Here is a 130,727-nt window from a genome sequence, read left to right on the forward strand (position 1 = left end):
GTGACAAACCATGCTACAGGTGTGGCGGCCAGCATTTTCCACAAGCCTGTAAATTCTCCACTGCTGTATGCCATTATTGTAAAAAAAGAGGACACATTGCTTGAGTGTGTTTAACCAAGACAAGACATAGTAACAACAAGGAGGCAGCCGGGGTCGCAGCCGAACGACCTACAAACACTGTAACTCACGACCAGCAAAATGAGTACCCTGTTTTCAGCGCAACTGCCAAATCAAAAAAAGGGGGGCATAAGCCATATTTGGCCACTGTGATACTGAACAAACAAGCACACACAATGGAAGTGGATTCAGGAGCAGCATGCTCCTTGATTAGTGAGCATACTTATCGCTCACTGTGGCCCTCTCAACCTCCTGAAATGCATGCAGACAGCGGAGTGTTAAAGCAGTGGTCGCAAGCAACTTTGGAAGTAAAAGGGAGGATATTTGTGGAAGTGCTGTTCAAAGGGACACAAAACACACTGCCTTTGTTCGTTATCGGGGGCCAGGGCACTAGTCTGCTGGGACGAGACTGGTTTGATGCCCTTGGGATATCAGTTGAAGGGGTGCACAGAGTGCAGTTTCAGGCCATGGAGGAAATATTGACTGAATATGCGGAGGTATTTCAGGACATTGGGGTTTGCAGAATGCCCCCAATCTCAATTGACATTGATTCCACGGTGACGCCACGTTTCTTCAAAGCCTGTCCAGTTCCCTTTGCTTTACGGCCACAGCTCGATGAGGAGCTGGATAAATTAGTGGCTCAAGGGATTTTTGAACCAGTGCGGCATGCAAAGTGGGCCACACCCATAGTGGCTGTAGCAAAAAAGGATGGGGGTCTGAGGATTTGTGGTGATTATCGCTGTACTGTCAACACAGCTGTTAGGCCTGATGTGTACCCCATTCCCACAGCATCTGAGTTGTTCTCAAAACTGGCAGGAGGAGTAGTTTTCACGAAACTTGATTTGAAACAAGCTTATCAGCAGCTCCCATTGGATGACGAAGCAGCCGACTTACTGACTATTAACACTCACCGTGGACTTTTCCGGGCTCGACGTTTACAGTTTGGAGTGTCAACAGCTGTTTCAATATTTCAAAGATTTATGGATACCTTGCTCGCAGGCATCCCAGGTGTCCAACTGTACCTGGACGAATCCTAATTTCAGGCAAGACCGTGGAGGAACACAATGCACGGCTAAGGGCCGTATTGAAGTGTTTCGCGGAAGCGGGGTTACGACTAAAAAAAGAGAAAAGTATCTTTGCAGCGAACCAAGTGGAATTCTTGGGATTTCATGTGGATAAGGACGGCATTAAACCAACTTGTGAAAAAGTGGACGCTATCCAAAAGGCTCCATCTCCACGGAACAAGACAGAGCTTCAGGCATTCTTGGGGCTTCTTAACTTTTACAGCTGTTTTCTCCCTAACAAGGCCACCGTCCTGGAGCCTCTGCATCGTCTTCTTGACCAGTCCGTCCCTTGGTGGTGGGAAGCAAAGCATGAGATGGCGTATGCTCAGGCGAAACAGTTGCTGCAAACGGATAAGGTGTTGGCGCATTATGATGAAAAGAAACCCCTAGCAGTGGTTTGCGATGCTTCACCCTATGGCCTCGGGGCTTTATTGTTTCACTTGGAGCGTGATGGCCAGGAAAAGCCCATTTGCTTTGCCTCCAGAACAATGACCACCACGGAGCGTAATTATGCCCAGATCGATAAGGAAGCATTGGCGGTAGTTTTTGCTGTCAGAAAGTTCCACCAGTATCTAGCAGGCCGCCATTTCGTGATTTTTACAGACCACAAGCCCCTACTTGGACTCTTGCACCATTCCAAGCCCATGCCGGTTATTCTATCACCACGCATGCTGCGTTGGAGTTTGATCATTGGAGCTTACGATTATGAGTTGTGCTATAGGCCTGGAAAGCAAATGGGAAATGCTGATGCCCTGAGTCGCTTACCTCTACCCGCACCTGACGCTGTTACACCTCCACCACTGGAAGTATTATTACTAGAGATGGTCCCAGATGCACCCATGCATGCTGAAAAAATTGCCAGCTGTACACTTAAGGACCCTGTCATGTCACGGGTGCTACGTTGGGTACTGCATGGGTGGCCGGCTGAGACACCTGATAGCCGGTTTAGACCATTCATCTCGCGCTGCCATGAGCTCTCCGCGCATAAGAACTGTGTGCTTTGGGGAAGTCGTGTGGTTGTTCCTAGCTCGGCGCGGAGGGAGGTACTGGCTATGCTGCATGATGCACACCCGGGCATCGTACACATGAAGGGACTCGCGAGGAGTTATGTGTGGTGGCCGGGCATGGATGGAGAAATAGAGGAAACTGTCAAGGCATGCAGAACCTGTCAGATGTCACGTCATGCACCCACTAAAGCAAAAGTACATCCTTGGGAGTGGACAACGAAAAGATGGTCCCGGCTGCATATTGACTTTGCGGGTCCTTTCCAAGGCAAAGTATTCCTCATAGTGGTGGATGCACACAGCAAATGGCTGGAGGTATCCCTGATGAGTTCTATGTCATCGTCAGCAGTTATTAACACATTGAGGTTGCTTTTTGCAACACATGGATTGCCTGATGTCATAGTTTCAGACAATGGCACTGCTTTCACATCCTCAGAGTTCCAAGAGTTTGCGGACCGCAATGGCATTCGTCACGTCACTACAGCACCTTATCACCCAAGTTCGAATGGCCAAGCTGAACGTATGGTGCAAACAACCAAAGAGGCCCTGTCTCGCATCACCAAGGGCGAGTGGCAGACCCGTCTGGCTTGCTTCTTGCTGTCACAACATATCACGCCGAATTCATCAACTGGAAAAAGTCCTGCTGAGTTGCTCATGAATCGGCGACTGACCACTGCCCTGGATCGCTTGCATCCTGACCATGGAGAAGATATGCTTCGCAAGCTGGAGCTGAATGCTGCGAAGGGCCACGGCACTGTTAGAGAGTTTAGGCCACGTGACTTGGTGTACATGAGAAGTTACACCAAGGATTCTAATAAGTGGGCGCCGGGGGTCATTACTGATGTCACAGGCCCCTTGTCATACAGGGTCAGAACCGGTGATGGGCAAGTGCACAGACGGCACGTTGATCAGCTGCTAGACAGGGTGACACCCTCATGGAGCCCATTCGGGCCCGAACCAGAAGGCTACAGCGTCTCTCGACCAGAACCCTCTGGGATTGAAAGGCCTGAGTTACAACCGCCAGCAATGGAGATGGAAAATCCTGGGGAGGAGATTGCCGGGGCTGAGAGAATGTCAGAGTCCCCTCGTTCTAGGAGGTACCCTGTAAGAGAGCATCACGCCCCAAAGAGATTTTCAGACTTTGTGGACTGGGGAAAAGGGGTGTAGTGTATTGACTTATATAAATGCAATAAATGAAGCCCCTTTAAGAGAGCAAAGATGGGGAGGGGCATGTTAAGTGAGACCCACTAGGGGAAGGGGAAGTTTTAGTCAGATTACTTGAGGTGCTGGCCGAAGTTGTATGTTCTGTTCTGTGCTGCATCTACTTAGTAAAGTGTTTCCGAACACCTCAGCCTCCTGTCATTCAAGTATCTTACAATAATGTACTTTAAAAGTATACTTTCAATGCATTGTTACATTTCAGCACACAGTTAAAAATAATACTAAAATATATTTAAATAAAGCGCAAATAAATACACTTTTAAAAACAAACAAAACTACATTTCAAGTATATTTTTAGAAAATATATTTTTTAGAAAATATACTAAATTACAATTATTTTAAAGTGTGTTAAAAGTTGTATTGTGAAAATAGGTAAAAGCATGGTGGTAATACACTTTTTATATATTTAAAGTTAGTACAATTTTTGGTTAGTATATTTGCAATGTACTATTGAAACAGGAAATATATTACAAATACAATAAAGTATACTTTTTTTCACTAGGGATATTTCAACAAAATGTTTAAAAGTCATGGTTGTAAAAATAATGTTGATTTGACGTACAACTAAAACATTTATTTTTATTTCTATGTTGAATCCGTAGTGAGTTAACAACACCATTTCAACCATTTGGTATTCAATGTTGTTTTGACGTTGAATGAATGTTTTTTCATAAACTGACATTATTTCAACCACATTTAAACGTTTAAGGTCGGTCGAATGCCAGCTGGGTGGATACCCGGAGCTGTACGACACATAAAGCGCAGCTACCCTCTTAACAAAATCCATGTCAGCCATTTTGCAACGAGACTGGAGCTGCCTGGCAGAAGCCCTTCCCATGACGCAAATTCGCGTCTGTTGTGAAGTGAGTTCATATATATATATATTTTTTTTTTTTACACATATATATATATACATACACACTCACACACACATACATACATATATATATATATATATATATATACACACACTATATTGCCAAAAGTATTCGTTCACCCATCCAAATAATTGGAATCAGGTGTTCCAATCACTTCCATGGCCACAGGTGTATAAAATCAAGTACCTAGGCATGCAGACTGTTTTTACAAACATTTGTGAAAGAATGGGTCGCTCTTAGGAGCTCTGTGAATTCCAGCGTGGAACTGTGATAGGATGCCACCTGTGCAACAAGTCCAGTCGTGAAATTTCCTCGCTCCTAAATATTCTACAGTCAACTGTCAGCTGTATTATAAGAACGTAGAAGCGTTTGGGAACGCGGCAACTCCATGTAAGGCCACGTAAACTGACAGAGCGGGGTCAGCGGACGCTGAGGCTCATAGTGCGAAGAGGTCGCCAACTTTCTGCAGAGTCAATTGCTACAGACCCCCAAACTTTATGTGGCCTTTAGATTAGCTCAAGAACAGTGTGCAGAGAGCTTCATGGAATGGGTTTCCATGGCCGAGTAGCTGCATCCAAGCCATACATCACCAAGTGCAATGCAAATGCGTCGGATGCAGTGGTGTAAAGCATGCCGCCACTGGACTCTACAGCAGTGGAGACGCGTTCTCTGGAGTGACGAATCGCGCTTCTCCATCTGGCAATCTGATGGATGAGTCTGGGTTTGGCGGTTGCCAGGAGAACGGTACTTGTCTGACTGCATTGTGCCAAGTGTAAAGTTTGGTGGAGGGGGGATTATGGTGTGGGGTTGTTTTTCAGGAGCTGGGCTTGGCCCCTTAGTTCCAGTGAAAGGAACTGTGAATGCTTCAGCATACCAAGACATTTTGGACAATTCCATGCTCCCAACTTTGTGGGAACAGTTTGGAGCTGGCCCTTTCCTCTTCCAATATGACTGTGCACCAGTGCACAAAGCAAGGTCCATAAAGACATGGATGACAGAGTCTGGTGTGGATGAATTTGACTGGCCTGCACAGAGTCCTGACCTCAACCCGATAGAACACCTTTGGGATGAATTAGAGTGGAGACTGAGAGCCAGGCCTTCTCGTCCAACATCAGTGTGTGACCTCACAAATGCGCTTCTGGAAGAATGGTCAAAAATTCCCATAAACACTCCTAAACCTTGTGGACAGCCTTCCCAGAAGTGTTGAAGTTGTTATAGCTGCAAAGCTGCAAAGGAGACCGACGTCATATTGAACCCTATGGATTAGGAATGGGATGTCACTTAAGTTCATATGCGACTCAAGGCAGGTGAGCGAATACTTTTGGCAATATGTGTGTGTGTGTGTGTGTATATGTATATGTGTATATATATGTATGTGTGTGTGTATATATATATATATATATATATATATATACACACACATATACACACACACACACACACATACATATATATATATATATATATATATATATATAATGTATATGTGTGTGTGTGTGTATATGTGTGTGTGTGTGTGTGTGTGTATATGTGTGTGTATATATATATATGTGTATATATTATATATATATATTTTTTTTTTTTTTGTTTTTTTTTTGTTTTCTGACCTACTTGAAAGCAAATCAGGTAAATGTAAGATGATGATGTCAAAGCATTTTGAAAATGACACACTTCCTGTTACCAGTTGGTGGCACTGTGGTATTTTGACTTGCAATTGTTACATCCATGTGATCAGCAAACTGCTGGAGCTTGAGCAAAATCAGTCGATATATACAGAAGTTATAACACTCTTCCTTTTTTAACCACAAATTCATTGCTTTGCCATGACCAAACCATTTGAGATATGAAAACTCCCTTATCAATATAGTATCCTCAATGTATTAAGATCATGTTAACCCTCTAGGATCGAAAACTGCACTGGTGTGGTCTGTCATGTTTTTTTTTTTTTCTTGATGACTGCAAAAAGAACTAAAAATACTCCATTATTTTTGATCGGACAGATAAGAATAAGGCATCGTTTGAAAAAGTAAAGGGTCTACTGTTATTTAGGCATAATCATATTAACAACAAAACAATGTGCTTTTGTAAAATAAAGAAAACAAACAGGGTGCGCTCTATGCTATCTTGGTCTTACGGACACCTAAATAAAACAACTTTAATCTCAGTGAACATTTGCCTCACAGACACTTATACAGTGCACAGCATAAATGAGTACACCCCCTCTAAAACTTAACAAATTGAGCAATTACTTTTTACTTGCAATACGTATTAGGGTTTTTTGGAGATACATTGTTCCAACAAGCCTGCTTGATCAATTACCAGAGAAGAATGTCAAAATTATTTAGCAAAATAAGATTTTCTTATTAAACTGATAAAATGTTGTGAGGACAGTGGTACAAGAGATTTTAAGTATGAAAATATAGCAGAAGTAGCACCGACATTCAAAAACAATGGACTTGTGAAAAGGCTTCTGAAATGATCAGATTTTCACTTTAAGTTTTCATTTAGTGATGAGTAAATTTTTGCTACAAAAAGAGCCGGAGAAATATGCAAATGTCTCATCCAAGGCCCATATTTACAAAATATAGACTTCTGGGAATCCATATTCTGGTCTCAAGAGACTAAGTCAATCATTTCGAATCCAAAAGCCTCCAAAATATTCTGGTGTTGCTAGAGGAGTACAGTGAGAAGTGCCTGGTACCCACAGTGACGTTCAGTGGTAGTAAAGCTCTTCTTTGCATGAGTGCTGAAGGTGTGAGAAAGTTGTGCTTTATCAATGCCACTGTGTGATGTAATACAGAAAACTGAAACTGCAGATGCTACCCTCCCCTCATTTCCTGCATTATTGAGCTTTTTTTTTTTTTAACATGGCAATGAAGATATTCATTCTCCCAAGGTGAAAATCCTTCAGTGCACATGTATTTCACTCAATCTTAACATTCTTGAGCAGATTTAGGGGATTCTGTAGGGGATTCTGTAGAGACGAGCTGAGCAAAACTCCCCATTAAAGACCAGAACATTTAAGGAGGTCATCCTCCAGGAGTTAAACAGGACAGATGTGAAAATTGGTCATCAGCTTGTACACTCAGTGCCAAGAAGAGTCAGGGCAGTATACTTAAAGTTCTGGAGGACATTCTAAGTACTAGAATATTATATATTTGCTGAATTACATCTAGGGTGTACTAATTTCTGCAATCCTTCATTTAAACACAATTGTCTAATTTACTTATTTTACAGAAGATATTGGCATATATTCTGTTGCTTTTATGTTTGATACATTTCAATTTTGCCATCTTTCCATGAATTATTTTAGTAACCATTAAGAAAATACATCTTTTATATTTATTCAGAGGGGGTGTACTCATTTATGTTGTGCTGTATGTATGTGTGTGTGTATATATATATATATATATATATATATATATATGTGTATGTATATATATATATACGTGTATGTATATATATATATATGGTGCTGCCTAAAAGTTTGTGAACCCTTTAGAATTTTTTAATATTTCTACATAAATATGACCAAAACGTTAAGCAGATTATCAGTCCTGAAAGTTGACAAAGAGAACCCAAACAAACAAATGAGATGGAAAAATGTACAGTTTCATTTGTTTATTGAGAAAAATAGTCCAGTGTTAAATATTTGTGAGTTGCAAAAGTATGTAAACCTCTAGGATTAGCAGTTAATTTTAAGGTGAAATTAGAGTCCATTTGTTCAGATGTGTTATCAATCAATAGTATGACTAGCAGGTACTAGTGTGTGTCAGGATCATGGACCTGTCAGTGTGTATGTTTTCCTCCCCATGTGCTCCCTGCGTCCCAGTTTCTCCCTCTCTAATTAATTATTTATCTCAGCTGTGTTCCCAAACGATCCCAAATGTGGTTGTAAATGATCCCAGCCGAGAAAGAAGGGTCTTATCTAGCATAACGATCAGTTATTTTCATAAAAATAATACAATTTATATATTTTTAATGTCAAATGCTCATCTTGTTTTACTCTGCCTGGACAGTTTTTTTCTGTTTCATGACAGTTAGGGTATGTCGAAAAACTAGAGCGTTTGAGATTGAATGAAAATAACTGATCGTTTTGCTAGATAAGACCCTTCTTCCTCGGCTGGGATCATTTACAACCGCATTTGGGATCATTTGAAGACACATTTAAACTGCATTTTGGAAGTTCAAAATCGGGGCACCATAGCAGTCCATTATATGGAGAAAAATGCTGAAATGTTTTCCTCAAAAAACATAATTTCTTTACGACTGAAGAAAGGAAGACATGAACATCTTGGATGATAAGGGGATGAGTACATTATATGTGAATCTTTGTTTTGGAAGTGGACTTCTCCTTTAAAAGACTTTTGAACAGTTACTCTGTGTCTCCTGCAACCATGACAGAAGACCCGACCAAAACAGTTACCTCCGTGTTTTTGTTTACCGTTTTGTCCATTCAGTTTTTTTGTTTCCGTTGTGTTTCCTCCCACATGGATCCCCTCCATCTTCTAGAATACCTCTTCCTCCTGCTGGAGCAGGGGGAGGAAGCATTCGAGGGCCACACCAGACTGCTCCTGGTTCTTGCAAGCCTCACCACCTACCAGGAGAATCTCGCTAGGTCCACTCCCGACCCAGAGCCCAGCCCACCATCTCCCTGCTGCGCAGAGCAGCTGCCCGAGTGGACGACGAGCCTTTGCCGCATGAGCGATAGAGCAACGGATCACCATGGAGCCAGAGCCGCTAATGACATCAGTCCCGGTGTGTAAGCCAGCTACAACACCCGCCACGAGGGAAAAAGCCACCGCCAGTGAGATTTGTGGAGAGCTGCCACCCACTGCAACATGGTTGAGGGTGAGCTGGTTGAAGATCTGGGACTGTTAGAGGCAGAGGAGGATCTCATAGACTGGTTTGCTGAACTGCCCCTCTCCTCCCTCCTTCCGCAGAGCCCTCGGTCACCCCTGTTCCAACATCCAGTCCAGAGAGGGCTCTGGTTTCCACATCCTGCCTAGAGGGGGCTCCCGTTCCTGAGTTTAACCCATGGAAAGACTGTGTTCCTAAGGGCATCACCGAGAGCTTCTCCACTGTCATCTGACAGCCCCTCTGCTCACCCTCAGTCTTCAGTCTGTGCGGTGGGCTTGCTGTGGGTCTGCCAGTATCCATCGGTGTTACGACTGGAGGATCCTTTGTCTCCACCTCCAGCCTCAGAGTCCAGGACTCCGCCTCGGTCCGTCGAACCAGCTGATCCACCATGGCTCCTAGCTCCCTCCTCTCCGCCGTGGCCCGGTAGTCCACTGGCTCCACCGGGCTCCCTTGTGCTCTGCCATGGTCTATTGTCATCCATCCTGCACCTCGGGACTCCACTCCTCCGGCTGCGCCTCATCCCTCCATCCCTCCAGCTCCACCTTGGTCCTCTGTCGTTCTAGCTCCACCGCGACCTCCTGGATCCATGCCTCCACATCAGTCGCCAGAGCCAACTGCTCCACCTCGGCCCTCCAGATCCTCCTCGTCACTGCGGCTCATCGGCTCTCCGCCTCAGCCTCCTCTGCCTCCTGCTCCGCCACCGTCGGTCGCCCCCCTGGAGTTAATGGTCAGCCATTTCTCCTCCATGGCTCCTCCCTTTGTCAGCTCCACTGTGGGTCATGAATATGGCTGTGGCCTGGGTCGCACTTGGCTCCTCCTGCTCCAAGTCCCTCCTTTCTCTGTCTGGTCTGCCCTGGTTCCTCCTGTTTCCTCCTTGGCTCCTTCTTTCGTCATCTCCACCCTAGACTCCATTCGTCGTCCTCCTCCCGGATGTCCGTCCTCCTCCTGAGTCTCCGCCCAAGTTTCCACTCATGCCTCCCTCTGTTGTTGTTTTTATGGCGCGAGGATGCGGCTTCCGGGAGGTGGGTGACAAGTTATTTTTAATTGTACAGATAAAAGCAATACATCAGTCGAATCTGTAAGGAGTCTACTTTCATTTGTGTACACTCAAAATAACAACAACACTCTGTGGTTTTGTTAAATAAAGAAAACAATTACAATGTGATCAGACTTTAGCCATTTAATATGTTTTTAAGATACTGAAAAAAAACAAATTATTATTATTATTATTATTATTATTATTATTATTTTTTTTTTTTTTTTTTTTATTTATTTATTTTTTTTAATTTATTTTTTTTTTTTCAGTACTCGTCCCAATGCCGATACTCTTATTTTTGGTACTTGTCAATACAGAGTACCGAAACCGATATTTTTAAATTTACCATTACATTTTTTAAATATTGGGTACAGAAACCAAAAGAATATGTATGATGTTACTTCATTAACTTCATTTATCAAATAGATACAATAGAATCAAAATTAATTTAGACACTTTCAACATTTATCACATTATCACAGTTTATTTTCTATAGTTTAAAAAATGAACTCAGAATTAAATTGTGTCAGAACAAATTCAGCTTGATAATGTCAGATAACTTTGATGGAAAGATATGTCATGGATTACAATCAACCAAAAATTATTCAGAAACTGTTAGTATGACAATATTTACTGTCAATAATTTGTCAGGCCACCCTTAGTCTCAGTGACAGCCTGTAGTCTCTGGGGCATGCTGTCATCCAGGTTCGTTAAAACCTGAACTTATTATTATTATTATTATTATTATTATATTTTTTTGAATAATTTTTGGTCCCAAATGATAGATTTTACTGGAAGTCCACTGTATAAAGAATTTTTGGGTATAATATGTCACAGTTTACTTAATTTTGCTATCCTCACTTACATAAATGAACTATAGTGTCCTGCACTCCCTAGTAAAACAAATATAAAAAAATTATACCTGGTGTCCGAATCATTTTTGGTTTGACTGTATATCCTTAAGTTATTGTCACAGTTAATTATTCCCACTAAAATGTATTTTACAAGTTTTTGTTTACAAGTTGTTACTTTTGTAACAGACTTAATTTCATTCTGTTATGTTGCACTAATTCTGAATGTACTGGTGCTCATTATGCATGTGTGTGTATAGTGCATTTTTGCCCTTCGGGGCATGCGCACTTTCATGCTGGACTGTCGGGGGGTTTGAGTTCTCTCTGGGAAGGTGTGATGGAGAATAAAAGCTGAGACAGTTAAAACACTCTCGTTTTATTGTGTTCTTATTCTTAAGTGTTTAGGCAAACCCTGCACGAATGCTCGGTTACATTGGTGGCAGCGTTTTTGTTTAGTTTCGTTTTTGCTTATGTGGTTTAATGTTACGGTGAGTGTTTAACTAGTTAGGTTATAGTTGAAAGTTCTTAGTGAAGTTTGCACGCACGGGTTCAACGTTGACACGGCCATCATGTGGTGTAAAGATGAGGATGATTTATATTCGAGACGGGACCGCAACAAGATTAACAGACACATGAAAATTTAGTTACCGCCACCGTTCTCCAGTGATGAGAAGCAGAGCTTTCTATGTCAGGCACGGCAGTTTGAGGTCTCAGTCAGAGAGCTTACAGAGTGAGATGGCGTTGCGTCCTATAATTACGAACTTGGATTCTACTGACGCGGCTGAGTAACGCAGCATTTCTTTTGTGGGACAGCCTTCCTCGTGGAGATCAGCAGGTTAGTGGACAAGGCTTTTCCTGAATACGGCGACAGAGCCCAGAGGGAAGAAAAATTTTGCCATTTTCTTTGCTTGGATCTTGTGCTCGGAGCTAAATGCCATGAACAAGAAGCAATGGATTTAGAGGAGGCTGTGATAATTGCAGGTCGGTGTGAGAATGCTAGAGACACTCTAAAGACTGATTACATGACTGTTAATGCTGCAGGAAATTCTAATGATGGAGGAGCTGTGGCTGCTGTTTATTCTGTGACTGATAATGGAGGACTTTACAGAGCTGTTGATCAACTGACAGAAGAAATGAGGGATATGAGAATGGAATTGAGGCACTTGGGTGACGAAAACCAAAAACTGAGAGCCAGAGTCAGTTCTACAACAATGGACGAGTGGGATGGAGGCCGCTCTCAGTCTAATGGAAGGTGCCAGTGTGTCTGCGGGGGTCGTGGATGCCAGTCACGTGTCTTTGCTAGTGCTCAGGGAGGCTGCTCACCTGAGAGGAAATTGTTCTCCAACTGTGATGAGCATACTTCAGGCCTGGATGTTCGTAGTTCTAAAGACTCTCACTCTCCTTTGTCACCTGTGAGATGCAGCCCCAGCCCCAGTTCTCGCAGATGGAACAGCTATGAGGATGATTCGAGAAAGCGGGGAGTGTGCTTCATGTCACCTAGCAGAGTGGAGCGCCGCTACCAGCCAGAAAACGGACTGTAGCTGATATTGTGGCCCAAACACCAGCTATGTTACCTAGGGGCCCTCAAATTGACAAGGTCGATGACTGTAATTCTGTGTTAAAGAAAAACAATGTAAGTACAGTCACTGGCCAGAAACTGTTAGTATCATATGTGAAAGGAGTGACTGAAGGTGTGGAGGTTCACGTTAGTGGACTCTGGTTCAGTGTGTCTCTAATGAGTGCAGATATTCGTAATCGCAATCGCCTACTAAAAAAAGGCTATGTGTGAGCCCATGTAGTGAATGGACAAATAGTAGATACGCTGGGCACCATCACCAACACATTCCAGCTGGGAAGTCATGGTCGCATGTATTTCATGTGCTAAGAGAAACCACACAGACTGTGTTGCTAGGCTGGGACTTCCTGTTGAAAAATCATGCCTTACTGGACCTCAGTCGTGCTGAGCTACAACCTCTACCTACCAGCAAAGACTTTGTTCCGACATGCTGCAATGTGTCACTGGCCACCACTATAAATTTGCCACCTCTCAGTGAGTCAGTTGTGCCAGTTAAAGTATGTCTACCTAACGCAACCCATGTTGCGAGTGACTGTTGGATACCTAGAACCCAATGTGGCAGATTCTTCCAGTCTAATAGTAGCTCACACAGTGGCTGGAGTTCACAATGGACTGACGAAGGCTCGGATTTTAAATCCTACTGGACATGACATTTCACTGAAACAAGGGATGCATCTGGGTGAGTTCTACTCAGTTGATGATTGTGATGTTCAGCTGTTTCAACCCCCGGCTGGAGTAGCTGGACGAGTCACCTATTTCTGATTCTGAGATAGCTGCACTGTCAAAATTGCTGTTGGAATTCAATGACATCTTCAGCTCCTCCAAACAGAATGATGGCAAATGTAAGCTAGTGAAACATTATATCAGAACTGGTGAGCAGGCACATGCGTGCACATCATACATCCCCTGAAAACGTGCCAAAATAGAAAGACGCTGATGCCTCCAATCTGGCTGTCGGTGCAGTTCTCGCGCAGGACAGAGATGGGCGTGAACATGTGGTGGCATATGCCAGCCGGGCATTGAATTCCACACAAAAGCGCTGGTCCACATTTGATCGTGAGTTGTGGGCTATTGTGTGGGCAGTAAGGGAATTCAAGCACTACATTGGACTTGCCTCATTTACCATTATCACAGACCATCGACCACTAACATTAAGACTGCCTTGAGCTGGGTGGAGCACTCCCGAAGACCATCCGAGAGAAAATTACAAGGAATTTCTCAGTGCTTACGGAAGCTTTGGACTGAATACAACCTTCTTTCTATCACTGATGGACTGTTATGCCACAGTTCGCTGCCCCCTCACAAGTGAACCTGTAGTCCAAATAGTTGTTCCCTCTGCACTAATTTCTGACATTCTGTTGTAATTGCATGGTGCTCCGGTGGACCAGTGTTGGGCACGTACCTTTAAAAAAGTAATTAGTTATAGTTACTAGTTACTTCTCACAAATAGTAACTGAGTTAGTAACTGAGTTACATCATTATAAAAGTAACTAATTACCAGCCAAAGTAACTATTGCCTTACTTAAAAAAAAAAATCTAATTTAATATAACTATAAAATAAATATAAAACATTGTACACTAATCTACACTATTTTAATGTTGTTGTGGGACAATGTGAGAGACAACTATCAAATTCAACATATTATTATAAATATTATCATTACTATAGTGGAACAATAAAGCACAATAGATGGTTTAGAACTTTAAATATTTATTGCACAGACCACAACTCGTCAACAAATAAGTCTAAATATAAATTATGCTTCTGAAGAAATGTACCAAAAATAAACAAATAATAATAATAATAATAATAATAATAAAAATATATACTGTAGTGCAAAAAAAAACTGATATGTACACAGGTAATAAAATAAAACTCCATGTCCATATCTGACCATTGGCCATATATCCATCCATTCATTCATCCTAACTATTAAACCAGTGGTTGTATCTCAAAACCAGAAGCTTCTCAAACTTTTGATCAGAGAGCCTATTCCTCTTTGGAGTGATGACGAGTTTCCCCAGACTAAAGAGTCTCTCTACTGGGGCACTGGATGGAGTGGCTGCATTATATCTGAGTGAAATTTTCTTTATCAGCGCAAATCCATTTAGAGAGTCTATCTCTTGTGCTCCAGATTTGAAATAATCTGTGACTTCACTTTCAGCAGTAGAAGAGGTGTCATCCTCATCCTCAAAGGAAAATAACTCATCCTCTGTGGCTGAGTCTCTGCTTTGGTGGCATGTTGGTTTTTGATGTGCTGGTACCTGCTTGCTGGTCTTGGTCTAGGACAAGTTTCCAGCACTCTGCCAGCAGACTTGCCTTGGCCTTGTCTTTCCTGTCCTGTGTCCGAAGCCAGCGTAGTTTGAACTTGGGTAGGGTCACAGCAGCCAAAACAGCATCCTCGCTTTCCAGCACCTCTGCAAATCTTGTTTTGATTGCCTGAAAAAAAGTAAGAATGCAAATAACATATACTATTTGTCTATATTCACACACACAAAGTTTATTATCAATTACATTATATTTCTTTACAACAAAACACTTCACAGGTCCATCATCTCTAGTCACAGATAACTGTAAAGCTATTCATTTTCCATCCATCCTAATAAAAAAAATCAATTCTTGGGTAAATATATTTTTAAAAAAATAACGTTCATACCATGACAACTGCCTCTGGAAGGTCAACTAGGATTTGCAGGCCACTGTTCAGTTCCAATGTCTTGAAAATCAATGTCTCCACTGTGGGTAGGAGTGTACCATGGAAACAATTGTCTTCCCCCTGAAGAATGTCTAAGGCAACTGTAAGTGGCTTCATGACAGTACAGTACTCCCTGATGAACTGATGCTCTCGCTCTGTGATGGCTGTCATTCCAAACTTGCATGAGATGGTGTTCAGCTCGGCCACAGGAATATCACACATTCGAGCCAGGGCATCATAAAATGAATTCCATCTCGTACTGCAAGGGACCAACAGCTTCTTTGCAATGATGTCATCCACGGTCTCTGCACCCACTGTTGAACGACTAGCCTTGTTCCATAAGCCTGTACATTTTGTGGTAGCGCTTCTGTATATTGCTTTTGTTTGTGGTTTTGACAGTAACCACTTGTCAACATCAGTACATGAAACAAGGTTTAAAGTGTGTGCAGCACACCTCTGATGTGGCGGCAAAGTGATCATCACAACTTCATCACCACCACCATCATCACCGTTTTGCAATATATCATTAATGTCCGTAAAAGTCACCTCATCCTCATCATCCTCAGAATCCTCCTGAACTGGCTGAAATCTTTTGAAGGCCTTGACAAAATTAGAGCCATTATCCATGACAGTTGATGTAATTTTATGGGATATGCCATAGGATGAGTGAATGTTGTCAAGCTCAATTGCAATCATGTCATGAGCATGACGACCCTTAAATCTTCTGCATGCAAGTGCTGCTTTCCCTCGCTCCATGCTGTTGGGATTTATCCAATGTGCAGTTACGCCAAGATAGCTTTTATTATGTGCAGTCCAAATATCGGCTGTTGTAGAAATATATTCTACGTGTTCAAATGTCTTTTTGAGTTCGGCATTCATTCTGGCATACTCTGCGTCTATGTACTTTGAAAAAGTCTTTTTGCATGGTGGGCTTACCCCCTCTTTTGTGGGTATTTTCGCAATGATTGCCCGGAAAGAATCCGACTCAACTGTAGACAACGGCAGCATGTCCTCAACTATATATCTAGATATTATTTTGTTTAATTCTGTCTGAGTAATAAGCGTTTGCGGTGGAGAAAAATCAAGTTTTAGTTGCTTTGATTTCGTGGCTTCGTCTCCTCCTTTGGTAGCAGAGCTCATGTTATCACCTGCGTTTTTAGCCACTAATTTTGTGGTGGCATGTGACGATGTGAGGTGCTTCAGTAGATTAGAATTACTTGCCACCGACTCTTTTTTCCTGGGCATAAGTTGCACGTTACATAAACATTTTTGCCTTTCACCTCAGTGAGGGAAAAGTAGTGCTTATACTTCCAGTTTGCAAAAGCTACCTTTGAACTTGTTGGACTTGCCATCGTTGTGACTCCTGGATGTTGGTGTGTGCGACTGACCGTGCGTGTGCTTGTGTGTGAACACCCGCACTACTCTGCCTCTGATTGGCAAACAATGGAAATTTGCTCAATCTAAGCCAATCATCGCGTTCTCAGTTACACCACGTTTACAGACACACCAATCATCATCACTGGTTATGTGTCCCGCCCCAGCCCCGAACACACACAAACGCACACACCCCAGAGAAAGAGGTCCTATGGCTGAGAGAGACGCTGCTTGCATGAAAACCGTGTCAGTGTTCTCAGTTATAGTAACGTGCATTTTATTGTCAGTAACGGTAACAGCGTTGTAACGGGGGAAACAGTAATTTGTTTGATTACTTATTACTGAAAAAGTATCGCCGTTAGTAACGCCGTTTATTTATAGCGCCGTTATTCCCATCACTGGTCCAGACTCTCTGCCATCTTCTGAACATTAAAAAGACTCACACCACGCCATACAATCTAAAATCGGATGGCATGATTGAATGCTTTAATCAGACTCGAATCGATCAACTGGCTAAGACATTTTTGACTTATGGGGGGAATGGGACGATTATGTGAAAGATGTGGCATTTGCTTACAATACAACGACTCACTCCAGCACTCGTTTCACACCTTTCTTCTTGACCCACGGTTGGGATGTCAGTGTCACATGCTGAGTTTATTTCCTCATTGCTGACAAGACTGAACTCTGCCTTTAGTGGTGCACGGATGCATAGTGAGGCAGCTCACGACCGTCAAAAACTGTACCATGATGTTGGCTTGCGTCACCGGCCTTATGATGCAGGTACCATGGTGTGGCTCCACAACCTGGTGGAGAGCCGCAGGAAGCTGGCACCCCATTGGAAGGGGCCTTATAAAATTGTCCAAGCCATGGATTCATGTGGTGAACTGGGACTGACTTATCAGATTGTAAATCCTTTTGATGCTGGTGAGAGGGTGCAGGTAGTGCATTATAATAGGGTGTGGCCAAACACATCACCTGTTTCTGCCTTGTCACAAATTCAGACACTGTCCAATGTTCCAGATTTGCAGCCTGAGTCATTTCCACTGGAGTCTCACGTTTCTGGTGGAGCGGAGTGTGTTTCTCCCCTGAAAGAACTGAGTGCTTTGTCTGACTCGCAATGTTCAGTTAAGGGGGCTGAGCCAAGTGTTAGTAAGACTGGGAGAGTTCGTAGACCTCCTAGCCATTTAAAGGATTTTATGCTGTACTGATGTGAATGTTTACACTGGGACACTAGGCTGGCCTTTTTCTATTGCTGAGCCTGTTGTTTCTTAGCAAGAAGAAAGAAGGTTTGAAATAGGAAAATGGGGATATGCTACGGTGTAAACTTTAAGAGAAAAAAAAAACAGTGAAAGGAAAAGTGAGTTCAAGCAAAAGTAAAATATAGTTATTGAGACTGAATCACAGCTACAAGATGCAGTTGCACAGGCAGCCAGCTTAACTGGTCTTGCAACCAGTCTTGCTGGTCACAATGTTCGCATAACACTGGAAAACAAACAAGAGACTTTTGAGCTATATACTGTAACATACTTTTGAGTTGCTAACAAAGCGTTACTGTATAAGAAAATGTAATGCATAACTGTCAAGTTTTGGATTTGAAAATAAGGGAAATTTTCCGGCGCCCGCCGCAGGCAGTCCCACCACCCCAACCAAGCTCCAGTATCCCTTACATTTTAAGACAGGTGACAAGAAAGCTAAAATCACCACTTGTCAACCACTTATAAACTACAATCGGCTTTATGCACAGCTGCACTACTTCCTGAACTTCAGGCAGCTCCTTTGTTTCCTGTCTGCCATTATTGGACAAACTGATTAATCCAGGTGATCAGTTTGTCCAATAATGGCAGACAGGAAACAAAGGAGCTGGCTGAAGTTCAGGAAGTAGTGCAGCTGTGCATAAAGCCAGTGATAGGCCTACCTTTGTTGACATTGACATGCTGTGAACATTCATAGCCTAAATGAAAACACAAAAGGGTATATATGAAGAGCATTTATTTAAAGGCTTATTTGCATATTTTCTGTTCATTTAACATTGCTTGTCTTTACATTTACATTTCATTTTCATTCCACATTCTTTTCACATTCACACACTCATTCATTTCATATTGCTTTTTTGTACAGTTTTTTTTCTTTTCATTTCACATAACTTTTCTTTACACTTTTAGTGACTTATTGTACTCATTTGTTGCAGACTTTGCATTCTTTAAGACTGTTTTGGAAGGAGTGTATTTGTGGGCTGGGCCAGAGTGGTTAATTTTACATGAGAGCAGAGCACAAACAGTTCTGTTGTCTAACGACATCCTATTCTCTGTAACAATCTTTCGTACCATGCTAAACACCATTTCTGAACTTGCATTGCTATGGGGAATGCACAGTAAAGCCTTCATAAGTTTTGGCAGCTCACTGAACCTCATGTCCTTTCCTACCAGGCCCCAAAATCTGTCGATTCTGTCTTCTTGGGGGAGTTGCTTGCTATCTGTCACCTGATAGTCTGTGAATTCCTCCCTCATCTTATCCTCTTTCAGCCTCAACTGAGGGAACAGGGCCCCTAGCCTTTCCACTGTAAAGTAAAACAAGTGTTTGACTAAGCTCCACTACTCCCTGAACTTAAGCCAGCTCCTTTATTTCCTGTCAATTTCTGCACTACAATGGTACTGTTACCACACTGCACATAGCTGTACATACTGTACATATCTGTTTATATGGTTCATACTAAATATCCATATTTATTCAGTTTTTCTGTAATATATTCTATTAATACACTGCATATATCTATATTGTTTTTTACTACTACTATAATGATACTGCCACTACATTGCACATATCTGTACATATTGTTCATATTACATAGCCATATTTATTCTGCTCTTATAAGGTTACTGCTAACAAACTAAACATACTTATATTTAATTTATCCAGGTGTGTCTGACCATTGCTAGGGTGGTTGCTAGAGTAAGTAGTGGAGCTGGGCATAAAGCCTATTGGAAACTGTTTCTATTATCTACCTGTCCCTGGAGTTATGTTAAGGCGAGCTGCAGGGTCCAGCACTTTCAGGTCCCTCAGGAGTGGATGGTCGAGGGGAAAGGAGGAGAACATCTTCTTAAGCACTGCCTCATAGAAGCTTCTCACAGTTCTACAACAGCATAAGTGTGAAAAAAATGCATTAGTGGTAATATTTTTAGGCACACTACAGCCCATATTCTCATACTGTCAAAAGATGATATCATAATATAACTACTGGGTAATATACTCACTGAAAGATTTTCTTCTCGGCTGACACAGGGAGCTCAGCGCTTCTCATGAATGCCCTAAAGAGATCTTTCAGCCAACTGATGTGTAGCCCAGGATCCTCTTTATCAGCCTGCACATCTCCTCCTCAAGTCTGTGAATTTGTACTCCCTCTGACTGCAGATAATATCAATGGTCACAACAAAATAACAGTGAAATAAGAACGCTACAATAAACACAAACATTTAATTAGATATTATTATTCACTAATTTATTCAATATCATTGCCACCCACCTGGAAGGCAATGTTAAATTCAGATAAAGGCTTAAGGGCAGCACTCAGGAACAGGAAGTAGGTCTTCATGATTGGATCACGCAGATGGCTTGCCAGATCACGCACTTTAACACTCCTCTCTACTTCCTCATGACTGTTAAAGTAGGCCTACAGTACATAAAGATACAGGGTATAGTAAACTGCATAGTAAACTGTGTAGATATCTGCTGAGTGGAGTTACCATCCTACCTGTAGTGCATCCCACTGGTTCAGCACCCTCTGGATGCAGGTTAACAGACTTAGCCATCTTGTGCTGCAGTACCTGAGAAGCTTCAGGTGGTCTGACTTTGTGAAGTCTACAAACTCTTTGTAGACTTCACATCTTTTTGCACTGAGAGATAGAAAATTACTCTGTTAGTGGTTGGAATTGTGAGTGAGTGAGTGAGTGAGTGTGTGTGTGTGTGTAAAGAATATGAACTGCAGGTCTACTAGGCTACCTTGTTCATGAGTTAGCCACATGCAATGTTGTTACATTGTAACACACACAACATTAGGGCGAGATAAATAGCAGGCCTATATGTATGCATTTACCTTGTATCAAAGTGGGTGTATATCCCCACCAGGATGTCTTCCACCGGTACCTGGGCTGCTCTGATGCCACAGCCAGTGGCCAGCTGTACCAGGTGGCAGATGCAGCCAAGGTCCTGGATGTGGGGCTGGCTGGTCTTCAGTCTGCTGATGACCGAGTTATGTCGGCCTTTCATAACACTCGCATTATCAGAGTTAAAGGCAATCAGGTTATCCCATGGGATGCCTCTTTTTCTATTGGAAACAGGAAAACAATGCCACAATGCCCTTTGTCTCAGACAAAATGTAAGGTTGTAATTAAATCCAAACTACTAAACATGTCAACAACACAGTGCAGTTCCCCTTACCTTAATGCTTCACTCAGCTTTCCATACAGATTTTCTGCATTTCCTACATTGCATGTAGGCATCTCCAGGAATCTTGTAGCGACCTGCAGAGTGGCCTCATCGTAGAGTCTAGTCAGGATGACGAATTCTTTGTCTGTTTTTCTGTTGTTTGATTCGTCACACATCAGTGAAAAGGGCTGAGATCGGCATATTTTGGCCAACTCATTCTCTAGTTCTGCTGCTATGGCACCTGTTGAGTGTCCAGTAATTAGCTAGTAGCCTACAACATGCATGCCATGGGTTGATGCTCAAATGTTAGAATATTCAAACACATTTTAAACCCATTTTATACCGTTTTAGCAAACGTACAGTAGCCCAGCAGTAAGATAGGTAGCTAACGTTATATAGCTAACTTACCTTTGATGAGTTGAGTAGCCTTCGTTTTTCCCGTTGAGTATTTTCGTGCAATAGCAGAGTCTGGTTAGGGGGGGGGGTATTTATTTATTTTTTTTAATAACGCAGGTTAAAATACGGGAGATTTACGGGAAAATACTAATACGGGAGGACGGCGGGAAAGAAGGGTAAATTACGGGACTTTCCCGGCCAAAACGGGATACTTGACAGGTATGGTGTGTATGTTTTCTTTTTTTCTTAGTATATATATGGTGTGATTTATTTTAAGATGATTATTAAGTTGGCTTGAGAAAAACAAACTTACTGAAATGCTATTTAAACTTCTTATTATTCTTCTTCTGATACTAAATCTGTTGACTCTAACTAGCTTTAACTCCACAAACTCCAAACTCAGCCCAGATCTTCAAACTGATCTGAAGTTAGTTGCTATATCTTTTCTAACTGATCGGACTTATGGTTTTCCTAAAAATGACGATTAAAATTGGGAAAAATCCCATAGACTTACATTGACGGAATGTTCAAATGAGCAACACTTTTCAAATTCCAACTGTCACAACTCCCAGAATCCTTTGAGACTCAATCAAACTTACCTTCTATGTACTGTATTTCTAATCCATTTAAACTCATCTATCTATCACTAGCAACTTGCTAATCATGCTAGAAACATGCTAGCAACTTGTTAAACATGGTAGAAACATGTTAGCAACATGCTAATCATGTTAAAAACATACTAGCAACTTGTTAATCATGCTAAAAAACATGCTGGCAACTTTTGCTAATCATGCTAGAAACATGTTAGCAACATGCTATCTATCTATATATTTATCTATCATCTCTTACAGACTGCATTCCATTCAAAACATTCAAACTTTAACCTTTTAAAATTACTTTAAACTTCAGACTGAAAACCATCAAACTTAAAACTTTTTAAAACTTCTTAAACGTTTTAAACTTTCTGGTCCTGCTTTCTCAAGCCAAATTAAAGTTTGTCTTGACGAACTTTATTATCTTTTTTTATTATTATTATTATTGAAAGATGATTAATACAGTAAACATTCTTTTTTTTAACTACTAATTATAATTTCTGATATTTGCTGGTAGGTGACATTTACCTGTGAAGACAGCTATGAACTCTCACTGCAAACCTGCGCCTCGTCCATTAACATTATATAGCGGGACAAGTTATCTCTTACTTCTCAGCGTGAGAAACACAATGTGTGGCGTGAGAGCTTGTGAACTGGTTGAAATGCGCGTGTCTCACTGTGAATGCGTGACACTTCAGAGCCCCGATTAATAGTGTTTTCTTGGTGTGTTTTATTGAGTGTGACAAAAGAAGATCATCATCACCCCAAACATTCATAAGAGTTTTATTCATGATGGATCAATAAAATCCCTGAGTGGTTTTCTGTCCAGAAACTTTAAAATCATGATAAATGTCTTGAGTGTCAGGCGCTCTTCTCTACAGATCCAGCAGGCGGCGCTTTTTGACTAAAAGTTCAGCGTCTCCGGAAATGACACTGTGAGGCGGAAGTGAAGCGCGTTGCTATGGGCTGCTGTTGTTGTGATGCTGTCAGATCATCTGAATAAAGCAGCGTTCAGGATGAAGCTGTGATTGTGAGTACAGATGATCAGTAATGTGCTGATCTACACAGACTAAACCAGCATTTGGTCTCTCTCTCATTCTCTCTTCTGACGCAGTGATGATGATGATGATGATGATGATACAGGCTTGTTTTTTATGATTATGTGCTAATACTCAAACACACATGAGCAGTGACTAAGTATTTAATGTGTTTGAATCAGTGTTTTTATCATTTTGATACAGAAATCTTCTAAACACACACCGTACATCTCTACTGTATTATCAGACACATCACTGAATGATCATATGATCACGTGTTTGCGCTAAAACATGAAAAAACAAACTGTAATATTAGCAGTAAGTGTTTGTATGTGAAATATTATACCCTGTATGCATTATTCAGGGGACATCAATCTCCAGAAATGTTCCTGAGATGTTTATTATCATGAAACCATGTGTAAATCAGTCAAACACAGGTGATCATGTGGATCAGTGGATGTTATGTTCATCTGTGAGATGTATGTCCTCCTGAAGAAACAGCAGATATGTGATCGTGTGTCTGAATGTGTGTGTTTCAGGAGTGTGTGTGATGTGATGGCTGGGAAGGTGAAGTGGGTGACGGACATCGAGAAATCGGTGCTGATCAATAACTTTGAGAAGAGAGGATGGATCCAGGTGACGGATAGCGACGACTGGAACTTCTACTGGCAAGATTTCATTTCATCCGTTCACACTGACACTGCAAACATAAACTAGTGATGATATAACGCTGACAGAAGTGCACTGATATTATCTGAACAATACAGTGTGTGGTGTAGTGTGCTGTATTACAGTTGATCCAGCTCTTCCTGATCTTCACATCCATACTGTATATGGCAAGCTGTTTTAACATTTAATCTGTAAGACATACTAGTATCTATTTTCATGCTACTTACTTTTTTAGATACTAGTATCTTTTCCATTAAGTACTTATTCATGTCGGCACCAATAGCCTGGTTAGGCTAGTTAGTGTGCCGACATACAGTGCAACTGCGATCACGGCGACCCGAGTTCGAATCCCAGCTCATGGTCTTTTGCCGATCCCACTCCGCTCTCTATTCACACAATGCTTTCCTTTCCACTCTACACTGTCCTGTACAAATAAAGGCATAAAAATCCATAAATAAATCTTTAAAAAAAGTACTTATTCATTAGCTACTAAAATGGTAAAAAAAAAAATTAAAAAAAAAAAAAAGAGTTTGCTATGCTTGTTTGTAGGGCTGCATAATTTGGCCAAAAATGTTGTTTTATTTATCAATATGAATAATAATAATTATGGATATTATTTTTATTATTATTATTACTAAATAAAAAAACATTAAGCAAAATAAGGTGTGTTACTTTTGAACACTACTTTGTGATAATATACAAAATTGAGTAAAAAATAGGAAATATTATTATATTTATTATTGTGTTTATTTTTAAAGTTTTCATGGTAACCAATTAGCAGAATTAGCTAACATACACAGCCAGTTAGACCTACCTAACAATCAATTTCACTCAGTATATTAATGTATTATATTACCATGTGACTGGATGTGGACAGTTGAGAGGTACTCATGTTTATGTAATGATCTATATAAAGATATCTACAAATGCATTCTCACTAGTTCTTTATGAGGTTGAAGATATCTCCAAAAGAACAGGAATCAGTTGTTACTCTGTTTTTGATATCACCTATTAATTAATGCCTACCAATTATTCCAATAGTGACTAGTATCTATTTAAATATTACTTAATAAGCATTCATTAGATACTGGTACTTATTTATTAGATACAAGTACCTATTTAATAGATGCTAATAGTTATTCATTAGGTACTAGTGCATATTTATTAGACACTAATATCTTTTGAGTGCACTTAATGCACTTTAATTGTGCGGAAGTAGTGCTGAAGACCAACTAAAGATATAATTAAGTATATTTGATTGTGCTAAAGTGGAACTAGTGGAAGTGTACTGTAGGTATACTTTAAATATATTGCATTTAAAGACTGATATCATTCAAAGATCATACAATCCTCATCAATAGTGATGTTAAAACATATTTTCGACTTGATATTAAGAAATGTGCATTGTGCATAAGTAGTACTCCAAATAAAGTTTAATTACAATTTTTATATCAGTAAAGTCTCAAGCGATATGTCAGACTTGAACTATATTTAGCATTAAATAAATGCATTTTAAATATATTACTTTTGTATGCACCTGGTGATCACAAGATGTAGCAAAATATACAAACATGCTTACAACTTTTGTGAATTTTATCCAGTGTTCATGAAATCTCTCCTCTTTCTGTTCGTTGGCTCATTCAGAATCTAGTGCTGTACACTTTTTAACAGTCTGCAGTTTTGCCATTTTGATTTAGTTCAAAAACTCTTTTTGGAGACTTTAGACCACTTATCCGATCTTCACCAAATTGCACACAGATCTTTAGCAGACCATGCTAGAGAAAAGTTATTAAAAGCTTTATGATATCTCAAACTGATTTTGTGAAATTTGACGCAAAACTGCATCTAAGGCTGTATTTCTGCAACACAAAACCTCTGTCATTGTCACCCTGAGCACATCACATCCTTTTGATAACAGCGCCACCTATTGGTCAAAATTGATAAACCATTATATCTTATTACTAGTGATTGTATTTATGATTGAGCCATTTTGACTCAAATAATCTTAAATTACTCATTTTCTGCTCCTCATTTTTTTGTGCTTGGCCCCTTAATTGCTGCTTGTAGCTGTAGTTTGAAGTAGTTTTTCAGTATCAGTGAAAACTATACTAGTATCTAAGCGATGCAAAAATGGTGTTTCACTGAGGTGTTGACCGTCATGTTTTCCCGTCATGTGACAGGATGAGCATCCAGACCATCCGTAACGTGTTCAGCGTGGACACCGGCTACCGTCTGTCCGACGACCAGATGGTCAATCACTTCCCCAACCACTATGAGTTGACCAGGAAGGACCTGATGATCAAGAACATCAAGCGCTACAGGAAGGAGCTGGAGAAGGAGGCCAGTCCCTTAGCCGAGAAGGACGAGAACGGGAAATACCTTTACCTGGGTAAAACTCGCCGCCGTTGCTGTTTCTGTTTGTGTATCGTAAGCTCTGAATGTGCGCTCACTGATTCTCTGACTCCGGGACAGATTTCGTGCCGGTGACGTTCATGCTGCCGGCCGACTACAACCTGTTCGTGGAGGAGTTTCGCAAGAGTCCATCCAGCACGTGGATCATGAAGCCATGCGGGAAGGCACAGGGCAAAGGCATCTTTCTTATCAACAAGCTCTCTCAGATCAAGAAATGGTCTCGCGACAGCCGCACGTCCACGTGAGCTCATCTCCTGCACTTCAATCCGCCGTGATCAGATGTGGATTCTGTCTGACGTGCTGTGCTTTGACAGGTTTGTGGCGGCCAACAGCGGGAAGGAGGCCTACGTCATCTCCCTGTACATCGATAACCCGCTGCTGATCGGAGGGAAGAAGTTCGACCTGCGGCTCTATGTGCTGGTCACCAGCTACAGGCCGCTCAAGTGCTACATGTCAGTAGTTCTGTGCTTTCACACTCATTTTATGTATACATATGTAAAATACAGAGCTCTGTGAAATGCTGGATCTCTTAATCCACACTGATCGGTTTGTGTTGTCAGGTACAAACTGGGGTTTTGTCGTTTCTGCACGGTCAAATACACCCCGAGCACCAGTGAGCTTGACAACATGTTCGTGCACCTCACCAACGTGGCCATTCAGAAACATGGCGTAAGTTAGTGTGCACAAAACCTACACTTTATAGACAGAAATATTGAGGTGTTTCCTAATACTTTCGCAGATAGCACATGTACGTCCTCAAGATGTCTGTTAGAGATGGAAAAGCATCTGCTGTATACAAACATCTGACAGACGTTTGTAAGATGTCAGTTTTACATCCATTCTAAATCATAAACAGCTTAAAGACATCTAATAGACGTCCATTTGACATAATTGGGAACGTCCTATAGACGTATTGCAGATGAGCAAACTACATAAAAACTATGTCTTCCAAATGTAAATGCAGACGTCAAATAGACGTCTCTGGGATGAATGTGTGCTATCAGGGTTTGTTCATGATCCTGTATGATTTTGAGATCCATCTTTTCACACTGAGGACACCTGAGGGACTCATATGCAACTATTACAGAAGATTCAAACACTCACTGATGCTCCAGAAGGAAAAACCATGCATTAGATTCAGGGGGTGAAAATTTTTGAATTTGAAGATCAGGGAAAATGTAACTTATTTTGTCTTCTGGGAAACATGTAAGCATATTCTGTAGCAATACTAAATGAAAAAAATATGATATTTAGGCGAAGTAAGAAACATTTACACATCTTCATTCTGTTCAAAAGTTTTCACCCCCCGTCTCTTAATGTTTTGTTTTTCCTTCTGGAGCATCAGTGAGTGTTTGAGCCTTCTGTAATAGTTGCATACACGTTCCTCAGTTGTCCTCAGTGTGAAAAGATGCAGTCATGCAGTCATTGTTGGAAAGGGTTCAAATACACTAAAATTTGTGGGACCTGAAGGATTTTTCTGAACAACAGTGGGCAAACAGGAGGGACTCATGAACAACTATCACTAAACAAAAAAACACAGCTGTGGATCATTCATGTAACAACACAGTATTAAGAATCAAGCGTATGTAAACTTTTAAACAGGGTCATTTTTATAAATGTAACTATTATATTCTCTTGAGGTCTATATGTAAGTGTCTTTCATGTGAAATATCTTACTCAGGTCAGTACTGGATAAAAAATAGCATGCATTTTGTATGATCCTTCTTAATTTCAGTAAAACAATTTAGATTTTACACATTTTGCAAGGTGTGTGTAAACTTTTGACTTCAACTGTAGTGTGTGTGTGTGTTTGAGTGCAGGACGACTATAATCACGTCCACGGCGGGAAGTGGACGGTCAGTAACCTGCGTCTGTATCTGGAGAGCACCCGAGGACGGGACGTCACCAATCACCTGTTTGATCAGATCCACTGGATCATCGTTCAGTCCCTCAAAGCTGTGGCTGTACGTCAGCATCACCACAACACACCAGCTCAATGAAAACACCCCACACAACATCCTGATCTCACTACAGAAATACACACACATTACCTATGAAACACAGTGAAACACTCTTTCTTACAGTAAGAGCAGGATCATAATAATCAAATGAATAATGGTGTGTTGAATGTATTGATTGACAGCCCGTCATGAATAACGACAAGCACTGCTTCGAGTGTTACGGTTACGACATCATCATTGACGACAAACTCAAGCCGTGGCTGATCGAGGTGATTATACTGATTATATACTACTGTCAATTAGCTTTCATTTTCATTACAGTTAAAATGTACGTTTGTCTCTTTATTTTTATTCATTCTGTTTAGGGGTATTTGACAAATAGCCAGTAAAAATATATATGTATATATTTTTTTTTTTGTAAAAGAAAATTTTTGAAGAAGAAATGTCTGATCTTTGAATACATATAAAGGGTCTTTCATTGTGTGACAGCAAAAATTAAGAAAAAAAAAAACTAATAATATATATAAATAGCATGAGGGAGATTTATCTTCATTGTTAGACACTTATTTTCATATAGTGTTATTTATTTAATATGAAATTATAATTAACATTCATTTTTTTCTTCATGACTTGTTGGAAAATTTCAAGACTTTGCTGTTATGTTTTCAGAAGTGCTGAAAATTATACTATTTTAAGATGAGTGATATTTAAATCTCCCCTATTGCGATACTTAACTGTTTTTTAAGATATTTTGAGATAAAAACAAATCTGTGGTTGTTTTATGTGTGTCAGACCACAGGACATTACGTCACACTAATGGACAGAAATGGTAGTATTTCTATGTAATTTTAATATGTCAAAGGAGAAAGAAAGTTTAATTTTGATGTAAACAATACCAACATGTTTTTTTTAACAAATTGAAATAATTTTATCAACAAAATTCAATCTCTTAGTCAATCAGTATGTTACTGAAAGTCTTCGAGTCCTCCTGCTGCATGTGCGGCACAACTGAATATGATTGATATTTATGATACAGCTAAATGTTATTGATATATGATTGAAACTATATTCATTAAGATGTAAATTAATTTTTTAAGCTCTATTTCTACTCTTTTTAAGGCATCATTTTGATTCTATTTACTTTCTTCATGGTTCTCTTAGGATCTCCTCCATTCTGGTGGATCCCTGTTCATTTTCTGTCTATATTTCTATATCCTCTCTCTTCCACTATTTTCTCTCTGTTAATTCTTTCTGTTTCAAAAACGAAGCATCACATTTTATACCTATTTACATGACATTTTATAGAAGTACAAGTTTTCTGCAAAAACATCAGAAAATAGTTTTAATAATGTGATGTTTGCATTTAAGAACACTGAAAATAATCAAAAAAGAACAAAAAGGAGTTCAAATTTAAAATGCTTCTTAAAGAGATCTTTGTCCTGTGGACAGTACAGTCATCAAACCGGAGGACATTTTCTGTCACACCATAGGACGTTTCAGACTTTTGTGTCAATTAATGACCTTGCTATTTCAAGCTAACCTGTCATTAGCGGTTTGCAATACACATTTGCATAATTTTCCATAATTATGTAGTTTAACATACAGTTTTTAATTGAAAATATAATTTAGGGGTGTCACACCAAAAGACAACAAAATGTAACACTTTTGTACTGTTTCCAAAAAAAGTTCAATATTTGAACAATTCTGAGACAAAAATTGACCACATGCACATGTCATGGGCTTCACAAGGGGCTTCAGTGACACGACCATGAATGGGGTCCTTCAACTAATTAAAGTTTTCTCTGGGATTAGCCGATTTAAAATCAGGATATGGTGTCACACCAGAGGACATGCTGTGACACCATGGTTCCTACAATTTCAAAAATATATGGAAGAAAAAAATTTACTGCCATTTACTAAAATACTAAAAAACACTTGTACAGTTATGCCAGAGGTATTTATTAATATTTATATGCTTTTCTTTTTTTAATTTATAAAAGTTGGATTTTATTAAACCATGCTTGAGACAGTAACCCCACAGGACAATTTTGAGATTTGGCTCAAAAATGAAAAAAATCAAACAACACTGCAGCTTTTTTTTAATAACAGGTCCATGTAGGACAAAGAAATGTTTAACGATTTACAGCATTTTAAATTTTTTTTTTTTTTTTTTCATTTTTATATTATGGGAGAGTGAAAATGCCATGTCACGTCAACAACCCATAGTTTTTTTCTTTATTTCAGTTTTAATTTGACCAATTTTATTACTTCAGCTTAGACTTAAGTTTTAGTTTTTGTTGAAGCTGGTTTTTCGTCCAATATTTTAACTTTCTTTCAGCTTTATTTCAGTGATGGAGTGTGACAGTGAATAGTTTGACAATAACAGCAGTGGTTATGTGTGTGTGTGTGTCTCTGTGTGTGTTTGTGTGTGTCAGGTGAATGCGTCTCCTTCGCTCACCTCTAGCACAGCGAACGACCGCATCCTGAAGTACAATCTGATCAACGACACGCTGAACATCGTCACACCAAACGCAGAGATCCCAGACTGCCGCTGGAACCGCAGTCTGCCCAAAGAGGCTCTGGGACACTACCAAGTGCTGTGAGTGACCGTCAGAGATCAGATCAGATCAGTTCCTGTACAATAACTTATTATGCTTGTTCTGATAAACGTCTAAAACATGCAGAGCCAAACTTTAGAAATGTGATAGAAATGGATGATTGTGATGCACTGCTGGGTGTGGTTCAGTGTTGTTTTATCTGATGTGCTCATATCTGTCTCTTATAGTTACGATGAGGAGCAGGCTCTGAGCGAGAGCGCCGAACGGGACCTCAGGAGCCGCTCGGGTCAGCCGCTGGGGTCAAAGGGCAGCCGGTCGAGCAGCGTTAGGCCCTTCCCCGCCACCTGGAAGTGAGCTCACGCTCTCATCAGGAGAACTGAGCGATGATGACGGCATCCTGCATGATACGGACGAGTCTGCATGAGCATATGAGTATATCTGAAAAACAGGACTGATGCAGAAAAAAACACTTCACAGCTAAACTGCTTCACTGAATGCTCCCTAAACACTGACATTCTGAGATGCTTGAATGTCTCTTTCTCAAGCAGAATCACACAGTTAATATGAGAAAGTGAGGTGTGTATGTGTCAGTCGTGTGTGTGTGAGAGCACAGGTGCCGTCAGTGGATTAAACACACTTCTGCTGAAACATGAGCTCGACTCTAATTCAGGACTGGAGTGAGAAACGCCTGAAATAGCCGTATGAGACACACATGTGCGGTTTCTGCAGCTGCGCTCAACCCTCACTGTTGCACATCTGAAGAATACACAGAAAGAGAAGATCATGTGCTGCTTAATCTATGCATAGTTTATACACACACGCACACTACAAATCAAATCAAATCACCTTTATGTATATACTGCCTTTAACAATACAGAATTGTGACAAGGCGGCTGTACAGTATTAAATAGGAAACACTACATAAACAATGCCAAGGGCAACAGTAAACACTCAATTTTCAAGTAAAGGTAGTTAATCAAATACAACAAAATAAAATACAATATTGTGTGAAGATAAAGTGAAGATAATGTGTCCCCAACTAAGCAAGCCAGAGGCGACAGCGGCAAGGAACCAAAACTCCATCGGTGACAAATGGAGAAAAAAAACCTTGGCACTACAGGCGACACTGGGGCAAGTTGTCACAGCATCTTTGTCTCATGATGTTTGCAGTGTTCATTTTAACTTATGTCTGTAATATCTGTTGAGTAGCACATAAACACAACTAACCCTGTATATAGTGAGACAACATGCCCCTATGTTGGACGTGTGGTGTGTTACTTTATGTATTTATTTATTTATTCTGTGCAATGACAGTGGAAATTGACTTTAAAAACTATTCCCAAGTGAGATTTATTTTCAATGCATCGTTTCTGTTAATATTTACAAATATTTTAAAGCCTTTAGTCGGATTTAGCAGATTAGAGCTGTGCTGATATAGATTTTGCGATGAAGTTGTTGTATGTAGTAGAGAATATGTTATTTATTTCAATGAAAATACAAACCCTTAATGTCACCGAGATATATGTGTCCCTGGACAACAAAACCAGTCTTAAGTCGCTGGGGTTTATTTGTAGCAATAGCCAAAAATACACTGTATGGGTCAAAATTATTGATTTTTCTTTTAAGGCAAAAATCATTAGGAAATTAAGTAAAGATCATGTTCCATGAAGATATTTTGTGAAATTCTTACTGTAAATATATGAAAACTTAATTTCTGATTAGTAATATACGTTGTTAGGAACTTCATTTGGACACTTTAAAGGCAATTTTCTAAATATTTTGATTTGTTTGCACCCTTAGATTCCAGGTTTTCAAATAGTTGTATCTCGACCAAATATTGTCCTATCCTAACAAACCATACATCAATGGAAAGCTTATTTATTCAGATTTCAGATGATGTGTAAATCTCAATTTTGAAAAATTGACCCTTATGACTGGTTTTGTGATCCAGGGTCACATATTTTATCTCTAATTATTTTATATGCATAATGTGTGTGACGTAAACTACACTGTAAACTTATTCCAGGAAATAAAATCGTTGACTATGCTCGATAAATAAGAATTATTTTAAGACATTTTAACGATGTGTTTATTGGTGTGATGTTGTGTTATGTTATTGTATTATACAGCTGTAATGTTTTATGAGCGTGAGCGGCAGCAGGGGATGTGACGTCAGAGAGGTGCGCCTCCGCCGCTCGGTCACTAGTCGTTGAATATCGATGAAAAAGGGAGAAAGTCAAACTCGCATCAACACCCGAGCGGCAGATCTGGACTGAAACTCACTCAGGTAACGATAAAACACCGCGTCCGTTGTCATTCAGGCACCGGGCGACACTTTGCGCACTTTTGGCGCAGTCTGTGGAAACTTTTCTGAACGCGTTTGTCTCTGATCGGAGACTCTCGACATCTATCGATCGCTGATGACGGATCGTCTTCTGTCTGTCAGCACACATTAATACATTTATGTGTACAGTTGAGCTTTTAAAGCAGCTTCCGTCTTTCTCGTGACGTTATGAGCCGCTGAACGCGTTGAACGCGCGCGTCGCTCTCACGGATCGCGCTGGATTTGTGCTCTCGGTCTGGTTTGTGCTGGTTTAACGCGTTTGCGGCGCTAGACGTGTGTGTTCACACGCTCATAACTCCTATAAAGCCATGTATGAGTGTGTTTGTAGTGACAGAGCGCGTTACCGCGGCAGGGCGGGGCTCTCGTGGCTTTTCCTGAGGTTTTTGCGGTTTGTTTCTATACTTCTGATAAGTTGTGTTGTGTTTAACTCGGTTAGTTTGGTGTCTTTTAAGTCAGTCGAGTCGTGATTCACCTCCAGAAGCTGCTGGAGTTGTCGCCGTGGCGTCATAATGCGGCACGGTGACGTCACGAGCACAGCTGTCCACCTCAGTGACGTCACAGGCGTGTGAACTCATGCACTCACAGCAGGTATGTTGTCATTGTCATCAAGTGCTTTTATGAAAGTGATTAGTTGGTGTTTTTGTGTTTGTTGTTGGCTGTAGTGGGTGTGTGTGTGTGTGTGTTCTGGTTCTGAGAGGCTCCTGCCGTGTGTTTTATCTGGTGTTGTGTTGCTCAGGTGTTGATTGAGTCTTATGGGATGGTGGAGGTTCAGTGGAGCTGATGTTCTCCAGCTGCAGTGGAAACTACTAGACATTAAATTGAATACCGTGATGTTTCCTGATGCTTGTTTTGTTGCTCAGACCCAAACGAGTCACTGCTGTTCTGACTGAACCGAGTGCTGAAGGTCTGCAGAACGAGGTTCAGATGATCATGTTTGAGGACGAGTCTGGTTTCTCTGAAGAGCAAACACTAGCCTGTCATTGACCGCAGCAGACAAACACACACGAGATCACTCGTCGTTTGGGTCAGTGATATGACAGTAAAAGAAAAGCATCTTGTGTAAAACACGACATGTCTGACAAACTTTTTAATCTGTTTTCAGGAAAAAAAAATCAGTTTACTGAGTCTAAAAATGTCATTTGGTGTAACCATGAGTAACCAAGTAAAAAAAAAATAAAAATTTATACATTTATGAAATCTACATAACATTTTTTTATGTGACGTTGCAGACAGAATTGGGAAAAAATGTGTAGTTTTCAGAGTTCAGCGTTTATAAAAGTTTCAGATGTTATGATGACATTTTACAGCCCTAGGAAATTTAATACCATTGATTGATTCAAGCATGTCGGTTTGTGCACAGTGAATTTGGCAGCATTAAATTACAAAAATAAACGCAAAATGAATATACTGAAAAAATGAAATTTGAAAATCGCAGGCTTATTGTTGACTAAAAGTACAACAAAAAGACATTACTTGAAAAAAAAAAATAACTTAAACTAAAGTAAAACTAATACATAAAGGTGAATAAAAAGTATATAGACATATTTAAAGAAAAAAAAGAAATTTAAATGAAAACAAAACCCTTAACATAAATTGGAGTAAAGATAAAAATAAAATCAAACTCAAAAAAATTAACAAAAACTTAAAGTTCCAAAAAAAAAAAATATATATATATATATATATATATGTGTATATATATATAAATAAAATAAAAGTTACAAGATGTATAGAAAATGTGTTTTTACATCATTGTTACATCAAATATACATGTCAAAATAACTAAAAACTATAGGAAAAACTATTTTTGCTTTTATTTTAAATTGCAGTTATTTTTTATTTGAAATAAAAAAAAATCATTATTTTAAACAATATCAAAATGCCAACTGAAATAAAATTTTTAAAAAGCTACAACTTATTTTATTTCTGCAAAATATTTCAGTTTGTTTAGTTGAAGTACAAAAGTAACTAAAACTAATGTAAAACTAATAAATAAGAATGAATGAAAACTATATTTAAAGAGATCAAAAACTAATAAAAATGAAATTTGTAAATTAAATTATAGTAAAACCAGTAAATATAAAAATAAAATCAAGCTCAGAAATATGAACGAAAACTTAAACAGTATGTAAGTTACAAGATGTATGAAAAATGTGTTTTTACTTCATTGTATCATCAAACAGTAAACAGTCAAAATGACTAAAAACTATAGGTAAAACTATTTTTATTTCAATTTGCAGGGTTATTGTTGATTTAAAAAATCATTACTTGAAACAATACAAATGCCAACTGAAATAAAATAGGAAAAAAGCTAAAACCTATTTTATTTCTGCTTAATTTTTTTAATTTGTTTAGTTGAAGTACAAAGTAACTAAAACTAATGTAAAACTAATAAATAAAAGTGAATGAAAACTATATTTAAAGAAAACAAACACTAATAAAAATGACATTTTTAACTTCAAAATTATAGTACAATCAGTAAATATAAAAATAAAATCAAACTCAAAAAATGAATGAAAACTTAAACAGTAAGTTACAAGTTGTATGAAAAATGCATTTTTTCTTCTTTGTTTCATCACATTGTAAACAGTGTGTCAAAAATGACTAAAAACTATAGGTAATAAAACTATTTTTATTTTTATTTCAAATTGCAGGGTTATTGTTGATTTAAAATGAAAAACAAAAATCATTACTTGAAACAATATAAATGCCATCTGAAACAAAATAGGAAAAAAAAGCTAATTTATTTAAAGTACAAAGTAACTAAAACGAATGTAAAACTAAAAATGAATGACAACTATATTTAAAGAAAACAAAAACTAATAAAGACTAAATTTTTAACTTAAATTATATTAAAATAAATAGTAAATATAGTAAATATAAAAATAAAATCAAACTCAAAAAATAAATGAAAACAGTGTATTAGTCACGATGTAAGGAAAATATGTTTTTACTTCATTGTTACATCAGATCTAAGTGTCAGTGAATATTTTCAAGGTAAAAACTATTTTTTGTATTTTTATTTTAAAAAAGATATACTAAGAAACTAAAATTTAAAAATTGCGGGGTTATAGTTAATTAAAATTCCTTGAAACAATAAAAATGCTATCTGAAATGAAATGGAAAAAGGCTTAAAATTGTTTTTCTGCTACATTTCTCATTTTCATTTAGTTGAAGTGCAAAGTAACTAAAAATGTAAAACTTAAGTAAAACTAATAAATAAATGTAAATGAAAACTATATTTAAAGAAAACAAAAACTAATCGAAGTGAATTTTGTAACTTAAAAATTATAATAAAAAAATATATTTTAATTATTTCATAAATATCATTGTTTTTTTGTTTTTGTTTTTTTCATGGCATTCTCATGTAAAGAGAGGCTTATTTAGCAGTCGACACACTCTGCAGGGCTCCTCACTGTGACATCATGTCCTGTTGTCGCGTCACATTGATCGCACCACTTGACTTTGGTTTTGCCTATGAAAAACATTGTCCGGTGAAGTATTTTGTGTATTTTATTTTTTATATTTAAGAAGCTTTTCTATTCATGAATGTTGCTCATTTAGGGCCAGATTCACGAACAGCTGTAATCAGTGCAAAACCACATTTTACAAACTACTTTTAGGATTTACTAAAGTCGCGCAGTGAAACATTAGCGAGTTTTCCTGTCAGACGAGAGGATTGAAATGAATCACTGGTGTTTGTGCCGTTATCAACCGCCCAAAACAGCCTGATTTAACCCGTTCTGTGCTGTTGGTAGATTATGTTAGTGTGTTTATGATTTTGAATGTGTTTTTAATAGAACAGGAAGTGAGCCTCATGTTGTGTGTGATAACTCATCATGATAACTCAGAACACATCTGGAGAAGCATTCACTTGTGTCTGTGCTGAAGTGTCTGTGTGTGCGTGTGTTTGTGTCCTGATGTGTGACACTGCTGCAGGAGTGTGTGTGTGTGTTATCTTCATGTAGAGCTGTCAGTCAGCTGACCAATCAGATTGAGGCAGCCTTCTTTTCTGACCAATCAGACAGACTGGATTCGGCTGCTGCTGAATGAGCGTCGCTGCAGAAGCTCCTGCACTTTATGTATGACTGCTGATGACGAAAACAGAGGCTTTGAAACAGTCATCGCTCAGACTGTAAAGTCATGCTCATGTGTTTGAGTCCGGTTCAGAGTCGCTCTGGTGTTTGTGGAGCATCGCTGGTATTTTCACATACGGCGACGCGTCATGTTGGCTTGTGATCAGAATAAACACTGCGAGTTTCGTGTGGTTTTGTGAAGCGTCTGTCGAGTCTTGAATGTAAGAGGAAGGACACAATAGCAGCTAAAAGTGTGTCTTAAAAGAACAGTTCAATCTGAACTGTGTGATCATTTACTCAGAAGAGGCTTTGTTTCTGTCCATCCAGTGGACGTCAGTGGAGTTCCCATCGCTCCTCATCTGCTCCAAATCAAAGTCTTGAACCCAGCATGTTTTGCCAAAATTGTACATAATTTGTACTGAGTCATAAATCCAGAAACATTAAAACAGACAACATAGAATTTCTGAAAACGCACATCCAAAAAAAAAAATTTTTATAGGCCTCCAATATTTAAAAAAATGTAGTACATTATGCCACAGTTCGCTAAAGTTTTATCAGTTCAATTGATCAGACATGCATTTTAATTATTAAAATTGAATACAATTAAAGTAGAAATCATTTAGAATAATTAAAACATAGAATAAAGAAAGCATATGGGAAAAATTAAACATGATTTGGGAAAAAATAAAATCAATGTCATAGGTATACAATGTGTAAGTCTCATGATTTTAATTAGTTAGGCAGTACTTTTTATTTAAAATTAAATGATAAAATAATAAAACACACACACACACACTATCTGTCAAAGGTTTTTGAACAGTAAGATTTTTAATGTTTTTAAAAGAAGTTTCTTCTGCTCACCAAGCCTGCATTTATCTGATCCAAAATACAGTGAAAACAATAATATTTTTTACTATTTAAAATAAATAGTTTTTATTTGAATATATTTTAAAATGTAATTTATTTCTGTGATCAAATCTGAATTTTTATCATCATCACTTCAGTCACATGATCCTTCAGAAATCATTCTAATATTCTGGTTTACTGCTCAAAAAAACATTTATTATTATTATTATTAAGTTGAAAACAGCTGAGTAGATTTTTTTCTTTTTTTTTTTTTTCTTTTTTTTTAGTTTTCTTTGGTGAATAGAAAGTTTAGAATCCAGAAGTTTGGGGAAAAATTACATTTCACTGGGTCCTGAAAACTTTTAATATATTGGTGTTAAAGGGGTCATCAGATGCCCATTTTCCACAAGTTGATGTGATTCTTTAGGGTCTTAATGAAAAGTCTATAATATACTTTGGTTAAAAATTCTCAATGGTTGTGTAAAACAACACCCTTTTTAGCTTGTCAAAATCAGCTCTGCAAAATTCATCTCATTCTGGTTGAGGTTGCTTTAAATGTTAATGACCTCTGCTCGCCCCGCCCCTCTCTTCTGTCTGTGGAGTGACAAGCCTGTTTACTGTAGTCTGACTGTTACAGCTGATTTAAGGCGGGTCTGAGGTAAGACACTCATGTCAATCAACTATCACGGGAGCAGCCTCTGACAGGCATCTGAGAACGGCTCGATTTGAAAAAGGGGATATTATTTTTACAGATTAATTAAAAACCGCTGCATGGATTTTTATCATTACAGGGTAGATTTGTACATACACTGCCAACACACATTAATGTTCAAACAACATGAAAAAGTGAACTTAGCATCCGATGACCCCTTTAAATTGATGTGTTTCAGACTTTAAGTAGTTAGAAATTTTTTAATATTTCAATGAAAGTAGCAGTAATTTGATAGGACTCTTGAGTGTTTTAAAGCAGTGTTGTGGAGCAACATGATGATGGCAGGAGTTTGTGTGTGTGTGTGTGTGCGGTTCAGCGGTGTGACTGCATCAGTGTGTTGTTGTTGTTGTTGGATGGTAAAGCATGCGTGACTGTTGTTCTTGCTCTGTTCAGTCAAACACAATGAAGCTGCAGCCATGATTGACTGACCAGCAGTTTCTCGCTCATACCACTTCCAAACACACACATCAGCTGATATTAGCCATGAATACAGCTGTGCTACTTGGAGTATCTGCCTGCACGATACTGACCCACAAGTTCACATCCCAGTAGGAGTTTTCCATTGGATTATAGTAGAAAACAAGCTCTGCGACAAGCAAATGCACACACGCTTCATTCACAAATGAGCACAGCTTTTATAAAATCAAAGCCTGAATATAATCAGCAAAAGTGCAGTAGTTGATGAGTTTACTGTTTAATGTCCCAACAGACTCTGGAGTCCCAATTAGTCGCCTTTTCAGGACAAGTGAAAGCTTTAATACAATCACACGGCTTAGTGATTTTATGTCGTAGAGTTAAACACACAAATATCTTGAGCTTGCACTCGACACACTGAACCAAAACCCCACTGACTTCAGGACGATGGAAGCGGAAGTGCTAAAATGCCAGCTCATTTCCGACTATGACTTCCAAAATAAGTCATCGCTGCAGTGTTTTATTACTCACTATAAATACAGAATAAAGAGCAGAACGATAAAAAAAAACAGCAACTCCAGCCAAAGTGGTAAATCCAGCAGTGACTTAGTCAAACATTATGAGTGGTTCACAGTTTTAAGGCCTGTGACGCTCTTAAAGGAGCGGTGTGTATCAGCAGACACTGTTAGGCGTATGTGGTGCTTGTGCTGCTCATATTTGTGCGGTGTCGTCACTTCTGCGCTGATAAGAGCCTGTGTCAGTCCAGCATTTGCAGGGAACATGTGCAGACAAGCACAGATTATCATAAACCACCATCATCATAATTACCATGATAAAGAACAGTCACTATTTATTGTTCAGATAAGAGAATGCATTCACAGCGCATTCAGTACACATCCTTCAGGTGATTTGGGACGGAGCCGGTCGAGCTCCTCGCACGTCTGTCCCTTTAAGAGCGCTGTGATCGAGAAGTTTCCCCGTTCCTCTTTCGCACTGCGAAATCTGATTATGTAATATTGCTGGAGTTATTCAATCATGGAAACTATGAGTTTGCTCTCGACTCTGTGTGTGTGTGTATGTGTGTGTGAGATATAAAGCGGCTTACGGCGGCTCAGGAACGCTGCGGGAAGAATGGCAGGAATTTCCATCACTTCCCTGGAAAGAGTGTCACATGTACAGCACTCATGTTCTGCTGAACTGAAACCCTGCAGCGTTTCTCTTCATGTTTTCAGCCTTTCTCCGTCCTGGATGGAGTTTCGGTGCAGTTTCAGTGCTTTATCACACTCCGGGCTTCACGTGACTTGGGTTGAACATCTAGAACTGGTTCTCAGCTCCTGAACGTCTGTAAAACACTGATACTGTTTACTTTAGTGGACTGTAGTTGAGATGTTTCCAATAATCAAGTTGCTTAAAGTGCTTGAATTTAACTTTTTGAAATTTAAGGTCTGGAAAACCCTTGAAAATAGCAATATTCCTGAAGAGGTACTTGAAAAATATTTGAATTTTTAAAATAATGTGTCTATGAAATAAGTGTTCAGTTTTTTTTCAACAAGCACATCTTTTCACGCAAATTCAAATTCAAATTCGAAAAACATGATGCTTTTCGCTTATTTTAGTTAATGTTGTAAAACTAGTGAGCTAAGCCAGAATTAGTACTGACATTGTCATGTTAACATGGCTGAAGATGCAAAAAGAGGAACAGAGGATCCGAATCAATTCAGTCGTTCACACTGGAACAACTCCGATTAATTCAAACTCGTGACTTTGATCAATCATTTCACGTGATTCACTAGGAAAAACCAGATCACATTAAAAAAGACATTCATTTTTTAATTAAATGAATTTTTACTTCATTTATGGTGATTGGTGAAATGGAGCTTTTAGAAATTCTGAATCGGTTACACCATTGCATCACAAAATAAGTTCACTGTTTCAAAGTGCTTCAGTCAGATTGTGAATCATTTGATGCAGATGGGGACTTCAAATCGTGAATCGCGAATCATTTGGTTTAGATTGGGACTTCGGAGGAAGTTTGCAAATCATGTGATTTAGATCAAAACTTCGCAAATTGCAGATCGTTTGATTTAGATTGGGATTTTGGAGTGTGTTCGCGAATCGTTTGATTTAGATCGGAACCTTTCAAATCATTTGATTTAGATCGGAACTTCGCGGATCATTTGACTTCGATCAGAATTTTGCGAATCATTTGCCTTAGATCGGAACTTTGCAAATCATTTGATTTGGTTCGGAACTTTTGCGAATCATTTGATTTAGGTCAGAACTTCAAGAATAATTTGATTTTGATCGGAACTTCGCAAATCATTTGATTTAGTTTGGAGCTTTGCGAATCATTTGACAGATCGGAACTTTGTGAATCATTTGATTTAGATTAGGACTTCAGTGCGGATTCGCAAATCATACGATTTAGTTCGGAACTTTGTGAATCATTTAATTTAGATTGGAACTTCGCGAATCATATGATTTTGGTTTGTGAATCACTTTGCGAATTGAATGATTCAAAATGATGGTTCACACATCATTTGTTTTAGATCAGGATTTCGGGTTTGAAAATCTCTTTTCTGATTTGTATTATTATACAGCAGAAAATGTCAAACCATTTAGGCAGTACAGTTATTTAAAAAACTAAGAAAAAGAAAGTACAAAAAGAAAGTACAAATGCAAATCCCTTGAAAATTAACTCTGGTTTTACTACTGTAAAAGTGTAGTAACCATGTTTTTTGTATAACCATAGTTTTACTACAAATACTACAATTATTTTTAGGGAGTAAGCGATGTGTTGCAAGGTTAACAAAAAAAGGTAATACATTTATTTCCTAGGTGGCACAAAAAATAGTGCCTGCAAAGACCTTAGAAGTCCTGGAATTTCATTTTACAGCATCTACACTGTTTTGTGTACTTGACTGTACTTAATTAGATGTTCAGATGATCGCTGTAGTGATTCACAAGCAGTGAATGCAGACTATTTTGGTGAATTAGCAGTGTGATTCACAGATTAATCTAATGACTCACTAATTGACTCCAGTTGAATCCAATTTAAAACTAGATATGTTAAATAGCTTGTGATTTTCTTTAGATGTGACTGACAGTCAATTATTTTGTTTTTCTAACACAGTTATACAGATTCATCAACACATGAATGGCCAGTTTGATTATAAATGTATGAGCAGAATGTTTAAAGACACCTGTCACATGCCAAGCAGATAAAACAGTCAACTAAAAAAAAGTATCCGAAATGCAAATGCTTTGGTAGAATTTAATATTTTACTCTTTGAGCAGTATTGAGATCCCAGGTATTTCTGGAAATAACCAAATAGGGCCTTTTTAAGAAATTAGGATTTCTTCATCCTGTATGTATACACTACTTTTTGGGTTCAGTGAGATTTTTAATTTAGCGATTATTCGATTAAAAACACAGTAAAAATACTGAAATATTATTACAAAAAAAGCTGTTTTGTGTGTGAATCTATGTTAAATTGCAATTTATTTCTGTGATCAAATCTGTATTTTCAGCATCAAGACTCCAGTCTTCAGTTATTCTAACATGCTGATTTGCTGCTCAAGAAATATTTCTGATCATTATCACTGTTGAAAACACTTGTGCTGCCCAGTATTATTGTGGAAACCTGCATACAATGACTTTTATTTATGAACATCCTCTTGTTGTTTCAGCCATGTCAGACTTAAACGACTCTCTGGTGGACGTCTCCAGCGACAGCTTCTGGGAGGTACGTATGGCTCGTCTGCGTGTGTTTCTCTGCTGTCGTCGTGTGTTTGTAACGCTCCCGTGTCTCCATCCGTCAGGTGGGCAACTACAAGCGTGCAGTGAAGCGTGTGGACGACGGGAACAGACTGTGTAATGACCTGATGAATTGTCTGCACGAGCGTGCGCGCATAGAGAAGGGCTACGCCGCGCAGCTCACCGAGTGGGCCAAACGCTGGAGACAGCTGGTGGAGAAAGGTGCGTAAACCTGATTCACCCGCAAAACACTTCACACAGCTGCGTCTGAGGGAAGCTCAGGGTCTGGAGCTGTGCTAACGTCTCTATCTTTAGGTCACAGTGGTTAGAATGTGACCTCACTTCCTCTAAGCATACTATGAAGGGCTGCGGACGGGATTGCGGATCATCTGAGGAAACCGTAGTGAGGAAGTGAAAGCCAGAGAGAGGGAACAATGATCACACTTACATGACTCTTATTGTAATATGAGATCTGTGTGTTTAAAAGCTGATCAAACTACCACTGACAGGACTGTGAATGTGAAACGAGTCATGACAGGCTTCACAAACTCACTTCAGTTTTTCAGTTATTCTTTCTATAAAACATGACTAGATTATGTTCCTTCATCTCATCCAGATTCTTTAGTTTTGAACATACAGAGTGAATCATTTTATAGACTGAATCGTTCATTTGAGATGAATCATCTGATGCTGTGCTTCGAGTCTATAAAGAGTCACATAAATCGAGGAACAAATCAAACTAGATAAAGTTTGTCAAGACATTTTAAGTTGGCTTGAGAAAGTCGGAGATAATTTAAGTTGTTTTAAGAAAAAAGTTTTAAGTTTGACGGTTTTCAGTCTGAAATAGTCTGAAGTTTAAAGTAGTTCAAAGTTTAAATGTTTTAAGGGGAATACAGTTTCAGATAGATGTTTCTAGCATGATTAGCATGTTGGTAGCATGTTTTTAGCATGATTAGCAAGTTGTTAGCATGTTTCTGGCATGATTAGCAGGTTGGTAGCATGTTTCTAACATAATTAGCAAGTTGTTAGCATGTTTCTAGCATGATTAGCATGTTGGTAGCATGTTTTTAGCATGATTAGCAAGTTGTTAGCACGTTTCTAGCATGATTAGCAGGTTGGTAGCATGTTTCTAACATAATTAGCAAGTTGTTAGTATGTTTCTAGCATGATTAGCATGTTGGTAGCATGTTTCTAGCATGATTAGCATGTTGTTAGCACGTTTCTAGCATGATTAGCAGGTTGGTAGCATGTTTCTAACATAATTAGCAAGTTGTTAGCATGTTTCTAGCATGATTAACATGTTGGTAGCATGTTTTTAGCATGATTAGCAAGTTGTTAGCATTTTTCTAGCATGATTAGCAGGTTGGTAGCATGTTTCTAACATAATTAGCAAGTTGTTAGCATGTTTCTAGCATGATTAGCGTGTTGGTAGCATGTTTTTAGCATGATTAGCAAGTTGTTAGCACGTTTCTAGCATGATTAGCAGGTTGGTAGCATGTTTTTAGCATGATTAGCAAGTTGTTAGCACGTTTCTAGCATGATTAGCGGGTTGGTAGCATGTTTCTAACATAATTAGCAAGTTGTTAGCATGTTTCTAGCATGATTAGCAAGTTGTTAGCATGTTTCTAACATAATTAGCAAGTTGTTAGCATGTTTCTAGCATGATTCTAGTATGAGTAGCAAGTTGCTAGCATGTTTCTAGCATGATTAACATGTTACTGTCATGTTGTTAGCATGATTAGCAAGGTATTAGCATGTCGCTAACATGTTTCAAGCATGTTACTAGCATGATTCCAGCATGATTAGCAAGTTATTAACATGTTGGTAATGTTAGCATGATTAGCATGTTACTAGCATGATTCTAGCACGATTAACAAGTTGCTAGCATGGTTTTAGCATGATTTGCATGTTGCTAGCATGTTTCTAGCATAATAAGCAGGTTGATAGCATGTTTCTAACATAATTAGCAATTTGTTAACATGTTTCTAGCATGTTTTTTAGTATGATTAACAATTTAACATGTTTCTAGCATGATTAGCAAGTTATTAGCATGTTTCTAGCATGTTTCTAGTATGATTAACAATTTAACATGTTTCTAGCATGATTAGCAAGGTATTAGCATATTGTTAACATGTTTCAAGCATGATAAGCAAGTTACTAGCATGGTTTTACCATGATTAACATGTTAATAGCATGTTGCTAGCATGATTAGAAAGTTATTAACATGTTGCTAACGTTTCTAGCATGTTACTAGCATGGTTCTAGCATGATTAGCAAGTTGTAACGGAATTTGGCGTTGCAATATAGGGTTCGGGCGCCAGGGGTAAAAAACCACCATAATAATTAAATCATTTTACAATGTCACAATGCAGATAAATTTGCTAATTTAATCAAGAACAACCAGACAATGATTTGAAGCTCATTCTAATTAACTCCATTCCAAGTAACATTCCAAAACAACTAACAAAAAACAGAACTTCCAGGCCCAGGAACATTACCTTTTAATACCCTACACAAAACAACAACGGGTGAACTATTTCAGGATCCACATAGACCAATCCACAAAACTCCAAAGAGAAATAAGATTTTAGTCCATTCAGTCCATTCATATTACGAAAAGTCTCTACACAAGCACCTTATAGTTGACTTCATCACATGCACTTATATCAGTCTTTAACATTTGCACATTATAGTAGGCTTCAACATATGCACTTTATAGTAGGCTTCAACATATGCACTTTATAGTAGGCTTCAATATATGCACATCATAGTAGACTTCAATATATGCACGATATACTTCAACATATGCACATAGTAGGCTTCAACATATGCACTTTATAGTAGGCTTCAACATATGCACATTATAGTAGTCTTCAATATATGCACATCATAGTAGACTTCAATATATGCACGATATACTTCAACATATGCACTTTATAGTAGACTTCAACATATGTACATTAGAACAGGTACATTTCACCCGTTGGACTACTGGGCCGGAAGAACACACAATAGAGAAATCCTAATATTTACATTGCATCAAAAAAACAACAAACAAACAAAATCTTTAACTGGAGCGCTCAAAAAATAAATAAATAAACAATTGCCGCTTGTAACACGCTATATTGGTGCATTAACCACGCACTTTTCAAGTTCAGCAAAAAGATCGCTCACATGCTGCTCCCTAATAGAACGATCCTCTCTTCAAACACGCTTTACATGACCCGCATAAAGACAAAACTAACTAACCACCAACTTGTGCACCGTGACAAATTGTAAAACTTAAGCGGGTTCAGCAACCAAGCAACTGAATCATGTTTCCGACATACTCACGGCAGCGCAGCGCAACGCGCGCGTTTCGACAATGGGAAGAGAGAGCGAGCGAGAGGAAGCGAGAGAGAGCGCGCATCCTTACCAAACTTCCTTAAATAACTTCCTGTTTTCCCCCAAATACACACAACAGCGCCCCCCCAAAACTAAATAGGAAAAAAATAAACAAAAACATTGACGACTGTCACAAAGTTACTAGCATGGTTTTAGCATCATTAGTCTGTTTCTAGCATAATAAGCAGGTTGTTAGCATGTTTCTAGCATGATTCTAGTATGATTAGCAAGTTGTTAGCATGATTAGCAAGATATTAGCATGTTGTTAACATGTTTCAAGCATGCTAAACAAGTTACTAGCATGATTAACATATTAATAGCATGTTGTAGCATGATTAGCAAGTTATTAACATGTTGTTAACATTTTTTGCATGATTAGCGAGTTACTAGCATGATTCTAGTTGCTAGTCTTGTCTAGACAGATAAATAGATTAGAAATATTAGAATGGAAGTTTGAATTGATTAGAAATAGTACATAGAAGGGAAGCTTGATTGAGTCTCAAGGGATTCTGGGAGTTTAGATTTGAATTTTGTCAGTTGGAGTTTGAATAGTGTTGCTCATTTGAACATTCCGTCAATGTAAGTCTATGGGATTTTTATGATTTTTAATCTTTAATTTTATGAAAACTATAAGTCGGATCAGTTAGAAAAGAGACAGCACACTCGGTCAGATCAGTCTGAAGGTCTGGGCTGAGTTTGGTGCTTCTAGCTTGAAAGCTCTAGGAGGAGAAGCGTTCAGAAATCAGGCTAAGATGAATAATAATAAAAAGCTTAAGTAGCAGATCAGTAGGTTTGTGTAAGAAATAAGACCCTTCGGTTCACTTTATCAGTCCTTCACCGTAGTGCAAGATGCTGTGTTGATTCTTCATAGTGCACACACAGTTATCTTGCAGCTTCTTGTTTTAGCTTCGTATCTTTGTTTAGCTAAAGTCCGTATTTAAACATAGCCACGATACACAGAGGTGTTTCCAGTCTGACGGTCTTTCTTTCACACCTAGTGGTAATAAAAACATTGATTTGTCTGTACATATATATACACTACCGTTCAAAAGTTTGGGGTCAGTACATTTTTATTGTTTCTTTTTTTTTTTTTTTAAGAAATTAATACTTTTATTCACCAGGGATGTATTAAGTTAATAATTAAAAGTTTATTAAAAGTTAATAATAAATAATTTACATTGTTATAAAATATTTATATTTTGAATAAACACTGTACTTTTTAAACTTATTCATGAAAGAATCCTGAAAAAAAAAAATTACAGGTTCCAAAAAATATTTGGCAGCACAACTGTTGATATTATCCAACACTGATCATTCTAATAATAAATCAGCATATTAGAATGATTTCTAAAGGATGATGTGACACTTAAGACTGGAGTAACAGCTGATAAAAATTCAGCTTTTCATCACAGGAATAAATTCTATTTTAGAGTATGTTAAAATAAAAAACATTATTTTATATTGTAAAAACATTTTGCAGTATTATTGTTTTTTTTTTTCTATATTTTTAATCAAATAAATGCAGCCTTGATGAGCATAAGAGACTTCTTTAAAGACTATTACAAGTCTTACTGACCCCAAACTTTTGAACGGTAGTGTATATATGTATATATATATATGTGTGTGTGTATATATATATATATGTGTATATGTACCGTTATTATTAGTAATTAGTAATATGCATTGCTGAGAACTTCATTTGGACAACTTTAAAGGTGATTTTCTTAATATTTAGATTTTCTTTTTCTTTTTTTTGCACCCTCAGACTTCAGATTTTCAAATAGCTAAATCACAGCCAAATATTGTCCTATCCTAACAAACCATACAAATATCAAAAATATCAAAATTTAAATATTTAAAATATCAAAACATTATTTATGCATTTGTAACTGCAGGTTAAAGCCTTCAGTGTTCTTCTAAGCTGCATTAAACAGTGTATAAATGCATCTAAATGCTCTTCATATGCAACTTCTTGTTGATATTGATTTCATTTGTTTGGTGACAGCCTAAATGTCTTATTATTATAACTGACTGGTTAAATGTATGAATTTGACTCAAAAGATAATGCACACTTTTAGAAAAAAAATTGCCTATACGTAAATTTACCTTAATAAAATGGATAGTTTCAGTCCTTGATTCTGATTGACTGAGCTGCGTTCAAAGCTACAACAGCTTACAAATGACTCTACAAACACACATCTTTGTTTACATCTGTTTGTTGCTCAGCAACAACTTTGTTGCAACCACAACTTTCTGTTTCTGAGCAACTACTTTGTTTGGAAGAAAAATGTTTTTATTAATATCATTACACTTTATTTGCTCTGTTTTGTTGTGAAACCATGGAATAACTGTTTTATAACGGCAATAAGCCCCATAAAGCTGTGGTTTACAATGAATATACAACAAGGGGGTTTTAGCTGCACTTCACGTTGTGCTGAACAGTGCCCCTTAGCTGTTATAAATTCACAGTAAACCACAGCTCCACGGAGCTTATTGCTTGTTTATAAAAGTATAAATGGCCATAAAATGTAACTTAAAGCAATTTAAACTTTTAGGAGAAGATGAATTTCTATCACTGCTGGGAACTGACCACACAGAATATGAAGAATATTAAAGACTTTAGGAGTCAGCTCTCCACAAGATTGTTATTGTGCTGATATCTCACTCAGCAAAATATCATCTAATCGTGTTATCAATAAAATCCCAAAAAATGTCGAGAAAATATTTTTTTGTCGCACACCGCTAGCCCATAGATAGTTTTATCAGTAATGAAAGTCCAATGCTTCATTTGTACAAGCTTCCAGAGAGTGAATAACACACTTATGAGATACAAACTCGCAATTGCAAGTTATAAAGTCCAGTTCTGAGGCGAGAAAAAAAAAAAAAAAAAAAAGACTGATATGTTCACAGAATTGTGAGTTTGTATCTCACAATTCTGACTTAATAACTCACAATTGCCAGTTTTTTTTTTTAATTTTGTGGCAGAAACAGGCTTCCATACAATCCTACTCTTGGAAGGCCAACATACTGTGTGCTTTATTTCCAACCAGCTCGAACACACCCGTTTGAAAGTTTCTAGTGTGTCTAAAGACCTTGATAAGCTGCTTCAGGTGTGTTTCATTAAGATTGGAGCTAAACTCAGGACAGTGGCCCTGCAGGATAGTAGTGGTGTGTTATGAGTCCTTCAGGTTCACCAAACACTCTTATTAAAGGAGACGTCCACTTCCAAAACAACGATTCACAGATAATGTGCTCACCCCCTTGTCATCCAAGATGTTCATGTCTTTCTTTCTTCAGTTGTAAAGAAATTGTTTTTTTTGAGGAAAACTTTTTATAAAGGACTGATATTCCAAAATGCAGTTTAAATGCAGCTTCAAACAATCACAAATGTGGTTGTAAACGATCCCAGCTGAGGAAGAAGGGTCTTATCTAGCGAAACAATCAGATATTTTCAATAAAATATTACAATTTAAATACTTTTAATCTCAAACACTCGTCTTGTCTTTCTCTCCCTGAACTCTGTGTATTCTGACTCAAGACAGTTAGTGTATGTAGAAAAACTTTAATCGTATTTTCTCCCTCAACTTCAAAAATCATTTCAAAATCATCCTACGTCACTGCAGAAGTGAAACAAAGTGAACATGCAAAGAAAATCAAACACCCTTAACAAAGAAGGTAAAACAGCGATATAGGGCAACTTCGAAGTTGAGGGAGAACATGAGATGGCAAACAATTTTTTGCAACTCAGTAAGGATAAAACTGAAATGATGATCTTTGCTCCTGACAATATTACACCTAAGATTAAGCAGGTTTTGGGGGTTTCAGCTACTCCAGATCATAGCGAAATAAGAAATCTAGGTGTCATTTTGGATAGAGCCATATGTTTTAACAGTCATGTAAAGTCTGTAGTTCGCTCATGTTTTTTCCATCTTAGGAACATTGCTCAGATTAGATCGGTGGTCTCAAGAAAAGAGATGGAGATGCTTGTTCATGCCTTCATCTCGTCACGATTGGACTATTGCAATGTTCTGTATACTTGTTTGAATAAGTCGTCTTTGGAGCGACTACAAGTTGTACAGAATGCAGCTGCAAGGCTTTTGACTGGTACCAGTAAGTGGTCTCATATAAGACCTGTACTCAAGGACCTTCATTGGCTTCCAGTTGAATTCAGAGTGCAGTTTAAAATTTTAGTCATCACTTATAGAGCCTCGCATGGTCAGGCACCTCTCTATATTCAGGATCTTTTACATAAACATTCACCGGGTCGGTTTTTAATGTCGTCTGACCTGGACCTTTTAACTGTCCCTAGAACACGTCTTAAGACTAAAGGTGATCATGCTTTTTGTTCTGTGGCACCAAGGCTTTGGAACTCTCTTCCATTAGCACTGAGAACTATGGGTTCTGTCAATTCTTTTAAAAAACACCTGAAGACGCATCTTTTTGGACTTTTTGAGGTTAGGTCGTCCACAGGGAGTTTTTAAATCAGGGTATGAGCCTGTAAGACCACACACAATGAGAATATCAGAGGGCCGAAGACCGAACCCTGTGGTACTCCTAGGAAACTAACATCTGTCGGTGTTGTTTTTAAAAAGTGCTTGTGAACCAGAGATGTTCTTGACTCCTAAATCAGTTCATTAGGAGCAAACAGCTGACCTGATCATCTGAATAACGGTCTTGTCTGTGTTGTCTCCTCTAGGTCCTCAGTACGGGACGGTGGAGCGAGCGTGGTGCGCTCTGATGACCGAGGCTGAGAAAGTGAGCGACCTGCACATGGAGGTGAAGGCTGCACTAATGGGAGAAGACCTGGAGAAAGTCAAGAACTGGCAGAAGGACGCCTACCACAAACAGATGATTGGCGGCTTCAAGGAGACCAAAGAAGCGGACGATGGCTTTCGCAAGGCACAGAAACCCTGGGCCAAGAAACTCAAGGAGGTACAAACACCACAACTCCACACAGTCAGCAAACACGGGATTAAAGCTGTCCGGAAGCTTCAGGACGTGTGGTAGAGTTAACAAAAGCCTTCATTAAATATGGGTGTGTTCAGCTTATTTGCACATGAGACTGTTGAGTACGTTACCCACAAAGCACTCAGTTAGTTATATAGAACATGCATATCTAAAAATATATCTAAAAATCTACTTCTGATTTCTCAAATGATTTGAGTCTTTTTGGATCAAGTGTATATGCAAATAATTAAGACCGTAAATAATAATCATCAAAAATGTAGGGTAAGTTTCCATTATTTTATCTGCTCTGTCATGTGTGGTAGATTGGCGTGGCCCAAAAACATCTGCGAGGTGTCCACCCATGCATGCACGCTCTTTCCGACTGATATTACCCACAACCCCACTCTGGTGCAGTATGAATGCATGTTGTTGTAGTATGTTTGGCTCACTATTATGACGACGGCAGGTGGATGCGATGAAGAAGGCCTACCACACGGCCTGTAAGGAGGAGAAAACAGCCACCACCCGAGAGAATTCAAGCAAGCTGGAGAACAACAACCCGGAGGCCCAGAAGAAGCTGCAAGAGAAGGTAGAGAAGTGCCAGCAGGAAGTTCAGAAGGTCAGTGGTTTCCTCAACCACAAACCGCCGCTCTCTCATGTTCCCTTAAGATGTGTGTATGTAAATGAGCTCTCTGTTGTTTGGCTGACTGCTTCGCTTGAAATGAGACGTTTGTAAATGAGTTTTTGCAGTCGTTTCAATGAAAAGGAAATTATGAAAGAGTTAGTTGACACACAGAACCTCAAAACCTTATTTTAAAATAACAAGAGGCATCCTGTGTTTCATCATATAAGCCTTGTATTATCTCATGTTTGCAGACAAAGCAGAGCTGTGAAAGGTCTTAAATCCCTGAAAACTCTTATGTAATATAATATCATATATCAAATAGCATAAAAACAGTGTGTTTCAATATTTGAGATTGGTAGCAAAATTGAACAACTCTCTCATATATGTTGTTGGGCTCAAATAGTGTTAAAAAGGCATATATTTCCATAATTCCATAACAATAAAATCATAAGTCATAAATTGTCTTGTAAAACTACAAACAATGTATATTTCACATTTCAGTGTATAAATTAGCAACAAAATCTGACATTAACTACATCAGAAATATTAAATGATTTCAGTGATATTTAAAACCAGCGGCAAAATCAGTCAGAAACTGTCTCATGAATGTTGTTTTTACACTAAAATCGCATTTTCACATTTTTTAAACATCTCAATAATGTATTTCACAACTGTAAGTAAATCTGACTTTAAGGGGAGTTTTTTCATGCACCTGTCAAGTTTGAGATTTTGGGCTTTTTGGTTTTTCATAAAGTGTTCTTTTTAGACTAATGGACAAAAAAACATCCAAAAGACACTGTTAATTGTTTCTTTTATAGCACTTTATCTCATTGTGTCAATAGATTTCAGTTACAATACATATTTTTATTTCTTTTTTCTCCTACACTGAGCCATAAATCTCCAATTCAGTAGCACGTACACACACCAAACTTTGCATTTTTATTCCTGTCTATATCTTAAAGGTTTTTACAAAGGGAGTTCACATATAATTTGCTTGTTTAAATGCAACATTTCATTCCCCCAAAAAACTGTAAAAATATATTTTCTGTCTATTCTAAGTTTTATGGAGTGACAAAAATGAGATACTCAAAATTCCCTCTGTAAAAACTTTTGACTCTAATACGTCAAAAAAATTAAACAAGAATTTTGAAACAGACTTCATCCAGTGTTTAGATTTTTGTACTAGAAATTCATGCAAATTAGTGCATATTTCACCAAATACTGTCTCATTTGCATATTTAAACTTAACATTTTAGAAAAGTTGTAATACAAAAAATGTTTGCGATTATCAATGTAATCAATCAACTCGGTGAATAAGGTGATAAGTATTAGGTTTTTTTTGTACCCTATTCACCTGCAGTGTCTCGCCTTAACAGTCTTATAAATGTTATTTTTATGTTGAAACAGCATCATCAAATGTAGTTTTTTATATATTTTAGTAACATTTCAAATTACATATATATATAATTTTTTTTTTTTTTTTATTACACGCAGTATGCAGTACACATAAATAAAAAATATATATATAATATTTATGTGTACTGCATACTGCGTGTAATAAAAAAATAAAATAAAACACACACACACACATATATATTTATATTTTAATTTTTAATAATTTTTAAATTCAAAATCATGTTTTTTTATTGTTATCATGTTTTTATTTTACTTACCTGTATTTTTTTATATATATTTTTATATATATATATATATATATATATATATATATATTTAAAAAAAAAAAAGTGTATATATATATATACATACACACAATTAAGCACAGTAAAAATACAGCTAACTATAAATAAAAACATAATAAATAAAACCATGATTTTTGGGAAAAAAAAAAAACAGCTGTTTTTGCAAAAAAACTTTAATCGCAATTAATTGCATAGAAAATAAAAGTTTGAGTTTGCCTAATATATGTGTCTATAGTGTGTAATTATGTATATATAAATACAAACATATTCATGTATATATTTAAGAAATATTTACAAGTATATGTATTATAATTTTTAGATAATTTATATTATATATAAATACAAATATTTTGTACATAACATATTTCTCTTAAATATATACATTAATTTGTGTGTATTTCTATATATATAATAATTACACACAGTACTCACACAAATATTAGGCAAACTCACACAATAACATGTCAAATTAACAACAAAATCAATGAACTCTCTCATATATTGTTTTTAGGCTTTGATGGCATTAAAAAAGCGTTTATTTCAGGTTGTTCAAGCTAATCCACATGTGCAGCTGCAGTGAGACAATGGATTTGTAGTGTCATTTGTGATTTGCGTCTGTGTGTTGTTTCAGACGAAGGAGCGCTATAAGAAGTCTCTGGAGGAGCTGGATAAGGTGACTCCTCAGTACATGGAGAACATGGAGCAGGTGTTCGAGCAGTGGCAGCAGTTCGAGGACAAGAGGCTGCGCTTCTTCAAAGAGCTGCTGCTGGGCGTCAAGCAGCACCTCGACCTCTCCTCCAATCACAAGTGAGCGCCCTGACACCCGTCCTCATGTCATCTACATATCTATACCTGCGTGTGTGTGCGGGACAGGAGCTGGGTTGAGGCTGAAGGGCGGTTTGTCATCATTTGCATAGAGAGACCTGCATGCAAAGCACTGCGATGAGTCACTCTTCTCATGCAAACCCTCCAGTTTGATAGTTGTTGTTCTCACAAATGATGGCGTGTTAAACGTCTCTCTCCTGCAGGTACGCGACCGTGTATCACACACTGGAAGACACCATCCAGGCAGCCGACGCACAGGAAGACCTCAAGTGGTTCCGCTCTAACCACGGGCCCGGCATGGCCATGAACTGGCCCCAGTTTGAGGTACGAAACAGAGGTGAAAAAAGGAGCGGGGAGAGTGAGCAGGGCTGACAAACACCAAAAATAACACCATAGCACCATAACACTGTCAAAACAACAGCTCATATGACTCATCGTCAGTGACTTCTAAAGTCATATGATGCTTCCTGTGAGGAACAGACTGAAATTTAAGACATTCTTTCAATGTGCCAGGATAATGTTTAACCTCACATGGCATTGGTCTAACACAAGCACACAAGATTTAACATTTCCCTCTGGTGGAGGGAAGGATTGGCCGTTGACATTATGAAAAAAAAGTTATTATAAGAATTTAGATATTATAATAATTATGAGATAAGCCATAATTATGAGAAATAGTAGAAAGAACAGGGTAAAAAGTCAAAATATGAAATATTAGTTTTATTAGTTTTCCTTCAAAATAAAAGCTCTACCGCAGTTTCTGTCAAAATAAAGGTTAAAAGTGCAGTATGAATTGCTGACAGCTAGTGGTTTAAATGGGTAACGTTATTCCGGTCCAAATTCAAAATATCTCTTTCAAGTTTAGAAATTAAGAAAATGTGGTACTGTAATTTCCCTACTGTTGGGAAAAGTTTAAAAAAAAATATATATTTACCTATGAAATATTCATTTGCAATTGTTTTGCAATATATGGCTATTACTGTCAATGTTGTTATTATTATATACTCATTTGTTTAGCTTCCTAAAACACCAGTGTGAATGTAATTTAGACTGAGACAGTATATCATGAATAAAAAGAGGGTTGAGTCCCCTTGAAAGTTCAGGTACAAGTCAAGTTTTTTCTGACTTGCAGTTTTCTGAGTTAAGAACATGGGTTGGAGCTCTTAATTTTGAACTCTGAAAGTGCATTAGATAGAAGAATGTAGCTTTAAAATGTACAAAAGTTTAATTTTTTCCAAGTCTTTATTTGCCTTTTTTAAAACTATCGCAATAAATATTGTATTATGGACTTCATATCGTGATATTATCGTATCGTGAGATTTTGATATTGTTATATCTCTATAAAATATAAATTACAAGTGTATTACAATTATAAAAAGTTGAAATCACAAGATAATTTTGAGATAAGAATGAGATGTAAAGCCAAAATTGTGAGATACTAAGTAATAATTTTTAAACAAGCTATGTGTGATTTCAGTATATGGTGTGCCGACATATAGCGCGGTTGTGCTGCCGGCGACCCGAGTTCGATTCCCATCCCGAGGTCCTTTGCCGATCCCACCCCCGTCTCTTCACCCAATGCTTTCCTGTCTGTTCTCAACTGTCCTGTCAAATAAAGGCAAAAAGCCCCATAAATATAACTTGAATCATGAAATATTGTAATTATATAAAGCTAAGTGTAATGATAAAAAGTTGAAATCATGAGATATTGTCATAATCCTAAGAAGCTAAGTCATAATTTTGAGATAAATAGTTAAAAGAACCAGATAAATAGCTAAAATGGTAAGATACTAAGTCATAATTATAGAAGAGGAACATTTAATTTTAAAAAGTTGACAGTTATGAGATAAATAGCCAAAAGGATGAGATAAAAGGCCAAAATCCTAAGATACTAAGTCATAATTGTAACAAGGCTGAATGTAATTATAAAAAGTTGAAATCAGGAGATACTGTCATAATTATAAAATGCTTGACCATAATTATGAGGTAAATGGTCAAAAAAAACAAGATAAGTCAAAATCATTAAATATTAGAATTATAAGAAGCTAAAAGTAATTATAAAGAGTTCATCATGAGAGTCATAATTGAGAGAAAAAGCCAAGTGAAGTACAGATAAAAATAATATAATTAAAATTAAATTAAGAGATAAATAGTCAAAAGAACAAGATTAAAAGACTAAATTTGCTCACACTTTATTTTAAGGTCCATTCTTGCTATTAACAAACCATTAACTACGGCTTTTGCCTCAAGAAACTCCTAATTGGCTGCTTATTAGTAGTTAGTAAGGTAGTTATTAAGTTGAGGTATTGGGCAGGATTGGGGATATAGAATATGATCGTGCAGAAGAGCCCTAATAAACAGCCAATGTGTTAATAATAGGTATGATAAAAAACAGCTAGTTAATAGTGAGAATTGGTCCCTTTACTAAAGTGTTAGCCAAAAGTTTGAGGTACTAAGTCATAATTGTAACAAAGCTACATGTAATAATAAAAGGTTTAAATCATGAGGTACTAAGACGTGATTTTTGAGGAGAAAAAAAATTGAAAATGAGTTCAAATCATGATACTGTCATAATTGAGCTACTAAGTAATAATTATGAGGTAAATGGTTAAAAGAACAAGATTAAAAAGTCATAAAATATTTAGTCATAATTATAAAAAAGCTCATTGTAATTATAAACAGTTGAAATCTCATAATTATGAGATAAATAGCCAGAAGAATGAGAGAAAACGTTATGAAATATTTAGTCATAATTATAAAAAAGTTAGTTATAAAAAGTTGAAATGATGTGATAATGTCATAATTATTAGATAATAAACCATAATAATGACACAAATAGTTGAAATCGAATACAAATACAGATACGAAGTCATAACTATAAAAAGGTAAATATAATTGTAAAAAGTTGAATCATGAGATACTTTCATAGTTAAGAACAAGATAATTATAAGTCAAAATTATAAAAAAGTTAATTGTAATTTTAAAATGTTAAAATCATTAGAAATTGTCATAATTAATTGTGAGATAGCTAAAAGAACAAGATAAAAAGACAAAATTATGACATACTGAGTCAAAATTATATAAAAGCTACATGTCAAAATAAAAAGGTGAAATCATGAGGTAATGATATGGTTGGGTATCGTTTCAATTTTATTGATTCTGATTCTTAACAATTCCAACTTAAAACAGGCAATAAAATAAACAGTCAATAAAAATTGGAGTCATTTTTATTCTGTACTTTTAAAAAGCTTTCTGTTGTAGTTGAATAACATGAGCAAAAATCATCAGCCTACAAAACATTTACGCCTAAGAACTTTTGTCTATGGTTTTAACAAAAAATACAACAGCAAAAACAACTACACTAATATAAATTGCAAACATCAATTTGTTAAAGACAGGAAAACAGTCAGTAATAAAATAGTTTTTTTTTTTTTTTAATTTATATATAATTTTTTGGTTTTTAGATTAACATTAATGACAGGCAGCACACTTATTAGGCTGCTGTCTCTTTTAAATCGTTAAGTGGAATTGAAATACTCGTGTTTTATCGAATACCCAGTTCTTGGAGATATGGAACCGCTTCTCGATACCCAGCTCTAGGTAATAAGTCATGATTTTGAGAGTGTGTAAAATCCTAAATTTGAGTGTGTTCCTCACACAAAGCATCGTATGAATTCACAAGTGTCAAATGGACTACTGATACCACTGACTGATCTCCAACTTTGAGTGTGTGAAACCAGAACAGCTGCTTCATGCATTAGTTAGAAAGGAAGGGCTGAAGGGCCGTGTGTGTGTTTGTGCTGCAGGAATGGTCCATGGACTTGAACCGAACGCTCAGTCGACGAGAAACCAAGAGGAAACCCGCCGATGGAATCACTCTGACGGGGATCAGTCAAACCACAGAACAAACCTCAAAAACCAGCAGCAGGTGAGCAGAAGCGCACCGCTCGTCCAGCGCTCGTGTGTGTGTGTGAATCAGTGTGATGCTCTCGTATGCAGACGTGTCGCTGCGGTGTGTTACGCTGTGTTTGAAATACTCAGAACAGGAAGTTTTCTGACCACTTTCATCCAGGATTGTCGGTCGTTATCATCATGATCGAGCATTATAGACACCAGATGAAGCATCAGGCCGTCAGAGCATATTTTGTCCTCACATGACATGTGACCTTTATTTCCTGTTCCTGAGACACTCATGTTCTCCTGAGGCTCAGTTACACAAACATCCCAAAAATAAACAAAATGTATGGGAGCCCATTTCTGCCACTCAGCTAAAATACTGAGATACTGTCATAATTTTGAGATAAAAATCGCATGCTTGAGGAAACAGTCAAAATGATGAGAATTATATGTTGGAATTATAAAATGAGATAAAATTGAAACCCTGAGGGTAAAAAGTCAAAATCATGAGATACTGTCATTATTATGTGAATAAATTGAAATTATGAGATGCTAAGTCTTAAAAGCATGTTTTTAGTCATCATTTTGACGCATCTCAAGTTTGCCTTTTTATCTCATTATGATTTATCTCAATTTCATCTTTTTATCTTGTAATTTTGTCGTAATATGAAAGTTACTCATAATTCCAATTCTCATAGTAATGAGTGCATCTCATGATTTTGACTTTTAACAGTAGAATTTCAACTTTTAATTTCTCTTTTTATCTTTTGATTGAAATGATTATGACTTAGTATCTCATAGTTTTCTATATTTTTATGACTGTCATAATTTTGAGTCATCAAAGCATGATTAGTTGTTTTCATCAGTGTGTTTATGTCAAGTGCACATGAATCTACAGACATGCCGAGTGTGACCTGCTCCGAGTCAACTAGCCTTTATAAAAGAAAGATCATGTGATCATACTGTGACATATGCTTATCTGAAACCGGTTCTGTCAGTTTAGCATCATACACTAGCGCTCAAGCGATGAAGTGTCTGCTGCGCCACACCCGTGTCTGTTAGCGCTGACTCTGGTGATGTGTGACATCTCATGTCAGTGGAGCCGTGTGATTGGCTGAGATGTCCATGTCTGATTTGAATGGAGGCGTGTGATTGGGTGAGCTGTGTCATGTCTGATGTGAATGGACAGGGTTCTACAGTGCAACCATTTCACTGGCGTTTGCAACTGAAAACTACTGCATGCAAAAAAATATATATCAATATTTAGGAGCAACAGTATGACTGACCCCATCAGCATATTTGTGTTTGGGCTGAGGGGAGCTTTAAAGGTTTCTATGTGTTTTTGCAAAGTTGAGTAATGTATCACAGACATATCTCACCAATCCTTTCATAAAGTGCACAGTTAAGAGATTGATAGATTATAATGGAACTTTGTAATAAATCAATAATGATAATTATCGCACGATATGAATTTCCTCGATAAATGATAAACATTATATTGAACATTAATCGAACTCTGGTTATGCTGCAAAGACGGAACAAAAGCGCGCCACTCGGACTGTTTATCCGCTCGGATCAAAGTTCAAATGGCGGGACGGTGCGAACTTACTAGAGGAGATGCGTTCATTTGCTGACGTTGAGTCTCGGTCACTAAACAGTGGCAATGTGAAGCGCTTGAGTTCAGAGACGAACGCGAATGACTCGGTTTATAGCCAGATGATACAGCGCTGACAAACAGGAGAAACACTGTGCGCAACGATACAGTCAGAAGCTTTAATCTACAAATCGCCATCATTTAATGTAGAAGTACTAACTGCACAGGTCACAAATGTGGGTATATTAGTGTTGAACTTTATTATATTATTAATGTAGACCTATTACATGTATTGAAGGAGGAGTAATGGAATATAATAGCAGTATTTTTTTGTGATTTAAGCTTTAGTGTTTATGCATTTATACTAAATGTATTTAGACTACTGTTTTTCATACAGACATCTAGAAAACATATTACATTTTTACCATGCTACTAAGGTGCTATATTTGTGGTTTTACCTGTTGTTGTGATTTATGGATGGTACTATGGCAGAGCAATGGTTAATTAAAAAAAAAAAAACTCAAACAGTCAGTATAATTAAATTTCACCATATAAAAATGAGGTTGCTACAATTTTTACAGATATTACTGATTTTGATAATGAACATAAATCTGCATCCGAACTCAAGCTACTACCAAATGTGTATTTCTAAGAGACAAAAAAAATGTATATTATTATTATTAATTTTATCAGGTAACACAAACCTGTTTCTTGATTTGAAACAAAATGTTACTCATTAAAGCATGCAAAGCTAAGAATTTTTTTTTTTAAGATATTTATTTTGTTAAGGAAAAATGACTGGAAAAAGTGTGAAGAATTTAACGAAAACATGAAGTGTTTGTCATGTTCTGACCATAAAGAATATTTTAAAGCTACTTTTAACCGTCTGGTTTTTACAAGATTCACATTGTAGCAAAAATCTGCCTTTAAACTTGAAACAAGTAAAAATGATCGATATCGACTGATATGAAAAAAAAAATGATTGTGAGAATTTTTGTGTAATTTATAGTGAGAATTTAGTGACTTACATTTTCTGATTGCCTGATTTTGCTCGATTTCGTCGTCAAAAAAAGTTTGAAACAAGTCACAGCTGAGCCACTGCACATTTCCATTCAAACACAGTGCTGTTTCGTTTATGAACAAACGAATCTAATGATTCAGTGATTCAGTTACCCATTCATAAAGACAGTCACTTGTTTTATTCCTAAATAAATCAGTCGTTCAAATGAATCAAAAGAATGAATGATTCAGTAATTAAATCACTGACTTGCTGCCACCTACTGGCAGTTTTAGTTTAATTTTTAAAGTACCTTTTTATTTATTTAAATCATTTAATATTTCTATATTCAAACTGTTATGTTTAAAACATTAAACTCAACATACCTTTATGAATCTGATTGCACTCATGCCACCTCTGAGCCTCATTAAACATATGAAAATACACCTATAAGCCACTTTTGTGTTGTTCTGTGCCACCTCTTTAATACAAATTAATTTTGTGAATACTGATTTCATTGGATTGGAAACTTATTCTTATTCTACATGTTCTTATGTTGTTTTAATTAGAAATTTTAAAAAGCTTAAAAAATATACTTAAAAATTACATAAAAGATGAAGTTAAAAAAATGCCATCACAAAGGATAAAAATTCACTTTAAGGATTCAAATATCACCTTGTAATGGGAAGGCTAATTTTTGATTATTGATTAGAAGGTTCTCCTGAAATTTTGACTGTGCTCCTAAAAAGAAGAGTAAGTGTAGAGCCCTGATGGAGCTGTGTGATTGGCTGAGCCAAGCTGTGTTGAGCCGTGTGATTGGCTGAGATGTCAGTGTCTGATGTGAATAGAGCCGTGTGATTGGCTGTCGTGTCTGGTGCGTGTGTGTGATGTAACACTGTCTCTGTATTGTTAGCGTGACTGTGGCCAGTAGCTCAGAAGCAGCATGCTTAAACCCATTTGATGAGGATGATGATGTCGAGGAGGATGAAGATGAGCCAGCGGCAGTGGCGGTGGCAGTGGAGCGGCCCAAGAGCAGCCCGGTCGCTGTCAAACGAGAGGAAGTGATAGCGCAAACGTTGGTGACCTCCCAGCCTCCCCTCTCTCTCTCTCTCTGTCGCTCTCCTCGGCCTGTGCTTGTGTTTCTGCTGCTGGTTTCTTTCAGGTCCTTGAGTTTCTGCATGGCTGTGGTGAACTGCTCACACCCACACGTGACACATGATCACACAATATGATGACCGATTTATAAATATGTGTCATGTGTGGTTGAATTTATGTGTATGTCATGCATGTTGGGTCTGCTGGCGTCTGTCTCCTCCTGCATGTCTCCCGTCTGTCCTAGGTTTGTGTCACAGGTGTGACTTAAATATGTTTCCTGTCCTCTCAGTGCTGGTACCGTGGAGAAAATGACAGCCGACGGCTCCGATGAGGAAGCAGGGAACCCCTTCGCGTCCGCTAACGCTAACGGTAATCCGTTCGAGGACGAGCCGTCTTCACCGGAGGTGTGCGTGCCGGTCCGCGCCTTGTATGACTATGAGGGACAGGAGCAGGACGAGCTCAGCTTCAAAGCAGGTATGACTCACAGGAAGTGATGATGATGAATCTGATGACGAGGCTGTCATGTGACGCACGTGTGTGTCTGCAGGAGATCAGCTGACGAAGATCGGCAACGAGGACGAGCAGGGCTGGTGTAAAGGACGTCTGAGTGACGGCACCGTCGGCCTCTATCCCGCCAACTACGTGGAGGACCTGGAGTGATGCGAAGTCTCATTCGCCTCAGTCATTTTCGAGCTGATTTCATGTATTATAGTCGATCAGAAACCGTTCCGTTCCACAAACAGACGTGCGCTCAGGGTCAGCCGTATTTTAAAGAGATTTTTACCAATGCTGTTTGCTTTTAGGAACATAATCGATGCGGATGGACACGATTTTACCACACTGACCTGTTGAGCCGGCTCCACCTGACCTCTGACCTCTGCGGCCGTCGAGACCGCGCTGCTTTGTTTTGATCGTTTTTTTAAGATGTGGGTCGGTCAGGGTCAGCTGGAACTGGACGTGCACTGGATGACATGCTGTAATGGGATTGTGAGAGCGCCTCATATATATATATATAGATGATATATTACTGTGTGAGTGAGCGTGTGTTTGTGTGTTTGTGTGGCTTCATAAACTCTTCCACAGATGCTGTGATCACCACGAGAATGTTACGGCATATGAATGTTGATGTGTGTAAATATGAATTGGACGCCAGAGTCTTTGTTTTTCTCGGGCGTCGCTATTGTTACAGTTACGAATGCGGTTCGGTGTGTGTGTGTTGCTATGTTTTTTCACATTTGTGTAGCGCTGAAATGGATTGAATGAGTTGAATGTTGCTGTTCACTTCAGGTGGCGCGTTCGGTTTGTGATGTCACATGACAAAACTCAGTTACACGTTGGAGTTTATTCACTTTTGTATATTGTCAGGCTGACAATAAATGAATTGAAGTTCCATTTCTTGAATTCTTCTTTTTTTCTTCATTTTTGGTCACTTATTCTTATAGTACAAGTCAGAATAAGGATGTTCACTGCAAAAATAATTTTCTTCCTTCATATCCGTAGTCTTGTTTTCTAGTATAAATATCTAAAAATTCTTGAATCAAGATGAATGTACAAGAAAAATGACAAGCAAAATATCTGTCAATGGGGCAAGAAAAATAATCTTCTTTAGCCTTTGAATTAAGATTATTTTTCTTACCCTTTTGGCAGATATTTTTGCTTGTTTCAAGCAAAAACTTTTTTTTTTTTTCCAAAAAACAAGACATTATCTTAAGACTTAAGTCATTTTACTTGTTCAGTAAATGCATCCTGGTTTAAGAATTTTTAAAGCCTTTTTTGTAGTGTTGGAAAAAAAATGGGTGACGAGAGGAGGGCAAGATTAGCAAAGGATCGTGAGACGGGAATCGAACTTGGGTCGCCGGCAGCACAACTGCGCTATGTTGTATGTTGGCACACTAACCACTGGCTTGTTGGTGCCGATTTGTGTGTTGTTTTCTAGTATAAATATCTATTAATAAAAATTACTGAAGATATTATGTCTTGTTTTCTGAAAAAATGATCAGAATTTTGTTAGTTTTTGCCTAAAATAAGCAAAATATCTGTCAGTGGGGCAAGAACAACAATCTTGTTTAGTCTTTGAATAAAAAATATTTTTCTTTTTTTTTCAGAAAACAAGACATATTATCCTAAGACTTAAGTCATTTTACTTGTTCAGTAAATGCATCCTGGTTTAAGAATTTTTAGATGTCCTAGAAAACAAGACAAATTCTAAGAAAGAAAATTATTTTTTGCAGTGTTGAAAAAAAAAAATGGGTGAAGAGAGGAAGGCGGGATCGGCAAAGGATCACAAAATAATCAAAATTTTGTTAGTTTTTGCCTAAAATAAGCAAAAATATCTGCCAGTGGGGCAAGAAAAACGATCTTGTTTAGCCTTAGAACTAAGATTATTTTTCTTACCCTATTGGCAGATATTTTTGCTTGTTTCAAGCAAAAACTAACAATTTTTTTTGTTTTGTTTTTCAGAAAACAAGACATTATCTTAAGTCTTAATTCATTTTACTTGTTCAGTAAATGCATCCTGGTTTACGAATTTTTAGATGTCCTAGAAAACAAGACAAATTCTAAGAAAAGCATTTTTTGTAGTGTTGAAAAAAATGGGTGAAGAGAGGAGGGCGGGAACGGCAAAGGATCGCAAAACGGGAATCGAACTCGGTTCGCCGGCAGCATAACTTCGCTATGCTGTATGTCGGCACACTAACCACTAACCACTGGGCTGTTAGTGCCGACTTCTACTGTACATATCTAAAAATTATTGAATCAAGATGAATTTACAAATAAAATGACTGGAGATATTATGTCTTGTTTTCTGAAAAAATGATCACAATTTTGTTTGTTTTTGCCTAAAACAACCAAAAATATCTGCCAATGGGGCAAGAAAAAAAATCTTGTTTAGTCTTTGAGTAAAGATTATTTTTCTTACCCTAATGGCAGACAATTTTGCTTGTTTTAAGCAAAAACTAACATTTTTTATTTCAGAAAACGACATACTATCTTAAGACTTAAGTCATTTTACTTGGTCAGTAAATGCATCCTGGTTTAAGAATTTTTAGATGTCCTAGAAAACAAAACAAATTCTATAAAAAAAAAAAAAAATATTTTTTTTTTTTTTTTTTTTTGCAGCGTTTCATTAAATAAATATATCTGTTACACTGACATTGGAATATTATATCAATTTTTTGACATTTTATTTTCACAAAAGTTATTTGAGACATTAAAGAAGACATTTGGTATGACATTTAGTATGTTTTATATGTATATAAAATCATTTATGTAAATTGAATTTACGTCCCACATACAACGTAAGGATCAACGTAATGAATGGCTGCATCCTGTTGGTTTGTGTGCTGTTGTTTGTATTAGTTCAGCCTGAGCGTGATTTCCGCCAATCAGCGTCCGCCGTGTGCGTGACGTCACGATACGAGGAAGTGCGCTGCTGCAGGAGCGTTTGCAGATTTTCCTCACAGTTTCCCCGCAGCTGTAAATATGACGGACCCCAGCAAACACGACATCACTGCCATCCTCAAGCGCCTGCGCTCCGTGCCCGCTAACAAGGTGAGTTTGAGCTGGACACACCGAGCGCCGCGATGTTTTTGTCCGGACTGGAAGAAGCAGGAAGAGTTTTGACACGTCACATGTTTATGTCAAACATATGGCAGGTCAAGTTGGTGTTTTTGGACGAATCATTCGTCATAGTTATTATTAAACGAGCTTTGTTGGTGAAAACAAATGTCCTGATTCACACTGTGAGCTTTGATTTTCCTACGAACGTTTCTAAGCATGTTTTATACAAAATAACTTGTGTTGTAATTGTCCAGGACAGAGCAAGAAATTAAAAATAAGTGGGAATATAGATGTTAAATGTTAGATACAACATTTCTATGTGTAAATCTGATTAATTTTATGACAGGTTGACTATTAACTCAGAAATTTGCCATTTGGCAATATGGTGCAGGTTTGTATTGACATTGATTGTGTTTATTTGCTATGATGTATGTTGTCAGGTGTGTTTTGACTGCTCTGTGAAGAACCCCAGCTGGGCAAGCATCACATATGGTGTTTTTCTCTGCATTGACTGCTCAGGGACACACCGCTCACTGGGAGTTCACCTGTCCTTCATCAGGTAAACTTTACCTACACTCTCAATGTCCTTCGACAGGGAAAATTAACACTTCCAAACCTCAAACTGTCCTACATCAGGTAAAATTTACACTCGCAAGCTTAATCAGGGTAACTTTACGCTCTTGCACTGTCCTTTGTAAGTTAAACTTTACATTTTCATGCTGCATTAGGGAAATGTAACAAACTGTCCTTCATCAGGTAAATTTTACACTCTTGCTTATTGTCAGGGAAATGTTACACTCTCACACTGTCCATCAGGTAAACTTTACACTCTCATGCTTTGTCAGGGAAACGTTACACTCTCTAACTGTCCTTCATCAGGAAAACGTTACACTCTCATGCTGTCCTTTGTCCAGAAAACTGTACACTCTCACACTTTGTCAGGGAAACGTTACACTCTCTAACTGTCCTTTGTCAAGGAAACGTTACGCTCACACCTGTCCTTCATCAGGAAAACGTTACACTCTCTAACTGTCCTTCGTCAAGGAAACGTTACACTCACACTTTGTCAGGGAAACGTTACACTCTCTAAATGTCCATCAGGTAAACTTTTCACTCTAACACTTCGTCAAGGAAACATTACACTCTCATGCTTTGTCAGGGAAACGTTACACCCTATAACTGTCCTTCATCAAGGAAACGTTACACTCTCTAAATGTCCATCAGGTAAACTTTTCACTCTAACACTTCGTCAAGGAAACGTTACACTCTCTAAATGTCCATCAGGTAAACTTTTCACTCTAACACTTCGTCAAGGAAACGTTACACTCTCACGCTTTTTCAGGGAAACGTTACACCCTATAACTATCCTTCATCAAGGAAACGTTACACTCACGCTTTGTCAGGGAAACGTTACATTCTCTAACTGTCCTTCTTCAAGGAAACGTTACACTCACACCTGTCCTTCATCGAGAAAACGTTACACTCTCTAACTGTCCTTCGTCAAGGAAACGTTACACTCTCACCTGTCCTTCGTGCAGGAAACGTTACACGCTCTAACTCTCCTTCATCCGGGAAACGTTACACCCTCTAACTGTCCTTCATCAAGGAAACGTTACACTCATGCTTTGTCAGGGAAACGTTACATTCTCTAACTGTCCTTCTTCAAGGAAACGTTACACTCACACCTGTCCTTCATCGGGAAAACGTTACACTCTCTAACTGTCCTTCGTGCAGGAAACGTTACACTCTCTAACTGTCCTTTGTCAAGGAAACGTTACACTCTCACCTGTCCTTCGTGCAGGAAACGTTACACGCTCTAACTCTCCTTCATCCGGGAAACGTTACACCCTCTAACTGTCCTTCATCAAGGAAACATTACACTCTCTAAATGTCCATCAGGTAAACTTTTCACTCTAACACTTCGTCAAGGAAACGTTACACTCATGCTTTGTCAGGGAAACGTTACACCCTATAACTGTCCTTCATCAAGGAAACGTTACACTCATGCTTTGTCAGGGAAACGTTACACTCACACCTGTCCTTCATCGGGAAAACGTTACACGCTCTAACTGTCCTTCGTGCAGGAAACGTTACACGCTCTAACTGTCCTTCGTGCAGGAAACGTTACACTCTCTAACTGTCCTTCGTGCAGGAAACGTTACACTCTCTAACTGTCCTTCGTGCAGGAAACGTTACACGCTCTAACTGTCCTTTGTGCAGGAAACGTTACACGCTCTAACTGTCCTTCGTGCAGGAAACGTTACACTCTCTAACTGTCCTTCGTGCAGGAAACGTTACACGCTCTAACTGTCCTTCGTGCAGGAAACGTTACACTCTCTAACTGTCCTTCGTCCGGGAAACATTACACCCTCTAACTGTCCTTCATCAGAAAAACATTACACACTCACACTTCGTCAAGGAAACGTTACACTCTCACCTGTCCTTCATCAGGAAAATGTTACAATTTTACAATTAGGTTTTCCACAGAACACAAGTGAATTTGTGTAGATCATTTATGTAGTAAAAGATCTCAAACTCAACTTTATTTGTTCAGTTAAATCACCTGCACTTATCACGACTGTCCGAATAAAGCGCTAGCAGCGATGCTGCCTCATCTGGTCGTGGGGTTCACTTCTTCACAGCGCTGTCAGTGTTTCTGCAGTGACACTCATTGCTGAGATGAATTCTTCTTACAACTGTTGCAGGTCCACTGAGCTGGACTCGAACTGGTCCTGGTTCCAGCTGCGCTGTATGCAAGTGGGCGGCAATGCCAGCGCGGTGAGTGTTTCTGCTGTCTGTACGGGCTAATGAAGAAACCACTGCTAATCGTTATCCTGAGCTCTCCACTGATGTAAGTGTTTTCCCCACAGAATGCCTTCTTCAGTCAGCACGGCTGTACCGCCAGCGCAGCCAACGCCAAATACAACAGCAGAGCAGCGGTGCTGTACCGAGAGAGAATCAAGAGTCTGGCTACGCAGGCCACCAGACAGCACGGCACAGAGGTCATACACACACATGCACTCACAGAGTCAAATCCAGAGCTCGTTACACTCGTCATCATGCTCATGTTGTTGTCTGTGTGTTCAGTTGTGGCTGGACAGTCAGGCTCCTCTGTCACCCACATCACCCCTCGACAAACACGAAGACTTCTTCGCCCAGCACACCCTGGTAAACAACAGCCGTCCGTTTCATATAGTACGTACACATGGTTGATTTTTCATATTTATGCATTCAAAACCGTTTGCGTTTGTAATTTTACCCCCAGACTCCCTTTAATGAAGGAATCAGTGTTCAGCTGAACACCAGCCAACCACAGAACTCAGTTCAGGATAAAAATAATAACGGTACGATAACTGAGGAAACACAGTGTGCTCACATTAATGTGATGTTTTGTGTTTCTGGAAGCTGTTTTTGTCTTTCTTGAATGTAGGTGAGAGTGAGGTGGGTCCCAGTGTGGAGCAGCTCAGTGTGTCTCCAACATCTGCTGCAGGTAATGCTCATCATCCGCCTCACTGACACATACAGCGCCAATCATAACTCACTGTATGATCAACATCTGACTCTCCTCTTACAGAACTGTCCTCTCTGCTCAAGAAGAAACCAACCACAGGAAAGAAATCGGTAAGTTTCCTGTCAGCGCTTCAATGGGTCAATGATGTAACATTAATGATGTGCTTATTTATTATTCAGAAACATGTCAAAATCCAGTCATACACATATGATGACAACATATTTAATAGTTCTGTCTGCAGTCTTGAGCTCTTCATTTTGTGATTGTTTGTGTGTGTGTGAATGAATCAGATGGGCAGCAGGAAGGCCGGTCTGGGTGCTCAGAAGGTGAGCAGTCAAAGCTTCAGCGCGCAGCAGAAACGAGCTCAGGCCGTGGACAGACTGCAGGAGGAGATGAGCTCACAGAAGAGCAGCGCTGAGCCAGAGTGAGTGAGCATCTACAGGCTTCTGGAGATCAGACTCGCAGTCAGAAATCATGAGCGTCTGCTCATCCTGCACTCGTTTGTGTGTGTAGAGTGTCGTCTCTGAGCCGTGCGTATGAGAGTTTGGAGGTGCAGAGGAGGAGGGACGAACAGAAGCTGAGCCGTCTGGACAGCAAGAAGAAGGAGCAGGCGGAGCGGCTCGGTATGGGCTTCGGCGGACGCAGGTCAGCGCTGATCCGTACTACTCCTAATAACAAATCAAAGAAAAGTTTTCTTCTTTGCATTTTTCTCTTTTCTCTAGCTTGTTTCCCAATATGTAAAATATTACTGGCTGTTTAACAAATTGATTTGGTTCCAATCACATGTCATTGGTCAAATTTCACTGTTATAAAATCACACTCCGCCCAAACTCAAATTTCCTTGGTCCACATCACACTTTGCCCGTACTCAAGTTTCACTGGCCACAATCCAACTTTACATCTTACAAAAACAACTTATGAGTTTGATTTTGACCAGTGAGATGCGATTGTGGATGGAGTTTGATTTTGACCAATAAAATGAGTGGAGTATGATTTTCAATCAGTGATATTTGAGTTTTTTGACCAGTGTGGGCAGACTGTGATCTTTTTCCAGTGAGGTGTGAGTGTGGCCAGAGTTTGAGTTTACTGAATGAGATTTAGTGTGGATGGAGTTTGATTTTGACCAGTGAGGTTTGAGTGTGGGCAGAATTTAATTTTGACCAGTGAGGTGGGTGGAGTTTGGTTTTACCGAATGAGATTTTGACCTGGTCTGATTGTGGGTAGAGTGTGGTGTTGGCCAATGAGGTCTGAGTGTGGGTGGAGCTTGATTTTACCGAATGAGGTGTGTGCAGTCAGAGTTTGATTGTACAGAATGAGATCTGAATGATTTTAACTATAGGATGCGAGTGTGAGCAGAGTGTAATTTTGTTCAATGTGTTTTGAGTGTGAGCGGGGCTAAGACAGACGTCTCTCAATGTGTTTTCCAGCGGTCTGTCTCACTCAGTGATGGAGGACATGCAGATCATCCAGCAGGAGTCTCCATCTCTGAGCTCCTCCAGCAGAAGAGTGTATGAGGAGGATGAGGAGCAGGAGGACAGGCGCTTCTCCTCCAGGTGATGCTTTATTCCTGGACCTCTGAGACCTTTTCTCGCTGTATGTTCATGAGCTCATGTTCCTGCATCTTCTCACAGGCTCCTGGACGAGGCTGCTGGATCATCGGATCGGTTCTTCTCTCAGTGGGCGGGAGCGACAAAGCAGTCTGACGTCTACATGGACCCGGAAGAGAGGTCAGTAAATGAGTTAAGCTCCTCTCAGATGCTGAAACACTGTATCATGCACTAGCCCTTAATCCCAGCAGTCTGTGTAGTGTTCACTCAGTGTTTCTGTGCTCACAGGGCCTCAGCGAGGAGGAATGAGCCGCAGTCCGTCTCTGACGATGCTCAGAAGAAGTTTGGCGACGCCAAAGCCATTTCATCAGACATGTTCTTCGGGAAGCAGGACAACGCAGAGGTGATGCACTGTGAACACATCAAACAAATGCCGCTGAGAAACCTGTTGCTAAACGCTGTTATTCTGTCATGTTTTTGATTGCAGTATGAGGTTCGTGCACGGCTGGAGAATTTCTCAGGCAGTTCAGCGATCAGCTCAGCTGATTTGTTTGATGAGCAGAAGAAAACAGCAGGTGCGTGACTAATCGTAGTTTAATTGAGAGTTCATTTATCCTGAGAACATTGCTTTCATTTGACATTTCCTCAAGCTGATGTGATGTTTTGTGTGTTGTCTCAGCGGTGTCCGGTGGCTCGTACAGCTTGAGTAAGGTTCTGCCCGCCGTGCCCGACATGACGGGGTTCAAGAGCGGCGTTCGCTCCGTGGCCGGAAGGCTGTCGGTCATGGCCAGCGGAGTCGTGTCCACCATACAGGTCAGTTACTAAACTAACTAACCCATACGCTAACCCATTCAGCTCTTTGGATGTGCTCTGGACACTGTTCCTCTGTTTTTTTCCTGCAGGATCGCTACAGCACATGAGCCTGCGTTCATTCGTCCTGAGGAATCTGCTTCAGACTCCATCGCTTGGCCCTTCGGGTCAGCTCTGTCCATTTTCTGCCGTATATTTATCATTTAGCCAGGCAGCATTTGGTGGGTTTGATTGGGATTTTGTTCATTTAATGTCGCAGCTTGAGTTTTGACTGAAATGAGGGGACCAAAAGTCATCCTTATTTGAAGTGAAATGTTTGCACTCATGGCTCAGATTGCACTATATTTCAGCTGTGTGTCCTACGGTGTCACAGGTCCGTTTGTTTATAATCGCGAAGAAAGAGGATATCGTCACACACTCATGAGCGGTGGATGTGATGTTCTCATAAAAAAAGCTTTATATGATGTGTAATGTAGCATTGCATATGTGAAGAAGATGAGCGGCTCGTCTGGGGTCGTTTCGCACACTACAAACGTGACAATCGTTCACCCGAAGCCTTATTCATCTCATTGCCTTATCTAGGTTTGTTTATCCCATCTATGTTTATCTTGCTTTGTCAGTTATGAACTTGTATAAAACACGAGGGGTTGTTAAACGCAGTGGGTGATTTATGTGGTAAATTGGTTTAATTCATAAATAATAAAAATCAGACTTGATAAGTAGCTGAAATGTGTTTTTGTTCGTTTATACACTGTGTGCATAATTATTAGGCATGTTGATAATCTGGTCATATTTTTTTCCCAAGCACATTTTACCAATTCCAAACCACAACAATCTTAATAACTACTGTTAATTTTGTATTTAATCATTTGGAAGTGATACATAACTGTCTGTGAAGGCTGGAAGTGAAAAACTCCTTATATTCAGGTGTGCATAATTATTAGGCATGTTTTCTTTTACAGATAAAATGAGCCAAAATGAGAGATGGACTAAAATGAACTTCCAAAACTTACTGTCAGATTTTGGAAGATAAATTCTTGAATCAGAGGTACAAGAGAATGTGATGCTTGTCCTTCAAAAGTCACTCTCAACTTATCCGTCTATAAAGCCTATAAAAAAACTGTCTTCATGTATTTCACAACACGTCAGCTTGTTATTCTTTATTAAGTCAGGGGCATTTTTTAGGATTTTTTACCAAGCAAAGTCTCTGAGAACCTGACACATTGAACTTCTGAAGACTCCAGGTAGGTTGCAGTTCTGGAAAATGGTGGCGCTGGAGACTAAATGGTTCCTGATGGTGTCACAGCTAATTCTTTACTTTAATTCCTAGTTCTTTGGCATCTTTTCTTCTCCACCTGTTTATTTCTGACCATGCAGACTCAACAAGCATTTCGCTGTCCAATGGTCAAGCCTTAACTCTGCAAATTCTTGTAATGCATTAGTATTGCATTCTTCTCATGGGCATTTAATAATTTGGACTTTTCAGTCTGGGTTAAATCTCTTTTTTGGCTCATTTTATCTGTAAAAGAAAACATGCCTAATAATTCTGCACACCTGAATATAAGGAGTTTTTCACTTCCAGCCTTCACGGACAATTATATATCACATATAAATGATTAAATACAAAATGAACAGTAGTTATTAAGACTGGTGTGGTTTGGAATTGGTAAAATGTGTTTGGAAAAAAAATATGACCAGAATATCAACATGCCTAATAATTCTGCACACAGTGTAGCCATGATCTGTCATAATGCAGAAAAACAAATAAATAAAAAAATCAGACTCCTTTAAATCTCAGAGTGTCGTTTGACTTATTACAGATTAGAAACTATAATAGTTTAAATATTTTACTTCTAATGGGTAATTCCTGATATGTGACCCTGGACCACAAAACCAGTCTTAAGTCGCTGGGGTTTATTTGTAGCAATAGCCAAAAATACACTGTATGGGTCAAAATTATTGATTTTTCTTTTATGGCAAAAATCATTAGGATATTAAGTAAAAATCATGTTCCATGAAGATATTTTGTAAAATTCCTATTGTAAATGTATGAAAACTTAATTTTTGATTAGTCATATACATTAAGAACATTATTTGAAGAACTTTAAAGGTGATTTTCTCAATATTTTGATTTTTTTGCACCCTCAGATTCCTGATTTTTAAATAGTTGTATCTCTACAAATATTGTCCTATCCTAACAAACTATACATCAAAGAAAAGCTCATTTATTCAGCTTTCAGCTTTGGTAAAGTGTCTTTACCAATCATCAATTTTTTTTTTTTTTTAACAATTAGTAGGTCATTTCACTCAAATACAACACAATACAATAGGAAAGTCAGTCACTGCTTTCATTTCCATTACGTTTAATAGCATCAGACAAAAAATTGAGCATCATGTTTGTGTCTTATCTAATTCAATGTTTTTTTTTTTTTTTTTGTTTTTTTTTTTTGAGGGAATAATTATGAAACCCTCTTGACTTTATGAACATCCCGAGCAGAATCTAGTAAAAGTAATTTAAAGAAATGTGTTGAAATTAAAACAGCTTCACTGCATTATTTTAAAAATGATGATTTTTTGAGACTTCACTAACACTTAAAGCCTTTATATTTAATGCATTATAAACCTATTCATAACGTATGTGATAATGCATCATGTCTTTGTAACCAAGGTTAAAATGCATTATAATATTTGTTGTGTGTTTTAATGCATTATACTTTCTAAATGTGCAACCGTTATTATATACACTGCCATTACTTATTTATTCAGCTTTCATATGATGTATAAATCTTTATTACCCTTATGACTGGTTTTGTGATCTTATGTAAAGACAGAAAATGGGCTAAAAATCACACGCAACTGATTGGTCAGTTCTAACCAGCGCTGAGAAAAGTAACAGGTATCACGTGATAACGCTGGCGATTCGCTGTTTCAAAACAAATAATTTATACCGATACAGTTACACTCATTAACTTTAATAGACGCTGTAACAAACGCAAACAGTACAAAGTTAAAACAGCATAAATATTATTTTAACTCGCATAGGCTCCGCCCACTCCATGACGTCAGTCTGCGCTTCTGCTCTGATTGGCTCTCAGCAGAACGGCTGCGTGGCGATTTCAGCATCTGGTGATGAGAGAAAAACTCCTCAAACTTTAACCAGCTGCGCGATAAAACTCAAAATGCCGTCTGCTTTCCGCAGCATTATTGTTTAGACTCACATCTGCGCACTTTAGCCGTTTTAAAGAGTTTGAGCTGCTCCTCAAACATGCAGAAGAGCGGCGTGAAACAGCGACAGAGGAGCTCAAACAAGCCGCAGAACGGAGAGCAGCGGCGGACTGAGGATGAGGAGGAGAAAGAGCCCGTTATCAGAGCCTCTTCCTCACGATTCAGCCCCGATGTGAAGCTGTCAGTCAGTCTGATGTGTCTCACAGTCTCTGTCATCATCACATGGTGAGTGTCAAACACGGTTAAACTCGCACTCGGCTGCTTTTCTTTTCTTTAAAGTCTGTTTTGACTTGTGCTCCACAGGCTGCATGTTGAGCAGAGAGCAAAGTTAGCACAAATGACCGAGAAATATGAGTATCTGTATGAAAACAGCCGCAGCGTCCAGGAGCTGGAGGAGAAAATGTCTGAAGTCTCTCAAAAGGTTTGTATCTCTCAAAAACAGTCTAAAAATACATGAGACACGTGCATAGAGATGCAATAGCTGTGTTTGTGTATGCTAACTACATTTCACAAACCTTTTACACCATTTTCTATCAAAAAATATCACATATTCAAAAGAATATCTGTCTGTCTGCGCCCCTGGATCACAAAACCAGTCATAAGGGTCAATTTTCTGAAATTAAGCTGAATAAATAAGCTTCCTATTGATGTATGGTTTGTTAGAATAGGACAATATTTGACTGAGATGCAACTATTTGAAAATCTGAGGGTGCAAAAAATCCAAATATTGAGAAAATCGCCTTTAAAATTGTCCAAATGAAGTTCTTAGCAATGCATATTACTAATCAAAAAAGTTGAATATGTTTCATGGAACATGAGCTTTATTTAAAGGGGTCATCGGATGCCCATTTTCCACAATTTGATATGATTCTTTAGGGTCTTAATGAAAAGTCTCTAATATACTTTGGTTAAAAATTCTCAACGGTTTTGTAAAACAACACCCTTTTAACTTGTCAAAATCAGCTCTGCAAAAATCATCTCATTCTAAGAGGTTGTTCCTTTAAATGCAAATGAGCTCTGCTCACCCCGCCCCTCTCTTCTCTCTGTGGAAAGACGATCTTGTTTACATTAGCCGCATTTAGCCGCTAAACTTCCTAACTACCACGTTATAAAGAAAGGCGATCACAAAGATTCATTAAAAACGCTTATACTCACTTCTGCTGTAAGTGAAGCTGGATCACGAATGATTTGCGTGAACATAGACGGATATATGTAGATCGGGAGGTGCATTTCCTTCACAAACAAACGTAATCCACTGCATCTTCAGCGGCTCAGATGTTGGGAGTAAATGACGACCACTATGTTCATTATTACATCCAGCAACACAACACCTCAATCGCTCAATCTAATTTACATCCCTGCTCCGGCAAAGAAACAAAGAGGTTGGACTGTTACAGCTGATCTGAGGTAAGACGCTCATGTCAATCAACCAGCGTGGGAGCGGCCTCTGTTGGTGTGACACCACAATGACAGGCATCTGAGAATGGCTCGATTTGAAAAAGGGGATATTATTTTTACAGATTAATTAAAAACCACTGCATGGATTTTTATCATTATAGTGTAGATTTGTACATACACTGCCAACACACATTAATGTTCAAACAACATGAAAAAGTGAACTTAGCATCCGATGACCCCTTTAATATCCTAAAAATTTTTGGCATAATTTTGACACATACGATGTATTTTTGGCTATTGCTACAAATATGGTTTTGTGCTCCAGGGTCACATATCTTTATTATAGTCTTCAGACTGTTAAACCACCTAGACACTTAAGCCCCACAAAAATAAAACAGCTTTTTATTGAGAAATTGACAAGTTCATCATAAGTAAAGTGCATTCAGTTCTTTATCAATCATCAATGCCCGCCCTTTTTATTTACAATTAGTAAGTCATTTCACTCAAATACAACACAATACAATAAAAAAGTTAGTCACTGCTTTCATTTCCATTGCGTTTATTAGTGCAGACAAAAAATTGAGCATCATGTTTGTGTCATATCTAATTCATTTTTGTGTTTCTTTGAGGGAATGATTATGAAACCCTCTTGACTTTATGAACATCCCGCGCAGAAGCTAGTAAAAGTAATTTAAAGAAATATGTTGAAATTAAAATGGCTTCACTGCATTATTTTAAAAATGATGATTTTTTTGAGACTTCACTAACCCTTAAAGCCTTTATATTTAATGGATTATAAACCTATTCCTAACGTATGTTATAATGCATCATGTCTTTGTAACCAAGGTTAAAATGCATTATAGTATTTGAAGGCTTGTTGTGTATTTTAATGCATTATACTTTGCAAAAATTATTATATACACTGCCATTCAAAAGTTTGGGATCAGTGAGATTTTTAGTATTGTTTTTTTTTTTTTTTAAAGACGTTTCATCCAGGCTGTTTATTTGATCAAAAATACAGAAAAAAACAGTAATATTGTGAAGTATTTTAATATAACTGTTTTCTATTTGAATACATTTTAAAATGTAGTTTCTGTGATTTCAAAGCTAAATTTTTTGCGTCATTACTCCAGTCGCATGATCCTTCAGAAATCATTATAATGTTCTGATTTGTTTACTTTTATTATTATTATTATTATTATTATTACTAATTATGTTGAAAACAGCTGAGTAGTATTTTTCAGGTTTCTTTGATAAACAGACAGCATTTATCTAAAATAGAAATCTTTTGTAACAATATACACTACCATTCAAAAGTTTGGAGTCAGTAAATTTTTATTTTATTTTTTTTTTTTTTTTTTTAAATAAATTAATACTTTTCAATCAATCAATCAATCAATCAAATTTTATTTATATAGCGCCTTACAACAACCAAAAAGGTGCCCAGGGCGCTTTCCAGGAGAAAAACAAGACTCACAGTAGACAACAATAAATAAAAACACAAATGTACATAAAACAGCAATCGAGTCAGTGACTACATATCGAAAGCTTGTCTAAAAAGATGTGTCTTCAACTGTGATTTAAAAACACACAACTCAGTGTGTTTTATTCAGCAAGTGTGTGTTAAATTGATAAGAAGTGATAGCAAAAACTTGTACTAAAAACTTTTAAAACTAAATTGTTTTAAAAGATTAATATTTAGAATAAATGCTGCTCTTTTTAACTTTTCATTCATCAAAAAATCTGCACCAAAAAAAAAAAAAGACAGGGATCCAAAAAAATATTTGTCAGCACAACTGTTTTCAACATTGGTAATTCTAATAATAAATCCGCATAAAGGCTTTAAGTAAATGGTTACATAGGCTTCTTTGAAAAACATTACAAAATCTATTTTCACACTTTCGACCAGCACTGTTTATAAATCATATTTAAGTCTATCTAAAAATAAAATGTAAAATAATTTATGATAATCAGATGTTATTTACTGGATGAGTTCAGTGCAGTGTGCTAATACTTGAACGTTTATGGTTGTGTCCTGTTTCACATACTGTTTACATGCAGTAGTGTGCAGAGCTGCATCAGTCATGCACTAGTGCTACAGTGTGAACGCAGATCAGATCAGTCACGGCTCATGTGGTGTGTTGTGAATGCAGCTGCAGGCCTCCTCCTCCTCATCCTCTGTGCTCAAACACACCATCACCTCCATCCACAACACCTCAGATGCACTGCAGGAGGAGCAGGACGCATCTTCACTCCGCATTCACACTCTAAACGAGCACATGCGGAGTGTGACCGAAGTGTGGCAAAGCGGACAAGCGACTGTGAGCTCTGAGCTGGACGAGCTGAAGACACGATCACGAGCGTCGCACTCACGTGTGACGGAGCACATCAACGACGCAGAATCGCTTCTGCGTGAGCTGAACGAGCGCCTGCAGGAGGTGCAGGACGGGATCAGGAGGAACGCACGCGTGCTGGACCGCACCGAGGAGGAGGACGCGGAGCAGGTGCGCAATCAGCTGGACTGGAACGAGCGGCGCGTCTCACGACTTCAGGAGCAGCTGCAGCGTCTGTCGGAGCAGGGACGCGAGCAGCACCAGCGGCTGGAGAGAAATGCTCCTCGTGCACAGCGCTGCCAAGACACGCACCTCCCGGCCGCGGAGGAGGCCGTGCGCTCCATGCTCAAGGTGCGTGCACAGGTGAGCACCACCTACAAGAGACTGGAGGAGCTGCAGCTGCAGGTGCGGAGCGCTGAGGAACAAATGAAGAGGACACCAGACGTCAGACCGGCTGAACAAGAAGACAGCGGTGTCGTGAGGGACGGTCAGGAGCTAAACCAGCTGAATGAAACGCTCACAGGAGAATGAGTGTTCATAAACAGATTTACAGTTCAAAAAGGTCAAAAGTTTACATACACCTTGTAGAATTTGCAAAATGTTACTTATTTTACCAAACAATAAGTGGGATCATACAAAATGCATGTTATTTTTTTTATTTAGTACTGACCTGGATAAGATATTTCACATAAAAGACATTTACATGTAGTGCACAAGAGAAAATAAGTTGAATTTATAAAAATGACCTGTTCAAAAGTTTTCATACACTTGATTCTTAATACTGTGTTGTTTCCTGAATGATCCAGCTGTGTGTTTGTTTAGTGATAGTTGTTTATGAGTCCCTTGTTTGTCCTGTTTGCCTGCTGTTCTTTAGAAAAATCCTTCAGCTCCCACAAATTCTTTGGTTTTAAAGCATTTTTGTGTATTTAAACCCTTTCCAACAATGACTGTATGATTTTTGAGATCCATCTTTTCACACTGAGGACAACTGAGGGACTCATATGCAACTATTACAGAAGGTTCAAATGCTCACTGATGCTCCAGAAAGAAAAAACATGAATTAAGAGCCAGGGGTGAAAACTTTTGAACAGAATGAAGATGTGGAGATTTTTCTAATTTTGCCTAAATATCATATTTTTGTTTCATTTAGTTCTGCCTTTTAGAAGCTACAGAAGATGCATTTTTCCCAGAAGACGAAATAATTTAAATTTACCCTGATCTTCCAAAAGTTTTCACCCCTGACTTTTAATGCATGTTTTTTCCTTCTGGAGCATCAGTGAGTGTTTGAACTTCTGTGTTCTTATGAAGGGACTCATGAACAACTATCACTAAACAAAAAAACAGCTGTGGATCATTCAGGTAACAACACAGTATTAAGAATCAAGTATATGTAAACTTTTGAATGGGGTCATTTTAATAAATTCAGCTATTATATTCTCTTGTGGACTAAATGTAAACATCTTTTATATGAAGTACATGCGTTTTATATGATCCCTCCTATTTCAGTAAAATGTTTAGTAAAATGCGTATATAGACTTTTAACGTCAACTGTATGTGCCGTATCTACTGTACTTTTGATGTATACTGAAATATATCAGGTTTCGTTCAAGTGAAGCTCAGTCTGAGACATTTGAGATGTAAACACTCCATATTATCAAAGTAAAACAGATTGTGAACACTGTTTCATGCCAGAATAATCGGTCATTTATTTGATACGTTCATATATGTAAATGTGTGCACCTCCCACAACCCACCAGCAGAGTTCATCAGACTCATCTGTTTCAGATTCAGTGTCTCATGTGTCTTAATTGTGTCTTGACTCTCAAGAACTCTTCATCGGAACCTGATGTTGGAGTAGATGCTTTTATGTCTAATAAAAGTTAATTTTATGATTTCTAAAATCTTCTTCCTGTGTGTCATTTCACACCTCGTCTTGTTTGTGCCTGAAGCTCATGCTCAGATCCTCTGGTGTCTCTCTCCTGTGTGCTGTCTGTCTAGTGTGCGCTGGCGTCCGCTCCACCCGTCTCTCTGGATGCGGAGGTGTCTCAGCTGCAGGAGCGTTTCTCCAGTCTCTCGGGTCAACAGCAGCAGCTCCAGCAGAACCTGAGCACCCTCGTCCGGGCGGTGGAGAGCGTGGAGCAGCAGGCCGCTCAGGTCTCCGGCGAAGTGACGTCCAGGGTGTCCTCCATCCGTACGGACGTGAGGCGCATGGCCGGGCTGGAGACCGAAGCGGAGATGCTGCTTAACCAAACTCAAGCCCTGGAGGAGAAGGTGGCGCAGACGGAGAAGCTGATGGTGAAGCGCATCGGCGAGCTGCTGGCCGGCAGCATCGACCGTGTCTCCGCTTTGAAGAGCTCAGCCGAGAAGACCGACCAGCGGCTGGAACGGATCGGCGCGCTCGTTCATGAGCTGTCGGCGGCCAACCGCAAGCTGTCCGAGCGCATCCTGGTGCTGGAGAGCGGACAGGCCAAGCTGCTGAAGACGGCCACGTTCGCCAGTGACCTCAAGCCCAAGGTGTTCTCCATCAGACAGGACTTCGCCGTCATTGAGCCCAAACTGGACGACCTGACACTGAGGATCGGCCTGCTGGCTGAAGACTTGATGAGCAGGGAAGAGGAGCGGAGAGACGAGATGACGCATGACACACTAGACCAGAAAGACCAGCTGACGCCTTGAAAGAGGAGGGGTGAACTCCAGGCGCTCAGTACACGATGTACAATCCAGTTGTGCTGTGAACTGGAAACTACTGCTGGAAACACACTGACATTAGTCAGACAACTGTAAGCTGTTCGAGAGCTGCTGCATCAAATCTGCTGACTACACAACACTGAAATGAATACAACCATGAGATCTGACATGTTCATTTATGGTGGTGTTGATGTGGTTCTCCAAGGTGCATCAAAGAATAGCTATCAACAAACAGACTATAAAGCTTGGTATCTCTGTTTAAGTGAGATATAGATTTTAAGAACCACACCTGACCAGGATGAGTCTTGAGCCAGATCCTGTATTTAAGGAACACTGACATGTAAACTTACAGGATTTAATGAGATGTTTAAGAAGAAGATACAGAGTGTGGAGGAGTGTACAGGTTCAGCTAGACAAACCTGTAACTGGTTGCTAATCGTCAACACACAGTGACCTCAAAATGTCTAGTCACACTTAAAAATGTGTCATTTTCATCGATTGACATACGAAACATCAAAAACAGAACTTCCTGAGCCTACATTTTTAATGAACTTTAAGCAGCTGGTCTTTTTAAGTGATATTTCATGGAGGAAGTCAGTTCTTCTCACTTTCACACCAGTTTCTCTACAGAAAAAACCCCAGTGTGGTTCATTATATTAGCATCTGAACATGTTCAACAAGGTTTGATGACCAGGAAGTATCTTTATTTTGAATATATTGATTGCTTTGTATTTTAAAACCCATCAGACTTTGATCATTCAGGGTATTTTGTGAAAAATGTAATCTTTGAAATAAATGTTGATATTTTTAATGCTTGACCATTTGAATTTCCAAATAATTTCTGTGGCTGTTGTATAATTAGAGTCTCAGCAATAGCAGTTTTATAAGGTAAGTTACAGACAGGGTTGCCAGGTTTTCACAATAAAAGCCACCCAATTGCTACTAAAAACTAGTTCCACTGGTAAAAATCAAATTTCAGGAGGTAAAATACACAATTTTGGGGGCTAAATAATATGTTACTGGGGTTAATTCAACTCGCAGACATGAAAAACAACCCGCAGTAACAGTGTTAAAGTAGCCCAATTCTGCAGGAAAACCACAGACCTGGCAACACTGGTTACAGATAATTATGCAGTGTTCATTACTATACTGTTTCTACAGTATCCACAAATAGTCTGTGGTAAAACTCTGAAAACAATTCATTGATGTCAGAACCATTATATGATCAACATATTTATTTTACAGTGTTAATTTCTGTAGTTGGCCGTCACTGACCGTCATGAAACTCTGAAAGTGATTCAGTGATCTCAGGGCTGTTTTTTGACTAGCATGATTCAAGTTTGTATCCAAATTGTCCCTGGTTGTCATCTCCTACAGAAAAACAGGGTGAATTAAAAGAATATTTATTGATTGTAGTTGTTTCCACTGATTTTAATGCATCTCTAATGTTTTGTCACGTTTCAATGCATTTCAAGTCATCCTGAGGCCTGTTTGGATGCTTGCAATTGAACAAAATTATGTGGAAAATGTATTTATAAATGTAATTAAAATACATTAATATGATGAGAAATGCAGAGATTTTCCTTTTCATGACCTCTTTAAAATGCAGAAGTGTTCAAAATGTGTGAAATGTTCACATCATGTTATATTAATATTAGTGCTGGGCAACAAAACTTGATTAATCACATCCAAAATAAAAGTTTTTGTTTATATCATATATATATATACACACAAATTAATGTATATATTTAAGAGAAATATGTTATTTATGTACTGTTTTTTTATTTATAAATAATATAAATTACATAAAAATTATAATAAACACATGTACTTGTAAATATTTCTTAAATAAATACATGGATGTGATTGTATTTATATATACATAGTAATTACACAGAAAACACACATGTATATTAGACAAACTCTAACTTTTATTTTGTAATAGCGATTAATCCTTTGACAGCCCTAATTTATATTCATATAATTTATATATATATAAATATATTTAATATATAAATATAACATATTTTTCTTAAATATGCATGAATGTGTGTGTATTTATATATACACAGTACACAAAAACTTTTATTTTGAACACAACTAATAGTTGCCCAGTGCTAAAATATTCATACTTTATGGAATTACTGATCATTTTACACATGGGTTTGAAACAGTTAATTGGAAAACAACTAAAATTTTGATGCATTCAGCAATTGTATTTTGGTTATGATGATTATGATCTACAAATCACACTTTTGAAATTAAGTTTGATCATGTATCCAGGTTTTTGAAGTCACTTTATGTCATTCTATAATGATTATATGTAGTCATTATATATTCTATGGAAATTATGCAATAATATAATATTTTGTAACACATAGTTTTATTGTACATGACTGAAAAAAACAAACATTTTATTACATGACTTAAATGCAGAAACTCTGGCTTAAAGACATTTTTTAAAGAATGATGTACTTTAAAATTAAAATCTCTTCAAGAATGATGAATTAAAATCTTGATGTATTCATTTCAGGCGTTTTGTCTTATTTTAAGTTGTTTTAAGTCATTATGAATTCCCCTAGCTTGACCCTTGCCTAAGAACCACTGGATTAACTAATTAAACAAACATGATTATATGGAATATATATATATATATATATTACTGTCATTAAAGTACAGGCATTTGCTAAATGTTATATTTACATTTTATGTACTTCTATGTGTTTTATAGCTCATTTGATCAGATAAAGACATTCACACAGTAGTTTGTAAGGGTTTTAGACATTTTATTGGAAAATAGCTACAATCATGATGTGTTCAGAGAGAGTTACTGAAACGACCAACAGCCCTGGAAAACATCTGCGCAGCTACAAACTACAGTGCAGGTACGTGTCGCCTGAAGAAACAGCAGTTCACCCATTTATCGCTCGGATAAAGAGCTTCCACGTTCACATTTCCACCACCACAGCACCCCATCATCTTGAACGACGGCTTTCGCCTCCAGTAGGTCATCCCAGCCTTACAAATCTTCATTTTCAGGTACTTCGACTGCTTCTTTCTCTTGATCCAGTTCCTGCTTCTGTTCCTGGGTCTCAGATACTCTAGTCTCCAGCTCCTCCAGACTACTCCTCAAACCGTCCAGACCGTCTCTCAGCGTCTGTCTCTCCTTCTCAGCTGCCGTCTTGTAGTTAGCCAGCGAGTTCTCATGGGATTCATGCTTTGTCGTAAGAGCGCTCAGTCTGTTCGTCTGCTCTGACAGCGAGGACTCCAACGCCTCCACGTTCTCCTCCACACCCTTCAGTCGGATGTCCACGTCCTCTCTGCGTTTGTCCACCTTCAGCAGCTCCTCTCTCATGCTGATCTCCAGGCTCTGGAGGGCGCCGCTGGACTGCTCCAGCCTTTCGTTGAGGCCCTGAAGCTGGTCGGAGGCGGTCTGAGCGCTGGCTCGTGCTGCGGACACCTCGTCCCGTAAGGTCCGAACAGCGCTCTGCACCACCGTCCTCACGGCCTCCACGTCCTCGGACACAGACGCCACCTCCTTGTTCCTGGTCTGCAGCTCGGCGCCCACCGCTGCGATCTGCTCCCTTAGCACCGCCACGTTCCCCTCGGCCACCTCGCTGGCGGTGTTGAGAATGGCCACGGCCCTGCTGAGGGACGTCAGCTCCTGCTTGATGAGCGCCGGCGTGTCCTTCTCCTCCAGACGAGCCTTGAGCTCAAGCAGCTCGTTCTTATACTGGCTCTGCTGGCTGGCGAACTCGGCTGTGCTCTCAGCGATGGAGCGGCTCAGCTGAGCTAGGCGCTCCTCCATTGTGCGCTCCAGGGACGAGATGTCCTTGTTCCCCGCGTCTTTCGCCTCCCGGATGCCCTGTGTGAGCTCCTGGGAGATCTTGTTCTGGAGTTTCTGGAATGAGTCCTCCATGCGCCGAGTGTCGGCTTCTCCTTTCTGCATGGCTCGGCTGGTGCGCTCCAGATCAGTCCTGGCAGTGAGCATCTGGCTCTCCAGAGACTCCAGAGACGCCTTCATGGACCTGACCTAGAGACAGAGATGGACAGAGAAATCAGATCAACTCAAAAAGGTCTGTTTTTCCTGTTTTGAACCATGTGTGGAAGGATGTTTTGCATACCAGGGGCCGTTGAGCTCCTAGTCAAATATATGGTAATATTATTCAGTGACGTTTTAATGATTTCCACTGAAAATAGTCTAAGGTAGGTTCTAAACCAAGGGCGCCCTGGAGGGCCGGTGTCTTGCAGGGTTTAGCTACAACTCACCTCAACACACCTGCTGGGAAGTTTCTACTAAGCCTAGTAAGAGCTTGATTAACTGGTTCAGGTGTGTCTAATTGGGGTTGGAGCTAAGCTCTGCAGGACACCAGCCCTCCAGGACCGAGTTTGGGCACCCCTGAGTGAGTTTTTTTTTTGTCTAAGGTCTTAATTTAGGCCTGTTCCTCAAATGGAGACTTGGAATATAGTCATATGTACTTCTTACATGGTGCTTTGGTGCTATTTTGTAATTTTTGGACAGATTTCACCTTGACTGCATGGAAAAGAGCAGTAAGAACATTCTTCTAAACATCTCCTTCAATGCTTCACTGTCAAGAGATGTGGGTTTGGAGCTTAAGTTGAATAAATGATGACAGAATTGAGTAAAAACAGAATTAATTCCAATAGTTTTGTTTGCCCTTGTGAAAATATGTATGTGCCCTTGTGTATATATATATATATATATATGAGTACACTATAAGATACTGAAATAATATACTTTAAAAGAATACACTTAAGTTTGAATCAAATGTAATGTTTTCTAATTATTTGTGATTGGTTTAAAATGTTTCATAGTTCAATTTTATATTATTCCATGGTCTGTCTGAAAACTGTTAATACTCCACTTATCGTTGGGTGGTTCTTTGCCCCCACGTTGTGCATTTAAAATCCTTTAATCCAAGGCAAACCGTTGATTATCCCTTACTTAAATGCAATTAGTTGGACTTAAGTTGGACTTAAAGTCCAATAAATCAAAGTGTACTGGTAAATTTACTGATAACCCAGGCCAAAAAAGTGCACTTCCATAATGTTCTTAAAGTGCTCTATTTTCACACACTAATTTTGTACTTAATATAGTAAAAATTATTCTTTAGTACTTCTTAAGATAATCTTAGCATCGTCTAAGTGTACTCAACTGTGCCATTTTGGGACATTGTGAATATGAACTGAAATGTGCTTTTACATACTATCTCTGTATTTAAAAATGTATTTTGGTACCACTTGTAATAACTTTCAGTATTGTAAGTACAAAATTAGTATGTAAAAATAGATCACTTCAAGTACATTATGGAAGTGCATCTGGGAGCAATTACTAAACTAAAATATACTTCAATGTTGCTTACATAAACACTATTATATAATTAAATATATTAGTAATTGCACTTTTTCAAATACCGAAGTAGTATAACACCGCAGCTTAGTATATTTTAAATGTATTTCAACAACCTGTTAAAGAGTTTTTTTAATAAACACACTATAATGTATTTCTAATAAGTAGTCTAGCTGGAAATTAAATGTTAAATTAAATATAAAAATGGTTATTTGGGATGAATTTTAAAACATTATGGCCAGGTTTTACAGACAGTGCTTAGACTAATCCATGCCTTAGAAAAAACATTACTGTTGTGCATCTTGAGACAAAACAAAGGCACTGACATGTTTTAAGATCAATCAGTGCAAGTTTCTGTCAGTTGAAACAGTTTAGACTTACATTTTAGTCTGGGACTAAGTTTAAGCCTTGTCTGTGAAACCATGGGATAATTTACCAGTGTAAAAGTGTTTGGCCTAATTTAGTCTATTTCATTTATTAGACTGCAGATATTAATTCTGAAGTGCACAGTAGTCATAAACATGCAACTGAAAGCATATTACTAAACATCTGCTTTCATCTTCATCTTTAATCATTTGATCATCTTTAATTCTATGCATAAGTCTTTATAATGTGTTACATTTCAGACCTTTTGGAACTAGGATTTTTTACAGTCAAAACATAATTATCATGTACTGACCAACACCAATTTACTCAGTGTTACTTCACTTTTTTACTTTAATTAGTTTACTGTATGAGCAAGTGTACATAAGTTTAGCAGAAAATACATTTCAAGTGCATTAAAATATTGTAAAAACACATTTAAAATACATTAATAAATGCACTTTCGGACAGCACACTTAAGTTGAAATTAAAATCAATCACATGTGCTTTAGTATATTAGTCAATACATCATGAGTATACTTCTATACTTGTAAGCACTATAAAAACAGTTTATGTTTAATAAAACTTGTGCATTATTACAAAGTGCGTTTTTAAGAAATGTACTTAACAGTCATTAAAGTGTCTCTTCTTAAAGGAGAAGTCCACTTCCAGAACAACAATTCACAAATAATTTACTCACCTTCTTGTCATCTAAGATGTTCATGTCTTTCTGTCTTCAGTCGTGAAGAAATTATGTTTTTTGAGGAAAACATTTCAGGATTTTTCTTCATATAATGGACTTGATTGGTGCCCCGATTTTGAACTTCCAAAATGTAGTTTAAATGCAGCTTCAAAGGCTCTAAATGATCCCAGACGAGGAAGAAGGGTCTTATCTATAGCGAAACGATCAGTCATTTTTTTTCAGAAAATAAAAAATTGTATACTTTTTAAGCACAAAAGCTCGTGTAGCACAGGCTCTGGGATGCACGTCCACGACACTACGTACTACTGAATCACATCGAAAGGTCACGCGGAACTACAGACCCAGTGTTTACAAAGCGAACGCGCAAGGACTAAGGAAGTACAAGTAAGTCAAACGCTTTACAAACAAAAAGGTTCAACGTGTCGGATGATTCTTAAGTTGTAGGAGAAAATAAGATGGAGTTTTTCTCCATACTCAACCTTTGTGAGCCGGAGTACACAGACGATGAACTTAGATGTGATTCATAGTAGTGATGGGAAGTTCGGATCATTTTACCAACTCAGACCTTTGAGTCTCGTTCAGCAAAATGAACGAATCTTTTTTCGAGCCATTTCGTTCATTTTATCAGCTAAATCAGCCTCACGTGACAGCCCCATAAGATGAACGAACGACTCGAAAAACCAGAAGATTTGAAACAGGTAAAACTAATTCCAGTACAGAACCTAATAGGATGTTGCGCATGCACGACTGAATGAATCACTCCCGAGACGACTCGTTCTTCGTAAGTCATATTAAAGATTTGTTCAAAATGAGCGAATTGTTCAAGAACGACCCGTGGACACGCATCCAGAGCCTGTGCTATGCAAGCTTTTGTGTTTAAAAAGTATACAATTTTGGGGGTTTTTTTGTAAAAAATTGAGTGACTGTTTCACTAGATAAGACCCTTCTTCCTCGGCTGGGATCATTTAGAGCCCTTTGAAGCTGCATTTAAACTACATTTCGGAAGTTCAAAATCGGGGACACAATCAAAGTCCATTATATGAAGAAAAATCCTGAAATGTTTTCCTCAAAAACTATAATTTCTTTACGCCTGAAGAGAGAAAGACATGAGTACATTATTTGTAAATTGTTGTTCTGGAAGTGGACTTCTCCTTTAAGTTCCTTAATATATTGAATGTGCACTTGTAGTGTACTTCAAAGTATTTTTTTTAAGTGTACTTGCAGATCATATAATATCACTTAAGGTAAAGGCTACTTAAGCACACTTCTTCACAAGGGTGAACATCTTTCATGTTTAACAATAGCACTTTCTTCGCACGTCTGTTTTTAACACTGCCTACAGCACACCTGATAGAAACCTGATCAACCTGATCACCTCATGATGAGCAGCTCAATTACAGGAGACAAAACGCCACGAGCGTTTCCTGAAACTCACAAAAGTTCAGTTGAAACCAGTGTGACTCTCAGGGAACAGCAGCTCGTCCTTTTCATTTTCGCCTCTCCACGCTCTCGTCAACCGTAGGCGACAGTAGAGAGGATCTGCAGCGCAGCGTGATGAGTGTACATGACTTTGTCCTGTGGTGCGTGAGAAACTATCTTCAGCAAGACAAAAGAAGTGTACAGAAACTGCTGAAGTGTGTGAAACAGGTTAGGACGGATGAGAGCGACTCCCAACTCAGCAATCTGGAGTTCAGAGAGCTATTTAGTATGTAACGTAGTGTTTCTGTGTCATCCAGAGATAAACAAAGTGTGATTTTGAGACTGATGTGTGCTGTAAACAGGGGAATCCTAAAGGAGGAAATCCTCACTTCAGCCCGTCAGCCAATCACAGACCACCACATCGTCCAGATGATGGGCTGCAACACCATTCAGGGTCATTACAAGAGAATTTAATGTACTAAAACCACACTTTCATCACACGTGCTGCTTTTCCAATGCACACTGAAAGTTAAATTAAGTCTAAATTAACTCAAGCTCTTCAAAGCCTGCATCTGAACACTTTCTGAGCAGGTTTACCAGCACAGCAGGATTTGTTTCATGAAGTTTCCCCAACTTTGCATGCTCTGCTGGAGCAGCAGTACGGTCTCCTCCATCCATGCAAATGTTTTCCCAGAAACATACAACAGAGACAATATAGTTGAAATCTACTGACCTGTTGAAGCGCATGTTCCGCGTCTGCGCACTTCTTCACCGATTCTTCATATCTGGAGTTCGTCTGTTTGATGTCTGACAGCTCCTGATAGAAGCACAGGGACACGATCACGGTTCCAATCACGAAGACCAGATAGGTCAGCGCGGACAAGAACTTCATCAGCCCGCCTGAGCCCGTCGCGTTGTCCGCTTTCGCGACTTTCGGGCTCTTGTTCTTCGGCGCGTCTTCAGGTTGCGGGCTGCCGAGCGTCTTGTCGTTATTCGGCTGCGAGTTGTTCTTATTTCTGTTCTTTGCGGTCATCGTTCCGTGCGTCCCGATGCGCGGCGAGTCCTGGCGTTCCGATGCTGGGCGTGACGTCACCGAGCGGCGCGTTGCGTTCGCGTTATGTCTGTGGGACGGACGTGCGCGGCTCTCATTCCTTTATTCAGAAGAACTTGAGCGACTCGTTTAGTCGCAGCATTTGCCAACTTCAGTTCTTTAGAGTCCTGAAAGGAACCATGCGCAGCTGCAAAAGTCACTTTTGTGGAATTGTTTGGAGCTTTTAGATGTTTTTAGGAGTCAGACGTGCTGCAACATAACTGGTGCGGGGTCAGATTTGAATGCAAATGTGAAGGATGAAGGGCGTCGTGTCGGGTTCTCGTTCGCTCCACCCTTCTTCAGACGTGGCACTGATTTTCCTCAAACATCTGCATCCTCCCATCCGATCAGCCCGTGTTGCGACAGTGTTTGTGTTTGGCACAATGTACTGAAATAAGAGCATTCACTATTCATCATCATCCTCATAAGATTTTTTTCCCCCAATAATTACGTATCTTAGTTACTTTTTATGGAAAGTAATGCGTTACGTTACTTTTGCGTTACTTCTAAAAATCTGGACAGAGCTAGTTGTTTTTAAAATAAAAAGTGCTTTTTTGGCGAACATAAAGGCCCTTTCACACCACAAGTGAAATGAGCCTCAGGATAGAAGAAAAGTACAGTAGAATGCAGGATAAGCACAAAAATGTTAGTTTACCTAAAATCATTTTTGCTTATTAGTATGGTTGAATTGCATCATTGAATTCATCAGCAAACCACATAAAGGATATTAGTGTTATTTAACATTGAATTAATGCAGGTTTGCATCAAACTGCCGTTACTTATTTGAAAACGTAACTCAAATTCTTTCTTGTAAACAAAAAATGAATGTGTTACTTTACTAGTTACTTGAAAAAAGTAATCTGATTAGGTAGCCTAACTCATGTTACTTGTAATGTATTACCCACAACACTGAGTAATACAGTGAAATGTTCTCACAATTTAAAATAGCTCGTTTCTGTGTGAATATCTATTAAAATGTAATTTATTTCTGTTTTTTTCTGTTTTATTCCAGTTTTAGCAATTTTAGCATTTCAACTTTTTCAGTTAGTTGGAATAGAAAGTTTGAAAGAACAGCGTTTGTTTGAAATAGAAATCTAACATTATAAACATCTGTACTGTCACTTTTTATTACTTTAATGTGTCCCTGATGAATAAAAGTATCAATGAAAAACATAGATGCTTGCACATTTGTGATTGGAAAAAAACTGCTCTTAATACACTAACATTGTAGCTAACATTTGTCCTGACAAACCTAATATCGGGATTGGAAAACATTTACAAGTACATTGAAAAAATACAATTCAAAGAAAAAAATCCACTGACTCAGTGGGAATGGGCAACTTTTTAGCATATACAGTCATGTGAAAAAGTTAGGACACCCTATTGAATTCTATGGTTTTCTGTATCAGGACATAATAAAAAATTATCTGGTCCTTGGCAGGTCTTAAAATTTGGAAAATAAATCCTCAGATAAACATCATCACATGACATATCACACAGTGTCATTATTTATTTAACAATAATAAAGCCAAGAGGGAAAGGCCATGTGTGACAAAGTTAGGACACCCTATGAGTCAGTTACTTGTAGATCCAATTTTAGCAGCAATAACTTGAAGCATTCATTTTCTGTGTGACTTTATCAGTCTCTCACATCGTTCTGGAGGAATTTGGACCACTCTTCTTTTCAGCGTTGCTCCAGTTTGTTGAGGTTTGTGGGCATTTCCTTATGCACAGCATTTGAGTCAGGATGAGCTCTGGACTTGGACTGGGCGACTGCAACACCTTGATTCTTTTCTTTTCAGCCATTCTGTTGTAGATTTTCTGGTGGGTTTGGGATCATTATCCTGTTGCATGACCCAGTTTTGGCCCAACATTAGATGTCGGACAGATGCCCTCGCATTTGACTCTACAATACTTTGATATACAGAGGAGTTCATGGCCAGCTCAATGACTGTGAGGTGCTCAGGTCCTGTGGCTACAAAACAACCCCAAAATGATCAGCCCTCCTCCAGGATGCTTGTCTTTTGGTATGAGGTGTTTGTGCTGATACGCTCTTTAGGTTTTCACCAAACTTGGCGCTGTGCATTATGGCCAAACATCTCCACTTCAGTCTCGTCTGTTAAAAGGACATTATTCTAAAAAACTTGTGTTTTGTTCAGATGCAACTTTGCAGACCTAAATTGTGCTGCAATGTTTTTTTAGATAGAAGAGGCTTTTTCTGCCAAGCCTTCCAAACATGCCATTTTTCTCCCATATTTTTCTAATGGTATTGTCATGAACTTGGGTTCATGACAATACTTGAGTTCTTGGGTTGTCTGCCGTTTCTCTGAGCTTTACACGGTCTGATCTTGGGGTGAATCTTCTGGGACGTCCACTCCTAGAAGGAGAGGTGTCTGTTTTAAATGTCTTCCACTTGTGAATAAAGGTCAGATTGTTTGGAAATGTCTGTATTACTCTTCTCAGATTGATGGCAGCAACAGTTGCTTCTCTAAGATGATTGCTGATGTCTTACCTTCTTGGCATTGTGTTAACACACACCTGAAGGCTCCAGACCAGCAAACTGACAAAGCTTATGCTTTTTTAGAGGCGCTCTGACTTGCTGATGATCAGTTAATCAAAGGTATTTGATTAGCAGTGCTTGACTGTTATTTTCCCTCTTAATTCCAGTGTTAACAGTAAGGGTGTACTACTTTTGTCACACGTGGCTTTTCAATTTTGGCTTTATTTTTGTTCAGTAAATAATGACACGGTGCAATTTGTCATGTGTTGTTGTTTATATGAGGTTTTATTTTCGAAATTTTAAGACCAGCCAAGGACCAGTTTTTTTAATGATGTCCTGATATGGAAAACCATGGAATTCAATAGGGTGTCCTAACTTTTTCACATGACTGTAAAACAGTATCATTTCTTATTATTTATATATTTCCCAACTCCGCATTTATGTATATGACATTTGCCAATATTTTTGTAGAAACTGTCATACATTTTATTTTTCAGGATACACAGATGAATAGAAAGTTTGAAAGAACATAATTTTTTTAATTAGAAATCATTATACACATCTTTACTGTCACTTTTAATCAATTTAATGGGTTCTTGATAAATAAAAGTATAAATGTTTGTAAAAAAAAAATTAATGACCCCACATTTTTAACATTAGTATATATAAAGCCAGTTTTACAGTTACTGTAAATACCATTACTATAGCATCATTTGTGATCCTGGACCACAAAACTAGTCATAAGGGTCAAATTTTCCAAATTGAGATTTATACATCAGCTGATATACAACTATTTGATAATCTGGAATCTGAGGGTGCAAAAATATCCCCTCAATATCCCCAAAAATATTGAGAAAATCACCTTTAAAGTTGTCAAATGAAGCTCTTAGCAATGCATGTTACTAATCTAAAATTAAGTTTTGATATATTTACAGTAGGAATTTTACAAAATATCTTATGGAACATGATCTTTACTTAATTTCCTAATGATTTTTGCCATTAAAACAAAAATCAATCATTTTGACCCATACAATGTATTTTTGGCTATTGCTACAAATACACCCCAGCAACTTAAGACTGGTTTTGTGGTCCAGGGTCACATTTCATAAAAAACACGACAAACCTAATATCAGGATTAAAAAACAATCAGAAATGCATGCAATCCATATGTCTCTTGTTGTTTTATGTGAAATGCTTGTCTGCTGCAAACAAATTGCCTTCGCGAAATAAATAAAGATGAACTGAACTGAACTTAAAAATATTATAATAAAATGAAAAGAAAAAATTCAGACTTATGGTGGTAATGTGCAACTTTTTAGCATATAAAACAGGATCATTTCTTATTGTTTATATATTTAGAGTGAATAAATGAAACAAACCTAGGTATAGAAATACTAAAACATAGTTTCCCCAATTCTGCATGTATGTATATGTTTAAATATATATATGTATATATGACATTTGCCTATTAAAATTAATATTCAAAATAAATGTTCAAAATAAAAATAAAAAAAACACTGCAAAAAGGTTTCACTAAATGTGACCCTGGACCACAAAACCAGTCATAAGGGTCAAGTTTTTAAAACTGAGATTTATACATCATCTGAAAGCTGAAAAAAATAAGCTTTTCATTGATGTATGGTTTGTTATAATAGGACAGTATTTGTAATCTGAGGGTGCAACTCAAAATATTGAGAAAATCACCTTTAAAGTCGTCCAAATGAAGTAGCAATGCATATTACTAATCAAAAATTAAGTTTTGATATATTTACGTTAAGACATTTACGAAATATCTTCATGGAACATGATTTTTACTTAATATCCTAATGATTTTTGGCAAGAAAAATAATAAGAAAGATAATTTTGAACGATACAATATTTTTGGTTATTGCTACAAATATACCCGTGCTACTAAACACAGTTATTATTGTAATTATTAAAAAGTAGCAGATTATTCTTCATGTGATGACGTTATTGGCGTCAACATCGCTTCTGGCCAATCAGAGGCGGCGCCGTCACGCTGTGCCCCGCCCCTCTTCTGCAGCGTGAGCGCGGCCACAGACGGAATGCGCGCTTTCACATGAATCCCGACAGAATGAGTGAATGTACAAGTACAGTAAACACTCTGAGCGACGAGCAGATCATCAACAGATGGACTTTCGACTATTACGTGTTCAAGGCGTTCAGCGCGTTCAGAAATGGAGATTACACGGCCTTCACGCACTTCACCAACATCACTGAGAGTAAGTGGCGCGGGTTTGTTTACATCCGTGCAGGCGTGTTAGCTTTAGCACGGGGCTAAACCTCATTCAAACTGCGTTAAAAGTCTGTGGAAGTTTGTTTGATGTGTTGCTCATTAATGTTCGTGTGTCGTGTTAGATTTGGTGGTCAGACCCATCGATGGACACAGCGACATGGTGGTGAAGCTGCGCTTCATGCAGTTCCTGTCCAGGATCAACAACGGCGACAAGCTCGGTGAGTGAGCGGAAGTGACGTACGTGTGTGTGTTTTTGCCCAGGTGCTGATGAGGTGTTTCTGCTGCAGATCTGACATTTGAAGAGCCCAAGACTCCTCTGGAGTCGGCTCTGAATGTGCTGGAGAGCATCTGCAGGGACATGAGCGTCCCTCAGCGGGAGCAGGACCTGGTGCGGCACGCCATCATCGAGACGGTGAGACGACTGTCATCCGCAGACACCGATTCACCCGTCTCACACAGACAGTACTGACCGTATCTCTACTTTCAGCTCATCATGGTGTGCATCCGGAGCGGAGAGTTCGAGAAGGCTGAGGAGATGCTGCTCCGACACTTCAGCGACGCTGCCGATTCGGCCGGAAAGGTGACGTCCGGTCCTAACGGAGCTTGTGTCTGCTCGTGTCTCTCATTTGTGACATCTGTCTGTGTGTTTCTGTGTTTAACAGAAGAAGCTGTTTGTGAATCTGATCCGGCGCAGGCGTTCCTCACACTCGGTTCTGCAGCTGAGCTCATATGCTGACTTTAAACAGGACATGCTGGACTTCATCGAGCGGCTCTACTGTGTCCCCGAGCCCTTCCTCGTTCAGGTCCGTCTCGTCTCATTCGCCGCCGGACGCTCGTGTTCGTGTCTCTCTTCACCGTGTGTTTGTTCTGCAGATGCTGAAGCGCTCCGGACATCACGGGGTGAGATCTGAGCCCGTGACGTCGTCACAGGACGGGCAGCGGACCAAGCAGAAGACTAGCGCTGCAGCCGCAGAGGATCATGGGTAAACACACAGCACTGATTACTCTCATTCTGGGCTTCAGTAACATGAAGGATGAGCCGATGTCATGTGATGACGTGAAATAGAGCTGATAGAAAGTGAAAGATAAATATTGCTTTGGAAATTACCTGAAATTCTGTTAAGTTAAAGTTGATGTATTAAAATTGAGTTATTAAATATCAGTTATTAAAACTGAGATTACATAAGATAATATGGTAATAAAAGAAAACTAAACCAAAAAATTATAAAAAGCTCAAAACTTTAAACAAAAGTGCCAAAACCTAATATTATAATAGTAACATTTTACTGTAATATAAAGAAAAATAAAATTAGAACTGAAAATAGAGAAATAAAAGCTCGTTTGAAATATAAATGTGTACTATAATAGTATATAAATAATACTTAAATACCATTTAAAACTTAAGTGATCATAATATAACCATAAACAATCATAATATAAAATATTAAATGTGAAAATATATTTAATCATATTAAAATAGTATATAAATAAACTAAAATACTTAGAACTTAAACAATCATAACAATAATAAAATTATTATCAAACAATCATAATATAAAATATTACACACATTATATAATATTATGTTTAAATAATAACATAAAATAAATAATAAAATATATAATGTAATTTTTTTAAGAAGCATAAAAAATAATAATATATTTTGCCATAGTATGTAAATAATACTAAAATACCACCTAAAATTAAAATGATCATTATAAATGCCTTAGCATCATAAAATAGTACAGAAATAATAATATTACATGTTAAAATAATTTATTAAATATATATATATATATATATATATATATATATATATACACACACACACACATAAACATTTAATTTATACAATTTAAATTATACAAAACATATCAAATTTATGCATGAACATTAAAATAAATACTAAACAAATAATAATAAAAAAAACTAAATAAATACTAAAATTGCTGAAACTGAGATTAAGATAATAGGGTAATAAAGAAAGCTAATAGAATTATCAAAAATCAAAAACTTAAAAAAAGTGCAACAACTTACAAATAATAAAATTAACATTTTATTATAATACAATAAAAAGTGAAAACTAAAAGATATAAAAATAAAAGCTAATTTCAAATAAATTTATTAATATACTGTAAGAGTATATAAATAATACTAAAATACCACATAGAATGATTATTATAAATGTTGCCTTGGTATTATGAAATATTGTAGAAATATTAAATAGTATTAAATGATAAAATAATATATAAAATATATTCATAAAAAATGTGTAAAATACATAATATATAGCATAAACATTAAAGACAATTGAAAATATTTATCAATTCTGCAAAATTACATGAAAATTTAACATGTTGCACTGGCAGTTAAGAGCAAAAAAAAAACTGAAACACTAAAATTTCTATAACTGGAATAATTAAATAGAAAAAAAAAACTATAATAGAAATAACTAGAAATACAAAAGCTAACTCCAATTATTAATACAAACAAAAACTAATAATTTGACAAAAGCACAATTACTAAAGCTTTGAAGCTATAAAAAGTGAAATCTAACTCAAAATATGAATAAACACTAATATAGTGTATAATTAATGCTGAAATATCTCTGTGCACTGTGAAATGAAATGCAGTATAAACATTAGATGGAAAAAACCTTCAAATTACAGAATCTAAATGGAATTTAGAAATGCTGCCTTGATAACTCTGAAATATAAGTTGAAATAAAGCTTGATGGAGATATTTAAAAGAAAAAGTAAAAAAGTAACTAATAAAAAGACTTTAAATGAGCTAAATATGAAAATATGAGTACAACCTGTAATAACGTATAAATAATAATAATGTCTGACTGTCTGTTGTTCCCCGTGTATTAGCGGTGTGTCTGCGCGTCCCGCAGCAGCGGGTCGTCTGAGTCTGCACAGTCTGCGGCAGGTGTACGGCGTGCTGAGCGAGCGCTACGGCGTGAGCGTGTCCTTCACGCAGCTGCAGGAGGAGGTGGAGATGGAGGCGCAGCAGGAGAACCCAGAGACGGACGGTCCGGAGCTGCACCTGGTCCTGTCCGAGACGCCCATGGAGCCCATGGAGAGAGACTGCGGCAGCCAACAGCAGCACGTGCCGCTGGAGACTCGATACGCCGGCATGACCATTTCACGCCTGGTGCAGGAGGACGACAGCCAGATCAGTGAGGAGGAAGAAGAAGAAAAAGAGACGCGGAACAACATCAGTGGCGCTCAGGAGGAGGAGGAGGAGACGCAGATCAGCTCTCCTCACAGGTCACTGACAACAGATCTCACTGTCACACTTTAATGTTCAACGTCTGAGCTCTTCTCTAAAGGCAGCGTGTGTTTTACAGGATCGTCATTCCCAGCGGTCCAGACTCAGATGGTCCTGAGGTTCAGACGCTTCCCAGCAGCCCTCCGTCTGCCAGACGTACATCCGCACACAACCACAACAGGTTAAACAGCAGGTCACATGTCAGATCATGTCGTGTAATGTTCAGTATCTGACTGTCGTGTGTGTTTGTGTGTTTCAGTGAATCAGAGGTGCAGCAGTCTTCATCAGATCAGATCTGCACTCCTGTTCGACGCAGCAGACGCTCACACACGCAGAACAGGTGCAGTTGTTTGATATGATTACCTGAGAAATATCGATGTTCAAGACCATTTTCTGTATCACATGGATAAACTGACACAACATAAAGGGCTTTCAAGATTTTTATTGGAGGATAAATGTAACAAAGCCAGAACATGACTGTGAGGTTTACTTTTACATTAATGAAAACAATTTGAAGTGGTAAAACTCTAGAGAAAAACTTGCTTGTGTTTACTTCAAATTCTTTTAGAGAGAAGTATTTGTTTTTGGTCATTATTACATAAACGCATGTAATGTCTGTTTCATTCATACTGGATGCCAGAGGGCGCCCTGGTGCAGGAAAAAATACATTTTCTGCCTCTTTTTATGGTAGTAAGCCACATTAGATGACAAAAGGAAGTTATCTCAAACACTCAAATGACATTATAAAGTAAGTTTGGAGTAAAAATATGTTATTAAATGTGTGTTTTGTTGTACAACAGATTAATAGAGGAGAGCGTTAGTGCAGTTGCTCGCTTCACATTTTTCATACGTAGCTACAGGGTTCCCGCGGGTCCTTAAAAAGTCTTACATTTAGTTTAGCAAATTTAAGGTCTTAAAAAGTCTTAAATTGTACAAGAAAGTCTTAATTATGATTAAGAGGTCTTAAATTTTAGGCACGGGAAGACCAGAATTGCGATACAGCTTAGTGTCACGATTAAACTTCAAAAGGCTGTGATTTCGTTAAATAAACAAGAGCGCTGCACGTTCAAAGTCCGGTGCTGAGCTGCTTTGTGAACTGTGGTTACCGGGGAAACACATGTCTGCAGTTCCGAATGCGCCATCTGCTGGCAGAGATTGAATGTGCATTTTCAATAAGCCTGTTGTTTTGAGTAGAGTAATCTTACAATACAGGAGGCTGTAGTTTTAGGACCACATTTCTAGGACCCTGTAATTTTTATTATTTATTTTATTTTATTTTATTTTATTTAACTATTTGTTGTATGTATGCATTAACAGCTCATACTATGTGTAGCAGTTGCTATTATTAGTTATTATTGTGTAATTGTATACACTTAATTATTGTCTTAACCAATTCCTAACCCTAAACTTACCCCTGGGTAACCCTCTTGAAATATTTAACCTAATTTATTTCAATATATTCTAGACTTCAGTTCGTTAGCTGCTGCGCTTCGTGTCTGGTGTGTGACTCACTTAACGAAGTGCAGTAAACAGTAAAACAATTGCCATACAATTTAGTGTTTATTAGTACTTTAATAAATTTCAAATAATTTGAATACAAATACTAATTTACAACATCCAGCAGCACAATGAACTGTTTTGGACAGTTTAATGGGCTAAATGGAGATTGCTGACACCCCCTTGAACACTTCATGTCAGCTTTTACATTAAAAATAAGATGGAAAGATAAAAAAACAAATAGTTTCAATGGATCTAGTGTTTGCATCTGTTTGATGTTTCTTTGTTAGAGTGGAATTGCTAGATGGCATTGTCCCAAAAAATAGGGTCCCAGAAATGTGGTCCTAGAACTGCAGCCTCCGGTATTGCAGGAACACAGTATTGGGGTTGGTTTTGTTCAGACCAAAGCGAAAAGCGACCCATGTTTTTACCCTACAAACATGCAGAGCTGTAAATGTGAACTGGTGGATCATTAAGAAGATAAGTCATCATAAAAATCTAAACACTAACATGTATTTGTATGTTTTTTTAAATTAATATAATAAGTGATTGATAATAATTGTTTCAATTAATATAAGTAATACTTTTGACTTTTGTTTTCTTAAAAATTGATACTTTAAAGAAATGTAAAGTGTATCACTTTACAACTTTTTGTTTTTGTGAGAAATCTGAACTGTAAATCAGTTTTTTAGTAGTTTACAGTTTAATATTTAACCATAAACATTGCCTTACCCTGCTCATATGGTATTCATTTTATTTGAGCAGGTCTTTAAAAGTCTTAATTTTGAGCTTAAAAATCCTGCAGCAGCCCTGAGCTACTGACTAACATACACATTTAGCAACCCAGGGTTCGTACAAGTTTTAGGCCTGGAAAACCTTTGAAAATTGTAATATTTCTGAAGAGGTATTTGAAAAGTACTTGAATTATTATATACTTTGGTTCAGAAAACAACCAATTAAACATGGCTGAAGATGTGAAAAGAGGAGAGACAGACAAATCGAATCAATTGAGTCATTTACACTGGACCCGCTCTGACTGATTCAAACTCATGACTTCACTCACTTCAGGCAATTCACTAGCAATAACCACATTAAAATAAAAGAACCATTCATTTTTGCATTTCGACAGTGCTTGTAATGATTTTAATAAGCACATAGTGACGGGTGAAACAGAGCTTTTTGAATTCCGAATCAGTTAAACCATTCGGTCCCAAAATGATTCACTGTTTCGAAGCGCTCCAACCTTCAAATCACATATTGCGATTCATTTGATTTAGATTGGAACTTTGCGCATCGCTAATTATTTTATTCAGGCCAGGACTTCAGAGTGCATATCACAAATCATTTGATTTAAATTGGAACTTCTGAGCGTGAATCATTTGATTCACTTCGGGACTTCAGAATGCATATTGCAAATCTTTTGTTTTAGGTCCGAACTTTGGAACGCCAATCATGAATCATTTGAAAATCAAGATAGTAGTGCTTAAAATCATTTTACAGTATCTGTACAAACCCTGCAAACCATATCTGTTGCTCTGGCTGAATGGATAACAGTACAGTAAGACGGGAGACAGCACTCAAACATCTTCAGATAACATAATTTGGTGGAAAAAGACTAGAAATGTTCATGCTTTCTTAAGAAATGTGACATGAATATGAGGAATGTATCTTTTGATTTTTCTAAAAGTGCATAGATTTGGACTGAAAGTCCTAATGGAGTTGTTGTGTGCAGTCCTGTGATCAGACCAGGACTTCAGATCACTGTTGTCAATAATACTGATTGATCAATACACATCAACACTGAAATACTAAACCATTTCAGGTTTAATCTATGTCTTATCTGTTGATAAGATGACATTAAGATGACATAAGTGATTATGGTCAGAGTTAATTAATTTGAAGGATACTGTTTAAATGTTACGCATTTAATGTTGTGGCAGTATTTGTGTACTATTATTTGAGTATTGCTCCACAAATGCATCTGTTATTGATGGACTGGTGTCCAGTATCTGACTGCAGTTGTGTGTTGTGTTTCAGTGAATCAGAGGCTCATCAGTGTTCATCATCTCAGATCTCCACTCCTGCTCGACACACTCGGAACAGCAGACGCTCAGACACAAAGAAATACAACAGGTGTGTCAACATCAGCCATTCCCCCCATGAAACTCTCAGTCAAGCCTGTTTAATTTTTACATACATTTGCATCAGTGTCTGTACTGAGAGTTTTGAACACAAGACGCTAATGTAGAAAATTTGTCCTTGTCCATTTAGACGAGTCTGATTTGCAGGACCACAGAATGAAACACTGATGAACAGCATGAACGTGTTCACACATGGCTTTATCTGTATGATTCAGTGTGGCATACCATAAGTTATTATTAGAGATGTGCTCTAGTGACTCTAGTGATGGAGAGGCCAATTGGTGATGAGCTCAGAATTAAAAATGGCTCTTAAGGAAGAGTCAAGTCTCTTTGATTGAATCAGTTCCAACTTGTGGAATTAACTTTTGATTCGCAAAACTTCTGAATCAAGGAATCAGTTCTTTCTGGAATTGATCTACAGCACTAGTTTTATAATGTGTTTTGCCCTTTGAGAAGATCAACAATAGTCATTCGGGTCAGCTTTATTTCTATAGAGCTTTATACAGTACAGATTGATTCAGAGCAGAGATCAGCAGGAAGACAGTTCAGATTCTGCTGTAGATCACAGTAATAAGCAGGGCTGACAGGATTGTGTGATCTGCAGGATCATCCTGTCCAGTGATGTGGACTCTGAGGATGTCGGTGCATCTCCTCCGTCCAACAGACGCTCATCCAGACACAAACAACAGCAGCAGAATGACAACAGGTGAGGACTGGAACTCAAATGAGCTCGAACTCATATCACCAGCGTCTGATCAACAGTTATTACAACTTCTCATTCAGGTTTAATGAGGTTAATGACACTCATGTTCATCACTGCTGCATCAGAGGATCTGCAGTGACTCAGTGTGTTCAGATGAATGAAACTCATCATTCACACACACACACACAGACAGGAATGTAAAACTACTGTGAAAACGCCTTATGAAACAGTTGAACAGATGCAGGACACACAATATCTAGTCTTTGAGTTTTGTCTGTGACTCAAACAAGTGATGTTGATTTAAAGCACATCGTTCTGCACCTGTGATGCACATATTTTTGCATTAAGATAGTTAATGTTTAGCCTATATAGTTCTTTCCTACAGCTGAATAATGTCTAATAATGTAGTGTTTATAAGAGCCATGAGGAACAACACTGAGTTACACTTCCCAAAAACATTGTAAGGCTAATGCTGCCCACACATGTCATTCTGTGCTCACGTTTACTCATCCAGAACAATCAATCTGATCACTAGTATTCAGGCAGACGTTCACTTCAAGAATCAGCAAAGTGCTCTGTGTGTTTGAAAGAAGCAGTGAGTGGAAGCAATGAAATTCAGACAACTATAAATATTAGTATTATAATTTCACAGTTCACAACCAGTCATAAGAGTCATGTTTTTGAAATTGAGATTTATACGTAGTAAATAAGCTTTCCATTGACATATGGTTTGTTACAATATTTGTCTGAGATACAACTATTTGAAAATCTGGAATCTGAGGGTGCAAAAATAAATCAAAATATTGAGAAAATCGCCTTTAAAGTTGTCCAAATTAAGTTCTTAGCAATGCATATTACTAAACCAAAATTAAGTTTTTAAATATTTAGGGTAAGAAAATTTACAAAATATCTTCATGGAACATGATCTTTATTTAATATCTTAACGATTTGGCATTAAAAACAAATATACCCATGCTACTTAAGACTGGTTTTGTATTGGTTCTGTAAAATAAAAATTGTGATGATTGATTATGTGTTGATTGTGTGTGTTTCAGTGAGTCTGAGTGTGTGATGGAGGTGCAGAGCTCGTCAGCTCAGATCTCCACTCCCGTTCGTCCCAGCAGCAGCAGCAGCTCCTCAGCCGTCAGACGCTCAAACAGAGACACACAGAAGAATCACAGGTGTGTTCATCTCTTAACATCATCCTCACAGACACACGTTTGTGTTTTCAATCACTCACTGAGTGCCGTCTCTTGCAGTATTGTCTTGTCCAGTGACATGGACTCTGAAGATCTCGGTGCGTCTCCTCCGTCCAGCAGACGCTCATCCAGACACAAACAACAGCAGCAGAATGACAACAGGTGAGGACTGGGATTCACACAAGCTCAAACTCATCATCAGCATTCAGCAGTTCATTAAAGGGGTCATCGGATCCCCATTTTCCACAAGTTGATATGATTATTTAAGGTCTTAATGAAAATTATAATATACTTTGGTTCAAAATTCTCAATGGTTTTGTAAAACAACACCCTTTTTACCTTGCCAAATGAGCTCTTCAAAAATCATCTCATTCTGTTCCTTTAAATGTTAATTAGCTCTGCTCGCCCCGCCCCCTCTTCTCTCTGTGGAGTGACGAGCCTGTTTACTTTAGCCATGTTTAGCCGTGAAACTTGCTAACTAGCACAATATTAGGAAAGTTGATTGCAGAGATTCATAAAAAAACCCTTATACTCACTTCTGCTGTAAGTGAAGCTGATCATGAATGATTCGCGTGAACATAGACGGATATATGTAGATCAGGAGGTGCATTCCCTTCACAAACAAACATAATCCACTGCATCTTCAGCGGCTCAGATGTCGGGAGTAAATGACGACCACTATGTTCATTATTACATCCAGCAACACAACACCTCAATCGCTCAATCAGAGATATTCTTGTCTAATTTACATCCCTGCTCCGGCATCGAAACAATGGCGGTCGGACTGTTACAGCTGATTCAGGGTGGGTCTGAGGTAAGACGCTCATGTCAATCAACTATCGTGGGAGCGGCACACCGACAGGCATCTGAGAACGGCTCGATTTGAAAAAGGGGACATTATTTTTACAGATTAATTAAAAACCACTGCATGGATTTTTATCATTATAGGGTAGTTTTGTACATACACTGACAACACACATTAATGTTCAAACAACATGAAAAAGTGAACTTTGCATCCGATGACCCCTTTAATCAACAGTTATTACAGTTTCTCTTTGGGTTTAACCCCCAAAGATAAAAATAACTATTGTTTTTTAAAAATATTTAATATCTTTTGAACTGCTAATCCAAATCTGAATGCTTTAAAAAGTATCGTAAAGTTAAGATTCTCCACTTTTGAGATCCTCTGTATCATTTGGATATTCATTATTAGTGAACGTGATTACTTCTTCACATTTCGATCCTCGTTGATTCGTCAAAAGAGACCAATGCATTTGGTTCCTCTGAGCCAAACAGGAGTGAGTGCTATTAGCATGTTTTTGTGGAATATGAACAAACGCAAAGTGAAAGCATTGTGTGTGCATGTAAAAACACAAAGAAAGCACATTTGCATGACAGCAGTCTCAAAAAAAGCACAGACAAACACAGGACAGAGCACTTTGACATAAAACAAACCAAAAACAAGGATGAAACAGCAGTACAAATTGGCATTGGATTTTATGTTTTGACCTGGCTATATGCTGTCCCGGTAAAACAAGGAATACAGCCAGCCATCGATCTATTTGGTTGTTATATTGTTATAGTATGTTATAAATGTCAGTTATTCTCATGTAGTTTCTAAAGATCATTTGCACTTTTTTGTGTGTATTTTGTGAATCATTTGCACTGTTTGTGTATTTGTTGCACAAGATCATTTTTTTTCCCCCTGTTTTATTATATCACACTGTTTCCATTTACTTTACTTCCTAAACATTTTTGGACACATCTATATTGTCAGTAAACTAAATAGACCTGTTTTTCACTAAAAAGCACCTATAACAATATTGTAATAAATGGGTATAACCGACTTGGGGAATGTTATAGGTAGACAGAATTTTATTTGGAAGTGTAAAACACCCAAATACAACTTTCTAAAGAAAAATAATCCAAACTTCAGGAGTTTGAGTACACAGTAAAAAAAAATCCTCCAGTTGTTACTTGCGTTTTTCTTAAAATTTAGGAAATTTATTCATTCTTAGAGAAGACAAAAGGAAAATTGGGTCTGAAAAAACAAAGAAAAGTGCAGTTGTGTCAGGTGCCCTGAAAACGGTCTAGGTTTTTGTGTTAATGAGATGCTGACTGATCCTGCTTAATGTTAACAAACATTATTTAGAAAATCTGTTTCTGATATTTGTGAATCAGTTTCACAAATTTCATATGTGAACCATACTACTTATGTGGTGGTTTTCATCACTGACTGCAGTGTTTGTGTTTCAGTGTGGGTGAATCAGCTCCGGTCTTAACTCCTGCTCGTCCCAGCAGCCCTACATCCATCAGAGAGACACAGAACCACAGCAGGTACAGTACGTCTATCATACACACACACACACACAAGTTTGCCTGTAGTCTTGAATTGAATAACACTCTCTGTGTGTGTTTCAGTGAGTCAGAGTGTGTGATGGAGGTGGAGGATGGAGCTTCAGCCGCTCAGCACTCGACTCCTGTTCGTCCCAGCAGCAGCTCTCAGTCCACCAGACGCTCAGACACACCGAAACGGAACAAGTGTGTTCATGTCTCTACATCAACATGATCCTCACAGCTCTGATAGACTGTATTTGACAGAGCGCTGTGTATGTTTTTCTCTTCAGAAGTGTGATTGTGTCCAGTGAGTCTGAGGATCACAGCTCGTCTCCTGCACGCCGCAGCAGCTCTCCGTCCACCAGCCGCTCCTCTGGAGAAAAGCACAAGAGGAGGAGGTCAGTGTGTGTGTGTGTGTGTGTGTGTGAGAGAACGTGATGAGTGTATGTGTTTGGCACAGCTGACTGTGTGTGTGTGTGTATTTCAGGGCCAGATGGCAGGACGTGTCCGGGACGCATGAGAACTGGAGCGATGAGGAGTCACTGTTCAGCGCCGCTTCAGGTACACACACCAGATAGAGCTGTGATATTGATATCTTGTGTGATTTTTGTCACTAATGATGATTAGGGAGTATTTAGTGGAGATATTTTGATGATAGAGTGTGTTCATGTCTGTTTCAGGTCCATCCCGTAAGAAGTACAGCAGGAAGGTGTGTATGAGTGTGTCAGACGCTCCTGTGTGTGGGTGAGCGTGACGTGTGCACTAACACGTGTGTGTTTGTGTTTCAGATGTGGACGACGCAGGAGTCGGAGTGGCTGAAGGAGGGCGTGCGGCGCTTCGGTGCGGGACACTGGGAGAAGATCCGCTCGGCCTTCCCTTTCACGGGACGCACGGCCGTCAACCTCAAGGACCGCTGGAGGACCATGCTCAAGCTCAGGCTGGTGTGACATGCACACGTGTGTTTTAACATGTTCAGGTTTTATACTGATGTTCCTCAAACTGTTTTAAAACAATGTGTTCAGATTGTGTTCCCTATTAAACGTTTGTTCTGTTGGTTCAGTGCTGCTGTCCTCATTCTCTACTGATGTTCAGTGACATGTTTAGTTTTGAGTCAGTGTATGTCGAAAAACTCCTGTCTCATGTTCTCCCTCAACTTCAGAATTGTCCTATATCGCTGTTTTACCTTTTTTGTTAAGCGTGTTTGATCTTCTTTGCATGTTCACTTTGCAAAGACTGTGTCGGTACTTCTGCAGTGATGTAGGATGATTTTGAAATGATTTTTGAAGTTGAGGGAGAAAATATTGGATTGGAGTTTTTTGACACACCCTAACTGTCTTGAGTCTGAATACACAGAGTTCAGAGAGAGTAAGACAAGACGAGCGTTTGAGATTAAAAAGTATTTCAATTGCATTTTTTTTAAAATGAAAATAACTGATCATTTCGCTAGATAAGACCCTTCTTCTTCAGCTGGGTTTGTTTACAACCGCATTTGTGATCGTTTGAAGCTGCATTTAAACTGCATTTTGAAAGTTTAAAAATCTGGGCACCATATCAGTCCATTATATGGAGAAAAATCCTGAAATGTTTTCCTCAAAAAACATAATTTCTTTATGACTGAATAAAGTGGACTTGTTCTGGAAGTTGAGTTCTCCTTTAATATATATATATAAAATAATTTATTGGGTACTTTCAATTGGGATGTGGCTCTCCCCAACCCTAACCCCTACATTTCAACTTATGAAAGTGATATTGAAATCATTTTTGCATTTTATTCCATTGTTGTTTTTAAAAGCATCTTTTTGATTTTTATAAAAAGTGTTAAAAAAAATTATATTTTCTTTGTAAATTGTGAAACCTTATGTAAAAAGTGTCCCCCGTTTTTTTTTTTTTTTGTCACTGCCGAAACAGTGAATGTTTTAGCTCATTAGCTGAGACTGATTTTAACTACACCCATACATTTATGATCAGAAAATAGTCATGTGTCTCCCTCTCATAGATACAAGGTGTGAATAGACAGATCCAATCATTTTGAGGTAAAAGTATTCTAAAGTATGAAAAATCTGTGTGTAACTGTAAGGAATGCCACTACTGAACACCATGTTCTATAATTAAACACTTTTTTTGGGAGTTATCCATAACATTTAGTTTCTATATGTGTACAGCTTTTCAGAACTGTGCTAGATAACCATGTGCTGATTAGCATCTGTGAGCTTCAGAACTATCTAAAATTGACCCTACTGAAACATTTGGTGGCGTTTCAGTTTTGACATCTTTGTTGATTGGTTGCTATCCCATAAAACTGTGACTACTGAAACAGTCACAACCGATACATTTAGTGGCATTTCAGTGAGATTTTTGTTTTCTAGGGTGCTATTCCATAAAATTGTCAGTACCAAAACGGTCACGGCTGAAACATGTCATTTATTATTTTGGTAGTGACAAAAGGGAACACATAAACTTTTATTTGGGGGAAATTAATACTTTTTTTTTTTGTTTTGTTTTTTGTATTTTAGAGCATTACAGAATTTTAACTTGCGTACTAAAACACTACTATAACATACTAAAATTAGGGCTGTCAAATGATTAATCGCATACAAAATAAAAGTATGCGTTTGCCTAATATATGTGTGTGTACTGTGTAATTATTATGTATATATAAATACACAAATTAATGTATACATATTAAATCAATATTTATAATTATATGTATTATAATTTTATTGAATTTATATTATATATAAATAAAAATATTTTGTACATAACATTTCTCTTAAATATATACATTAATTTGTGTGTATTTATATATACATAATTACACACATTACACACACATATATTAGGCAAACTTAAACTTATTTTGTACGCAATTAATTGTTTGACCCTAATTTTAGTATGTTTTAGTAGTGTTTTAGTATGCAAATTAAACTTCTGTAATGTGATGTGGTCACTACTAAAACATGGGATGTTTTTGTCAAAAATAAAGATTGGTTCAGTGTATATTCACACTAATGAATCCTTAACTTTGAAATCAGTATGATCAACTTCTTGCCTTTCACAAAGAAAACTGAATACAAAAAACAACAAATACATAGTTTGAAATTATAACTTCTCGATTTACCTCTGAAATGTTTTTAAATAAACAAATATATATTTGCTATGTCGATGTAAGCAAAATCTTAACAGGTAAATGTAACCATTTAAATTTGGGGAGAGGACAAATATTCCAAAAGAGAATTAACTGCACAATTACTACAAATTTGTACCTTAGATATCATACAATTTGCATACATAAAAAATTTGTGAAAATTTTATTTTTATTTTTTCAGTAGAATATATATACATTACTTATTATTTATTTATTTTGTTTGTGAAAATAAAGATTTTTTTTTTTTTAAATGCCTTTTGAAAGAAGACTTAAATGTTCACTAAGGCTGTATTTACTGGTCAGAGAAGCAGTAAAAATAGTAATATTGAAGTAATATTTGTACAAAATATACATTTTGAAGTGGATGTTGATTGATTTTAATAATTAAAATAAAACAATTGATGAACTGAATAAAAACAATATTTACTAAAAATTTGAAAACAAAATCCAAAATCAGTTTATTATTTAATACACATTCAAACCCCGACAGATTGTCTTCATTAAGCATGAACAAAGACCAAAGATTTATTTGAATAAATGTTTAAATCATGCCAGCACATGTAGCCCCAAAACAATACAATGAAAATAAAAACAACATACACTGACTGAAAACTGAACGAAATCAAACATTCATTGTCAAGCGGATGGAGGAACTCAATGAGGATCTGTGATCTGTTCCTGTTTGATCTCAGTCTCGTCTGCTGTGCGTTGATGAACGTCACTCACTTCCTCTTGGATTTGACACGAACGTTCGCCGAGACTGAGAGCGTTTACAGAGATGTGCATTCACACATGTGCAAAACAAACATAACAGGTATGCTCTGACTGATTTTTGGCCAAACCAGTCAGACGCTATAAGCAAAAATAGATATTTTTCAAATCTCCTAACCACTAGGTGGTGCTGCACCAAAACTGTGCAGGTAGCCTCAGATCATGATTTTTATCAAGTACGCCAAACCGTTGTGGAAATATTGCCTCACATCCATTGTAACGTGCTCTTCATTAAATTAGTTTGCGCGTTATTCGAGAACGCTTTAATAATCAACTTGAACTGCAGAAACTGATGTTTTTCCTCAGTGCAAGTGTCTGGTTTTCCAGCACAAACATCCTCAAATCAACATACATTCACTGGAGATGCAAATAACAAGTCTTCAAATAAAATCACTGTATAAACATTCCACTCCTGTTCAATAAATAGTGATTATTAATAGTTACTAATGCCCTTAATAAATTTGTTCAGTTGTAGCGGGATGGTTTTCTTCAGCGGTGGCGGCAGTAACTTCATTTATTCACAGGAAACACACAAGTATAAACACCGTAAGAGGCCGTTCACACAGAACGCGTCTTTGAGCCCAAAAATAAAAAACGCAACATTTAGGAACATTTTTGCCCTGTTGTCATCAAACATCAAACTACTGTAAACAAAAGCTTGCCACGCTTGCCCCGCCTCTGAGGACTCCTGATTGGTCCCCTGTTTTGGAACTTAAAAATGCAGCACTCAAGTGCGAAACGTGGTGCAATAGTCGCACAAGTCTAGCACATTTACATAGAGAAACAATGGAAAAGTAGCACATTGTAATAAAAGAACGTGTTGTGTGTGAACGGCCCCTCAGATCTGGTGGTGTTGCGATCAGCACTGGCAGGGCTGCTGTTTTTCTTGAGCGTTGTTCGCTAACGTGGGGCCGCTGATGACGGCGCGCGAGTTAGTGCGCAGCAGCATGTGTGTGTCGTCCTGCGTGACGCTCATGCCGTTCTGCAGCAGCAGCTGCCGCGCCATCATGACGAAGGCCTCCTCCACGCTCTGCGCCTCACGGGCCGACGTCTCCAGAGCCGCTAGCATGCCCTTGTCCTCCGCTAGCCTGCAGGCGTCCGTGAACTGAACCTCACGCTCGGCCTCCAGGTCACGCTTGTTACCTGAGGAGACATGGAAGAGCTTATGCTGGAGTTCAGAGTTTTGGGAGAGCATGGAATAAACAGAGCGGCGGTGTTACCTATGAGCGCCATGAGCACATTAGCGGCTCCGAATCGCTGCAACTCGTGGACCCAGCTGTGCACGGAGTCGAATGTGGCCCTGCGGGTGACGTCGTAGGCGATCATGGCCCCGTGAGCGCTGCGATAGTAGCTCTGCGTGATGGTGCGGAAGCGCTCCTGTCCTGCCGTGTCCCACACCTGCATCTGCACACACACGAGTCACACACACTGATCACTGCAGCTCCTCTGAGACACCGGCCTCATGGAAACCAAACACACCTGTGCTCAACACTCACACGAGAGAGAGCGAGCAACGCCAGCTGACTGCATACTCAACACTCAGTACTGCCTGTGGAACACTACTGAACACTACACTGTATACTAAACACTGCATACTGTGTACTAAACAGCATAATTCTGCATACTAAACAATGTACAGTGCATACTGCCTATTGAACACTGTACACTGATTATTAAACACTGTATACTAAAAACTACACTGCATACTAAACACTGCATACTGTGTACTAAACAGCATAATTCTGCCTACTGAACACTGTACACTGATTATTAAACACTGTATACTAAAAACTGTACACTGCATACTAAACACTGCATACTGTGTACTAAACAGCTTTATTCTGCATACTGAACAATGTACAGTGCATACTGCCTATTGAACACTGTACACTGATTATTAAACTGTATACTAAAAACTGTACACTGCATACTAAATAGTGCTTACTGTGTACTAAACAGCATAATTCTGCATACTAAACAATGCACAGTGCATACTGCCTATTGAACACTGTACACTGATTAAACACTGTATACTAAAAACTGTACACTGCATACTAAACACTGCATACTGTGTACTAAACAGCTTTATTCTGCATACTGAACAATGTACAGTGCATACTGCCTATTGAACACTACACTGATTATTAAACTGTATACTAAAAACTGTACACTGCATACTAAATAGTGCTTACTGTGTACTAAACAGCATAATTCTGCATACTAAACAATGCACAATACATACTGCCTATTGAACACTGTACACTGATTAAACACTGTATACTAAAAACTGTACACTGCATACTAAACACTGCATACTGTGTACTAAACAGCTTTATTCTGCATACTGAACAATGTACAGTGCATACTGCCTATTGAACACTGTACACTGATTATTAAACACTGTATACTAAAAACTGTACACTGCATACTAAACACTGCATACTGTGTACTAAACAGCTTTATTCTGCATACTAAACACTGTACAGTGTATACTGCCTATTGAACACGGTACACTGATTATTAAACACTGTATACTAAAAACTGTACACTGCATACTAAACACTGCATACTGTGTACTAAACAGCTTTATTCTGCATACTGAACAATGTACAGTGCATACTGCCTATTGAACACGGTACACTGATTATTAAACACTGTATACTAAAAACTGTACACTGCATACTAAATAGTGCTTACTAGGCACTCTACACTGCATATAGTCCATATAGAACACTGTAAACTGTCTATTAAACACTGCGTACTGCCTTTTGCTTGGTGTATGTTGAATACTGCATTGGACTAGTGCACAGTGTACACTATGTACTGCAATACAGAACATTTTACACTTCATTCTGTCTACTGATATTTATTGTGGATACTGTGAATACTGTACTACTGAGCAGTGTAAATTACATATGCATACTAAACAGCATAATTATACACTGCATACTGCCTATTGAACGCTGTATATTGCATACTAAATACTGCATACTAAACATTATACACTGCATTCTGCATATTAATCACTGCCTACTAAACACATGCATGCGTACTGAACACTTAACTGTATATACTACCTATTGAATACTGTGCTGACTGTTACACTGCATACTAAGTACTGTTTACGGAACACTGTATGTTGCATACAGTCTGTTGAACATCGTAAACTATTAAACACTGCGTACTAGTGTATGTTGAGTATTGCATACGGACTAGTGCTCAGTGTACACTATGTACTGCATTACAGAATATTGTACACTTCATTCTGTCTACTGCTTAGTGTATACTGTGAATACTGTACACTACTGTAGAGTAAATTTCATCTGCATACTAAACATTGCATACTAAACTGCATAATTGTACGCAGTATACTGCATATTAAACACTGTATATTGCATACTAAATACTGCGTGCTAAACACTATACACCGCATATTAATCGCTACCTACTAAACACTATACACTGCATGCGTACTGAACACTACAGTGTATACTACCTATTGAACATCATGCTGACTGTTAAACACTGCATACTAAATGCTGCATAGTCAGTTGCACACTGTAAACTGTCTATTAAACACTGCATACTGCCTTTGCTTGTTGTATGTTGATTACTGCATACTAGCGCATGCTCAGTGTACACTGTGCTGCATTACAGAACATTGTAAACTTCATTCTGTCTACTGCTTAGTTTATACTGTGAATACTGTAACTACTTAAGTATAAATTACATCTACATACTGAACACTACACTGTGTACTAAACAGCATAAATGTACACAGCATACTGCTTACTGAACAATACATTTCATACTGCATATTAAACTGCCTACTAAACACTATGCACTGCCTACTGAACAATACACTGTACTCTGCATACTAAATACTGCATACTGAGCACTGTACACTGCATACAGTCTGTTGAACACCGTAAACTGTCTATGAAACAGTGTACTGCCTTCTGCTTGGTGTATCTTGAATACTACGTACTAACTCATGCTCAGTGTACGCTATGTAGTGCATTACAGAACATAATACACTTCATTCTGTTTACTGCTTGGTGTATACTATAAATACTGTACACTACGGAACAGTGTTCATATATAACATATATTACACACTGCCTACTGCACAATGTGTACAACATACTGCCTACTACACACTGCAAACAGCAAAATTTACATTACATAGGCATGAGAGCAGTGCACTACATATGCTGTACACTGGCTATTTAATGCTATACTGCATACTGAACAATGTGTTCTACACTGCCTACTGAACACTGTACACTGCATACTGCTTGTTGAACAATGTACACTGCATGCTGTGTACTGGACACTATACACCAGCTGTTGAACACTGCATACTAAACATTGCATACTAAACAGCATAATTGTACACTGCATACTGCCTACTGAACACATTTCATACTGCATGTTAAACACTGCATATTGAACACAACATTGCGTACTAAACAGCTTGGTGTATGTTGAATACTGTCTACTGACTAGTGCTCATTGTGCACTATGTACTGCAATACAGGACACTGTACATTTCGTTCTGCCTACTGCATAGTGTACTGAGTATACTGTACACTACTGAACAGTGTAAATTACATCTGCACAGTTGACATTACATACTGCAATTCACACTACATACTGCCTATTATGCAATGTATACAACATACTGCTAACTACATACTTCAAACGGCAAAGTTTACATTATGTTGGCATGAAAGCAGTACACTATATACACTGTACGCTGACTATTTAACAGTATACTACATACTGCCTACTGATCACTGTACACTGCATACTGAACAACGTACGCTGCATACTGAACACTAATCACTGTACACTGCATACTGAACATTATACACAGCCTGTTGAACACTGTACAGTGTGCTACAATCTCTATATATATGCATAATTGAAACCTGCATTATTCTCCCATAAACACTTTAACAGTATTATGGTAAGCTGTCATCACATGACCTCATTCGGTAAGCAACGTCCAATTAGCTTAAAACATACTTTCTACATTTCAAATTTGTGTAAAAACAAAATTCAGTCTGATGAAGGGAAACATCATTTCCTGTTCATTCATTTCACATGAAAGGGAAAGTCAAGTCGCCCAGGTGTTTTATGTGCACAGTAAACATACAGCATACTGCAGCAGTAGTATGAGTAGTGTGCAATGTGCTATTTTAAACACAGCCACAGATTTCATCTGTAAAGGAAAACTGAAAACAGTGTCTCAAACAGCATGTGATGGATATCTTTCTGCCCACTGAACATTTACATCTATACGTTTATTTAAAAGGACTGCGTTTGAAATGTTTCTAGTGAATTATTTTAAGTTGACTCCCAAACGTAATGATTTTTAAATTGTGTTTGTCAGACGTGAGGTATGCAGAGTTACACGTCAGTATCATGTAGGTTTATCTATTTCACACACAGATAAACAAACACATAAACAAAGGGCATATTTATCTGCAATGCAGGAAGCTGCATGTTTATCTACATCAGCACTTCCTGTATGAGCGTCTAAAGACAGACCTGCCAAACCGGTTTTGCTGCTTGAACTGGTCCAGTGTAAGAGCGGCATGTGTGACAGAAGAATCAAACTAAGCTCCTCACACACAAACATTAGATGATCATGAGCGCTTTCTGCTCTAGATTAAACCCCAGTGACCTCTGACCTTCACTCTTCTGCCGTCGATGTTGAGTGTGCGGACGGTGAAGTCCACGCCGATGGTGTTCTGCTGCCTCTCGGAGAACAGGCCCGTCTTGAAGCTCTGCACCAGGCAGGTCTTGCCCACGTTGGAGTCTCCGATAAGGATGATCTTGAAGAGGAAGTCGAAGGAATCGTCCTGAGGATCCTCTTGCTCCATGAGTCAGTCGAGCAGGGTCCCATGCTTCAGCGGCTCATCTCAGCTCTGATCGCTCACCTGCGCTCTGCACTCTCATACCTTCCTCCTCAACCTGGTCCAACAGGTGAAACCGCCACCTGTGCAGCTGCATTGTGGGTAACGTAGTGCAGCAGGCAGCAGCTCAACTACAAAAACACACACCAGGAAAAACTATTACTGTGTAGGCTACAAAATAGAGACAAATGAAACTTTCACTTTCACAAATATTGATCATTAACCTTAAAGTAAATATTATATGAGGTCCGGTATGAAATTTTGTACCATGATTTGTATGTATTTTGTTTTTTTAAGCAATAATCACTGAATAAACCTTTAAAATAAATAGAAAAAGATATTAAAAACAGCTTTTATGCTATCTTGTGTAAACAGGGTGGCAAATTTAGCCAATGTTATTATTTATAGGTATTAGAATCTTAAGTATCTATTATTATGTGATTAAATTATTAAAAAGTTAAATATTTTATGTCCAAATTATGACACTATAGTTCAAATGACTACACTATTTTATTAAACTACTTTATTTTAGTTTGTCGAACAAATCTTTTCGTTGCTACAACAAAAAAGACGACATTCGTGCGTCTAATGCGTAGATAAAAGTCACGGGACTCCAACGTGCGCTAAATGTGTGATATTATAGAGTATGTTTATTCTGCTATTATTAGCTTACTGAAAACTAATTACGTATTAGTTACGTATTACTAATTCCGTTTAATTTTAAATCATCGCTCTATAATAAAACAGAGGGACTTTTATATTGAAGAGTGTTCTCTCACAGGAAGCAGTTCATCTGCCGGGCTCTTCCCTAGTCCGTTCTTCCGGTAGCGTGCTCGTCTCCTCAACATATCCTATCATCATGGTGAGCAGTGAAGTGTTTAAATCATATTTTAAAGAGGCTGTAATGAGTGAGAGTCGCTGTGGACGGGTGTGTGCGGTGGTTAATGTCAGTGTGTGTGATTCTGCGGCGATATTCGCGCTTTATTCCGGCTGTGAATGACGCTTTGTGCGGAACATGTGTGTGAACAATGAGCTCCGCCGGCTTCATCAGTAACGACACAGCAGAGACTCTCATATATGTTTATATAAATGATGTGTTTGTGTGTGTGAGGTGCTCTGAGTGCAGATGTTCGTGTAAATGTGACTCAGTTTCGGCATATGGATGTGTTTGTGCGGCGCGTCTGGGAGTTTCTAGTGTTTTCTGAGGAGGGCGGAGTCACTGCCGCTCATTTACAGTCATTATAAACCCATTAACTGACAATAATATAATTATTATACTGTAATAATTATAATTATTATAGTATAATAATTATATAATAATATTTATTCAAATAACATTAATGTGATCTGGATGTTAAGTGTGTAAATGGGTCATTTTACACAATTGGTGCAAAGTCAGAGTTGGAAACGTCTTAAATTGTATAAAATCCAAGGTACACATTTCTAGTAATTGTGCAGTTATTTCTCATATTGTATTTTCAGAAAGTTTTGGAATATTTGTCCTCGACCCAAATCTGTCACTACTGAAACACAGTAATAATAAATTAATTAGAAGGGTTATATTAACCTATTAAGATTTTGCTTATATATATTTTTTATATTTTATGAAAAAGATTTCAGAGGTAGATCAATAACAGTTACATTTTAAACAATATTCTGAGTGTGATTTATAAGATTTGTTCATCTTGAGTAGGCAAAAAGTTGATCATGCTGATTTCAAAGTTAAGGATTCATTAGTTTGAATATATATATGAGACAAAAAATCACAACACGTTAGTTGATAATTCCGTATACTTCATTTTTGACAAAACATCCCATGTTTCATTAGTGACAGTGATGCTTTGGTAGTGACCACATCACATTACAGAATTTTAACTTGCATACTAAAACACTACTAAAACATACTGAAATACTAAAAATAAAAATTGCATAACTGTACTAGCAGGGCTCGAAATTAACTTTTTTTACTTGGTAGCACTGGTGCTCCCAACTTCAAAAAGTAAGGAGCACCAAAAAAAATTTAGGAGCACCAAATGAATATTAAGGAGCACCACAACTGCCAGAACAGAGCAGAACAGCCAGCACTCGGCCCGGCATTTTCTTTGTAGTAATGCACCGATCTTGATTCTTCGTGGCTGATTCTGATTGCCGATGTTTTACAAGCAAATGGGCTGATTCTGAAAGCCTTTTTTCAATATTTATTTTATGCCTTAAGCAGGGACAAGAATGAATGAAAATATGAGTACATGAATAAGATGTTTATTCTCTCTATTACATGTAGAGCCATTTAAATTAGAGGCAACCACTGCATTTTTAAACAATCTACAGTATAAATAACAAAAAATAAACAACACAGTTCTTTCTTAGTCGTATTAAGCGCAAACAATAAATGCAGCCATAATCAAAGTAGGCTAGTCTCTCAATATTCAAAGTGCAAATAGAGACCGAATTTTTCAAGCATGATACAGAGCTACACAACGTATTATAGCCTACAACCTTGATATGTTATGTAGCCTAATTTGTGCACATTGGGGAGTCGCTCTCTAAACTTGGGGTATTAAAATAGCTTTTGAAGGCGCGTGCTTGTTTCATTTTAACGATCATGCGAAACTCTCGGCGGTGCTGTGTGTGCATTCTACAATACAAGACATTAATTTAACAAAACAATTTGAAAGTGGGGGGACACAATCAGGATTTAAAAAAAAAGTGTGTCCCCAGTGGAAATTACGCCCCTGCGTGAGTGAAACTCTGAAGCTGAGTTATCATTTGATGTGAATGTGCCGCGTTGTACAGTATATTGAGTGGAGGCACCAGAATTACGTCTGACAGAATGTGCGCTGTAGCACGAAATATAACTTAGTATATTTCTTAAAAAGCAGATTGTGGATGCATTTTAATGGTCCACAATCAAAAATCATCATATCACACACCCCTAATTGCAATGTAGTTTGTGAAAATCCGGTGTTATTCCAAATTCTGACCCCTGCCAGATTTCTACCCCCCTACTATTGGTAGGTTTAGCGTTAGGTGTGGGGGAGGGGTTAGATTAGCAAATCAGGTAGCGATTTTAAGGAGAGGGGGTAATAATTTGGCAGGGGTCAAAAATGGCCACAACACCGGAATAGAGGTTGGTTGAGAGAGAGACAAAAACCCCCCCGGCAGAATCTGAGTTCGGTGGAATATCCATTTGGAAGCACAAATGCTTCCAAATATATTTGGAGGTTGCACAGATTAAATTTTGGCAGCATATGCGACCAAAACGGTCGCAGTTTCGAACCCTGACTAGAATTTTGCTTATTTCCCCCAAATAATGGATTTTGTGTTCCCTACCAGTATTGGGTGTAACTAGTTATTAAGTAATTAGTTACTGTAATTTAATTGCTTTTCCCTTGAAAAAGTAAAGCGAGGGATTACTAGGGCCCTATGAAATCCGTTCTATTTTTTCCGAGATTCTGTTTTATTTTTCTGTTTTTTTTTTTTTTTGTTTGAATTTTTCTCAACTCCTTTTTAATGGTTAAACTATTAAATAATTTCACATCAAACTATTAATCAATTTCACATCAATTTAATAAAGGTTTAATAAAAATGACATTTTATTTTTTCTCAACACATTTATTCAAATTTATTCTTAAAATAGCCTTATAAACGTTTTTACCCTCAGAAATTCTGTGTTGTGTATTTAAAATGTTCTGGTTATCAAATGATCTTTTAATTATTGAAAATTAAGCAAACTCCTTTTTTTTAGCAAACAAAGGGGAATTTACTCTTAAAATTAAAACATGGAAGAAATGTTGTGTGATTATACATGTTTGTTTCATTTTAGTAGTAATATATTTCTGGCACAGTGTCTTCAAGTTAAACCAGACTTTTATTTTGACGTGCTGGCGTGTCTAACTTTACATTTCTGTGTGTATATGATATGACACTAGTTTTCCTAAAATGGAACGGTCAAATGCTGAAATCACCGTGAGTGTCACACGTGTTTCAGTGTGTGTAGTAAACAACTTCTCGTCTGCTCCATTCATTAAAACAGAGACACAGAACATGCAGGATTCACATTTAAATTTTTTTTTTTGCGTTGTAATATTTACAGATACTAGTCCATATTGTGGTTTGATTTAAGTGTAATGACATACTTTTGATTAATTCATTCAACAAATTCCATGACATTCTGCGTTATTCAGTAAATTCTGTCTTTATGACTGGATTCTGCGATTCCGTCCACGTTATACATATCGCAGAAATCATAGGGCCCTAGATTACTCTTATTTTTTTCTGTTATTTAATTACAATTACTTATGTAATTGAACTTACTGTGTAAAGGCTGTAGAACATTTCTATACAATGCAATAGTGGATTTAAAAATTTAAACATCAAAATGTAAAGTCTAACCTGAAAAACATGCTTTCTATGTCCTTAACTTTAAAGTGACATCCTTCTCACTTTAAAGTTAAATAAAAAAATATTGGTAACACTTTAGTATCCAGTTCTCACTATTAACTAGTTGCTTATTAGCTGGAGTATTACTGGGGTATTGGCTGTTTGTTATTACTTAAAAAGCACATATTAATGTCTTGGACTTGGAGTAAAATGCAAAAATTATTTGAATATCATTTTCAAGTTGAAATGTAGAGGTTAAGGTTCAGGACAGCCACCTCCCAATTGAAAGTACCCACTAAATGATGATTTTATATATATTAAGCTTACTGATTTTAAATACGGTTTCAATAGACAATGAAATGATCTTAGTAAACAAAAAAAAAGCAGTTTGCACCAGTTCTGTAGAATGATCCATATACATGGTAATGAGTAATTAAAAAAGGTTTTTTGTTCATACATTAAAGTGTTTCTGCTGCACTGTAGTATCTGATTGTGTGATAGACGAGTGAGTGATGATTTGTTGTTGTTTCAGGCGTCTATGTCGATGGCTCCCGTCAGCATCTTCAGGCACGGTGCAGATGAGGAAAAGGCAGAGACAGCGCGTCTGGTGAGTGACACATATATATATATGTATGTGTTTGTATATGTATTCATTCATAACCCCGTCATCTGTCTGACTCTCTCTGTCGCAGTCGTCCTTCATCGGTGCCATCGCTATCGGAGATCTGGTGAAGAGCACTCTGGGACCAAAAGGAATGGTACGACTCGCACTCACCATCACCTAACATTACTACAATAAACACAATCAGTAATCGCTAACCTCTGACCTCACAGGACAAGATCCTGCTGGGCGGTGGGAAGGACAGTAGCGTGACGGTCACCAACGATGGAGCCACCATCCTGAAGGCCATCGGTGTCGACAACCCCGCCGCTAAAGTGCTCGTGGGTCAGTTCACATCCAACCATCACACGTCTGAGCTTTCAGGATTCACAGATGAACACTTTAAAAAATAACCCAGCGCAGAACTGTTTAACCCAACCTTCTGGTAGTTTAATTTAACTCAATTATTTCTTAAAAATTACTGTATTTCTTGCTTAAAATGAACCCGAAATAGGTTGGAAATTAACATTAATTAATATGTTCAATAAGTGAACATTTATTAATAAGTTGAACAAATAATAATAAACATTTTTTTACATTGCTGTTTTTTACATTAATGAACTTTCACCTTTTGATTATCACTGATGCCTCTAGCAATTGTGTCTGTTTTTTTTCTTTTGATTGTCTGGGTTTATTTTAAGCCAGGCAGCTATATAGTAATATTTTAAACGATAGGTAATATTAAACTGCTCAGAAGGTTGCTGGGTTTGTTCATATTTCACCCATTTTTTAGAGTATAGAAAGATCAGAAAATTGTATATTATAAACATCTTTACTGTCACTTTTGATCATTTTAATGCATCCTTGATGAACAAAAGTATCAATTTCTTAAAAAAAAAAAAAAATAGAAATGTATGACTGGTACACAAAAATATGTGCAGCACAACTGTTTACAACATTGATAATAATCAGAAATGTTGCTTGAGCAGCAAATCAGTATATTAGAATGATTTCTGAAGGATCATGTGACACTAAAGACTGGAGTAATGATGCTGAAAATTCAGATTTGACCACAGAAAATAAATTAAAGTTTAACAGATATTCACATAGAAAACAGCTGTTTTACATTATAATAATATTTCACAATTTTTACAGGATTGTAATTATATGAATGCAGCATTGGTGACTTCTTTAACCTCTTTTATCTTTTGCCTCCAGAAATGAAAAAAAATTAAAAAAGTAATTAAACTGACCAGAAGTTTGCTGCTTTTGTTCATATTTCACCCAGCACTGGGTGAACCCATCATTTTTTGGAGTGTATAGAAAGATCAGAAAAAAACATATAAATGTTTTAACTGTCACTTTTGATCAATTAAATGCCTTATTGACAAATAAAAGTATTAATTTCCTTTAAAAAAAAAAAAACCTTTTGAATGGAAATGACACGTTTCATACAAATATTGTGCAGCACAACTGTTTTCAACATTGCTAATAATCAGAAATGTTGCTTGAGCAGCAAATCAGCATATTAGAATGATTTCTGAAGGATCATGTGACACTGGAGACTGCTATTTTACATTGCAATAATATTTCAGAATTTCTACTGCATTTTTAATCAAATAAACGCAGCCTTGGTGTGCAGAAGAGACTTGTTTAGCACTACAAATCTGAATCCTTCACAAACCTCTTTTGTCTCCAGACATGTCTAAGGTTCAGGATGACGAGGTCGGTGACGGGACGACGTCTGTCACAGTTCTGGCGGCTGAGCTGCTGCGGGTACGAGCGTTTTAACCTCTTCACAGCGTCTGAATGTATAGTGATCGATGTCTAATATGTGAGCGTTGTGCCGCAGGAAGCCGAGCTGCTGATCGCCAAGAAGATCCATCCTCAGATCATCATCGCGGGCTGGAGGAAGGCCACTCAGGCGGCGCGTGACGCTCTCAGAGAGGCGGCGGTGGATCATGGGTAATGAGCGGAGCTGCTGTGTGTGTATGTTTATATGTGAGAGATTTTTGGAGATTGTGGTTGAATGTAAGAGTTTGTGTCCTTAGGAGCGACGAGCTGAAGTTCCAGGTGGATCTGATGAACATCGCACGCACCACACTCTCCTCCAAGCTGCTGACGCACCACAAGGAACACTTCGCCAAGCTGGCGGTGGAGGCCGTGCTCAGACTCAAGGGATCTGGCAACCTGGAGGCCATTCACGTCATCAAGAAGCTGGGCGGCAGCCTCACCGACTCATACCTGGATGAAGGTCTGAACCTCACGCTTAACATTAAACTACACATAACATGCTAGGGTTAGATTACTGCTTCAGTAAGTTAGCTAAGTATAGATTTAAAAATTGCTCTTACGTCTAGTGTTGTATGTTTTTATTTATGATTATTTATGTAGCACCGTGCTCCTGTGAGACACAACATTTCATTCCACTGTATGTCTACACATGTAGCGGAATAACAATAAAGCTCGACTTGATTTGTCTTGATTTACAGCAGTGATTATGTGTCTGAATTACTTTTTCAGTCACCTAGCACTAACTTATAGTTAACCTATAAAAGCATAAATACCTTAATAAAATATCAGTATTTTTTTTTTTTTTTTATTGTTGTTATATTGTTGTTTTATTTATTTTCAGATTAAGTGAGCATTAGATGACAGAAAAGGTCATTTAAATGTAAAAATGAATAATTAAATGCAATACTGGATTTTTCTTTGATTTTAATTATAATGTATGGAAGCCCATTTTCACCACATAAGAATAAAATTGAAATTACAGCATGCTTAAGATACATGAGATAAAAATATTACTTTATTACTTACTTAATTATTACTTAAAGTCATAATTACGAGATAAAAAAGATTTTTTGACTTTTAAAAAGTCATAATTTTGATCATAAATCTAAAGAAGTTCAGTAAGATTTTGTCTGGACGCAGTACCAAATTTCCCCCATAAGCCAGTATTTGCTTTATTGGCCAAATCTGAAAAAAATTGCACCATCTAGGAAAAAATGGTAAAATTACATTTTGAAGCCTTGCCAACAAAATGAAAGTCTATTAACAAAATTTACATTTTACAGTTAAATGGCACCATGATTAAAAATGGGTTCCAATGGGGACATTTTTGTCTTTAAGGTCCTGAGAGGAATTATTTTTTGTACCTAGTACAAAATAGATTTATTAAAGGAAATGGGGGTGAAATAGTAAAATTCCAATAAAAATACACACCTGTGCCAAAATTTATGCAGTTGGTAATAACACAGCCAAAATAATAAAAAAAAAAAAAACACTAAAAAAAGACAAAAATGTCCGAAAGTTTACACAAGGGTTAAGTATGCCATAATTTCAACTTTAAGGCATGATATTTTTTTTTCTTTTGTGGTGTAAATGGGCTTCCTCCATAATGAGTGAAGTACATGACTGAACATTAGTGCACACACGTGTCTGTGAGAATGACCCGCTCTTCCTGTTCCTCACAGGTTTTCTGCTGGACAAGAGGATCGGTGTGAACCAGCCCAAGAGGATCGAGAACGCCAACATCCTCATCGCCAACACCGGCATGGACACAGACAAGATCAAGGTACGCCGGCCTTCAGTCTCTGAGCGTGAGCGCAGATGTGATTAGCATTAGTAATGTAACGGTAGCGTGTCTTCGCAGATCTTCGGCTCCAGAGTGCGCGTGGACTCCACCGCCAAAGTGGCTGAGATCGAAATGGCCGAGAAGGAGAAGATGAAGGAGAAGGTGGAGCGCATCCTCAAACACGGCATCAACTGCTTCATCAACAGGTCCGATTATCTCAGGACATGCATGTGTGGTCATGTGATGCATGTATGAGTGGTCATGTGACACGTGTTGTTTGTTTTCAGGCAACTGATCTATAACTACCCTGAGCAGCTGTTTGCAGCCGCTGGTGTGATGGCCATCGAACACGCAGATTTCGTGGGAGTCGAGCGCTTGGCTCTCGTCACAGGTACTCAAATACTGTCTAGTGCACACTGTGACAACTGTATCCCAGCATGCACTGCTGTTATCTCAACTCATTCAGGGCTACACATTAAACGTTTACTTGTGCATTGTCGTACAGACTTATCCAAAATGTAATTTATTTGTGTAAATTTTATTTATTCTGAGGCAATTTTCTAGTCTGTGTTCTGGCAACTCTTAATTAAATCAATGTATTTGATGATGATGCTGAAAATTCAGCTTTGGTCACAGGAATAAATCACATTTAAAAATTTTTTTTTTTTTTTTTTAGGAGACCTTAAAAACATTAAAAATCTTACTGTCCAAAGACTTTTGACTGGTAGTAGTTGTTTATTGAACTGTTGTGTAAAATCAGTGTCAAATTTGCACTCATACTGGACTCTCTTGGTTGTCATGTTGCAAAACTAGGCTATAGCATATGTTATAAATATAAAAACACCTTGTGGTATGTTTCTTCTGTGTGCAGTTGTTCATTTGTTTTGATTTCTCAGACAGGCTGAGCAAGTCTCAACTAGTGTAACATCATTGCTGTCAATACATTAACCAATCATCAATTGCCACTTAAACTAAATGTGATCAAATCAGAATCATTCTTGCCTAAGTTTTAGTGGTTTCCTAGTCAGATGTTTTAATCAGGTTAATAGTCTGGTCAGACAAGTCAAATTCAAGAAATGCACTTGCACCAGACTGACAAAAGTTCACTAAATTGAGTTTAAAAATACTAAATATTCTGTAAACGTGCAGTAGAAAGAGTTTTTTAAATATGTGTGTCAGACTGTTTGCTGATTCTGCTGGTTTTTGTGTCTCATAGGTGGTGAGATCACCTCGACCTTTGACCATCCTGAGCTGGTGAAGATCGGCCACTGTAAGCTGATAGAGGAGGTGATGATCGGAGAGGACACTCTCATACACTTCTCTGGAGTGGACATGGGTAAGAGCTGGCGTAGTGCCGTTTCCCCAAACAAACCTGAGGGCAGCTTGATTTCTGTGTTTGTTTGCTTGTTTTAAACATGCTCCAGGTTTGCTGTGATTGGTTGTAGAGCTGCACAGTTTGCCCAAAAATGTTGTGATTTATATATCAGTAATTCAGCAACTATAAATTGTGCAGCTCTAGTAAACATGTTTCCTGTTAAGCGCTGATGCGTGACTGTTTCTGTGCACAGGTGAGGCCTGCACCATCGTCCTGCGTGGGGCGACACAGCAAATCCTGGATGAGGCCGAGCGCTCCCTCCACGACGCCCTGTGTGTGCTGGCGCAGACCGTCAAAGAGACACGCACTGTGTACGGCGGAGGTGAGTACACCAGCACCTCCATGATGCACATGTGTGTGAGACTCAAACTCATGCATGAGTTTATGTCAGTGTTTATTTCATTGACCAAAAAATTCCCGTCAATGACTTTTCACAGACAAACAAGGACAAAAACGAGTCGATAATGAAATAAAAACTCATTTTGAATGACAAAAACTGACAAAAATCTAGAATAAGACTAAAACTATACGGGTGACTAAAATATGATTAGAAGTTAATGGTATTTTAGTCCAAAGACTAAAATTGTCTGTTAAAATCAACACTGGTCTGTATTTCAGGCTGCTCGGAGATGCTGATGGCTAAAGCCGTGTCAGATCTGGCCAACCGCACGCCGGGAAAAGAGGCCGTGGCCATGGAGTCCTTCGCTAAAGCGCTGAGGATGGTACGTCCACATACCCATCAGTCCACTGACAAATCAGAAACACAGTGACACACACTAAATTTATTTCCAGGAGCATTTTTACTTTTATGAAGGCAGTTTGTTTCTTATTAAATGTGTACATCATCTTTTAGGCTTTTGCACTCTGTTTGCAGTTTTATTAGGCATAACTGGAAAAAATGTAAAATCACCAATAGGTGCAAGCAATTAAGCAGTTATTCAATTGATTCATTTAAAAACATGAATTCATTTATGAATGAGGCAAGATACAATTGTAATGTGAGTAACTGAATTGTTCACTGCTTGATTCAGTAAAGTATGAATGGGTCATTGAATCATTCGCACAACCAGTTTATTCAAAATGCAGATTCATTCATGGACAAAGCAAGTGATCATCTTTACAAATGTGTCGTTGACTTGTTTACTCAACCAGTTTGTTCAAAATGTGTGTTTATTAGTAACAAAACACCACTGTGTTGTTCATTAGGGGTACAAATGCATAGTGCTGAAAAGTGCTAAAGTCCCAAAGGTCTGTAAGAAATTTGAACGAAATCGGCCACTGGGTGGTGATATCGCATTTTTAAAGGGAGTAAACGACTGTATGTTGCACAGTTTTTCATACAATGTTCATATCATATGACAGAACTTCTAATTCTGGACAACTTTGCCTGTAGAAACACTGCTGTCAATCAAACCATTTGTTAAATGATTAATATGTAAAAAACCTACTTTTTTTGAACTAGTCCTAGGTTTTTTTTTGCCCAATTGGGAAAAACACCACAGTACAATTCTCTGGACTCTCTAGGTCAGTAATTAATAAAAAAAATGTTGAAATTTATCCTTTGGAGAAGGTATAAAAGGAAGAGAGAAGGAGCCTGTCCAGATTTACCTTAAAGAAAACTCAAAACTTCACAAAATCTGCTGAGCACATGTGACTGGTGATTTCTAAACAAGCATGCAAAGTTTTAAGGAGATCGGACCACAGCTGGCACAAAAGCAGACATAAACGCTTAAAAACAATGTTTTTATGGTAAATAACTTAGATTTGCCAAAAATGTGCTTGAACCCCAGTAATTGTTGTTTGCAGAATCTATTTTTGTTAAAAAAAAACAAAACAAAAGAGCAAAAACTGACACGTTTGCTGATATTTATAAAAATGCAACTGTTGTTGGTATAATTGCATAACTATACCACCTAATGTAGATGTAAGAAGAAACACTTTTTGGCTCTCCATCTTGAGTTTATGTGGTAATTTGAATATGAAGTGATGTAGGTGTTCAGTGATTTGTGTAGGTCTCCTTATCAGTCATTACATTGCATTATATGGTAAATAAGCATTATGTGCTCTAGAGACCAGCCTCAGTTTGAGTGTCAGGTGTCTGTTTTAAAGACACAGGACTGTTTGTGTTGCAGCTGCCCACCATCATCGCTGATAACGCGGGATACGACAGCGCAGAGCTGGTGTCTCAGCTGAGAGCCGCACACCAGGACAACAAGAGCACCTTCGGCCTGGGTAAGACGCACACAATTACATTAGCAAGTCACGTTAGCCCTGAATCTGCGCTCTGACCTCTGACCCCTGTGCTTTCAGACATGACCCAGGGTGCGGTGGGAGACATGGCCACTCTGGGCATCACCGAGAGCTTCCAGGTGAAGAGGCAGGTGCTGCTGAGTGCAGCCGAGGCGGCCGAGATGATCCTGCGCGTCGACAATATCATCAAAGCTGCTCCCAGGTGACGTTTCACTGCTCAGGCGCAGCTCTTTATTGGCTCACCAGTTTTCTCTGTGATGTTGTTTAACGTGTTTGTTGTTGTGTGTTTCAGGAAGCGTGTGCCGGATCATCACCCCTGCTAAACACCCTTACAGCCCGTGTATTTATTGACAGGAATGTGATGCTCTTTGTTTCATAGTTTATGTAGTCGCACTTCCCAAGCGTCGGTTGTGTCTGAACGTTACTGCTTTACACAATGACCTTTGACCTTTTGTTTACTCAATAAACTGTCATGACTGACATGAGTGTGTTGAGTGTGTTTGTCTAGAGTAGTCTGTCATTAAAGAAGACGTCTAACCCTTATGTCATGTTAGTTCTCAGTGCATGTTGATTTAGATATTTGCACTGGAAAACAAGGCACAAATACTGAAGAACATTACTTTTTTTTTGCAGTGTGACCAAACGGTTCAGTAAAAGTGATTTCCATATTACTTCCAGCTTATATTTCTTGTATAATGAGTTAAAAGTAATGTAAATCTGTCAGAAGTGGTGTTTTGAGAAAAGTGAAGTGTTTCTAATATAATTTGTGTTCTCCCTAGTCAATAAAGTAAATTACTGACATATTGTGTTCCTTTCAATTAATTCATTTATTTTCTTTATTTGGTCCTAAAAGTGTCTTAGAACAAGTCTGTTTACCTTCCTAAAATCTGCAGATACCCTGTTCAGAGAAAGCATTTCTTTTAGAAAATGACTGATATTGGAGCATATATTTGACTTGTGCACACGTGTCCTAACATCTCATCTCTCGTCTGTTTGCTGAATGTTAAATCAACACATGACCGGGTCAAAATGACCCGAAAACTTTCTGATTTCACATTCAAAGCTCTGCATGTGTGTTTAATCGTGTCACTCTTGACCTGACACAGCGAGTGGATTGTTTCGGCAGCATGAGGACGAGTCTGATCCTGCTGGCATGTGTGGGCTTTGCTCAGAGTCTGGTGAGGTAAGAAAACACTTCACTGGTTCATCTTTTTTCACTTTCCTTTATTTAGTGACAGCTGGCTGACTAAATGACCTGACTTATTACACAAATACTGTAACAAATGCCCATGAGATATTAATTTATGTGCTTTGCTTTTTTTGATGTGAGAAGAGAGTAAAAACATGAAATTTTTGTTTAATGTGTTTCTTGACAATTCTTTGTAATGGTCTGTTAAATATCCTGGTGATTACTGAGTGGAAATTGTTTCCACACCATTTCTTTCAGTGTGTGCAATGAAAGAAAATAGCACGTGTACAGTCTCCTCCTCATTTTTTTTCTTGTTTTCTAGTACGAACAAGTAAACATTTTTAAATCAGTATAAATTTACTTAAGCAAAATTCCTAATGTAAGGGATAATACACGGCTAACATAACGATTAAATGCTTAAAATGATTTCAATGTGACTTGGAGGAAAGGGTAAAAATTGTTTATTATATTTAAGCCGTCAGTTACGTCTTTCTCTCTCAAAAATATATTTAAATAAAAGCTAGAATTAATTCAAAGTGTGTGAATTGACTGTGTCTGTGCATCACTCTTCAATGAATCGGTGAGTTTAGTTATTTCAAAAACTGATTGAACTTTCTGGTCCTCAAAAGTGATTGGCAAATAAGAGTGCGATATCTGGAGTCCAAAAGAGCTCCAACAGCCTTTTTACCGTTTGTAATCGCATTACTCTGCTTGCTGTATTCCTCACAGTGAGCGTCATAGCAGATGCCCAAATCCACTATAATTTTAACAATTTTACTGTTTTTGCGTCATGGAATGTAGTTTTAAGAGGTTTTCAGGCGAGAATGTTTCATCAACATTTTTGGACAAGTGAGCTCCAGATCATCACTGGCAGTTCTGCACTCATGAATCCACCCGAGAGCACCTCACCTCGGCCAGATCTTCTGGAATTTACCGCTTTCTCTGATGTCTCTTTATTCATTTTGGGTAAATCTACAATAAGCTTTTAATACAGCAACTCATGTTCCTTCGTTACTAGCTCTAAAGTGACATTTTCAAATTCGTAATGGAGGCTTGGGCTCAGCTGTTAAACTGTCGAACTAAGAATTAAATCTGTGGTGGAAAGAAGTAGTTCTGCACAAAAGAATTTTAAAGACACGCAGTTGTTGTTTGTGATGTATTTATACACTCATGCCGTCGAACTGTTGTATAAAAGCCGTGAAATATGGCTGTATTATCAGCATGCCTGTGTCAGGGTTTGGACTCTGTGTTCCATGTATTCCCCCCAGCCTTAGGTCCTGTTTGCCCTTATTTGGTTCTGTTCCTTTTCTCGTTTGTCAATAATCAATTAGCTCCACACCTGCTTCTGTTTCTCCCTGATTACTTTGTTAGTATTTATGGTCATGTGTTCTCCTGTTTGGTTTGTCTGCTATTGTTTTATGTCACCTCTGTTCAGTTCCCTGTCATGTCCTGTTTTGATTATATTAAAGTTATTATTGTGTATTCCGTCATCTGCTTTAAATTTACTGTGACAGCCTGGGGCCTATGTCTGGACTAAGCAACAGCCACTGACATGACGACAATGGTATTCGATGGTATTGTGCATACGCGACATGGGAGCAGCCATGGCCTAATGGTTAGGGAGTTGGGCTTGTACTTATACTATGGGTTCAAA

The 130,727-nt window shown here is 38.0% G+C and overlaps 9 protein-coding genes and 1 long non-coding RNA gene across 16 annotated transcripts; 6 read left to right on the forward strand and 4 right to left on the reverse strand.

Moving 5' to 3' along the window:
- Nucleotides 1–18,654: 18,654 nt before the first annotated feature.
- LOC127164420 (uncharacterized) lies at nt 18,655–19,985 on the reverse strand. The gene is made up of 2 exons (XR_007827643.1): nt 19,932–19,985; nt 18,655–19,810 (listed from the first exon to the last, which is right to left on the reverse strand). It is a non-coding gene; the product is annotated as an uncharacterized LOC127164420 (long non-coding RNA).
- Nucleotides 19,986–19,998: 13 nt separating this feature from the next.
- Nucleotides 19,999–22,714, reverse strand: LOC127164487 (uncharacterized). Its single transcript, XM_051108457.1, has 6 exons — nt 22,620–22,714; nt 21,115–21,343; nt 20,771–21,001; nt 20,429–20,570; nt 20,201–20,347; nt 19,999–20,082 (listed from the first exon to the last, which is right to left on the reverse strand). The coding sequence occupies exons 2-6, from the start codon at nt 21,276–21,278 to the stop codon at nt 19,999–20,001; spliced, it is 768 nt and encodes a 255-aa protein (XP_050964414.1). The 5' UTR covers nt 21,279–21,343; nt 22,620–22,714.
- Nucleotides 22,715–23,031: 317 nt separating this feature from the next.
- ttll1 (tubulin tyrosine ligase-like family, member 1) lies at nt 23,032–32,779 on the forward strand. Its single transcript, XM_051107388.1, has 10 exons — nt 23,032–23,121; nt 23,668–23,796; nt 25,978–26,186; nt 26,270–26,450; nt 26,524–26,661; nt 26,770–26,878; nt 28,030–28,173; nt 28,353–28,439; nt 30,606–30,769; nt 30,956–32,779. Exons 2-10 carry the CDS (start codon nt 23,684–23,686, stop codon nt 31,080–31,082), a joined length of 1,272 nt encoding a protein of 423 aa, XP_050963345.1. The 5' UTR covers nt 23,032–23,121; nt 23,668–23,683; the 3' UTR covers nt 31,083–32,779.
- Nucleotides 32,780–32,887: 108 nt separating this feature from the next.
- On the forward strand, nt 32,888–63,330 carry pacsin2 (protein kinase C and casein kinase substrate in neurons 2). Of its 3 annotated transcripts, none has more exons than XM_051107385.1 (11): nt 32,889–33,015; nt 42,808–42,863; nt 42,940–43,096; nt 50,955–51,190; nt 51,672–51,824; nt 54,162–54,337; nt 54,559–54,679; nt 58,162–58,283; nt 61,757–61,918; nt 62,228–62,412; nt 62,486–63,330. In XM_051107385.1, exons 2-11 carry the CDS (start codon nt 42,810–42,812, stop codon nt 62,596–62,598), a joined length of 1,479 nt encoding a protein of 492 aa, XP_050963342.1. In that variant the 5' UTR covers nt 32,889–33,015; nt 42,808–42,809; the 3' UTR covers nt 62,599–63,330. The 3 variants fall into 3 exon arrangements, with proteins under 3 accessions (XP_050963344.1, XP_050963342.1, XP_050963343.1); XM_051107386.1 differs by lacking the exon at nt 32,889–33,015 and adding an exon at nt 33,442–33,660; XM_051107387.1 differs by lacking the exon at nt 61,757–61,918 and having other exon boundaries at nt 32,888–33,015.
- A 2,004-nt stretch (nt 63,331–65,334) lies between these two features.
- arfgap3 (ADP-ribosylation factor GTPase activating protein 3) lies at nt 65,335–73,156 on the forward strand. 2 transcript variants are annotated; one of them, XM_051108442.1, is made up of 16 exons: nt 65,335–65,487; nt 65,937–66,055; nt 68,202–68,274; nt 68,367–68,498; nt 68,584–68,664; nt 68,762–68,840; nt 68,927–68,986; nt 69,071–69,117; nt 69,298–69,431; nt 69,521–69,652; nt 70,435–70,560; nt 70,639–70,734; nt 70,843–70,957; nt 71,042–71,129; nt 71,234–71,367; nt 71,457–73,156. In XM_051108442.1, exons 1-16 carry the CDS (start codon nt 65,419–65,421, stop codon nt 71,472–71,474), a joined length of 1,503 nt encoding a protein of 500 aa, XP_050964399.1. In that variant the 5' UTR covers nt 65,335–65,418; the 3' UTR covers nt 71,475–73,156. The 2 variants fall into 2 exon arrangements, with proteins under 2 accessions (XP_050964399.1, XP_050964400.1); XM_051108443.1 differs by lacking the exon at nt 68,762–68,840 and having other exon boundaries at nt 68,584–68,691; nt 68,902–68,986.
- Nucleotides 73,157–74,435: 1,279 nt separating this feature from the next.
- On the forward strand, nt 74,436–81,446 carry ikbip (IKBKB interacting protein). 2 transcript variants are annotated; one of them, XM_051108555.1, is made up of 3 exons: nt 74,436–74,814; nt 74,893–75,010; nt 80,319–81,446. In XM_051108555.1, exons 1-3 carry the CDS (start codon nt 74,630–74,632, stop codon nt 80,994–80,996), a joined length of 981 nt encoding a protein of 326 aa, XP_050964512.1. In that variant the 5' UTR covers nt 74,436–74,629; the 3' UTR covers nt 80,997–81,446. The 2 variants fall into 2 exon arrangements, with proteins under 2 accessions (XP_050964512.1, XP_050964510.1); XM_051108553.1 differs by lacking the exon at nt 80,319–81,446 and adding an exon at nt 78,141–80,306.
- A 2,340-nt stretch (nt 81,447–83,786) lies between these two features.
- ckap4 (cytoskeleton associated protein 4) lies at nt 83,787–90,221 on the reverse strand. The gene is made up of 2 exons (XM_051107065.1): nt 89,598–90,221; nt 83,787–85,041 (listed from the first exon to the last, which is right to left on the reverse strand). Exons 1-2 carry the CDS (start codon nt 89,895–89,897, stop codon nt 84,028–84,030), a joined length of 1,314 nt encoding a protein of 437 aa, XP_050963022.1. The 5' UTR covers nt 89,898–90,221; the 3' UTR covers nt 83,787–84,027.
- A 4,264-nt stretch (nt 90,222–94,485) lies between these two features.
- On the forward strand, nt 94,486–107,501 carry terfa (telomeric repeat binding factor a). 3 transcript variants are annotated; one of them, XM_051108491.1, is made up of 19 exons: nt 94,486–94,697; nt 94,834–94,929; nt 94,999–95,123; nt 95,199–95,291; nt 95,374–95,514; nt 95,585–95,694; nt 97,585–97,983; nt 98,064–98,165; nt 98,244–98,324; nt 101,519–101,614; nt 102,227–102,328; nt 103,381–103,506; nt 103,585–103,686; nt 105,781–105,861; nt 105,946–106,065; nt 106,152–106,259; nt 106,349–106,422; nt 106,542–106,570; nt 106,650–107,501. In XM_051108491.1, exons 1-19 carry the CDS (start codon nt 94,535–94,537, stop codon nt 106,806–106,808), a joined length of 2,307 nt encoding a protein of 768 aa, XP_050964448.1. In that variant the 5' UTR covers nt 94,486–94,534; the 3' UTR covers nt 106,809–107,501. The 3 variants fall into 3 exon arrangements, with proteins under 3 accessions (XP_050964448.1, XP_050964449.1, XP_050964450.1); XM_051108492.1 differs by lacking the exon at nt 98,244–98,324; XM_051108493.1 differs by lacking the exons at nt 103,381–103,506; nt 103,585–103,686.
- A 1,894-nt stretch (nt 107,502–109,395) lies between these two features.
- LOC127164283 (ras-related protein Rab-19) lies at nt 109,396–115,770 on the reverse strand. Its single transcript, XM_051108119.1, has 3 exons — nt 115,477–115,770; nt 110,998–111,181; nt 109,396–110,920 (listed from the first exon to the last, which is right to left on the reverse strand). Exons 1-3 carry the CDS (start codon nt 115,666–115,668, stop codon nt 110,637–110,639), a joined length of 660 nt encoding a protein of 219 aa, XP_050964076.1. The 5' UTR covers nt 115,669–115,770; the 3' UTR covers nt 109,396–110,636.
- Nucleotides 115,760–128,364, forward strand: cct2 (chaperonin containing TCP1, subunit 2 (beta)). The gene is made up of 17 exons (XM_051108117.1): nt 115,760–115,771; nt 116,483–116,563; nt 120,614–120,688; nt 120,774–120,839; nt 120,916–121,027; nt 122,382–122,458; nt 122,535–122,647; nt 122,734–122,936; nt 124,159–124,259; nt 124,338–124,465; nt 124,547–124,650; nt 125,476–125,595; nt 125,828–125,956; nt 126,253–126,356; nt 127,767–127,866; nt 127,945–128,086; nt 128,177–128,364. The coding sequence occupies exons 2-17, from the start codon at nt 116,561–116,563 to the stop codon at nt 128,205–128,207; spliced, it is 1,608 nt and encodes a 535-aa protein (XP_050964074.1). The 5' UTR covers nt 115,760–115,771; nt 116,483–116,560; the 3' UTR covers nt 128,208–128,364.
- Nucleotides 128,365–130,727: the final 2,363 nt, after the last annotated feature.

This window comes from Labeo rohita, chromosome 4 (assembly GCF_022985175.1).
Source record: "Labeo rohita strain BAU-BD-2019 chromosome 4, IGBB_LRoh.1.0, whole genome shotgun sequence".
NCBI lineage: Eukaryota > Metazoa > Chordata > Actinopteri > Cypriniformes > Cyprinidae > Labeo > Labeo rohita.

Excerpts from the sequence above, each read along its gene's own strand:
- LOC127164487 (XM_051108457.1), bottom strand. The coding sequence starts at position 21,278 with ATGTGTGACGAATCAAACAACAGAAAAACAGACAAAGAATTCGTCATC. Across the intron at positions 21,002-21,114 it reads AAGCTGAGTGAAGCATTAAG|AAAAAGAGGCATCCCATGGG; the intron begins GTAAGGGGAACT and ends TGTTTCCAATAG. Across the intron at positions 20,348-20,428 it reads ACCAGTGGGATGCACTACAG|GCCTACTTTAACAGTCATGA; the intron begins GTAGGATGGTAA and ends TATGTACTGTAG.
- ttll1 (XM_051107388.1), top strand. The coding sequence starts at position 23,684 with ATGGCTGGGAAGGTGAAGTGGGTGACGGACATCGAGAAATCGGTGCTG. Across the intron at positions 23,797-25,977 it reads GACGACTGGAACTTCTACTG|GATGAGCATCCAGACCATCC; the intron begins GCAAGATTTCAT and ends GTCATGTGACAG. Across the intron at positions 26,451-26,523 it reads CGCGACAGCCGCACGTCCAC|GTTTGTGGCGGCCAACAGCG; the intron begins GTGAGCTCATCT and ends GTGCTTTGACAG.
- pacsin2 (XM_051107385.1), top strand. The coding sequence starts at position 42,810 with ATGTCAGACTTAAACGACTCTCTGGTGGACGTCTCCAGCGACAGCTTC. Across the intron at positions 54,338-54,558 it reads GACCTCTCCTCCAATCACAA|GTACGCGACCGTGTATCACA; the intron begins GTGAGCGCCCTG and ends TCTCTCCTGCAG. Across the intron at positions 61,919-62,227 it reads GAGGAAGTGATAGCGCAAAC|TGCTGGTACCGTGGAGAAAA; the intron begins GTTGGTGACCTC and ends CTGTCCTCTCAG.
- arfgap3 (XM_051108442.1), top strand. The coding sequence starts at position 65,419 with ATGACGGACCCCAGCAAACACGACATCACTGCCATCCTCAAGCGCCTG. Across the intron at positions 68,841-68,926 it reads TCAGGATAAAAATAATAACG|GTGAGAGTGAGGTGGGTCCC; the intron begins GTACGATAACTG and ends TCTTGAATGTAG. Across the intron at positions 70,958-71,041 it reads GGAAGCAGGACAACGCAGAG|TATGAGGTTCGTGCACGGCT; the intron begins GTGATGCACTGT and ends TTTTGATTGCAG.
- ikbip (XM_051108553.1), top strand. The coding sequence starts at position 74,630 with ATGCAGAAGAGCGGCGTGAAACAGCGACAGAGGAGCTCAAACAAGCCG. Across the intron at positions 74,815-74,892 it reads GTCTCTGTCATCATCACATG|GCTGCATGTTGAGCAGAGAG; the intron begins GTGAGTGTCAAA and ends TGTGCTCCACAG. Across the intron at positions 75,011-78,140 it reads TGTCTGAAGTCTCTCAAAAG|CTGCAGGCCTCCTCCTCCTC; the intron begins GTTTGTATCTCT and ends TTGTGAATGCAG.
- ckap4 (XM_051107065.1), bottom strand. The coding sequence starts at position 89,897 with ATGACCGCAAAGAACAGAAATAAGAACAACTCGCAGCCGAATAACGAC. Across the intron at positions 85,042-89,597 it reads CGGAACATGCGCTTCAACAG|GTCAGGTCCATGAAGGCGTC; the intron begins GTCAGTAGATTT and ends CTCTGTCTCTAG.
- terfa (XM_051108491.1), top strand. The coding sequence starts at position 94,535 with ATGAATCCCGACAGAATGAGTGAATGTACAAGTACAGTAAACACTCTG. Across the intron at positions 95,695-97,584 it reads GCAGCCGCAGAGGATCATGG|CGGTGTGTCTGCGCGTCCCG; the intron begins GTAAACACACAG and ends CCCGTGTATTAG. Across the intron at positions 106,066-106,151 it reads GACACACCGAAACGGAACAA|AAGTGTGATTGTGTCCAGTG; the intron begins GTGTGTTCATGT and ends TTTTCTCTTCAG.
- LOC127164283 (XM_051108119.1), bottom strand. The coding sequence starts at position 115,668 with ATGGAGCAAGAGGATCCTCAGGACGATTCCTTCGACTTCCTCTTCAAG. Across the intron at positions 111,182-115,476 it reads TCGACGGCAGAAGAGTGAAG|ATGCAGGTGTGGGACACGGC; the intron begins GTCAGAGGTCAC and ends GTGTGTGTGCAG. Across the intron at positions 110,921-110,997 it reads TGTGCTCATGGCGCTCATAG|GTAACAAGCGTGACCTGGAG; the intron begins GTAACACCGCCG and ends ATGTCTCCTCAG.
- cct2 (XM_051108117.1), top strand. Across the intron at positions 120,689-120,773 it reads AGGCAGAGACAGCGCGTCTG|TCGTCCTTCATCGGTGCCAT; the intron begins GTGAGTGACACA and ends TCTCTGTCGCAG. Across the intron at positions 125,596-125,827 it reads CTTCTCTGGAGTGGACATGG|GTGAGGCCTGCACCATCGTC; the intron begins GTAAGAGCTGGC and ends TTCTGTGCACAG.